This window comes from Lynx rufus, unplaced genomic scaffold, assembly GCF_022079265.1.
Source record: "Lynx rufus isolate CCGP_SWC_20201006 ecotype Redwood Valley unplaced genomic scaffold, mLynRuf1.p SCAF_8, whole genome shotgun sequence".
Lineage (NCBI taxonomy): Eukaryota > Metazoa > Chordata > Mammalia > Carnivora > Felidae > Lynx > Lynx rufus.
The window spans coordinates 91,997,321-92,141,499 of record NW_025814896.1 but is presented as its reverse complement, the minus strand read 5'-3'; the positions used below and the strand labels follow the sequence as shown (position 1 = coordinate 92,141,499).

The following is a 144,179-nucleotide window of genomic DNA, read 5'->3' as shown; positions in this document are numbered from 1 at the left end:
CAAAGAGAATACAGCAGCCTGTCTCTGGTCATCTCCCCTCCAGAGCTGATATTTCCTCTACCTTTCCCCTTTTCATTCCTGGTGCTCAACTCTTCTCTTTATGATATGAGGGAAGCAAGTGGGGATACAGCTAATCCTGTCCTCCTGCCCTCCAAGACATAGGTTAAAGACACAACCTTCTGGATTTTTTTTTGAAACGTTTATTTATTTATTTTGAGAGAGAGAGAGAGAGAGAGAGAGAGCAAGCAGGGGAGGGGCAGAGAGAGAGAATCCCAAGCAGGATCAGCGCAGTCAGCACAGAGCCCAATGCGGGGCTCAGTCTCATGACCATGAGATCATGACCTGAGCTGAAATCAAGAGTCCAACACCTAACCAACTGAGTCTCCCAGGTGCCCCAAATCCTCCTAGATTTGAATCAAAGTCCTAATATGGAAATTCCCTCCAATCCACAACATTTCCCCTAATTCTTTTCTCAACAGAAAATTTCTATTTCCAGTTAATTTTCCCAATAACTATCCTAAAGCAAAGAGCCATTGCACATTGGTCAGGCAGGCACACTTTGTCACTGAGAAAACCAGCCCTCAGCTAAAGGGTAAATAAGTGCAGTTAGTTCTTCTATGAGGGAAAACTAAGAAAGGAAATTAATATTTGATGGCAGCTGTTATGTGCCAGACACTGGAATAAGTACCTTTATGTAAATTCATACTTAATTTGAATCATAACCCTGGGAAGCCTGCACTGTGATCCATGATTGACTGCTAAAATGCTGAGGCTAAGGGGTTAGCAAACCAAGCCACTCCTTCAGAAAGCAGAGAAACTGAGGCCTGAACTCTATGCTGAACCTCCTTTGCCTTTATGACAACTTATCTCTGCCCAACTAGGGGCTTTACCTTCACAGTGTCTTTTCAATTCCCATAGAACCTTGTTTTGGGGGAAGAATTTGTTGTCAATCATTTAAAACTGGTCTATTTTCCCAAATGTGTTCTAGAGAACATCGGTACTATGAATTATGGGTTCCATAGGCAAATAAATTTGGAAAGCACTGGACTAAACACATGTAAACATGTATGTTTACTGCAGAACTTCTCAGAGGCTTGGTTGTGGTTATGCACACTGAAACAAGAAGCAGATATGGCAATAGGGTGGAGTAGGGTATTGAGAAGGTGCATTATGATTCTCCAAAAGGGGATATTGTGAGACAATATGATGCAGTGGTTAAGCTCACCGTGTCTGGGGCCAGAGTGATTAGGCTCCAATTCCAGATCTGTCAGTAGGGTCTTGGGAAAGTTACCAGCCTTCCTATGCCTTATGAAATGGAGACAATAATAGAATTTATCTTTTTCATGAGTTTGTTATAAAGCTCAAGTGAAATGATACATACCAAGTACTTTTAGAATAAAACCTGTGTGACAGCCATGAAAATATGCCTCTCAGACCTCCTGCCGCAGAAAGAAAAGTTGACTGATGGCTCCAGCTGCCAGCCCTCTGGATCCACCACTGCATTTGTGCAGATGCCATGTTTTCCCTCTGGGAGGGCACAGTGTGGGTCCCAGTGCAAGCCCATTCCTGTGGGACATGGGACTCCTCCAACAGGTAATTTCCATTCTAGAGCTCCATCCTCACTGAAGCTTTCCTAGCACTGCACTGTAACCTGAGATTCTTCCTACCTGTCCTCCTCCTTCCCCCCCTCTCCTTTTCTGCTGGTGCCTGCTTCTTTCTTTTTATATTCTTCAGGCACTGTCCAAACAAATCTCTTATGTCTAATCCCATTTTGGCACCTGCTTCCTGGAAGACCTGAACTGACACAGGCTGGTACAGTCAGGCATAGTCCCCAAAGTTAGTTCATCCATGGAGTCCCTTACTCAAGAAACTACTTATGGGACACGTTCCATGTAACGCATTTTGGAAAATGCATTGAATATATCTATCTATCTGTTACATTTGCCTGTAAATAGACATTTTAGGCATTTGTTACCAGAGAAGGAAGACAAGGGCAGAAGGATCTTCAAACTAATCTGAAATCAAATCGCATACCAACTAACTACCCAACTCAGCCCTGTCATTCAGTGGTTTTCTCTCTCATTTTTTTAAATGTTTGTTTATTTTTGAGAGAGAGAGAGAGAGAGAGAGAGAGAGAGAGAGAGAGAGACAAAGTATGAGCAGGGGAAGGGCAGAGAAAGGCAGACAGAGAATCCTAAGCAGGCTCCAGGCTCTGAGCTGTCAGCACAGAGCCCAACATGGGGCTTGAACTCACAGACCACGAGATCATGACCTGAGCTGAAGTTGGCCGCTTAACCAACTGAGCCACCCAGCAGCCCCTGCTTTTTTTGTTTTTTTTTTTTTGTTTTTTTTTTTTTTACTCATTTAACAAAGACATATCGGGTTCCCAGTATGCACTGCTTCCATTCCCAGATGCCAAGGATAAAGTGACACAAAAGTCAGATGTGGAAACAACTTCAGCAAATGTGATAAAGGCTGTAAGGGAGTGTTAAATGCCACAAGAAGAGAGGAGAAAGAACTTGACTTTGCCTAATGCTGAGAAGGAGTCTTTCTGGATGACAAGGAGTAAAGGGCATTCCAGGCGTGGAGCACCTCCTTTCTTGTGAAAGAAAGAGCTCAGTTTGCCCAGAAAGTGGACTCTAATCTTAACGTCTAGAATTAGAGTCTGGGTGGGAGGAGACTGTAAAGACGGGCAGACATCAGACCCCAGTGGGCATCCCCCAGCACACTAAGGAATGCAATCTCCTGGGGTCCCAGCGAGCTAGCTTGGCAGAGAGAAACATATCAAGGAATCTGAGATGATGTCAGTGAGGATGTGAATATACCCCCATTGCAGGAATTCGTTGGGAAAAAAATGTAAAAAACGGTTGCCAGTATTTCTTAAATCTGTACCTATGCATGACCTGTAACACAACAGCAATGCATTCCTCTGGGTATCAAAATAAAAGTAAAGCTTTCTCATGCAAAAACAAACCAAAGATTGTGCTCTTGCCCATGTAGAAGAGACAAAGAGCCATGTAGCCCCACTTGGAATAGAGCTGCAGACACTCAATATAGGAGCACTGGAAACCTCCCTTGAAGAAATTGGGTCCAAACCGGTACTTTTAAGGCCCTATCAGTTCACAATATGGGTGTGACAAAGCAGGAATAGAGCATGTGAGAATTTGCACGGGAACACACATGCACTATTGCTTTGTCCCCAGAAGAAAGTAAGCCCATTCTGTTGAAAATCATCAATATAGAATTGACTTGAAGCACTTACAAGTAATAGAAATACCCATGTTTTCTATCATAACAACAAAATAAATACAATAAAATATGACTTGGGAAGAATTGAGATTTCAGAAAAGCCTGTACATTTTTCCAACAGCAGCAGGGTAAACTGTAGTTAACCAAAAGAACAGAAAAGTTCTAAATTTGAAAAAATAAGAGTTCCAGGGTCTTGGTATCATGTGACTGTTCTTTGTTTCCTCATCTTATTCTGTGCTCCCAATTTTTTTAATCCCCATTTTAAAAACCCATGCACATTTTATGAACTGAGCTTACATGTCCCATCATCACAAATTTCCTAGGACTCTTTCCGTTCAAGAACTGATCATTAGCAAATTCATTTTGTATTCTAGTGGTTGTCAAAGGCAGTTCTGAAGGTGTTACATTGAGTTTTGACATTAATTGATGAACACTTAAACTCATCATAACTCTGCTGGGATTCAGAACAGCAGAAATTAGAAAGATGAATTTCAGGAGATGAATCCATTGAAAAGAAATGTGACTTTGGAATCATTACTGTTGAACGCTCAGAGTTCTGTGACATCCACACAGAATGCAATAAGGGCTCTGGCTGCAGTCAAGCCCTGGGCTCTGGTGGGAAAAAGGGATTGTCTGCATCTGTCAAGCAAAGCTGGACCCAATCGCAGTTCTCTGTTTAGAGCACACATGAAAACTAGGCTTGCCTTAATCTGTTATCTAGTTAAAGATGAGCATCTCCACAAGGTGAGGAAGAAACTCATGCTGTAGAAATCATAAAGAGTTCTTATTTCTATTACTACCAAAAGATTTGAAGAAATAGAAAATGACAGTCTTGGGTGAACAGACAGGAATCAGGGCCATGGAATCCCAATCAGCTTTGACAAGCAAGTATTAAATAAAGTCATGAAGCTGAGAGGGAAATAGAGCAGTTTTCCTTGGCAACATTGGGCACCTGCCTAGTAATGCTATTTGAATGGCTTGTTGGGAGCTCAGTATGTTGCTTGATATTACAAAGCTTTCTGAAAACAGGAAACAATGATGAGATGATTATTATATAGGATAAAAATCAGAAAATATTCAAAATCCATGAATGGTCTAATCCATTTAGACCAGAGAGTCTAAACACTCTGGGGTCACATTCTAGGAATCCAAAATCCTATCAGTACAAATGACTTTGTTTCTATTTGCTTTACTCCAAAACTCCACAAGGGAGTTTGTTTTGTTTTGTTTTGTTTACTTGTACTCTAACCTACAGGCTTTCAAGTAGTCATGAGAAAAACCATGTGCCAAAAGGTATGGAGGAATATGGAGGAATGCAGAAGGCTATATGAAGACCCTATCTCAGCGAAGGCAGGAAAGTAATTAGCTAAGCTCTTAGGAAATAGTGAATTCATTCAGATAATTAATAACTGCACCTCCATTGGCCCTGGCATAGTGATAGCCTCCATGTACTTTTAGTTCTCATGCATGAGGAAACGGACACAACCATACGTAATTTACCAATGAATAAGCTCAGGCATGAAAAGGGCCACTGAATTTTCAGAGTCATACAGCTGGTAAATTTTGTACCTAGATTTCATTCCCAGGCACCTTAACCTCAGAATCCAATATACCATTTTATCTCCCAACTCCTGGCTGAGTTGACTTATTCTTCATGGATGTAGAGTGAGCCATGCCAACTGAAGGCAGTAAAGAACTGTTCTCACTAGGACCAGTGTTCCATGCAGCCAACCAACTAACTGAGGACCTGCATTTGATTACACATAGATTTCAATGGTGTTACTAGTGAGCATAGTAATGTAGATCATAGAATTGTCAAAGAGCCTCCTTGTGAGTATTTCATTTAATCTTGTGCTTCCAAACCATTTATAGTTTTGGAAGCCAAGTAATAAGTAATCCCAGTGATTCTATTTTCTTGAATCTAGCATGTACCTTATGTTCCTGTGAGTTTGTTACTTGTTTTATGTTCTTTAAGCATTTTTTTCTGGTAGTGAATATCCTATGAGCTAACACAAAGGATTCATATTATCAAATTAGATTCACAAGAAACAGAGATCTTATTCAGTTTTGCATCTTAATAATAACTTTAAAATTCACATACTTATGGGACACCTGGGTGGCTCAGTCATTTAACCATCTGACCCTTGATTTCAGCTCAGGTCATGATCTCACAGTTTCTTGAGATTGAGCCCTGCATCAGACTCTGAGCTGATCGTGCTGAGCCTGCTTGGGATTCTTCCTCTCTCTCTGCCCCTATCCTGCTCATGCTCTCTCTGTCGCTCTCAAAATAAATAAACTTAAAAAAAAAAAAAAAACAGGAATTCACATAATCACAAATCATGGAAACGTCCAAAACTACCAACACCTTGGCCAAAGTTCTTTCTTGTTCTGGCCCAGATTTAACATACAGGGTCTTTATGTGATGGGTACAGGTACCATTTATACTTAATGATGTAGTCAGGAAACATCTCTATTTTATACTTTGGTAAGTACATAGCTTTTGTGACAACTTCCAGTGACTCATGCTCCAGAAACCCATAGATTCCAGGTTTATTTAGTATAAACAATTCTAGACAGACCAGGTACCTCTTGCTAAAAGTGTGTCAGAGATGCCCCTGTGTTAAATACTAATGATATATTTGCTAGTAGGTCTGTCATTAGCACATTCATAAAGGGACTTAACCAAGCCCTCTTTTTCTTTTTCCCAAGTCTTCCCTCTGTAAAGTAAAAGAGTAAATGCAGGGCCCCTGCTAATCCTTTCCTTCTCAAGTAATTGGTGACATCTTTGAAAATATAGGAAAATTCCAGATTAAAGTACAAATCAGCTGCAATTACTAAACATCACTAATTGGGAAATATTTACTATTAAAAACACTTTGTTGTGCAGTGCCTGGGTGGCTCAGTCAGTTGAGTGTCTGACTCTTGATTTCAGCTCAGGTAATGATCCTAGGGTTGTGGGATCAAGACCTGTGTTGGACTCCACGTTGAGCATTGAGCCTGTTTAAGATTCTCTCTCCCTCTGCCCCTCTCTCCCACTCTTGCTCTCTGTCTCTAAAAATAAAGATAAATAAATAATAAAAATAATAAAATAAAAATACTTTGTTGTGTTTCACTCTAATCATTTTTCTATACAGATTGTATTTCTATGCAAATTGATTACTGAGAATCATATACTCTATATCTGATACATTACAAACCACTTATTACTCTAGAGAATACATTGAGTCCTTATTTCCATGTTTCTACATACTCTTCTGAAATATTATTTTTAGTGATTGTATATTATTATGGAATTTGAATTCATTATTCATATTTAATAAATAACCATTATTGTGTATTTATATTGTTGTATGCGGTGGAGTTCCCCCCCCATAAAATTTGCAATTTAATACTACACTCCCAATGAGGCATTCAGATAGCAGAACTAAGCTATTTCCCAATGCTAGATTTTAATATATGTTTTTATATTTTATTAGTTACATAATAAACTACACCAGCCTGGATCTCTGAGTGGCTAAACCTGGTAGAACCCTCGAATTGCTCCACACTGGCGTATTACATGAACAAAAAGTAAACTGTTGTGTTAGGTTCTTGATACTTGGGGGATGCTTGTTTCTTCAGCATAACCTAGTCTATTCCTACTGATACATTTATAAATCTTTTTCCAATACTTTTCCTCTAATTTAAATTTAGTTTGGAATTTTTTGACTTTATAAACATTTTTATAATGCAGATATCTCCAGTTTTGAAAATTGTAGGTTCTTTCTTTGCTTTTCCTCACTGAAAGCTCTTTGCTAATGATGAAATAAATATTCATCTAGATCTCTTTCTGGTTCTCTTTTGATTTGGTTTTCACATTTAGTTTTTCTTTTCTAAATAGCATTCATTATATATTTTTCTAACTATGGGATTAACACATACTTAAAGCAAAAAAATCCTTAAAAATGTAACAACAAATGACATAAAGACAAAAATCTTATATCACCACCCAAAGATAAGCAGTGCTAAATATTAAATTATATATGTTGTCAATAAGTGTTTTTCCTATGCAGAGACATACATTTAGGTGAATAAGTGGAATAATACTTTGTGTAAGATTTTGAAACCCATTTTTTAATTACAGAAAACAGCATAAATATTTTCTTAAATGCTTTTAAAAATCCTACTTAGTATTTTGCCATGTGCAGATACCAAATGTAATCTTTTGAATTCATTCATTTGGGGGCTTAAAATGGTTTCCAATTGTTCACTTTTATAAATAATAGCATGAAGACTATCCTTGTACATGCAACAGAGAGCAATAAGAAAAAAAAAAAACTGGGTACCCACTTGATCCTGGTGTTAGCAAAGAATGATTGCTCCTTTGAAGGCTCACTGAAATCCCCAGATCTTATGGTCTCTTGTCTCTGTATCCCTCCGCATTTCCTTTTCCCTACCTGTGGCGTCTTTTCCCTACTACGCATGTAGGAAAAGTAGGATTTCTGTCTACCTGATTGATTTCATTCTCTCTTTGGTCTTGTTTTCGCTTTATTCCAGAAACATTATTATGACTTGTGTTCATCATTTCAGAAGGCCTCATTTGTGTAAATTTTCAGTCTCCCAATCTTGTTCCAGTAACATATCTCATGTCTAATTAGTTCCATATATTTCAATAGCAGCTGATAGTCTGGCTCAGACTAATTACAGCTATTAATGCAAGATAATGATATAGTGGTAATAAAAAGACCACATCTCTTTTCATATTTTGGAATTTACTATAAGCTCCTCTGTAGCTCAAAGAGGATCATGTTTTCATCACTCAGCTCTGAGACTAAAAGAGATGTCAGAAATCACATTTCGGTACATCATTAATATTTCTTTGCCCAGCTGGCTGTGTGGGCTTTCAGATTGCAATCTAATCTGTTTTGCAAGCTTTGTACCTAATTCTTGGCTTTATCTCCAGATTAGATATTGAACACTGTTTTAGTTGCTAATTTCCTTGGACAGGCCATCAGTACTACAAAATAGAGGCAACATTTGCAGTCATTTCTCAAGTCACAGAGATAACCGGTATAGTTTGCTGTAGAGCAGCTAGGGAAATGTATCAATTAATATCCCACCATTCATAGATCTCTTAAAGGTCCAGGGACAGGTAAAATGAATAATAAAGAGGTTGACAACTGCCTTATAAGAAGATTGGGAATTCTTCTATGTTTGTTTTTAACTTAACGCAAAGTCAGACAAGATAATGTAATTAAAATCTCTAGCATCATAAACTCCATGAATACAAATGACAAGGAATTGTTCTAGAAATTCCAAAATTCAGTAACATCTGTATCAAAAAAAAAAGGTGAATGAAGAGGAATAGAGGTCACTGATAATCCCAGATTAAAACTCGTCAAAGCACAGTACAAAATGGACTTGACATGCACTTAATCATTCTATAGATGATATGCAAATGTGTTTTTTTAAGATACAAAAGATTAAAATAGTCTGTTGTTATGGTTTCTTATGAGAATGAAAGACTGAGAAATGAGATCTGAACTTAGAACACTAAACATAGAAATTTACCAAGATGATTTTAAAAAGCAAGGCCTACCCCCATTGCCACATACTTCTCTGGAAGAAAAAAAGCTAAAACCCTAAAAGTTCTAGTGACCAACCTGCTTGAAAACCCCATTCTATGCCCCTGAAACAATTGAAAGTGACTGCAACCAGCCTATGTCACCTAATCCCAAATAGTTAAATTATATCCTCAAGTCACCCAAGCTTTAAACCCAATTCCAATCCTAGGCTGATAAAAACCATTCTGTAAATTCTCTTTTTTTTTTAATTTATTTTTTAATGTTTGTTTATTTTTGAGAGAGAGATAGAGCACAAATTGGGAGGGGCAGAGAGAGAGACACACACAGAATCCAAAGCAGGCTCCAGGCTCTAAGCTGTCAGCATAGAGCCTGACACGGGCCTGAACCCATGAACTGTGAGATCATGACCTGAGCTGAAGTCAGATGCTTAACCGACTAAGCCACCCAGGCCCTGTAAATTCTCTTTCAAAACAGCTTTGAGCCTTTGTTCTCAGAACATGAGTAAACTAGCATGTATGGTTGACATGGGTTTCCCCAATAATGTTGGAGAGGTCTATAACACATGTTAGCCAAGCTTTCTTTTTCTTTTTTGATGAGAGACAGGGAGAATGGGTTTGTTTACCCTCCTCTATTTGCTTGTTGGGATTTTTATTTTTTTTTTATTGTGATAAGAACACAACCTGAGATTTATCCTCTTAACAAATTTTAAGTGCAAAATACCATATTGTTAAGCCTGGGTGCAAAGTTGTACAGATCTCTAGAATTTTTTCATCTTGCAAAATTGAAACCCTGTACCAACTGATCAACTCCCCAGTTTCCCCCTATCTCCGGCCCCTGGCCATCACTACTCTACTCTCTGTTTTATGAGTTTGACTACTTTAGACATCTCATACAAATGGAAGCATGCAGTATTTGTCTTTCTGTGACTGGCTTATTTCACTTAGCATGATGTCTTCAAGGTTCATCTGCATTATCATATGTGGATATCACGTAGGATTTCCTTTTCTCTTAAGGCTGCATAATATTTATTGTATGTGTATACCTTGTATTCTTTATCCATTCATTGATGGATAAACGTTTAGATTGTTTCCACATCCTGGCTATTGTGAATAGTGTTTCAATGAACATGGGAGTGTATGTATGTCCTTGAGATCCTGACTTTAATACCTTTGGATAAATATCCAGAAGTAGGATTACTGCATCATATGACAGTTCTACTTTGAATATTGTAAGGAACCACTGTACTGTCTTCCATAATGGCTACACCTCTTTACATTCCCATCAACAGTGTGCAAGGGTTAAAATATCTCTAGATTCTCACCAACACTTGTCTTTTTTTTATATACACGTAACAGTGATTCTGAGAGGTACGAGATGATTTATCCTTATAATTTTAATTTGCATTTCTCTGACAATTAGTGACATTGAGCATCTTCTCATATACCTGGTGACCATTTGTATGCCTTCTTCAGAGAAATGTGTGTTTAAGTCCTTTGTTCACTTTTTTAAAAATTTAAGTTTATTTATTTTTGAGAGAGAGAGGCAGAGGGAAGGAACATGAGCATGAGCAGGGGAGGAGCAGAGAAAGAGAGGGGGAGAGAGAGAATCCCAAGCAGACTCTGCAATGCCAGCATAGAGCCGGATGCAGGGCTCGAACTTATAAACCATGAATTCATGACCTGAGCTGAAATCAAGAGTCAGATGCTTAACCAACTGAGCCACCCAGGTGCTCCTCCTTTGCTCATTTTTTAATCAGGATTTTTTTTTTTTTTTTGCTCTTGAGTTGTAAGAGTTCCTTACATATTTCGCATATTAACCCCTTATCAGTGAATTTACAAATATTTTCCCCCATTTTATAGGTTGCCATTTCACTCTCAATTATTTCCTTTGCTGTGCAGAAGCTTCTTAATTTGATGTTGTCCCACTAATCAATTTTTGCTTTTGTTGCTTGTGCTTTTCTTGTCATAGCCAAAAAATGATTGCTAAACCAATATCATGAAGCTTTTTCCCTGTTTTCTTCTAGGAATTTAACAGTTTCAAATCTTATGTTTAAGAGTTTAATACATTTTGAGTTGATTTTAGTGTATGGTATGATGATCCAATTTTATTCTTTTTTGTGTAAATATCGAGTTTTTCAACACCATTTGCTGAAGCGACTATCCTTTCCCCCACTGCCATTCAAGGTACTCATAAAATAAATTTACACATATATGATCAACTGATCCTTCACAGGGGTGCCAAGATCATACAGTGGAGTTTTTTAATTGAGGATTTAAATAAAATCAATGCACCATTAGCTTTCCATTGTGCAAAATGTTCTCCTCACCTCCTAAACACTGCAACTACTGTCTTAGTAAGCAACTGAATGTTCACACGGCGTATCTTGCTCACCCTTCACGCTGTGCCCCCTGAAGCATCTGCCTAGTGCTGTGAAACCATGGTTCATCTGCAACATGCTTAAGACACTCATTCAAAAGTTCCATCACCCCCCTCCTCAATGTCAGAGTCTTGCAGTTTTTCTTTTCTTCCTCACATGGTCTTCCGAGCCTAGAAATATTGTATAAGTGTGGTGAAAAAATATTGGATCAAAGTTTAAAAGACAAGTTCTAGCCTACATTCTTCTTCTTTCTTAAAATATGTATTTATTTTGGGGAGAGCACAAGCAGGAGAGGAGCAAAGAGGGAGAGGATCACAAGCGGGCTGACAGGCTGGCAGCAGCAAGCCCGCTGTGGGTCTCAAACTCACAAACCACAAGATCAGGACCTGAGCCAAAGTTGGACGCTCAACCAACTGAGCCACCCAGGTGCTCCTGGCCTATATTCTAACTGCTGTCCAGACTTTGTTACTCAATACCACCATTTTCCCATTTGGGCAATTATACTTGTGGAGTAGAGAATGAACAGATATATGCCTATAGATCTCATAAATTCAGTCACATGTACTCAGAAAAGTGCTACTAAACACACACACACACACACACACAACAACAACAACAACAATTACAACAACAACAACAACAATTTCAGAATGGCTCAAATCTTTACTTGGGTGTCTTGAAAACCAGAAAGAGATCTTAGTACCTAATCCACAGAAATTCTAAATTAAATCTTTACCTCCTTCATATACCACAGCTGCTCCTGGGCCTCTCTCTGAAACTCCTTTTCCACCCCCAGCCCACTGGATTTATCTGTCTTCTCTCTCTTTTCCTATCTCACTAGTTTGTTATATAATGTGTTTAATGTGCATCAGGATCACTTGGAGAGCTTGTTAAAACACAGATTACTGTTAAAACACAGATTACTCATCTCAGAGTTTCTGATTCAAGAGGTCTAGGATGGAACCAAAGAATCTGCATTTTTAGCAAGTTCCCTAGTGATGCTGGGTGTTCCAGAGATCCCTCTTTGAGAATCTCTGATGTACATCATTGTAGTTTCTCTGGCTGTGTCCTCTTTTCCTCCCACCTCTATAATCTCATCTCCCACTTTCCATTCTCCCAATTCTCTGCCACAAAAATACCAAAAACACAAGCTTGAGAGATACTTCACTCTTTTGAGATGACAAGGCTGAATTCTTCTGGGTGGGCAGATTAATAGGAGAAAATGAAGTGGTCTCATTAATAAAGATTGCGCCATGATTTACATAAAATATGCAATACCATGGGTGAATCTCAAAAACATCATGCTAAGAGAAAGAAATCACACACCAATTACATGCTGTATGATTCTCTTCACATAAAATCCTAGAAATAACAAAAGTACAGTGACAGAAAACAGATTAATGGTTGCCTCAGGCTGGGGACATGGGGAAAGGATTGACTCTAAAGGGGCACAAGGGAACTTTTCGGAATAATGGAAATGTTCTAAATATTGATTGTGCTGGTGGTTTCATAGATGTATACAACTGTCAAAATTCACTAAACTGTGCACTTCAAAATGAGTGCATTTACCACATATAAATTATGAATCATTAAATCAGGGGAAATATATGTGTATATATAAAATGAAATGTCTCCAAAAATAAAAAGATTCCATTTAATTCAACCTGTGGCTTCTGCCCACTTTTCCTCTGACTTTAAAAGAGTTTTCTTATTTTTATTTGTTTCTCTTCTGCCACATCAGGTGGAAGGACACCTACGCAAGCCCCATTACACAAAATCCATGTCTGAATTCATGAAAGTGGGTGAGACTCCTCCCCCTATCCCCGGCTTGGGTTCAAAGGAGACTATGGAACTGCATTTGTGAATCAAGAAATACCGACTACGGTAGCCTTAGATCGAACATGGTTTACCCTATGGAGAAAATGTAAACAAAATTCAACAAAAGAAACCGTGTGGTTTAGGGCAGATCTTCCCAAATCTTTCTCCGTGGCAATGCTTGATATGGTTCCTTCTCTTCCATCTCCCAGAGGAATAATTACACAAGTTCTGCTTTCTGCTCACCTGCCTCCTCATGTCAGATTTGGCATCTCTATTGCAAGATAATTGCTGCCTAGAATATTCAATTAGCTTTTAATTAAATATTGCTCATTAATATAACTGCAAGACAATAAAACATATGTCATTTGATTAGCCAAAAATTCAAATATAAATTACATTCATTTTTATGCCAACATGCACTTTACCTAATGAGACATTTGTCACCCTGCTATAAAAAGATTGTATGTGATCTTATTTTCTGTTAGAGATTTTTTAAGTGCCTGCAAGCAAAGTTTTTAAATTGCACACAACTCCTATTCTTTTCCTTATCTTTACATTAACTATCTAGAACAGAAAGTTATACACAGTTACATACAATGAAATTTCATAACAGCAGGTGTTTGGGTATTAGCTTAACCTCCAATTTTTGACTCTGCTACTTTATGTATCAAAATGTATCATCTGTTAAGGGACAGATGTCTTTTAATTTAACAATGTATTTTTATGATTGTAAAAGTAATATATACTTATATAAGAAATTTTTGAAAATATAGAAGAGAAACCTATTAATACATTGAATATTTTCTCCCAGTTCTTTTTTTCTAAGAATGTTTTCTACATTTCTTATTCTGCTTTTAAATTTTTAAATTATAGTACATATTGTAACATTTAACTATGCTTTTTTCCATTTAGTATTATACTGTGACCATGTGCTATGTCACTAACTATCCTGAGAATAAAAGTTATATGATGTTCTATCATATAAATGAACTGTAAGTTTTGGACATTAGGGGTTTTCTCCTTAATTTTTTTACTATTATAGGTAAAAGTTAAGGCAAACATTTATGCATGAATCTTGACCACATCTCTGATTATTTCCTTAGGATTGATTTCCAGAAATAGAATTATTGGATTAGAAGTGTTAAGAGAATACTCTATTTTCAGCTCCCCATGGCTTTACAGTGCATGGATAGGCCAGGTACAAACACTTCCAGACCCTGCATAGACCATGAACTTGGCCCCCCCATAGGAAGGAAGAGTGCTAATATGGTTGGAGAATTAGAGAAAGTGAGCCTCTGGTATAGGTTTGGAGGTTTGGTTACTGTGAAATACATCCCATCCCTTGACATCTTCTCACTTAGCTCCTGAAATAAGATCACCAGACTGGGACCCCACCACAACCACCACCACAGGAAGGAGTGACTACGTTTTTTGTTTTGGGTTTTTTTTTTAAGTTTATTTATTTTGAGAGAGAGACACAGAGAGCAGAGGGGCAGGGGCAGAGAGAGAGGGAGAGAGAATCCCAAGCAGGCTCACACTGTCAACACAGAGCCCAATGTGGGGCTCGAACTCACAAACCATGAGATCATGATTTAAGCCAAAACCAAGAGTCTGATGCTTAACTGACTGAGTCACCCGGGCGCGCTGGAGTGACTGCATTTTTAAGCCTCACGACCTATAAGTGAGATGGGTGGGGGTGGGCAGTAGGAAGTCAGAATTAGCAGATCCCAAGGTCTAGGATTGGAAAGAGAGGTGTCACCAGTTCTTCAATCCACTTTACTCAACAGGCTTATACTTCAGGGGCGCGTGCAAGGCTCAGTTGGTTAAGCGTCTGACTCTTGCTTTCAACTCAGGTTATGATCTCACAGTTCATGAAATTGAGCCCTGCATCAGGCTCTGCACTGACAGCCTGCAGCCTGCTTGGATCTCCTTTCTTCCTCCCTCTCTGCCCCTCCCCCACTAGTGCACTCACTCTCTCTCTCTCTCTCTCTCTCTCTCAAAATAAATTAATTAATTAAAAAAAAAAAAAACAGGCCTATACTTTAGAATGCTTTGAACTCCTTGACTCAGTTTGGGACTCTACTTCATCTACAAAAACCTAAATAAGGAATAGGGGCAATTAGCAGGATTCGAACAATAAACTTCACTAAACCTCTAACAAAAAGATATAAAGCAAGAGCTCAGGGAAGAGAGAGCAGTAAATTCACACTTTGAAACACTCTTTCTGCTGCAAATACATAGCAGTAATAATTTAAAAAATGAAAATGACAAAACAAGCAAAAAGTGTTCAAAAACAAAAGATAAATACCTTCATAGGCCATACATGGAAAAGAAATGCAAAATGGGAGCTGAGCTCTGGGTCAAGAAGGAGAACAGGAGCTATTAGAAAGTCAGTTCCAGGGCGCCTGGGTGGCTCAGTGGGTTAAACGTCCGACTTTGGCTCAGGTCATGATCTCACAGTTTGTGAGTTCAAGCCCCGAGTGGGGCTCTGTGCTGACAGCTCCGAGCCTGGAGCCTGCTTTGGATTCTGTGTCTCCCCTTCTCTCTGCCCCTCCCCTGCTCATGCTCTGTCTCTCTGTCTCTCAATAATAAAAAAATAAACATTTAAAAAAAAAAAACAAGAAAGAAATTCAGTTCCTAGGAAGTAATGGGGAATAAAAATGATTCACTAAACCAGGCAGTGAATCAGAGCACACCCACTGCCTAAGACAAGGTTCAGTAAAGGATCCGCACTTCACGAAAGCAGGCTGAAGAAAACTATCAGCTCTGGCCGGACTGCAGATAATAAGAGCCATGGGGAGGCCAAAGACACAGATAAAACAGAATTCCAAATAACAAGATGATATCTAATGCTAAGAAAGACATTTAACAAACTGAATATGAGCTTGAATTCATTCCAAGTGAGATTAATTTTATAGAACAGTCTGAATAAGTCTTAAATAAACATTTTAGGCCTTTCAATTACGTAAATAAAGGATATACAGCCTTAAAAAAGAAAAGGAAACTATAGAATAAAAGCAAGCAGAAGTTTTTTAAAGTATAGGTGGATATAGAAAAGATACTTGGAAAAATTAAAATATGAAAATATCAAAAAACTTTAAATCAATGAATGACACAAACTGTAGAAAGGATATAGCTGAAGAGAGAATTGATTAAGCAGAAAATAGCCTGAGATTCACCACAAGTACAACAGTGAGGACAGGAAAAAATTATACAACATACATTTATACATGTGCATATATGCACATACATACACACACACATGCATGCATAGAGAGAGAGAGCAGTAAGAGACATTGAGGAAAAATTGAGAGCTGTCAACGTATGTCTCATAGGAATCCCACAGACTAGAGGGAGGATTGGAAGAGCAATTTTTGAGAAATTAGTGGCTGAAATTTTTCCAGCATCAAAAGCATACGTCCTCACATTAAACACATACTACAACTACTGAGTAAGATACATAAAAATAAACCCAGACTTAACTAGAGAGAGGAATTATAGGACATTAAAAAAAAAAGAAAAAAATCTTAAAAGCTACCAGAAAGAAAAGATATTATTTAAAAAAAAACACTGAGATTGAGGTGCTTGAGTGGCTCAGTTGAGCGTCCAACTTCAGCTCAGGTCATGACCTCACTGTTTGTGGGTTCGAGCTCTCCATCAGGCTCTATGCTAATAGCTCAGAGCCTGGAGCTGCTTTGGATTCTGTGCCTCCCTCTCTGTCAGCCCCTCCCACATTCACACTGTATCTCTCTCTGTCTCTCAGAAATGAATAAATGTTAAAAAAAAAATTTTTTTTAGGGGGCGCCTGGGTGTCTCAGTCGGTTGAGCATCTGACTTCAGCTCAGGTCATGATCTCGTGGTTCCTGAGTTCCAGACCCGTATCCGGCTCTGTGCTGACAGCTCAGAACCTGAAGCCTGCTTCAGATTCTGTGTCTCCCGCTCTCTCTCCGCCCCACTCCTGCTTGTGCTCTCTCTCTGTCTTTCAAAAATGAATAAACATAAAATTTTTTTTAATTTTTTTAAATAATAATAGAATAAAAAAATACTGAGATTGACAACAGATTTATCTCTTCCAGAAAGACATTTCAGAAAGCAACAGAATAAAATCTTAAAAGCATTGAGAGATACTGTCTGTCTTGCATTTATACATGTAGGTATGTATGTATGTATGTTCTTCAGGATCTGTCTAACATGTAAATGGTGGAACAGTCCAAGGTTCAATCTTTGGATCTCTTCCTTCCTTTATCTCTTCTTCCTTATGAGCTCCTCTGGCCTCATAGCCTTATGCCATCTATCTAAGAATTCTGTTTCAGTTATCTACTGTTGCACAACAAACTTCTCTAAAACTTAATGGCTTAAAATAGCAATTTACTATTATCTCTCACTGTTCTGGGGTTGACAGACTCAGCTGGGCAGTCTGAAGGAGGAGGCACATAAAGTTTATTTATTTACCAATTTGGTGCCTAGGTTAGGATAACTCTACAGTTGAAGGCCAGTTAGGCATCTCTATCACCATGAAGTGTTCTAACTTCCTCACAGCATGGTAGTCTCAGAGTAATAGATCTTTCTTACATGGTGCCTGATGCCCAAAGTAAATATTTAAGAGACCCAGGCAGAAGTGCAAGGGTTCTTATCACTCAGCCTTGAAAGTCCTAGAAAAGCACTTTTACCGCATACCATTGGTTAAGAAACATCACTAAGGTTTAGAGTGTGTTTTCAACACAGTTACTAGAGTGGTTCTTTTCTTTTTTTTTTTCTTTTCAAATTTTTATTTAAATTCTAGTTGGTTAACATACAGTGCAATATTTGTTTCAGGAGTAGAATTCAGTGATTCACCAACACTTACATACAACAGCCAGTGCTCATCACAACAAGTGCTCTCCTCAATGCCCATCACCCATCTAGCCCGTTCCCCACCCACTCCCCATCAACCCTCAGTTTGTAGAGTGGTTGTTTCTTTTTTTTTTATTTTTTTTAACATTTATTTATTTTTGAGAGACAGAGAGAGACAGAGCATGAGCAGGGGAGAAGGAGAGAGAGAGAAGGAGACACAGAATCCAAAGAGGCTCCAGGCTCTGAGCTGTTTGTTAGCACAGAGCCTGACGCGGGGCCCAGACCCATGAACTGCGAGGCCATGACTTGAGCCAAAGTCGGACACTCAACCAACTGAGCCACACAGGTGCCCCAGACTGGTTATTTTCAATCTATGATAATGTTACTTCTTTGACCAAAACCCCTCAATGGCTTCCCATTATCATTCAGAATGAAAAGCAAAGCCCTCATACTGAATGACATTACCTTATCTAAACTGATTTTTTGTTCTACTTAGACTTCATCTCAAAGTGTTCTTGTTCCACCACCTGCCAGACTTCATCTCACTCAGAAGCTCAACAGACAACTTGATGTTCTTTGAACACAGCAGACGTCACGCCTTCCCGAATCAGGGCTTTGCAGTTGTTTTCTCTACTCAGACCACTCTTCCATCAGATATCTGCAGTCCTCACTCCCTCACCTCCTCTGAGCTTTGCAAGAATGAGTGAATCTTCCCTTGCAAATCCACCCACTTACCCAACACTCCTTATCCCCTCCCCCACTTTATATTTTCACCACGGCAGTTATGATCATTAGAAATACTGTTTATGTATCAATTTATTTAATCAATTCTTGCTATCTCTGTCCACTAGAGTGTTAAGTTCCCCAAGGTCAGGATGTTTATCTATTTTGATTCCTGATGGATCATACAACTAAAACAGGGCCTGGCATACTATAGGTGCTCCATATATAGTACTGTGCTGATAAATGTTTAGTGACCAGCTCTCAGAAACAAAAAACAAAAACAAAATTCTGATTTGTAGCATTTCCAATTTCAACGGGGAATATACTCCCACCATCCAATTTCAAGCTATGTGACACTAAATATGGTTAAGGAACAATAGGGACAATTGGTTCTCATGAGCCAACATAAGTTGGCTTCAGCACACCACTGTTATTTGTTAAAAGAATGGAAAAGAAAAAAAAAAGGAAGGAAGGAAGAAAAAATATATCTATACTATAATGCCAAGATGGAAGGAAATAAAGACTTTTTTTTTGTTTTTTTTTTTGTTTTTTTTTTAATTTTTTTTTTCAACGTTTTTATTTATTTTTGGGACAGAGAGAGACAGAGCATGAACGGGGGAGGGGCAGAGAGAGAGGGAGACACAGAATCGGAAACAGGCTCCAGGCTCTGAGCCATCAGCCCAGAGCCTGATGCGGGGCTCGAACTCACGGACCGCGAGATCGTGACCTGGCTGAAGTCGGACGCTTAACCGACTGCGCCACCCAGGCGCCCCAATAAAGACGTTTTCAGATAAACAAACATTATGGGAGTTTGCCAAGAACAAACCCTCTCTGAAGGAACTACTAAAAAATCCTTTATTAGAAGAAGGGCAAAACCAGAGAGATTTCAGGGAACACAAAAAAATAATGGCGGTGCAGCAAGTGCTTAAATGTGCTGATAAATGTAATTAGCTATCAACTGTAAAAATGTTTTGAATAGGAACTAATTTTGTATGTTTAAAAATATGCCCACTCGGGGCGCCTGGGTGGCTCAGTCGGTTAAGCTTCGACTTCGGCTCAGGTCATGATCTCGTAGTTTGTGAATTCGAGCCCCGCGTCGGGCTCTGTGCTGACAGCTCAGAGCCTGGAGCCTGCTTCCGGTTCTGTGTCTCCCTCTCTCTCTGCCCCTCCCCCATTCGTGCTCTCTCTTTTTTTGCCTTTCAAAAATGAATAAATGTTAAAAAAATTTTTAATAAATAAATAAAAACATTTAAAAAATTAAAAAAAAAACCAATATGCCCACTAAAACTCTAGACAAAAACGGAGGGTTCAATGATAAACAGATGATTGATATGGCCCTTGTCCTGTTTAGGAGTTGATTAGAGATATTGAACAACTTTATATTAAATATGTAAGGAAAACCAACAAAAGTCTAAAAAATACAGTCTATAGTTTCCAAACCTCCTTGGGAAAAAAATAGGGAGAAAATATGGAAACCTTCACCTTCCAGTATATGGGGGGAAATAAAGCAAAGGAAAAGGATAATAAAGAGAAAACATAAAATAAAATGGTAGAAATAATTCACGATACATATAAACAGATTAAATGCCTCTCTTAACTGACAGAAGTATTTTTCGATTCTAATTTTATATCTGAGACATGCACCTAAATGAAAACAATACGGGAAGGTTGAGAATGAATGGATAAAAAGCTATACCAGACTTGCAGGTAAAAAAAAATGACAGATGAAACACATGAATTTATTTGTGATCCAGTCTGAAATTCCACTAAAAATAGCAGTAAATGCTTTTAAGGCCTACACCTACAAAAACAAAGACGAAGACAAAAGAGACATTAGCCATAAAATTTTGGAAGCTGTAAAGCAAGTGGGTTCTTGGTAACTGACTTAGCTGGTAGTGAGAAAAACAAGAAAGCAACGTGATTTACACTGCAGACACAAATGCTTAGGATTCGGTAGAACCAGGGATCTCTGGAATGGGGAGAAATAATGAAAGTTATACTGCAAATAGAACACTGGCTGAGAGTGTTTAAGAAGCAGTTCCCCAGATCCCCTGATAGGACTATTGAAGGTTATATGAGTCATGTATGTAAAACACGTAAGAGTAGTGTCTGCCACAAAGCAAGTCTTCTATATATGTTTGCTGTTATTGCTCCATAGTGAGAAGCCAATAGATATATTTACAAAAAAAAAAAAGTGGAGAAGGAGCAATATTAGCATACTACGGAGGGAGAGATAAATACTAAGAGACTCATCTAAAAGAACTTAAAGGTATTTCATCTAGGAGGAGAGAAATAGGGTGTGCTAGTTTTTTTACAACAAGCCTCACAGGATATTTGACTCTATAATTGTGTTTACAAAAAAAAGAAGAAGAAGAAGTAAAAGAAAATGAGGAATAAAAAGTCAGGGAAGCTGGCAAGCACACTGACAAATACTAACCAGAAGAAAGCTGGTGTAACAATATTCATACCAGATAAAATGGAATTGAATTATTTAAAAGGGATAAAGAGGGGCATTACATAATTACAAGAGAGTAATACTTTCGAACTTGCGTGTAGTAGCAGCAAAGTTTTACAGTAGATAAAGCAAAATTTGACAAGATTAGATGAAGAAATGTTTTTAAAAACAAAACAATCATGTTACCACAGTCAGAAGTTAGTATATTAAGCAAAGGAAAAAAATAGTATATGGATTATTTGAGCAAAAAAACTTATAAACTAAAAAGTCGCAACAAATAAAGTAAAATTTGGGGTGCCTTGGTGTCTCGGTTAAGCATCTGACTCTTGGTTTTGGCTCAGGTCACAATCTCATGGTTCATGAGATCAAGCCCCATGTCAAGCTCTGTACTGACAACACTGAGCCTGCTTGGGATTCTCTCTCTCCCTCTTTCTGCACCCCCCCCACTCATGTGAGCATTTATACTCTCTCTCTCTCTCTCTCTCTCTCATAATAAATAAATATTTTTAAAAATAAAGTAAAATTTAAAAATCCATATCATACAGACCTCTTTCTATGACCACAATGAAGTTGAATTACATATCAATAGTAAAAAGAACATTTTTTCAAAGATATCCATATGTTTGAAAACCTAGATAAAATGGTTTCTTAACTCATAGGTTAAAACAAAATAATAATAGAAATTCCTAAATAAATAAAAGGATAATGATGAAAGTTCTATGTATTGAAACAAGTGAATATTGACAAGGCACCTGACTAGCTCAGTCGATGGAGCATGAGACTCTTAATCTCAGGGTTGTAAGTTCAAACCCCATGTTGGGTGTAGAGATTCCTTTAAAAGAAAAAAAAACAACTAGGGGCACCTGGGTGGCTCACTCAGTTAAGCATCAGACTTTGGCTCAGGTCATGATCTCATGGTTCATGAATTCAAGCCCTGCATCGGGCTCTGTGCTGACAGCTTAGAGCCTGGAGCCTGCTTCAGATTCTGTGTCTCCCTCTCTCTCTCTGCCCCTCCTCTCTCTCTCTGTCTCTCAAAAATAAATAAATGTTAAAAAAAACACACACACAACTAATGGATATAACTAAAGCAATGTTTAGTGTTACAGTTATGTCTTTAAATGCATATATAAAAAACCAAAGAGATAAAAATTAAATGAGTTAACTATACATCTCAAAAATCAAAAAAGTTGACAGAAAATAAAAACTAAAGAAGACTCAGAATTAATTCATTAATTAGAAAAAAAAGCAATAGAGACTATCAACAAAACAAAAAGCAGTTTATTTGAAAATATGAATAAGGTTTAAAATCTCTGGCAAAAATGACCAAGAAAAAAAAGTGAGAAGTATTAGGAACAAAAAAATACACATAGAATTGAGATTTTTATATAATAGAATAGTATTAAAAAATACCTTGTCACCCCAAGTTTACTCATAAGCTTGAGTAAAATGGAAAATTTCCTAGAGAAATATAAATTAGCAAAATTGACTCAACATGAAATAAAAACCAAAATGAACCAATAACTATTAAATAAATGGGATGGGCTAACCCAAAGCAATCTACACATTCAATACAATCCCAATCGAAATTGCGTAGGCATTCTTCTCAAAGCTAGAACAAACAATCCTGAAATTTGTATGGAACCACAAAAGACCCAAAATAGCCAAACTTATGTTAAAAAGAAAACCAAAGCCGGAGGCATCACAATCCCAGACTTTAGCCTCTACTACAAAGCTGTGATTATCAAGACAGCATGGTATTGGCACAAAAACAGACACATAGACCAATGGAATAGAATAGAGACTCCAGAATTGGACCCACAAATGTATGGCCAACTAATCTTTGACAAAGCAGGAAAGAGTATCCAATGGAAAAAAGACAGTCTCTTTAACAAATGGTGCTGGGAGAGCTGGACAGCAACATGCAGAAGAATGAAACTGGACCACTTTCTTACACCATACACAAAAATAAATTCAAAATATATGAAAGATCTAAATGTGAGACAGGAAGCCATCAAAACCCTAGAGGAGAAAACAGCCAACAACCTCTTTTACTTCAGCCATAGCAGTTTCTTACTCTACACGTCTCCAAAGGCAAGGGAAGTAAAAGCAAAAATGAACTGGGACTTCATCAAGATAAAAAGCTTCTGCACAGCAAAGGAAACAATCAACAAAACTAAAAGGCAACCGTTGGAATGAGGAAAGATACTTGCAAAAGACATATCAGATAAAGGGTTAGTATCCAAAATCTATAAAGAACTTCCCAAACTCAACACTGGAAAAGCAAATAATCCACTGAAGAAATGGGCAGAAGACATGAATAGACACTTTTCCAAAGGAGACATCCAGATGGCGAACAGACACACAAAAAGATGCTCAATGCTGGAAATACAAATCAAAACCACTTTGAGATATTACCTCACACCAATCAGAGTGGCTAAAATTAACAAACCAGGAAACAACAGATGCTGGCCAGGATGTGGAGAGACGGGAACCCTCTTGCACTGATGGTGGGAATGCAAACTGGTGCAGCCGCTCTGGAAAACATGAGAAGGTTCCTCAAAAAATTAAAAATAGAAATATCCTATGACACAGCAATAGCACTACTAGGAATTTACCCAAAGGATACAGGAGTGCTGATGCATGGGGGCACTTGTACCCCAATGTTTATAACAGTGCTTTCAACAATAGCCAAATTATGGAAAGAACCTAAATGTCCATCAACTGATGAATGGATAAAAAAAGATATGGTATATATATACAATGGAATACTACTTGGCAATGAGAAAGAATGAAATCCTGCCATTTGCAGCAATATGGATGGAACTGGAGGTTATTATGTTAAGTGAAATAAGTCAGTGAGAGAAAGACAGATATCAAACGTTTTCACTCATATGTGGAACTTGAGAAACTGAACAGAAGACCATGGGGGAAGGGAAGGGGAAAAAATAGTTACAGAGAGGGAGGGAGGCAAATGATAAGAGACTCTTAAATACAGAGAACAAACTGAGGGTTGATTGGGGGGAGGGGGGAGGAGGAGAGGGGAAAATGGGTGATGGGCATTGAGGAGGGCACTTGTTGGGATGAGCACTGGGTGTTGTATGTAAGTGATGAATCACAGGAAGCTACCCCCCAAAACCAGGAGCACACTGTATACACAGTAGATTAGCCAAGTTGATAGTAAATCATATAAATAAATAAATAAATAAATAAATAAATAAATAAATGGGATGGGCTAAATGGGTGATGGGCATTAACGAGGGCACCTGTTAGGATGAGACTGGGTGTTACATGCAAGTGATGGATTACTAAATTCTACTCCTGAAACTAATATTACTCTATATGCTAACTAAATGGAATTTAAATAAAAACTTGAAACTAAATAAATGAATAAACAACCAAAAATATCCTCTCTCTCCCAACAAGTGACAACAGGCCTAGATAGTTTCATAAATGAGTTTTACTAAACCTTAAAGGAACATCTAATCTAGTGTTTTTCCATAGAAATATTATGTGAACCCCTGTGTGATTTTATTTTTTCTGGTGGCCACACTATAAAGGTGACATTCATTTTAATAATATTTTTATTTACAATAATGAAAATATTTCATTTTGATAATGATTGTAGAAAGTTTATTTTCAAAGCATTAGTGAGAGGAGTGCCTGGGTGGCTCGTCAGTTGAGCATCTGACTCTTGACTTGGACTCAGGTCATGATCCCCAGGTCGTGGGATCAAACAATGCATCGGCCTCCATGCTGAGCACAGAGCCTGCCTGAAATTCTCTCTCTCTCCCTCTGCCTTCTCCCCAGTTTGTGCACTCTCTCTTTCACACATAAAAAAAAAGTATTAGTGAGACAATTTACATACTTTTTTTCCACACTAAGCCTTTGAAATCCACTGAGTATTTATATTCAGTTCCTAGTAGCCACATTTCAAGTGCTCACGAGCCACATATAGCCACTGATTACTATAATATATGGCATAGGTGTAATTCCTATATTAGATACACCATTTCATATAATAGAAGAGGAAGAGCTGTCCAACTTATTTTTTAATTTTTTTAATGTTTGTTTAATTTTGAGAGAGACAGACAGACAGAGCACAAGCAGGGGAGGAGCAGAGAGAAAGGGAGACACAGAATCCGAAGCAGGCTCCAGGCTCTGAGCTGTCAGCACAGACCTGACGCAGGGCTTGAACTCACGAACTGCAAGATCATAACCTGAGCTGAAGCCAGATGCTTAACTGACTGAGCCACCCAGGTGCTCCTGTCTGATATTTAATGAGGCATAGAAAACCCTGATGCCAAAACCAGACAGGAACAGTATAAGAAAAAATACGTAGGCCAATCTCACTTAAAACATAGTAAATAAATTCTTTAAATATATACATATAATTCATGTGAAAAAATTAAGGCCAAGAATATTCAAGATGATTTGGAAACAAACAACAGAGTACAATTTGCCCCACCAGATATTAAACTCATTTTAAACTCATGGTAATAAGATTGCATGATACTGGTACAGGACCAGACAAATAGTCCAAAGGAACAATATAGAGAACATGGTATGTGACAGAAATAACATTGAAAAGCAGAATGTCCTGTTCAGTCAATGTCATTAGGACAGTTTATCCACAATTAAAAGAGAAGGGAAGGGAAGGGAAGGGAAGGGAAGGGAAGGGAAAGAAGAAAAGAAAAGAAAAGAAGAAAAGAAAAGAAAAGAAAAGAAAAGAAAAGAAAAGAAAAGAAAAGAAAAGAAAAGAAAAAGAAAAAACTGAATTACATTCCTACTTTCCATCCTATACAAAAATATGTGCTAAGTGATTTAAAGACCTAAACATAAGGAAGAAAACTTTAGGGGCACCTGGGTGGCTCAGTTGGTTAAGTGTCTGACTCTGGATTTTGGCTTAGGTCATGATCTCATGGTTTGGGAGATGGGGATCCCCGCTGACAGTGTGGAGCCTGCTTGTGATTCTCTCTCTCTCCCTTCTCTCTCTCTCTCTCTCTCTCTCTCTCTCTCTCTCTCTCTCTCTCAAAGTAAGTAAATAAACTTTAAAAAAAAAAAGAACGGAAATTTTAAAAGAAAATACAACTTTGTACTCGGGTATCTTAAACAAGATTTCTTAAACAACATCCCCCAAAGCGCAACTTATTTAGGTAAATATTGATAAATTTTACTACCCTAAATTTTAAAAATTCTGTTTCTGTTTCACAGAAAGAATGTTTAAAAGCTATGTCTAGTCCAGGCTGGGAGAATATATTTATAATGATAAAACTAACAAAGGAATAGATCTGGAATGCATAAGGTATACTTAAATATTAGTGAGCAAAAGATGAAAAATCCAAAAGAAAAATGGACAAAGATTATGAAAAGAAAAATGTTCACACCAAAAAATGAAAAACAAATGGCCATTAAGCATATGAGGAAATGTTCACACTCAGCAGTGACCAGGTCAATGCAAATTAAAACAATAATGAGAAAACATGCACACTCATGAGATTGGTAAAGTTTAGTTTGACGATTCCAGAGATCAGTGAGAATACAGAGCAACAGGAACTCTTCTGTAACTGCAGACGCAAGTATGAATTTGAACAAGCACTATGGAAGGCAACTTAATAATACCTAGTAAAGTAGAGAATGTGAGACTGCATAACCCAGCAAATTGCACTTCTAAATAAACACCCTTGAGAAAACTTTCTTATCTATTATGCAAAACAATTTAATTTTCTTTTTTTATCCTACCTTTACCCCCTCCAGACTAGGTCAGAGGAGGCTCCAATCCCTCAACCCCAAAACACATCAAGCTATATTACAATGGTCTCTTTTAATAATTTCTTTTAGTACATTTGACATACAGTGTTACATCAGTGTCAGGTGTACTGCATAGTGATTCAACTTCTCTATATGTTATGCTACTCTAACCACAAGTATAGCGACCATCTATCATCATGCAACACTATTGCAATATCATTAACTATATTCCTCATGCTGTGCCTTTCATTCCTGTGACTTGTTCATTCTTTAACTGGAAGCCTGTGTCTTCCACTCCTGTTCACCCATTTTGCCCATCTCTCCAACTTCCTCCCCTCTGTCAACCATCAGTTTGTTCTTTGAATTTATAGGTCTGATTCTACTTTTTATTTATTCATTTGTCATGGGGCGGGGGGGGGGGGGAGCTGATTCCACATGTGAGTGAAATCATATGGCATTTGTTTTTCTTAGTCTGACTTATTTCACTTATCATTATACCCTGCAGATCCTTTCATGTTGTCCCAAATGGCACGATCTCATCCTGTTTTATGACTGTGTAATATTCCAGGGACTGAGAGTGTGTGTGTGTGTGTGTGTGTGTGTGTGTATGTGTGTGTGTGTCCATTCATCTATCAGTGGACATTTGGGTTGCTTCCACATATTGGCTATTTTAAACAATGCTGCAATAAATATAGGGATGACTGTATCTTTTCAAATTAGTGTTTTCATTTTCATTGGGTATATGCCCGATAGTAGAATTATTAGATCATATAGTATTTATATTTTTAATTTTTTGAGGAATATCCATGCTATTGCCACAGTGGTTGTACCAATTTACATTCTCATTAACAGTGCAAGAGACTTCCTTTTTTTCTACATCCTCATCAAAAGGCTCTTGTTATTTCTTGTCTTTTTTATTTTAGCCATTCTAACAGGTATAAGGTGATATCTCATTGTGATTTTATTTGCATTTCCCTAATGATTAATGATGTTGAGCATCTTTTCATTTGACTGTTGGCTAGCTATGTCTTCTTTGGAAAAAAATGTCTATTTGAGCCCTCTGCCCAGTTTTTAACCAATTATTTTTTGATAATTGTGTAACTTCTTTATATTTTTTGGATACTAACCTTTTATTAGATATATTATTTGTAAAATCTTCTCCCATTCACAAAGTTGTCTTTTTGTTTTCTTGATAGTTTCCTTCACTGTGCAAAAGCTTTTTATTTAGATATAGTACCAATAGTTTATTTTCACTTTTGTTTTTTTTTGCCTTAAGAGTCCTATCTAGAAAAAATGTTGCTCTGGCCAATGTCAGACAAATTACTGCCTTTGCTCTCTTCTAGGATTTTTATGTTTTCAGGTCTCACATTTAGGTCTTTAATCCATTTTGAGTTTATTTTTGTGGATGGTGTAAGAAAGCGGTCCAGTTTCATTGTTTTGCATGTAGCTGTCCAGTTTTCCCAACACCATTTATTAAAGAGACTGTCATTTCCCCACTGTGTATTCTTGCCTCCTTTGTCATAGATAATTTGACCGTATAAGTGTGGGTTTATTTCTGGGCTCTCTATTCTCACCTATGTGTCTATTTTTGTGCCAGTGTCATAATGTTTTAATTATTACAGCTTTGTAGTATATCTTGAAATCTGGGATTGTAATACCTCTAGCTTTGTTTTTTTTTTTCTCAAGATTGCTTTGGCTATCTTTTGTGGTTCCATGCAAATTTTAGTATTATTTGTTCTAGTTCTGTGAAAAATACGGTTGGTATTTTGACAGGGATTTCATTGAATCTGTAGATTGTTTGGGGGAGTGTGGACATTTTAACAATATCAATTCTTCCAATCCATGAGCATGGAATATTTTTCCATTTGTTTGTGTCATCCTTTTTAAAAAAAATTTTTAATGTTTATCTTTGAGAGAGAGAGAGAGAGAGGCAGAGCACGAGCAGGGGAAAGGCAGAGAGAGAGAGAGAGAGAGAGAGAGAGAGAGAGTCCTAAGCAGGCTCCAGGCTCTGAGATGTCTGCACAGAGACCGACACAGGGCCCAAACCCACAAAGCATGAAATCATGACCTGAGCCAAAGTCAGGTGTCTAGATGACTGAGCCCCCCAGGCACCCCCATTTGTGTCATCTTTAATTTCTTTTGTCAGTGTTTTATGTTTGCAGAGTATAGGTCTTTCGCTTCCTTAGTAAAGTTTATTCCTAGGTATTTTATTCTTTTTGGTACGATTATAAATGGAATTGCTTTCTTAATTTCTCTTTCTGCTACTTTGTCATTAGTATATAGAAACACTATCAATTTCTGCATATTAATTTTGTATCCTTCAACTTTACTGAATTCATTTATCACTGCAAGTAGTTGTTTGATAGAGTCTTCAGGGTTTTCTATGTATAGTGTCATGTCATCTGTAAACAGTGACAGTTTTTCTTCTTGACAAATATGGATGTCTCTTGTTTCTTTTTCTTGTCTGACTTCTGAGGCTTAGACTTCCAGTGTAAAGTGGATGGACACTTTGAATAAAAGTGTAAAGATAGACATCTTTGTCTTCTTCCTGACCTTAGAGTTAAAGCTCTCAGTTTTTCACCATGGAGTATGGGGTTACCTGTGGGATTTTCATCGATGAGCTTTATTATGTTGAGGTGTGTTTATTATGGTGTTTTCTTACAACAAATCCAAAAAAACACAAAAAAACAAAACCAGCTTCCCTGAGATTATACCACTGCCCGATAATATAAAAGTTGCTACAGTCAATTTTGCTTAAAATAGTAGTTTTCCTTCTCATCACAGATATAAATCCCATTATAGTTAGAAAGCATTGCCAGAAGGAGAAATAAAAATGCAAGTTATCTTTGAGTCGTGCTGCATTTAGAATAAAGCCCCAAATGCTTAGCAGGGTCAGTAACATTATGGATGTCTCTCACTGGCCTGCCTTTCCAGCACCATGTAGCCCCACTCCCTAGCTCTTCCCCACTCCAACACAATGAGCATCACCTTGCTCCTTGAACTCACCATGCCTCTCCCATCAAAAGGCTCTTGTTTTCCCTTCTGCCTGAAAGCTGCCTTCTCTACCTCTTTGTCTTACTAACTAATACTCAATTTACAGGTAGCACTTCTTGGCAAACAATAAACGCTCACTCAATAAATATTTTGATAGCCAACATGGATTGGCTAAGCACTCAAATTATTTGTCCTGTTTGACCATGTGTCTTCAGGAATTGAGTCTGATATAACACCCTTCAAATCAGGCTACAAACTAAGAGTTGTGTCCAGTCCCAAGGGGATTAGCAGCCTGAGAAGGCAGACAGCAGGATGATATCAAGACGCCAGTGGGACGAGATGCATGCAGGGTCATTCCTGGTATGGCATCTTAGAGAAAACGCCCATCACTCCCAAAGCATGACATGAATGGAAACATGAAAAGGAATGTCCTGTAAAGCAAGACCATCTCAAGGGGACACAGCAGCTCTTTTAGGTACAGGGGTCTTTTCATGGTCCTGTCAAAAATATCAGAAGTGATGATGTTGTGCCTTTGATCCAACAAAAGCCCATTTGGATCATCTTTTGTGATTCAGCTAGCCAGATGGTATCATGGCATAGTCAAAGTGCCTGGGTAAGGTATCCAGAAGGGATACACAGTCTCCCACATTCGAGACTAGCTCCCCTACCTATGTGGCCCCGGCCAGTCTGGCAGCTGTGAGCAACTGGTTCTCAGAGCAGCACTTTTGTGTGTAGTTATCTGCCTGCTGCTCTTGCCAAGCTGCAAAAGCTCAGGTGACAGGGTTGCTGAGGGTGCAAGTGTCTGCTCGAACCCATAGCACCCTAGATTCCAGGATAGAACATGCCTTGGCTGTTCAGGCTGACAGTTACAGGATGATAAGAGATTCAGATAATACACCTCTGGAGCACTGTGAATGCCCCAGTCTCCCTCAGCTGCCCCGACCTTAGGTCGTCTGCGTGTCTCGTTCTGGCATGCTGTGCCCTCTTGAGGCGGACTTCATGCAGCCTAGTGTCAGTCGCAGCTGTCTCCTCATGAGATAACTGGCCTTAGATGTGCCCAGCTTCCTGGGCCTTGGGTCAAAACACTGGGTCCATCATTATTTAAATGCAAAGGCAAGAACAGATCACCCAGTATTCCATGAAGCATCAGTTCCTGTAGCCAGAACCTAGGATGTGGTACAAAGTTCTGGAGCGTTCAGTCTTGTATTCGAATGAACGTCCACCCATAGACCCAGCACCCTTGGAGGAATTTGTCTGCCCACAGGAGTGTGTGCTTGCCAGTGGGATTTGTAGTAATTAGGAGAATAGATGGGCCAGCAGTCCCGGGACAATAGCCAGTAAGTTGTAGACATGGTACCAAACGTACTCCACTATTTGCAGTGAATATATCTATTCAGAAATCCTCAGGGCCTCAGAAACCTTATCTAATACCTCACCCAGCAAGCCTTGAAGCTGACCCATAGATATTGCCACTCACCCAAGTTCTGCCAGGGTCTATGGATGGCATTGGTGACCATCTATGTCAGGCCAGGCCACCAAACAGATTGCTTGGCTCAGGCTGGAGGACCACATTGTTTTCAAACAACAGACAAGAGCTTTTGGAGAAGTACTACCCACTTTTCCTTTCCTATAAGGCAAGGACCTGCCATGCTCAACTCCCACGTAAAACTGCAGCCTGACCGTTATAGATGCAGTAGAGTTAAGCAGATCTAGAAGGGGTGCCACGACAGCAATGGGCAAAATGGGAAATGTGTCCTCAGAGAACTGCCAAAGCCAAAGTAGACAGTGCCCTCATGTGGAAAAATATATATATAATTTTTAAAGAAAAACACTCCTATGGGTGACCTATTGCTATTGAGTATTTTTCAGAAATATGCAGGAAGCTAATTATACTCTACAAACCAAGAGTAGCCAGCTAACAGTCGTCCACAGGTCAAGATGGCTAAAATCCTGAAGCCAAATACTACACGACAGAATACTATGTGCAAAGAACAAATGATTAATGTTATCCTATAAAGTTTAAGAAGTTGTACGGGGCTCAACAAAACCAGGTAAATTATTTTTACTATAAAGAAGTAAATATAGCATCTAGTTAATAGAAAATCCACTTTTCCTGTCCCCAGTAAATAAAGGTGAATTTTTATTTATTTATTTTTACTTTTTTGATTTTTTTAAATATTTTTGTTTATTTCTGAGAGAGAAAGAGAGAGAGAAACTGGGCATGAGCAAGGGAGGGGCAGAGAGAGAAAGAGAGAGACGCAGAATCCAAAGCAGGCTTCAGGCTCTGAGATGTCAGCACAGAGCCCGACCTGGGACTTGAACTCATGAACCGTGAGATCATGACCAGAGCCGAAGTCCAAGGCTCAACAGCCTGAGCCACCCAGGTGCCCCTATATCATATTTTCTATTGCAGAGAAGTACACACCATATGAATTTTTATTTATTTATTTATTTAAATTTTTTTAACATTTATTCATTTTTGAGAGACAGAGAGAGACAGAGCATGAGTGGGGGAGGGGCAGAGAGAGAGGGAGACACAGAATCCGAAACAGGCTCCAGGCTCTGAGCTGTCAGCACAAAGCCCCACGTGGGGCTCAAACTCAAGGACTGGAAGATCATGACCTGAGCTGAAGCAGACACTTAACTGACTCAGCCAGCCAGGTGTCCCTAAAGGTGAATTATTTTTTAAAGGCAGCTTGAATGGGTATCCAATTATTTATCTTTCCTAGGGACACACTTATTGGTACTGGACCGTAAGGCATGGACCGTAAGGCAAGGGAAGAGCAGCAGAGTCTCACAAGTGATTTTCTTTCTGGGAGAGGCAGGAGCAGTGTTTGAGTGCAGTCCAGTGTTTGAGTGCACTGGACACAGAGACGGATCTTTGCTCACTGAACACAGAGCACCTGCAACAGAGGGAAGAGGTGCTCTCTGGAAGGGGAGGCAGAGTTAGAAGAAGAGAGAGGAGGATCTGAACTTTCAGGGAACTGAAGTCTTGCATGGGTCTTCAGCAGCAGCTGAAGGGGCCAGCTAGGTAAGTGTGACGGTATCTAAACCAGTACCGTGGAAAGCAGCAAAACCCTACAAATTAGGGCTTTTCTCCTGAAGAGCTGGCTGTTTACCAAAACACCACTATTCTTATTACTTAGTCTTCCATTCCTTAAGCTCTCTTACACTTTGATTCCTGCTGCCTTAACTCTTCATCGGCTATAGACTTTAATTCCTTTCACCTGTCCTGTCTGCTTTGTCCAGGCACCTTCCCTGGGCCTCTCTTCCTTCTGTAATCAGTCTGGACTCAGTCAATGCCCCATCAGACTTCTCTGTTGTTTGCCCTTAACTACGTAGCCCTACCCTGTCTCAATGTCCCCAATTATGAATTCATGGAATCTATGACTTTCCCCCACTCCATTTCATGGCATCCAATGGCACCCGAGCATTGCTGGAGAAAACGCCATAGTCCTGAGCATTGGTGTCATTTAAATCTGTGGTATACAGCCTCGCAGTCTCCTCAGTGTGTCTGGGAATTCTACTTGTACTTGACCAGCTTAGGTGTTCTGCAACTTACAGCTAATAAGGTTTCAGTTCATCCCTTTTCCCTTCTGACAGGATGAGTTGTTGAGTCATCTCACAGGACAATGGTCATGCTGTAACATTTAAGATTCTGGATGACATACATTGGCCAACTGCAAAAATAGAAAGAAAGAAAGAAAGAAAGAAAGAAAGAAAGAAAGAAAGAAAGAAAGAAAGAAAGAAAGAAAGAAAGAAAGAAAGAAAGAAAGAAAGGAAAGGGCAATTACCTGAAACAAAATGATAATTTATTCACCTTTGTAATAAGTCTCAGAGCCAGGGGCCTACAATATAAATCCTAGGCAATGAAAATATGTCCCAGAATCTACCTGAGTCTATTTTAGAAAGCCAGGTAGCTTTTTCCTTAGCTTAGTCATGCACTGTTTTACTTGCTTTCTAGTACATAAACACAAAAAAATAATTGCTATAGCGTATGTTTTTCCTTCACTAGTTAAAAATAATTCTAAGGCTATGTGACTTTCTACAATAACTCTAGCTAATGAACTTAAATTTAAACTGGTTTATCGGTTTATAAGAGGCAAAGGTGTATAATTTGTGAGTTTTACTAATTTTTTACATTGTTTTTCAGTAGTGCTTTTTTTTAACTGTGGGAATTGTAGCCTATGTATAGAGGGAGTTAGTTTTCCTTCATGCTTTCCAAGCATAAAGAGGGAATTTGTTTTCCTTACCCGAAATTTTTCCAAATAGCCTGTGCTTGCTTCTTTTTATATATTCTGGACATTGTTTTCAGGGAAACATGATTTCCCAATACTTTTAATTTTCTGGAAATCTTTAACCATTATTCTGAATGCACAGATTACATTAGTGTGTGGAAAGCACGTATATTTCATGTAAGTAGTACTCTAACAGAGACAGTACATGAAGAGTATAAGTATACATGAATACAATAGGAACAGGCAAAATTTTTGTTCCTCAAATTGGGCAGATTCCTTGAGTGGAGTTAAAGGAGGTGCAAAGTAGGTGTATCTCTGAAGAGAACAAACTGACTGCTATAGGAAGAATGTCCCTAATATTAGTTCTTATTTTTGAAAGGCTAGGTTTTGCTGATATACTTCTTTTTTTTTTTTTTAATTTTTTTTTCAACGTTTATTTATTTTTGGGACAGAGAGAGACAGAGCATGAATGGGGGAGGGGCAGAGAGAGAGGGAGACACAGAGGGAAACAGGCTCCAGGCTCTGAGCCATCAGCCCAGAGCCTGACGCGGGGCTCGAACTCCCGGACCGCGAGATCGTGACCTGGCTGAAGTCGGACGCCCAACCGACTGCGCCACCCAGGCGCCCCTTTGCTGATATACTTCTAATGATTTTAGCAAAAGCATTTTTCTAACATGAAATCAAGGTTTCACTTCTGCAAGACTAAATAAAGTTTGAGATTAATGTTGTGAGGAAAATTTAACTTATGAAAGGTCCTATAAAAGATAATCTACCTTTTGAAGGGTTTGAGGGAACAGTTATTAAATTTGTCAGCAGACAGTTAAATTCACAGCCTAGCTGTGATCTGAGAAAAACACATCAGGAAGTTTCATTTTTTTCTTAAGTGGCAAACACCATACAGAGTCCAAAATAATAGAATAAAGATAAGGGAGATTGCATTGAGAAGTCTTTTACTTAGTTCAGAGAGGGTATCAAAACTACAATAATAAATAAGATTGACGGTACAGTAAAGGAAAAGCAAACGAGTGATAAAAAAATAGAAAATAAATCTTTTCTTGGGTGGAAGCTACTTTTTCTGGAATTAGCAATGTGTTCTGTCATCTTGGGTAAAAGATTTCTGTAGTCAGAGCCTTCTGGACAATTCCTAAAAATTATAAATTTAAGGTCTCTGAATGGAATGGACATCAAATAGTCAGAGGAAAGTAATATATGTCTTTTAAGTTGAGATCAAAACCTTGGAGTGTTACCAAGATGTCAGTTGTTAGCATCACCAGGTAATGTCTATTCCATTGAGGCTTCAGGAAATTTTTTTCTCTAATGTTTCCTTTACAAGACTAAATATCCAGGTTTCAGATCATGCAGAGTCTACCTAGGTGGGTAGGTTTTAGAAATGCAGCTTGTTGATAATTAAGTTGGAAGCTCCGTATTAGTCTCCAGTAGCATTCAGTCTTAATCGGCTTATAATAGGCTAGAATTTAGTATTGAGAACAATGCCTAAATTCTCGAAGCAACCTCTTTTTAACTCACAAGGAGATAACTTTGGGTTCCGAGAAGGAGAATCATTATTGCTATCATGGCTAATGGCAAGAATTCAGCCTTGAAAATGTGAAGTTTCTTGAAACTTTAATAGTTATAGTTTTAGAGTTCCCTTCATTTTGTTCCCTTCATGTTCTCTTCATTTTTTCCTGAGGCTTCTCAATGATAAGAATAGTGGAGGTTCTGAGTAAAAGATAAAGCTAGAATGGAGTAAAACTCAGAAGGATTTCTACCCACTATGAAAATTAAGAAGCTGAGAGAATGTGTTGATTCATTCCTCATGAGAGATAAGGAAGCAGACATGCCAACAAAAGATATGGAAAGAGTCCAATTTCTACTTTCCAGGTCTGTACAAGAACTACCTATATTGCCATTCATAAAACACCCTGTATTTTGATATTTCCCCTTCCTCCTCCTCCTCCTCCTCTTCCTCTTCCTTCTTCCTCTTTGCCTAAGTAACATTGGTATACATTATTTTTTTCCCTTGGCTAAAGTGGCGATAATTTGACTATCAATTAGAAGAACAACTGTAGTGATCTGAAACACATCCTCTGTTTAAACTGTGAGCACATATAAAACCTGAAAAATACTAATTGGTCATTATAGGGGGATGTTATAAAGCAACTTTTTTTTGAAAATGTTTAAATAAAGAGAAAGGAATAAGCATTTAGACTCTTTTTCTCCTGCATGAATGATACTATTCAATACCCAATATTAGATGAGAAGTTTCTCTTTTTTATTTTTATTTTTTTATTTTTCAGTGTTTATTTATTTTTGAGACAGAGAGAGACAGAGCATGAGCGGGGAAGGGGCAGAGAGAGAGAAACACACACACAGAATCCGAAGCAGGCTCCAGGCTCTGAGCTGTCAGCACAGAGTCTGACGTGGGGCTTAAATTCACAAACCTGTGAGATCAAGACCTGAGCTGAAGTCAGACACTTAACCGACTAAGCCAACAAGGCACCCTTATTATTTTTTTTAAAATTTGGAAGTGTATTTATTTGTTTTTGAGAGAGAGAAAGAGAGAGAGAGAGAGAGAGCGCACACACAAGCAGGGGAGGGACAAAGAGAAGGAAAGAGAGAATCCCAAGCAGACTCCGCACTGTCAGTGCAGAACCTGAAGCACGGCTCAAACTCATGAACCATGAGATCATGACCTGAGCTGAAATCAAGACTCAGACATTTAACTGATTGAGCTACCCAGGTGTCCCAAAGTTTCTTTTTTAAAAAACCTTCCAGCTAATAAGTTTTTTTTTTTAATGAATGATAGAATATCACCATTTTCAAACCCTATTGAATTATCAGACCTAGATATTAAGCTTTTTTTTTTAATTTTTTTTTAATGTTTATTTATTTTTGAGACAGAGAGAAACAGAGCATGAATGGGGGAGGGTCAGAGAGAGGGAGACACAGAATCTGAAACAGGCTCCAGGCTCTGAGCTGGCAGCACAGAGCCCGATGCGGGGCTCGAACTCATGGACCGTGAGATCATGACCTGAGCCGAAGTCGGACGCTTAACCGACTGAGCCACCCAGGCGCCCCAGACCTAGATATTAAGCTTTGATGGCAGTTGTTATCACACACACACACACAGACAACTAAACACTATATGCCTTTTGATGGCAGAAAATAACCCTATCTATGAGATATCCTTGCTATAAAAGTTGAACCTGAATCTGAGTAAACCTCTACTTATAGGAAATACAACAGACAAAGAAGCATGTTAAACATGACAACATGTACATAGCAATCAGCAAAAAAACAACCAGACTCTGGAAAACAAATCTGCAGTGTTTTAAACAGATGAATTATAAGAATGCAAGGGAGGGAAGCAAGACCAAGAGTGAAAGAGAGGTTATCACAGATTAAAATAAACTTAAAAGATATAAACTAATCACTATCTTGACCCTCATTTAGATCCTGATTCAAATTTAAAGTAAATATATACATATATATGTGTATATATATATATATGTTTATGAATATTTGTCATTTGAATAGTAATTGACATTTTATGATGTTAAAAAGTATTAATTATTTTTAAGTGAGATAATTGTATTATAATTATGGTTTTTAATAGTATAGTCCTTACATTTTAGAGATACCTGAAATATTATGGATGAAAAGTCACATATGAGGAGAAAAGTGAATTGGAGTAGAGATGAAACAAGTTACCAATAAGTTGAAAATTATCAAAGCTGAGAGATAAGAGTATATTAAATTGTTCTGTGTACTTACTATATATGTTTGGAAGTTTTCCATAATTTTTAATTAATTGGATCAATTGGATATTCATAGAAAAACATTTAAAAAAAACTAAAATTTATATGGAACCATAAAGCAGGCCAAATAGCTAAACAACCTTGAGAAAGAAGAACAAAGTTGGAGACTTCATATTTCCTGACTTCAAAACATATTACAAAGCCACCATAATTAAAAGCAGTATGGTGCTGCCATAAGGACAGACAAATAGAACAACAATACAGAATAGAGAACCAGGGGTTGCCTGGGTGGCTCAGTCAGTTGACTGTCTGAGTTGGTTTCTGCTCAGGTCATGATCCTAGGATCATGGGATCAAGCCCTACATCAAGCTCTATGCTGAGTGTGGAGCCTGCTTGGGATTTTCTCTCTCTCCCTCTGTCCCTCTCCCCCACTCACACTTGCACTGTCTCTCTCTCAAAAAAAAAAAAAAAAAAAAAAAGATGGAACTTAATTCTACACCACACACACAAACTAATCAATTCAAAATATATTAATGCAATGAGTTCTAACCTTAAACTACAAAGCCTTAAACTATAAAACTCATAAAAGAAAATGTTAGGGATCTTCATGACATTGGTCTTGGCAATGATTTTTTTTTCAATAAAACACCAAAAGCACAGGCAACAAAATAAAAAATAGATAAGTGGAATGACATCAAACTAAAAAGTTTCTGTACAACAAAGGAAATATGCAACATACAGAAAAAATCACCTATGAAAAGGAAGAAAAATATTTGCAAATTGTACATATGATAAGAGACTAATACCCAAAATATATGAGGTACTCCTATGACTCATTTGCAAACAAATAAACAAATAATCCCATTTTAAAATGGGCAAAGTTTTGAATAGAGTTTCTCCAAAGTGGTCAATAGGTATGTAAAAGATACTCACCATCACTAATCATCAGGGAAATCCAAATCAAAACTACAATGAGATATCACTACTCACCTGTTAGGACAACTAGTATTTAAAACAAAAAACAGTAAGTGTTGACAAAGTTGTGGAGGAATTGGAACTCTTGCACACTATTGGTGGGAATGTAGAATGGCAGAGTCAATGTGGACAACAGTATGGAGGTTCCTCAAAAATTCAAAATAGGGGCACCTGGGTGGCTCAGTCAGTTAAGCATCCGACTCTTGACTTCGACTCAGGTCATGATCTCTTGGTTCATGAGTTTGAGCCCCGCATTGGGTTCTGTCCTGACAGTGAGGAGCCTGCTTGGGATTCTCTCTCCCTCCCTCTCTCTGTCCCTCCCCTACACACACACACACACACATTCTCTCTCTCTCTCTCTCTCTCTCTCTCTCTCTCTCTCTCTCAAAATAAATCAATAAACATTTTTTTAAATTAAAAATAAAACTACCATGTGATCCAGCAATCCCACTTCTGGGTATTTATCCACAAGAATTGAAATCAAGATCTCAAATAAATATATGCACTCCTGTGTTCATTGCAGCACTATTCACAATAGTTAAGATTTGGAAACCACCTAAATGTCCTTCATCCAATAACTGGATAAAAATATGGTATACATGTATAATGAAATGTTCAGCATTAAAGAAGAAAATCCTGCCATGTGCAACAATATGGATGAACTTTGAGGATGTTATGCTAAGTCACAGAAAGACAAATACTATATAATTCCACTTATATAAGGTATCTAAAATAGCCAAACTCTTAGAAGCAGAAAGGAGAAGGGTGGTTGCCAGAATCTTGGAGGAGAAAGAATGAGTAGTTGATGTTCAACAGGCATAAAGTTTCAGTTACACAAAATGAAAAGGTTCTAGAGATCTGCTGTACAATATACTTGTACAGTACACTTATAGTCTCGTTAAAAGGTGTGTGCTTGGCTAGCTCAGTTGGTAGAGCATGTGACTCTTGGTCTCAGGGATTATGAGTTCAGGCCCCATGTCGGAATTACTTAAAAATATAAAATCTTTAAACAAATTTTAGCGGGGCACCTGGCTGGCTCAGTTGGTCAAACATCATTTTGAAAACGGCTCAGGTCATGATCTTACAGTTCAGTTCATGAGATCAAGCCCCACATTGAGCTCTGAGCTAACGGCCACAGAGCCTGCTTGGGATTTTCACTCTCCCTCTCTCTCTTTCCCCACACTCTCTCTCTCAAAATAAATAAATAAACTTTACATAAATAAATTTTTGTTAAAAGGGTAGAACTCATTTTAAGTGTTCTTACCACAATTTTTTATTATTGAAATATAATTGACATACAGTATTATATTAGTTTCAGGTATATAACATATTGATTCAACAATTCTATACATTACTAATACTCGCCACAAAAAGTGTAGTCACCATTTCTCACCATACAATGTTCTTAAAATATTATTGACTATGTTCTCTAGGCTGTAGTTTTCATATCCATGACTTATGTATTTTATAACTGGAAGTTTATACCCAAAATTGTTTTAACCCCCTTCATCTATTTTACCCATCCCCTTACCCACCTCCTCTCTGGCAACCACCAATTTGTCTTCTGTATTTGCGTCTGTTCATTTTTTGTTTGTTCACTTGCTTGTTTTTTAGATTATAAGTATAAGTGAAATCACATGGTATTTGTCTTTCTCTGTCTGACTTATTTCACTTAGCATAAGGCCCTTTAGCTCCTGCCATGTTGTCACAAATGGCAAGATTTCATTCATTTCTATGGTTGTGTAATACTCCATTGCATATATACACCACATCTTCTTTATCCATTTATCTATCTATAGACACTTGGGTTGTTTCCATATCTTGGCTATTGTAAATAACACTGCAGTGAATATGGAGGCGCACATATCTTTTCAAATTACTATTTTCATTGGTTTTGAGAGTAAATATCCAACAGTGAACTTACTGGATAATATGGCATAACTATTTTTAATTTTTTGAACAACCTTCATACTATTTTCTAGACTGGCTGTACCAATTTACATTCCTACCAACAGTACATGAAGATTTCTTTTTCTCCACATCCTTGCCAACACGTGTTATTTCTTATCTTTTGATACTAGTCATTTTTACTGGTGTGAGGTAATATCTCACTGTGACTTTGATTTTCATTTCCCTGATGGTTAGTGATATTGAGCATCTTTTCATATGTCTCTTGACCGTCTGTATGTCTTCTTTGGAAAAATGTCTATTCAGGTCCTCTGCCCATTTTTTTTATTGGATTCTTTAGAGTTTTTTAGTGTTGAGTTGTATAAGTCCTCTACATATTTTGGATATTAACACCTTATCAAACATATCACTGGCAAAAATCTCCCATTCACTAGGTTGCCTTTTTGTTTTGTTGATGGTTTCCTTTACTGTGTAAAAGCTTTTTATTTCAATGTAATCCCAATAGTTTATTTTTGCTTTTGTTTCCCTTGCCTGAGGAGACACATCCATAAATATGTTGTTAAGGCCAATGTCCAAGAGATTACTGCCTATGTTTGCTTTTAGGAGTTTTATGGTTTTGAGTCTCACATTTAGGTCTTTAATCCATTTTGAGTTTATTTTTATGTATGGTATAAGAAAGTGGTCCAGTTTCATTGTTTTGCAAGTAGCTATCCAGTTTTCCCTACATGATTTCTTGAAAAGACTGTCTTTTCCCCTTCTTGCTTCCTTTGCCCTTTCAAAAAAAAAAAAAAAAAAAAAAGCATTTCCAGTAAAGTCAACCTCTAGGGCTAATTTGGCTAATAGCACTTGACCATCAGAAGCAGGATCCCACGTATGTTGTGACTCTCTCGTCCCAGCACAAGTTTTCTATCATAGTAAGTGCTCAAAAATTAGATACCGAAAAGTGAAAAGTACAATTAGGTCCATATTTTATGGATGCATTTCCACAATACTTCTTTTTTTTCAATTTTCAGGGGAGAGAGTGATACTTTCCTTATAAACATGACTGTGCAAAATTTTGTCATGTGAGAAATTTTGACATAGTTTGGCTTAAAAAGTGAATATATACCCATTACTTGTAACAAGAGTGAAAAAATAGCTCTATAATAAGAAGGAAGCAATTTCCAAATGATTATTTGACACAGTTCTTCTGTAAGTAGCCTGTGTCTCACTAGAGGGAGCTCAGAACCCACAGATCAAGGGCAAGAGAAGCTAAATAAAATGTCATTTCATTTCAGGGGAAAAAGTCTGAGTAAATATGACACTGATTTCCAGAAGCTGATATTTTTCATATGCCAATTACTAACTTGGAGTTTTTAATTATATAACAGGTAAATAATACAAAGCCTCCTAATAATCAGTGGATTAATTTAACAACCTAATATTGTAAATAGAGTGTAGGGCGAAAAAGAGATCGTCATTATCCTTGCCCTCTTCAGAGAAAAACTCCTAGCATTCATGAAAAAGAGCAGTTCTTGCTCTCTGGCTACTCCTTTCCTATCTCCATGTGTAAACACGTGGGGCATCTTCCCCTTTAAAGTTGCAACTTCTTGGGTACACTTGGGGAAGGGGTCTTTCTCACAGCTGCACCAAAGTTAGTATGCTCAGCAACCTGTTTCTCCCCTGTCACCCACTACATCTCCTCTGACACTCTCACCTGAGAAACTAAAGAGCCACCAACCTTCCTCATGTCAAACGTGTTGCCACTACCCTGGCCTCAGCTGTCAAGTTCTTCATTCCCAGCAGCAGTGTTAACTCAAGACTGTGTGGAGACAATAAATTGTGGTTCATTCTCAAAGCTAATATCCTAGTGAAAGATTCTATTTCATCTGCCATGGTTAGGTATCTATTCTGATCCTGCTAGCCTTCTCCCAGGAGATAGACATAGCTACAGAAATCTGATTTGGGAAAGGGGGTGGATTTCTAGAGAATTGGCTTACTGATAGGATATACCCTTAAAATGCACTGCAATGTCTATTTTAACCATAGCTCTACCCTCCAATCAATTTTAAAAATACAATCCTTATTATGACACTTTCCAGGCAAGAAGTGTTCTTTCTGTCTTTTGAGCAACTGGGGTTTCCATAGTCAGTAGAAAGAAGCTAGAGGTGCTATAGTCATCTGTGATGGTGAACTCCACACTTTTTTTTCCTTTAATACTCGTTCAGAAGTTTTAAAATTCCATTATCTCAGGGGCACCTGGGTGGCTCAGTCAGTTAAGCGTCTGACTCTTGATTTCAGCTCAGACCATGATCTCACCATTGTGGGACAAAGCCCTGCATTGGGACTCTGCAATGACAGCACGGAGCCTGCTTGGGATACAATCTCTCTCTCTCTCTCTCTCTCTCTCTCTCTCTCTCTCTCTCTCTCCCTTTCTCTCTGTCCCTCCCCACCCTCTGTCAATAAATAAATAATAAATCCATTATCTCATCACATTTTCAGGTATACATTTATAAGTTCTCATCATAAATTTTGACAGTTGCCAAGGATGTAATTTCTGGTGTATTGTACATTTTGGCACTTTTATTTTAAATGGATGTGTTCTATCATTCATTTAAATGTACCTAATGTAATCTAGGGGCGCCTGGATGGCTCAGTCAGTTAAGCATCTGACTTCGGCCCAGGTCATGATCCCACAGCTAATGAGTTCGAGCCCCGAGTGGGGCTCTGTGCTGACAGCTCAGAGCCTGGAGCCTGCTTAGGATTCTGTCTCCCTCTCTTTATGCCCCTCCCCCACTGGTGCTCAATCTCTCTCTGTCTCTCAAAAATAAATAAATGTTAAAAAAATAAAATAAAATAAAAAATTCAAGCCCTTTACACCATTGTTTTTCTCCTCCTATTCATATTCTTATGCCCTACAAAATTTTATCTAATAAAATATCATTTATGCTTAATTTTTTTAATTTTTAATTTTTTAGTGTTTTTTTTAATGTTTATCCATCTTAGAGAGCCCACGTGTAATAGAGAGCAAGGGCCAGGGGCAGAGAGAGAGGGAAACAAAATCTGAAGCAGGGTCCAGGCTCAGAGCTGTAGCACAGAGCCGGATGCAGGGCTCAAACTCACCAACTGCAAGATCATGACCTGAGCCGATGTCAGATGTTTAACCAACTGAGTCACCCCAGGTGCCCCATATTTTTTAAATTTTTTAAATTTTATTTATTTTGTGTATGTATGTGTGTGTGTGTGTGTGTGTGTGTGTGTGTGTGTGAGAGAGAGAGAGAGAGAGAGAAAGAGAGAGAGAGAGAGAAGCAGAGAGAGGAGAGAGGGAGTCCCAACCAGGCTTCGTGCTATCAGTGCAGAGCCCAATGCAGTGCTCAGTCTCAGGAACCATGAGATCATGACCTGGGCCGAAATCAAGAGTTGGAAGTTTAACTGACCGAGCCACCCAGGTGCCCTTTGAAAGTCTCTTATTTATCAATGTATATTTCCCTATAAAAGTGTGTGTGGTGTGTATGTATACATTTTATATATGTATCTGTGTGGTGTGTATATTTTACATATATATATATATAATTTTTTGTGATGCAAAGCTCTAATTTTTTATCCTGGATTGAGTCATCATTCTAATTTTAATAATAAGAAAGTGAAAATCAACTCAACTAGAAGTCAAGACCATACTGTGACGGTAAATTTTCTTCTGAGTGACTGCCACTTTCTTGCTAATGACGCTCCAACCCCAGATTCTTGTTCTGTTCCTCCCATTTCTTGAAAAAAGTTACTAAAGTACCCAGGTGCTGAACTCTCCCAGCTTTTTGACATTATGCAATCGAAATCTGACCCTGCTTCCCCAAGCTCTCAAAAATCTCCTAGCAGAAAGTCAGGCTCTGTGCTGACAGCTCAAAGCCTGGAGCCTGCTTCAGATTCTGTGTCTCCCTCTCTCTCTGCTTCTCTCTCTCTCTCTCTCTCTCTCTCTCTCTCTCTCTCTCTCTCTCTCTCTCTCTCTCAAAAATAAATAAAACATTAAAAAAAAACTCCCAGCAGAAAGGGAAATAATTCACACAGAGAAAGACAAATATATAATTTCACTCATAAGTGGAATTTAAGAAACAAAACAAAGGAACATGGGGGCAAAAAAGGGAGGAAACCCAGGAAACAGCCTCTTCACTATAGAGAACAAATTGATGGTTGCCAGAGGGAAGAGGGTAGGGGAACGGGTTAAATAGGGTGATGGGGATTAAAGGTGGTGCTTTTGATGAGCACTGGGTGTAAGTGATGAATCACTAAATTCTACACCTAAAACAAATATCACATTGTATGTTAAATAATTAGAATTTAAAAACTTGAAAAAAAAGTTCCTACCACAAACTCAAATCTTTTAATAAGCCACACTCTACTCCCTCTTACAAAGAAATGCATGGTTTCTTTGGTCGGTATGTTCTTTTTCTGAGACAAGGTAAATAAACTTTGACTTAGTGTCCTCCTGGTAGCTTTTGGCCAGTGGACTTCAACACGCTTGAAAAACACACTATAAATACATCAAAACACATTACATTTTTTTGACAAAAGAACATTTTTGTTGGGAATGTATCCCATAATGACAAAGATGGTCTGCCCACACACATTAGTTCATGCACCCACAGACAGCTGTAACTTATTGCTACAATGGTATAGGGTTAATTGTTACATTATTATATTTTGATTTTATATTATACAGGCACTGAGAAAACCCTCCACATATGAAAGGGTATGTCTTCTCAATGCCTATCTATTCTTGGAACTCTGTCTGAACTCCATGCAAAAATCAGTGATTCATAATTAAACATTATTTTGAGTAGTTGACAGCTCCAGTTGGCCCTCCACTTTTTAAAAAGTTTTTTGTTTGTTTGTTTTGTTTTGTTTTTGAGAGCCAGAGCACGTATGCATGCACTCAAGCAGGGAAGGGGCAGAGAGAGGGAGACTGAATCCCAGACGGGCTCCATGCTATCAGGGCAGAGGCTGACACAGGGATTGATTCCACAAACCGTGAGATCATGACCTGAGCCAAAATCAAGAGTCTGCAGGCTACTTAACCAACTCAGCAATGCTGACGCTACTGGTCCTCCATTTTTGTTGAAAGTAAGCCATTGGAAACCTCTGACTTCCAGAATTGTTATGATGACTTCAGAGGTATTTTTTTTCTTGTCCTACAATAAAATTTTACATGCTGCAAAGGCTTTTACGTGTGGGGGTATGTACTGTAGTACATTTGGAATGGACAAAGGATCGTGTCTCTTCTTCATAAGAAGGGGAGGAAAGGCTACATTGGCAGAAGCTGCATGAATGTAGGGGTTCTCAGGCAGCTACGTACGGAGGGAGGTGAGCACCTGGAAATTTCTCTCTTAAAACAATCTTTTCCACGAGCCTCTTGGAAAGACTTGTGAACTTTAAAGCATGGACTGAAAAGCCCAGCAAGAGAATTTAAATGAACTGAATGTTTATTTGCTTCAGATGGTATGATCAGAGGCATCCAATAAGAATGGGCTTTACCAAGGAGACCAACAACGCAGAGTCCCTGGTGAAGGCTTCCTCACTCTCCGAAGGGCTAATGAATACAGTCCAAGTTTCCCACAGTTTTTGCCATCCTTCTTACAGCTGTGCATCTTTGTCAACATCACTCTCTGTTCTCAGATATTCTTTTTTCTTAAGGACCAGGGCATTTAACCAGGTTCTTTTGAAACCTTGCCACCTGAGAGCAATTGTTTGATATTTGCTCATTCGTGCACCTATCATTTATGTGTAGATTTTACTGTTTAGCTTTCAGAAGCAATCTCCCCACCACCCTCCCCACCCCACCCCCCCCACCCCCACCCACTTCAGGTTTTTTTGTTTAATTCTTGGTTGGAGAGAGAAGAGCAGATGCAGTTCCAGTCTAGGATGTGGGTATAGTGCCTGATTCCTAGATAGGGTTTGCACAAGGAGAGCCTGTGAGTGCTGCCCATCGTGGCGCTCACCGCGAGGAGGCTACGGGACTCTTTCAACCACATAACACTACAGCACAGCCAAGCCTTGCAAAGAGAGCACTTTGCAAGGCCAGCCCAGAGAACCAGGGCGGCCCTGGGAACCGAACTCGATAGAAAGAGCAACAGAGGCAGAACACGCATGCGCAGGGCGAAGGCGGAGCGGACGGCGCGCGAAACGAGCGCGCGCACGCGGCGGCCAGGCCTTATAAGCGGGAGCGCGCACCAGCGTGGACGCCAGAGATCCCGCAGGCGGGTACCGGAAGAGACCGCGCGCTTGGCGCCCGGGCCTCAGCTATGGCTCACAGGCCGAAGAGGACTTTCCGGCAGCGCCGAGCCCACTCCAGTGATAGCGATGACGCCGAGGAGCGGTCTGCTGAACCCGAGGCTCCGGGGGAGCAGGCGGCCCCGGGCCCTACAGAGGAAGGGCCGCCCAGTGGCGGGGGCCGCGCGGAGGTGACGCACTGGCGTGCTCGGGCCCGGGGCCCTCGCGGTCGTGGCCGAGTGTGGGCAAGTTCCCGGCGCGCCGCGGGGGCGGCTCCGCGCGCTGAAGGCTCCGACGTCCCAGGTGAGGCTGGGCTGCTGGGGAGCCGACGTGACGCGGGGCGAGGGGCGGGGCTGCGGGAAGAGGCCCTCGGGCTTCTCCGGTGGTTCCCGTGACCGCTCTAACTTCCATCAGTGCTGAATTCCGGCGACCTGGAGCCAGACTGCACGCTTCCCAGCACTCACTCGCCCGCTGCCCGCATCTCCAAGTCGGGCTCCTTGGGGCGACCACAAAGAGTCCTTTGGGGTTTGTGGCTCGTGCGTGTTCGCACCGTCGGGTGAACTCTCCCCAGTTATAGGTTTAGTGCGGTACTTGCTGTTTACGAAGAACCTAATCGTCATAGAATTAAAAAAAAAAAAAAAAAAAGCTTTCTGGTACTGTTAGGGGAAAGTTTCATGTACTTTTGGAAATGTCCCCAGTTAGCTTTCTAGAAAACACTTAACCAGAATAGTACATCAGAAGAATCTAGGTGACAGACTTGGCACGCTTCCTTTGCTTGTTGTATTTTTCATCAGTTATTTGCGGGAACGCAGATTACAACGACGGTGGATGTCACCAGGTAGCACAATGAATTGAAGACGCCGTAGACTGTACCAATAATGGCGGGAACTACAGTGCAGTAGTTTTGAAGTACCTTTGCGTTTTTAAATCTATAATTTAAGCAGCATGAAGATGTTTACATAAAATGTGTTTCAGTTAGAATTGGAGCTTAATAAGAATGCAGTTTTCAGTTAGTTTTGAGGTTAAAAAAAAAATTCTCTCCCATGTAACTATTTTACAAAAAACTAGTGAGTGACATTGTTTTCCATTTGCAAATCTTGATACTTCTGCATTCAGTCTTGTGATAGGTTGTTTCATTTGAAATATGAAAAGAAAACCGCAGGTACAGGGTGTAATAGGAATACTTAATAGCCTTTTAGATGATTGAGGGCGTTCTGCTTTGGTGTTACAACAAAGGTCAACAAACAGTACTTTCTTAAAGGTCAGTTTGCAACAAGCAGCTGAAACAGTTATCTGTCAGGTTTTTTCCCCAGTCTGTTAAATTAAAATCCACGGGTCTGTTTTGCACTTGAATGCAACTTTTGCCCATGCATGATTGGTTGCATCATGCACGGACTATGGAAAGCATTGGTTCACAGAGTTTGCAAATGTTGGTACATTTTATGATACAGTATCTCCCCCAAAATCTGTTACTGTTAGTGTGTTACTGCTGTGTTACTGCTAATCATCAGTCTTTAAGTATTGCAAAGATGCTCACGGTGCAGGATATGTTTTACAAAATTCCAGTTTTCACTTGAAATCTCTAATTCTGGAAGTGATAGGCACAGCTTTACTCATTTCTGAGACAATTTGTCAGTTGTACATGTAGAAATAACTAGAATTTGTTATTCTTTCAAGTAAAATGGTATTGCTCCTTGAAGACCGTGGCTAGTTCACCTTGCATCTGCTCACACAAGTGCTTTTCAGTGAGGCAACCATTGTGTTTCAGCGTGACCCGGAAGTGCTTTATACACACTTCCATTTTATTCCACAGAATATTTAAAAGATATGGACTCAAAGGTCACGATTTAATAAAGTTAGTGACTTTTAACTGCTGCATTGAGGATGGTAAGTGCAACTGGATTTTTTTTTTCCTGGCAGTGCATGGTGATGAAGAATACAATGGCTGCTACTACACATTGCTGCCACTGTCTTGATTTATACTGAGAAGCCAAGAGTTTTACCCGCCTCTGCTGTTGCTTCATTATATAAATAGCATCAGATTAAAATGGGCAAATAACATGCTAATATTGTGATGAGAGTAGTTTTGAACTCGCAGACCCTCTGAAAGGGTCCTAGGGACTTCCAGAGGTTGATGGACCATGCTCCGAGAACCACTGCTCTGGTGTTCATCCACTTTGGGAACAGGTAGGGGTTGTCATAAATAGTAGCAAAGAAAGAGGGAATCTGTACTTGTATTCCTTTGTCTTCTAAGTTTTGATCTTAACTCCAGATTTTTTTTTTTTTTAACTCTACATAGGTCTGTTAATTGTGGGACATTTTTAAGATAAAGAGTACTGGGGCGCCTGGGTGGCTCAGTTGGTTGAGTGTCTGACTTGGGCTCGGGTCACGATCTCACAGTTCGTGGGTTCTAGCCCTGCATCCGGCTCTGTGCTGGCAGCTCAGAGCCTGGAGCCTGCTTCCGATTCTGTGTCTCCCTCTCTCTCTGCCTCTCACCCACTCACATTCTGTCTCTCTCTCCTTCAAAAATAAACATTAAAAAAAATTTAAAAAAAGATAAAGAGTACTATGTAGTCTTTAAGTTTTAAAATTCATAAAAAAATACAAAATAATTGTGAACTGACAAGCCCTTTCTTGTCAATAATACCATGAATTCCTTCACATTTTGTTCATTCAGTTCTCACAACACCCTTATGGGTGTTATCTCTTAATGTTATCTTTGTTTAATAGACTGTTTGGCAGACTGTCCTTTCCAAAATCACAGAGTAGAAGCAAAGAGATTCGTGATTTGAGACCACAGTGCTCATTACAGGACTGCTTGCCACCAGCCATTGAAATATGGTAGAAAGAGAGTCTAAATTCCAGAGTTGAGTGAAATTAGATTGAAAGCCCTCTTCTCCACTTAGTAACTTTGTGACACTGGACATGTTACTTAGCCTCTCTAGTCCCTAATGTCCTCATCAATAATAGCAGGCATTTACTTTATGGAATTGTGAAATTCTACAATTGTGTGAAATAGACCTTGTAAAACAGATTTCAGTGCCTACCATATAGTAAGTGTACATTAGGTTTTTTTCAACTTCACCACCATTATTTTTCTTTCTTGTTTTAAATGTGCCTTCACTTTTTGTTGTCTTTTTTTTTCTGTATGGTTTCCTTTTCTCATTGCATCTTTTAAGAGAATATTTTATTAGATAAGTAGATTGTATAAATAGGGTAAGTCTGTACATGTATTAGATCATCCATTGGTTTCAGAAACAATGGAAATGGAGAAAGATCTGTACATTGCTTCAAATACATGGAGGAAAATTAAAACACTGTACTATATATATGCTATGTGTTGTGTAGAATTTAGGTTATTGATTCCACTATCTTGACTCTTTGTTATATTCAAAAAATGTCCTGTTAGAATCCAGAATGGTTGATCTTTCAACGGATGAAGAGAGTGAAACACATCATTCCCCAGAAAGTAAAGATGATCACAGTTCATCATCCAACAGCTCTAGCTCTCTGGAAGAAGAATTTTCGTCAATAGGTTGGTAAATATTGTGATTTTGGTTAACTTTATTTCTAATAGTATTTTCTATACCAGTGGTTCTTATTATTGATAACACAACTAACTCTAGTGAAGTATGAGGCAAGTACATCATTACTAATGATTGTCAAAGTGCCAGATTTGACTGCTCTTTTCCATTACATGACACGCCCAAGGTCAGACTGCTTGTAAGAGACAGAGCCAGGATTCAGACCCAGGCAATCTGCCCCAGAACCTGTGTTCTTAACCAGTGTGCTACACTTGGTGATTAATGCCAATATCTGAAGGGTGGTAAGAATTTGTTAGGATGTTTGGGGTACAGGACATAGCAAATGTAAAACTCTAGGGAAGACAACATAGCATATGCAGAGAACTAAAAATAGTTGTTGGAATGAAAATATTTGGTTGGAGCGTAAGATAGAGGAACAACAAAAAATGCAGAGAGACAAATTGGAGTCAGATAATACAGGATTTGGGAGAACTACTGAAAATTTTATGCAAATAAATGGCATGACCATCTTTGTCTTTTAGAAAGATCAGTTCAGGGGTTGGTAAATTACCACTTGTGAACCAAATATGATCCATCACCTGCTTTTGCAAATAAGTGTCTGTGGCTGCTTTTGCTCTACAGTGACAGAGTTTAGAAGCTGTATCAGAGAATTCATGGCTCACAGAGCTGAAAATATTTTTCTGGCTTATTACTCAAGCTTAAGGATTTGTAACTTGTTTTGTGCTGTGGACTCTTGTCAGTCTCATAAAGTCTGGGACCCCTTCTGAGAAAATAAAATTATGTAGTTTTATAAAAGAAATAAATTAACTTAGAATGTAATTGTTTAAATGCATTTTTTTTATTTTACACATTTTTTTTAACGTTTATTTATTTTTGAGAGACAGCGAGAGACAGAGCATGAGCTGGGGAGGGGCAGAGAGAGAGGGAGACACAGAATGCAAAACAGGCTCCAGGCTCTGAGCCATCAGATCATGACCTGAGCCGAAGTCGGACGCTCAAACGGACTGAGCCACCCAGGCGCCCCTAAATGCGTTTTTAAACACTTGCAACGTAGTAATAACTGCTTTATCAACATTAAATAACAAACAGTGGCTCTTGTAATTTTTTTTTCTTATACAAGTTCACAAGGTACAAAAGTGCTTAATGATGAAACCAGTATTAAGAATTGAAACCTAGTAGATAGGTGAAGCCTTGTCTAGATTCTAGATAGAGGGCTGTCCAATAAAACTTTCTTTGATGATGAAAACGGTCTGTATCTTCATTGTCCAGTACATTAGCCGCTAGCCACATAGAGCTGTGGAGCTCTTGAAATGTGGCTGATGCAACTAAGGAACTGGATTTTGAATTTGGATGAATTTAAATGGTCACAGTACTGCTATAGAAGATGGCACATTAGGCCTTTTAAGCCAGTGGTTATAAAGTGTTGGTAGCAGTGTCCACCTAAGGACAGAAGACAGTGTTCGCAAATGTGTGGGATAGTTTTTAATCATCATTGTGACTGAGGTATTGTTGGCCTGTAGTGCCCTAGAGACAAGAAACGATAAGTGTCTCTCAGAGTACAGGACAGTACAGCACAGAGAAGAATTATCCGTTCTGAAATGTGCATTTCAGAAACACTGAGAGTTGAAAACTTGTTCTGTGAGGGATACATTTTTTTTTCTTCTGGAGAAAATATGAAGGCATGGGAGAAGTTTGGAGATTGGTACATGGACCAAGGAGTGCATTTATTTCTTTGTTCATACAGTGGAATTATTAGAATGATCCAGTAGTGAAATATCTGCCTTGATATTGTTGCAGATACAGTGTGTTACTCATGGAGCATGATCTCAATCTCTACTCCTTAGATAAGACGATATATGTGAAAATTATTTAACTTATAAATCTGCATGTTGTTATTATACAGCAATATGCTAACTTTATTAATTCATTCCATGTCTGGCCAGCATCTGCTCTGTGGGAACCTTTGAGCTAGATGCTGGTGCCTAGACAAGAGAGGATAATACTCTTGAAATTTTACTTCTTTATTGTAGCTTGAGAGAGGATTAGCTTTATGTACAACTAGTATCTCACTGCTGAGTCCATCCTTGTGACTTATTAAACCCCACCAAGTCATTTGCAAACATCATTTCCACTTCAAGTATTTCTGTTTTTGTATTCATACACTTGAGTATTTGAACCTGAGTATATCATCTTAACCCTGATTTTACAATAAGTTTCCCAGAGGGCTGTAAAAATACACTGTTGCTCAGCTCCACCTCAGATCAACTGAATCTGAATCTCTGGGATGGGGAGCTTGGGTGCCAGTAGATTATCAAGATCTCCAGGTGATACTAATGTGTAACCAGCATCAAGAAAGGCTATATAGCCTGTTGTGAAGGTTTTGAGTCTTAATTCTGTTTTAGGTTATATTAGCTGTCCCTCCCAGCCTTAAAGACATGTCTTTTTATCTTCATATCACATTAAGATCAGTAAAACAGGGGCAGTGCAGACAAGACAAAATACAGAGGCCCTGTAGCTGATGACTACAGTGCTTCATGATCAACTTTTTTTTTTTTAGTAATTATTCAGCCACTTAAGAATCCAGTGCAATATGTAATTTTCCCCACGCATTTTAACATTATCCACAAGGAAACTATTAAATGCTTTGGGAGGATGGAGAAACATCTGACCTGCATCATTTCCCTGATCTTAATCTATAAATTAGTACTAGTCTATAAAAAGTAAATCACTTGATTTGATATTCCTTGTTCTTAATGAACATACTGATTTTTAGTGATCACCACTTATCATTTCATAATTCAAGCACTTTTTGTTTTCCTTAGGACTGCTGTCAAGCATTTTGGTCAGTAATTTCTGAATTGTCTCTTTTTTTCTGTTTCAAAAGTTAGAACGTTTTCACATCTCCAGGCACATGACCTTTTCTGTTTCTCAAAGAATTTGGATCATGGGTGCCTCGGTGGCTCAGTCAGTTAAACATCTGACTTCAGCTCAGGTCATGAACTTGCAGTTCGTGGGTTGAAGCCCTACATCAGGCTCTGTGCTGACAGCTCAAAGCCTGGAGCCTGCTTTGGACTCTGTGTCTCGCTTGCTCTCTGCCCCTTCCCCGCTCATGCTCTGGGTTTCTTTCCCTTTCTCTCAAAAGTAAACATTAAGAAAAAAAAACTTAAAAAAAAAAAAAAAAGAATCTGGATCAGTTTGTGGTAAAGTTTAGAACATTTTACTTGAGCCTTGGTGGCTTGACATCCCTAATTAACATTTTGAAGTGCTTCAAATAGTGAAAATTTCTTTTCCCATTTTGTTTACCTTAGTATTTTGCTTAAGAAACTGTTCTTTTTCCAAAAAGTTAAGATAAATTTCAGCTTAGATCATGCATGAAGAAACTTGTTTTGAGTTGGAAGAGTCCACATTAATGTGGTTTATACTCTATAAAATAACTAAAACTAGGGGCGCCTGGGTGGCTCAGTTGGTTGAGCATCGGACTTCGGCTCAGGTCATGATCTCACAGTTCGTGAGTTTGAGTCCCACATCTGTGCTGTCAACACAGAGCTTGCTTTGGATCCTCTGTCTCTCTCTCTCTCTCTCTACTCCACCCATGCTCTCACTCTCTCAAAAGTAAACATGAAAACAAAAAACTAATGAACTAAAGCAAGGCTCTATTAAAAGTTGTCACTTAAATATTCTTCAATGAACCTGATTATTTTCTTTACACTTTTTCACTTATTCATGTGGAAATCACCACAGGACCTTAGAGACTGAGTTGGCTGTGTGGTTTTAGTTTCTTTCTCACTCCCTATATGCTTGGATGGTCTGGGGTAGGGCAGGGCATAATACAGCGTCCGTCTTTGTGAGTCTTAACTGGCCTCTCCCCCATCATTCTCACGTCTACAGTTCTCATTGACTCAGCAACTCCATGTTCAGCTCTCCACATCCCTACTCCCCTCACAATCTCAGAGCTTCTGGAAGTGAGAAATACCCCTCAACAAAAAGTCAGCAACAACATCCGATGAATAAGAGAGCTCAAAGATAAAATGAAGTGGTATCAGTATATTTTCTGAAACTTCTAGATTTGGTTAATTTTCTAATTTACATTTAATCTCTATAAAAATAATTTTCTTTCGTAATGGATGTAAGTTTTGAGCTGTGTAGTTACATTCTATCAGAATAGTGAAAAAATTAGAAAAACGTGCCTTTTTATTTTATTTAAATACAGGGAATATGTATTTCTGTTGGTGCTTGGTTTTCAGTGTCTCCTTCTTTGTTTCTTTCAGTAAATATCCCTGATGCAGCTTTTATTCAGGCAGCCCGCAGGAAACGTGAATTGGCCAGGACCCAAGATGACTATATTTCTTTGGATGTAAAACATACCTCTGTCATCACTGGGATGAAGAAAAACAGTGATGAAGATCCTGAGAGTGAGCCTGATGACCATGAAAAGAGAATACCGTTTACCCCACAGCCTCAAACACTTAGACAAAGGATGGCTGATGAAACAAGTACATACTTAATTTATTTACAATATGTGAACATTAAGGGATTTTTTGCTGGAATATACTATCATGATCAAATCTCCATTAAAAACTTAATGTAATGTCTCATATTTTAAAAGGTGTTAGAAGTTGGTTTTTATTTAATACCAATTTGGTCAATGACATCATAGTCTGTAAAAGATAAATCTATTAAAATACTATTACCAAACATAACGTGTAATAATATTTAATATTGTCTGACCTCCACTTGATCTTTTTTGACAGATTAAAAAATTGTGCAGTCTTATTTTTGACATTGAAAACTTTCATTATAACCTTTGTAAAGATTTTTTTTTTTTAACATGGAAGCATATACAGAGATTTTAGGCTTCATTTATTAAAATCTCCCCTGCTCTAATAAAAAATTTCCTCACCCAATAGTCTTTGGGTCTCAAAGGACTATTCTCACATTTCTCATTTATAAACAATAATATGTTTTACCAAAATTTTTGTCACTTCAAATAATATTTTTTCAGAATGAGACTTTTGGTTCTTTATAACCCAGAAATTATTTTTCAATATTTAGATTCTCAGGTAGAATTTATAATCTCTGGGAGCACCTGGGTGGCTCAGTAGGTTAAGCATCTGATTCTTGATTTCCGCTCAGGTCATGATCTCATGGTTCATGAGATCGAGTGCAGAGCCTGCTTGGGATTCTCTGCTTCTCTTTCTGCCCCTCCCCTGCTCGTGTGTGGGCTCTTGCTGTTTCTCAAGATAAATAAGCATTTTAAAAAAAGAATTTATAATCTCTGTTAAGGAACACCAAATGTTTCATTTTTTTTCAAGTTTTTTTTTCCATATGTGAAACTATGGAAGTGTTTTTAGTGGGACAGTTTGGTGAGGAGTACAGATTCCCAGATTCAGGTCTCCACTTCAGCACATTCCTCAGACAAGTTATTATTAAATTCCTGATAGGAGTGTCCTCATTATAAAATAAGGATGATAATAGTGCTTTCTTCCCTGAATTGTGAACGATAAGTTAACATATGTAAAGCTGCTAAGCCAGCAGCACATTATAAGCCCCCCAAAAATGTTAGCTGATGCTATTAGAAGGGATAAATACCATTCATGATTTTTTTTTTTCCCCTAGCACCTAGAAATGAAGAAACAAGTGAAGAAAGTCAGGAAGATGAAACTCAAGATATTTGGGAACGGCAGCAGATGAGGAAAGCAGTTAAAATCACAGAGGTAATAATTTTTTTATACCATGTATATTAATTTTCTGTGGCTGCTATAACAAATTATCACAAATTTGATGGCTTAAAATAGACGTTGATTTTCTCACAGTTGTGGAGGCTAGAAATCTGAAAGCAAGGTGTTAGAGGGACTGTGCACCCTTTGAAGACCTAGGGGCAAGAATCTTCTCTTGTCTTTCAAATTCTGGTCACTCTAGGTGTTCCTTGCTTTGTGACTGCATAACCCCTTGCTGTCTCCTTCACATGGCCTTCTTTGTGCTTCTATGTGTCTTTTACAAGAACACTTAACATTGGATTTAGGGCCCACTTAGATAATGCAGGATGTTCTCATCTTGAGATACTTCGCTTAATTACAAACACAGAGGCTCTTTTTCCAAATACGTAATATTCACAGGTTCTAGGGGTTAGGACATAGACTTACCTTTTGGTCACTGTTCAACTCACTACACCTTATATACCATGTTCTTTTCCCGCTAGATTATAAACACCTTCCACATATTATTAGGCCACTTAAGGGGACCATTTTTTTTTATCTTTAGTTTTATGGTGACTGCAACATACGGTAGGTGTGTAAATGTAAAATTTAAACAAATATGTTTAGAGCAAAACTAATAAAAATAATTGTTCTTGAGCTCAAAAGTCCTGGATTTGGGTTCTGGCTACACCACTGAAATATATGCTCTGTGAGGTCGACAGTTATGAACTATTCAGTGTTTTATCCTTCTGTGCCTAATGTTGTGAGTGGTCAATAAATATTTGTGAAACTTTGAGCAAATTATTTAATTTTCTTTTTTTTTTTTTTTTAGTGTTTATTTTTGAGAAAGAGACAGAGTGTGAGCGGGGAGGAGCAGAGAGAAAGGGAGACACAGAATCTGAAGCAGGCTCCAGGCTCTGAGCTGTCAGCACAGAGCTCGATGCAGGGCTTGAACCCAGGAGCCATGAGATCATGACCTGAGCCGAAGTCAGATGCCTAATGGACCGAGCTACCGAGGCTCCCCAAAGTTTCTAAATCTGTTTTTTCATCAATAAAATAGGAAGATAATGTTACCTACATGAGTAGGTGGCTATAAGTCTCAAAATCATAATGATTTAAAATAAAGTGCTGATACATTACATAAATATAAAGTTATTATTTTTTAATCTGTTTAACAGTAATGCTTTGAGGGGCACCTGAGTGGCTCAGTTGGTTAAGTGTCCAACTTTTGATTTCAGCCCCAGTCATGGTCTCATAGTCATGAGATCTCATGTTGGGTTTCGCACTGGACATGGAGCCTGCTTAAGAATTTCTCCCTCTGCCCCTCCCCGCTTGCACACACACAAGAAACAAAGCAAAAAACAGTGCTTTGAAAGATTATTTGCTCTTCTAAATAAAGTATTAAGATCTCTGTGTTATTAAAACTAAGAAGCTAAGTAAAGTAAGTCTTTGGTTGTAACAATATTTAGAAATCTCTGACCAGAGAAATGATTTAGAGGGCTGTTTTTATAACTATAATAGATTTAGGTTCCCCCTCCCCTTTTTAGTAAAATCAGTGTAGCAACAGCATGAAAAAAAAATACTTGGAGAAAAAAACATGTCACAGTCCTTACTCTGCTCAGGTTTGCATAATTCCTTTTTAAGTATTTGTTTAATTATAGGCATAGTGTATATCAGAAATTCCCAGACTTCCCATTCATGGAACCCACAGTGGCTTTAACTTTATTCTGATGCCCTTAGGCCAAAAGAAGTACTAAAGCAATTCCATTTATTGAGTACTTAGGGCGATAGAATTTAATACTATTTATGTCCTAATAACTCAGTAGTCTTTGGAAAAAATAACACTGATAAATTGAAGAAAAAAAATCTTTTAATTTCATTTTTAAATAACCACACTTACTAATGAAATGTGTGCACCTCTTGGGCACTGCATGACACCTCAAGATTAGACACTGCCATTCTCCTTTCTAAATTGATTTTCAGTAGGTACTTGCTTTTTATTACATCCACCAAAAACCCACCTTCACTAATAAGACTTCATCAAAGGACTGTAGCACAATCTAATGTTGGAGCTATGAACTAGTTAAAACTAGTAGATCAATAAATGATGAATATGTATTCCCTGAAAATATTTAAAACATTTATATTTAAAATGTATATTTAAGGGCACCTGGGTGGCTCAGTTGGTTAAGCGTCCGACTTCAGCTCAGGTCATGATCTCGCAGTTCGTGGGTTCAAGCCCTGTGTCAGGCTCTGTGCTGACAGCTCAGAGCCTGGAGCCTGCTTTGGATTCTGTGTCTCCTTCTCTCTCTGTTCTTCCCCTGCTCATGCTCTGTCTCTCTCTCTTTCTCAAAAATAAAGATTAAAAAAAAATTTTTTTTAATAAATAAATAAAATGTATATTTAAAATATTTCATAGCATCCCTTTGAGTTCACGTGGATGCCTTGGCATGTAGTTTGGGAACCACAATAGCATACAATTTCAAATTCTGGTTTGTTTGCTTGACATGTTATAAATGTTTTCCCCTGTTTCTATTACATAGTTATAACTAATTTTAAAATTGCATAATATGGGGGGCATCCAGGTGGCTTATTTGGTCGAGGGTCTAACTCTTGATTTCGGCTCAGGTCGTGATCCCGGGGTCATGGCATTGAGCCCCACGTCAGGCTCCTCACTGAGCATGGAACCTGCTTAAGATTCCCTCTGTCTCTCCCTCTGCCCCTCTCCCCACTTGTGCACTCTCTCTTTCTCTCTCTAAAATAAATAATAACCAAAAAGCAAGCTTTTGTGAAAAGTAAGATTTTGTAATTTGCCTCTTGCATGCATATTTAAAGTTCCATATTTTAAAACTGTGAGAATTATAAAAATGTTTTATTGTAACTATGAAAAATGTCAAAGGCATGGAATTTTGAGCTGGTGATACATTGGATACCCAGTCTTCTCTCATGCTGTTGATATTTGTAAGATTAACGAGTTTTTTAAAACAATACAAATTTTCATATTTTTAGGGACGAGACCTAGATCTTTCCTACAACAGTGAATCTCAGACAGTGAAGAAGTTTGATACTTCCACTTCATTTCCACCAGTAAATTTAGAAATTATAAAGAAGCAATTAAATACTAGGTAAGTAGTATTGATTTTAAAATAATTTGTCCCAGACATTTAATAGTGAAAAAAGCACTATGTTCTTTTTAATTATTAAGTACAAACACTAATATTAAACATATTTGTAGGAAAAAATAGCATCACCTGTGTTACTCCACTAGTACAACTGATTTCCTTTCTATATAGGTCATTTTAATCTTTATAATAGATACATACCACATGGTTAAAACTCATAAGTATTAAATTCTTGTTTTAATATTTTTGTAAGCTTGTATCTGCATTGTTAAATAACCTTTAATTTTTAAAAATAATAAGTTGGGAGTGATGGCAAGATGCCATAGTAGGAAACTATGGCATACCTCATTTCTTCCTAGAATACCAACTTAGCAATATACAGTCCAAAAAGCCTTTATGAGAACTCCAGAAATCAGTTAGAAAGTTGCACTATCCCAAGCAAGCTCAAAGCCAAGAGCCACATTGTAATGGGTAAGAAAAGCCATTTCATTTCAGTGGCATCAGCCACTCTTGCAAGCCCACGCTGCTTGTGAGAGAACAAAAAAGCCCAGCTCACAGCCTCTCCATTGAGAGGGAAAAAAGAAGAGTGAAACATACATCTAATGTTTGGGCTTTTGGAGGAACTGCCTGAGGGACTGTTTCCTGCCTTGGCTATGTCAGCATCCTGAATGTCATACCTTGGATATCTGGGGGCCACAGAGAACAAAAGAGAGCTCAGTTGCTGCACACCCAGAAAGCCTAGAGGACTTCAGACAAACACCAAAGGGAGCAAGAGACTACAAACACCTAAAAAACCCACAAATTCATATAGGGAAGTTTCATATAGAAACCCAGAGGAGATGTATTCCTTGTAAAAGATTTGAGAAGACCTCTCCCTGCCCTCCAAATCTCTAGCCAGGCTGATTGGTGATGTTCTTCCACTATATGAAGCTATTTCCCTTAAGTGCATTTTCAAATGTACAAGACAACAACAAAAAATAACAAGAGACGGAGAAATCGGGAAACCTGGCACAACCAAAGGAGCAAAATAAATCTCTAGAACCAATTCTAAAGAAACAGAGATCTATGAATTACTTGACAAACAATTCAGAATAATCTACTTCTAGAAGCTGAATGTGCTATAAGAGAACACACACAACAATATCAGGGAAACAATACATGAACAAGGTGAGAATATCAACAAAACAAAACTATTTAAAAAAAAAAAATTCTGTAGCCAAACAATACAGTAAGTGAATTGAAAAATTCACTAGAGGGGGTCAACAACCTACTTGATCCAGCAGAAGAAAGAAGCAGTAACATCAAAGGCCATTGGTTTGAAATTACAAGTCAGAGGAACAGAAAGAAAAAAGAATAAAGAAGAGTGAAGAAAACATAAGGTACTTACAGGACACATCAAGCAGAACAATGTACACATTATGGAAGTCCACATAGGAGAAGAGAGGGGAGCAGGAACTTGTCTGAAGATCTAATGGCCAAAAACTTACCAATCTGAGAAAGGAAGTAGACATCCAGGTTCAAGCTCAAAAGATTAGAAGGATAAACCAGAGAAGCTCACACTGAGACAATCAAATTTTCAAAGGCAGAAAAAAATTTGAAAGCAGCGAGACAAAAGCACCTTTTCACGTAATAGGGATCCCCCTAAGATTATCAGTAGATTTCTCAACAGAAGCTTTATAAGCTGGAAGGACTGGGATGATGTGTACAAAGTGCTGAAAGAAACTCCCAGCCAAGATAATTATAACCAGTAAAAATGTCCTTCAACAATGAAGGAAAAATAAAGACCTCAGATAAGTAAAAACCAAGGGAGTCCATCACCATTAGAATTGCCTTACAAAAAATTGTTATTACAAGTCCTTCAAGGACCGCCTGGGTGGCTCATTCAGTTAAACGCTGACTTCAGCTCAGGTCATGAACTTGCAGTTCATGGGTTCAAGCCCCACATCATGCTCTGTGCTGACGACTCAGAGCCTGGACCCTGCTTCGGATTCTGTATCTCCCTCTCACTCTGCCCCTCCCCTGCTTGCTCGCTCTCTCATTCTCTCTCATTCTCTCTCATTCTCTCTCATTCTCTCTCATTCTCTCTCATTCTCTCTCATTCTCTCTCATTCTCTCTCATTCTCTCTCATTCTCATTCTCTCTCTTTCTCAAAAATAAATAAACATTGGCACAAAAACACTCAGATCAACAGAACAGAGAACCCAGAAATAGACCCACAAGTATATGGCCAACTAATCTTTGACAAAGCAGGAAAGAATATCCAATGGAATAAAGACAGTCTCTTCAGCAAATGGTGCTGGGAAAACTGGACAGCGACATGCAGAAAAAAGAACCTGGGCCACTTTCTTACACCACACACAAAAAATAAATTCAAAATGGATGAAAGACCTCAACGTAAGACAGAAAGCCCAAAATCCTTGAGGAGAAAGCAGGCAAAAACCTCTTTGACCTTGGCCACAGCAACTTCTTACTCAACACGTCTCCAGAGGTAAGGGAAACAAAAGCAAAAATGAACTGTTGGGACCTCATCAAAATAAAAAGCTTCTGCACTGCGAAGGAAACACTCAGCAGAACTAAAAGGCAACTGATGGAGAAGATATTTGTAAACAACATACCAGATAAAGGGTTAGTATCCAAAATCTATGAAGAACTCAAACTCAACACCAAAAACAAATAATCCGGTGAAGAAATGGGCAAAAGACATGAATAGACACTTCTCCAAAGAAGACATCCAGGTGGCCAACCAACACATGAAAAAATGTTCAACATCACTCATCATCAGGGAAATACAAATCAAAACCACAATGAGATACCACCTCACACCTGTCAGAATGGCTAACATTAACGATTCAGACAACAACAGATGTTGGCAAGGATGCGGAGAGAGAGGATCTCTTTTGCGCTGCTGGTGGAAATGCAAACTGGTGCAGCCACTCTGGAAAACAGTATGAAGCATCCTCAAAAAATTAAAAATATAACTACCCTACAACCCAGCAATTGCACTACTAGGTTTTTATCCAAGAGATACAGTTATGCAGTTTTGAAGGGACACATGCACCCCAGTGTTTATAGCAGCAGTATCAACAATAACCAAGAATGGAAAGAGCCCTAATGTCCATCGATGGATGAATGGATAAAGAAGATGTGGTGTATGTATATACAATGGAGAATTACTCAGCAATCAAAAAGAATGAAATCTTGCCATTTGCAACTACATGGATGGAACTGGAGGATATTATGCTAAATGAAATTAGAGGAAGACGAATATCATGACTTCACTCATATGAGGACTTTAAGAGACAAAACAGATGAACATAAGGGAAGGGAAACAAAAATAATATAAAAACATGGAGGGGGGCAAAACCTAAGAGACTCTTAAATATGAACAAACGGAGAGTTACTGGCGGGGTTGTGGGAGGGGGGATGGGCTAAGTGAGTAAGGGGCACTAAGGAATCTACTCCTGAAATCATTGTTGCACTATATGCTAACTACCTTGGATGTAAATTTAAAAAAAAAAAAAAAAAAAAAGTTGAACAAGAATTAAATAACAGAAAGCTTATATTTGAGTTCTATGCCTTTGACTCAATAAGTAACCTTAAACAGATCATTTTTCCTTTTTATGTTTTAGTTTCTGTTAAAAGAAGGATATAATCCGTATATGACTTAGGTCATAGATGGGATCATGATGTGAAATCGTTTATTACAACCATAAGAGACTCTTAAATATAGAGAACAAACTGAGGGTTGATAGGGGGGAGGCAGAAAGGTTGATGGGAGGGGAGAGGGGAAAATGGGTGATGAGCATTGAGGAGGGCACTGGGATGAGCACTGGGTGTTGTATGTAAGCAATGAGTCATGGGCATCTACCCCGGAAACCAAGAGCACACTATATACAGTGTATATTAGCCAACTTGACAATAAATTACATTAAAAATATAATAAAATAATAATAAATAAAAAACAGACAAATAAATATTAGAATTTTTTTTAAAAAGAGAGTCCTTCAAGATGTGACTAAAAGGGCTGCCATTGGACATGTCCCTCCTCGGCGCAACTTGAACACTTGAACCCAGCCATGGGTCACTGCTAGAGCAGTGAGAATAAGGACTGAGATAAAGATCAAGAGGAGCAGTTGCTACTGCTTGACCCTAGAAGCCCCCCTACTAAAGCCTTCAGTGGAGCTGAGCCCAACTACCAGCCTGCCTTCCACTCACATAGATGAGCAGGCCCTGCTCTCCCCATGCTTGCTAAGGGAACCAGCAATATCATTGACGTGTCTGCTACAGACTCCCAGGGCATGAAGCAGCACAAGTGCACGGGCCAGGCAAGGGAGTACGGCACCCACTTGGCTGTGCTGAGCAGCCTAACCCACTGGAAGAAGCTGCTGCCGCTGCCATGTCTTACCAGCCAGTCCCAAGTGCTGGCCAGCAAGCCCATCTCCTTTTCTGACTTGCAGCGGGTCTCCAGGATAGCTGCTTATGCCTATAGTGCACTTTCTCAAATCCAAGCAGATGCGAAAGAGGAGCTGATTGTATAGTTTGGGATCCCATGAAGAGGGAGATTCTTGGACTGCTCTTTTTTCACCTGTTTCTACCCTGCTTCACTGTAGTTCAAGTAGTACCTAACTTCTCTACCCTAGTTTCACTGTAGTTCAAATAGTACCCTAATCTGGTACTAATCACAGAGAAGAGTATGGAGGAGGAGAAGAGTGAGGCTGGAAGTCTGAGCAAGTGAGGATGGGGCAAGAGAGGGTAAAACCATTTGGGACTGGCATTCAAAGCCCTGGCTAGGGATGGGTGGGGGTTAAAAGGTTAGGACTTAGCCTTCACTGTCACTGGGAAAGTAGAGGTACCACTGTGAAGTGATCCCTAGGGGGACTATGGGAGCCCCTTTCGACCCTTTCTCTTGGCCTCACTCCTGTCCCCCTCTCTATGACTTAGTATTCACATGCACCTCACTAGGGTTTGTGGCCAGGGTCTGGACAAGCTTGAATGTGAATTAATTTTGTATTTCTAGCACCTTGGGTTTTTACATGTTTGGGATTCTGGTTTGGTTTCTCACCCTGAATAAAGGAAGTGTACTTACAAAAAAAAAAAAAAAAAAGTCCTTCGAGTTCAAATGGAAGGAGGCCAGCCAGTAGCATGAAGCATATGAAAATCTAAGGCTGTCTGGGGTGCCTCACTAGCTTAGTCAGTAGGTGAGCATGCAACTCTTGATTTCAGGGTTGTGAGTTCAAGTCCCATGTTTGGTGTAGAGTTTACTTAAAGAAAATAATAATTTGACACAGCTTTGGTTTAAAATATGTATAAAGCTGGTAAAGATTAAGTATGTAGACAAATAGAGAATCATGTAGTATTCTAAGGGTGATGTAAAAATCAGTTCAGGTATAAAATTTAAAAGATAAACACAAAAAACTATAACATTGTTAATGAATAAAAATTGTTTAAATATGATTTGGGACATCAGTTACAAGTGGAGGAAATAAGGAATAAGAATTTTTGTATGTGATTGAAGTTGTTATCAGCTTAAAGTAGATTATTAGAACTATAAGATGTTTTTTGTAATCCCCATGGTGTGCGCACGCACACACACACACACACACACACACACACACACACACACAAATGTATAGAAGCACAAAAGAAAATGAGAAAAGACTGAGAGCATGTCACTACAAATTCAAAACACTAAGGTAGCAAGAGAGGAAAAGGCACAAAATAACTACAAGCTAAAGAACAATTTACAGGGGCACCTGGGTGCCTCATTGAGCATCCGAATCTTGATTTTGGCTCAGGTCATAATCTTACAGGTTCATGAGATTGAGCCTTACATTAGGCTCAGCACCAACAGCAGGGAGCTTGCTTGGGATTCTCTCTCTCCCTCTCTCTGCCCCTCCCCCAGTAGTGTGCATGGGTGCTTTCGCTCTCAAAATAAACTTTAAAAGAAAAAAGCAGTTTACAAAATGGCAATAGCAGGTCCTTCTGTATTAATATTACTTTACAGTCAAAAAGCAGAATGGCTGAATGGATTAAAAAAATTAAAATCCAATTATATTCTGTCTGTAAGAGACTGACGTAGATTTAAGAATACATAGAGACTGAGATTGAAAGGATTGAGAAATATATCACATGCAAATAGTACACTAAAGAACAGTAGTGACATAAAAACTATTTGAGAGACAGAGTGCAGGATGGGGAGGGGCAGAGAGAGGGAGACACAGAATTTGAAGCAGGCTCCAGGCTCTGAGCTGTCAGCACAGAGCCCAACGTGGGGCTTGAACTCACGAACCGTGAGATCATGACCTGAGCCAAAGTTGGATGCTCAACTGTCTGAGCTACCCAGGCTCCCCGTTAAAAACTATTTTAAAAGACAGAATGACATAGGATATAAAGGGATCAGTTTATCAGGAATTATAGTAAACAGTTATATATGCCTCTAACATTACAGCACCTGTGTAAAGCAAATACTGACAGAGCTGAAGAGAGAAATAGTAATACAGTAATAATATTAGATTTCAGTATCCCACTTTCTATAATGAATAGAAAATCCAGGCAGAAAATCAATGAGGAAACTGTGATCTTGAACAAAATGGACCTAACCAGACATACAGAACATTTCTACCCAACAGCAGCAGAATATACATTCTTTTCAAGCACACATGGAATACTCTTCAAGGTAGATCTAATGTGAGGTAACAGACAAGTCGTAACAAGTTTAATATTGAAGTCTTTCCAAGTATCTTTTCCAAACACAATGGAATGAAACTGTAAGTCAGGAAGAAAAGCAAAAATTCATAAATATGTAGAAATTAAACCACATTTGAACAGCTAGTGGATCAAAGAAGAAATCAAATTAGAAATTTTAAAATCTCTTGAGAAAAATGAAAGCAAATGCTCAATATACCAAAACAGGGAACACAGCTAAAGCATTACTGAGAGGGAAATTTATAGCAATAAACACTTATATTAGAAAGAAAGAAAGATCTCAAATCAACAACCTAACTTTACACCTCAGTGAACTAGAAAAAGAACTAAGTGCAAAATTAACAGAAGGAAGGAAATGATAAAGATCAAAGCAGAGGTAACAGAAAATACACAACAAAAAAATCAACAAAGTTGGGTTTGTTTTTTTGTATGAAAGATTAGTAAAATTGACAAAAATTGACCTTTAGCTCTATACTAAGTAAAAAACAGAGTGGGCTCAAATCAAAAAATTAAAACATGTCACAGAAATTAAAAGGATCATGAGAGAGAGACTAATATGGACAATTATATACCAACAAATTTGATAACCAAGAAGAAATTGTTAAATTTCTAGAGATGTACAACCTACCAAGACTGATTCATGAGGAAATTAAAAATCTAATCAAACCTATTACTGGTATGGTGATTGAATCAAAACCTTACTAGCAAAAGCCCAGGATAACATGGTCTCACTGGAGAATTCTACCAAGCATTTAAAGATGAATTAACACTATTCCTTCTCAAACCCTTCCAGAAAACTGAAGAAGAGAGAACACTTCCAAACCCATTTTATGAGGTCAGTGTTACCTTAATCCCAAAGCCCAGACAAAAATATTAACAAGAAAATTATAGGCCACTAACCCTGATTAATACTGATACAAAAGTCCTCAACAAAACACTAGCAAACCTAATTCAACAACATATTAAAGGGATTCTACATCATGACCAAGTGAGATCTACTTAATACAAGGATGATTGGTAGCAAAAATCAGTTCGTGTGATACACTACATTAACAGGATGAAGGACAGAAACCACATGATCATCTCAGTTGATGACAGAAAAAGCACCTGACAAAATTCAATACCCTTTCATGATAAAAACAACCAACTAGGGATAGAAGGAAATTTATGAACATAATAAAGTCCATGTAGGAAGAGCCCACAGCTAACAATCCATGGTGAAAAACCAAAAGCTTTTCCTGTAAGATTAGGAACAAGGCATGGACCCCTATTCTTGCCACTTCTGTGCAACAAAGAATTAGAAGTCCTAGCCAGAGAATTCAGGCAAGTAAAAGAAATAAAGGGCAGCCAAATAAGAAAGGAAGAAGTAAAATTAACTCTATATAGATATGATCTTATATGTCATAAACTCTAAATAGACTCCACACACACACAACTCTGTTAGAACTAATTCAGCAAATTTGCAGGATACAAAATCAACACAAAAAGTTATGGTTCTATGGACTAACCATAAAAAATCCAAAGAGTGTGTTTAAAAAAAGTCATTTACAATAGCATCAGAAAGAATAAAATTCAGGAATAAACTTAATGAAGGAGGTAAAAGATTTGTACAATGAAAACTATAAAACCTTGCTGGAAGAAATTGAAGAAGACATAAATAGACATTTCATGTTCATGGATTAGAAGACCTAATATTGTTAAAATACCCAGTTTTACCCAAAGCAGTCAACAGATACAGTACATTCCCTATCAAATTTTCAGTGGCAATTTTTGCAGAAATAGGAAAAAAATTCTAAAATTCATATGGAATCTGGAAGAACCCAAGACTGTTTTGATTATTCAAACCAATAATCAAAACAGTCTTGAGAAAGAAAAGCATAGGCAATACAAGCAAAAATAAACTAGTGGGACTACATCAAACTAAAACTAAAGAGCCTCTGTTCAGCGAAGGAAATAATGAACAGTGAAAAGGCACACTGTGGAGTAAGAAAAGAGTTGCACACTATCTGATCCAAAGTATCGGAACTCATACAACTCAGCAACAACAAAAATCCAACTGAAAAATAGACATTTCTTAAAGTAGACATACTAGTGGCCAAAAAACATATGAAAAAAAATGGTCATCACTAAACATCAGGAAATTATAAATCAAAGCCACAATGATTAGGATGGCCACTGTGAAAACAATAAGTGTTCTCATGGATGTAAAGGAAAGGGAACCCTTATACGCTATTGATGAGACTGTAAAATGGTGCCACAGCTGTGAAAAGCAGTATGGAGATTCCTCAAGAGATTAAAAATAGAAATACCATATGATCCAGCAATTCCACTTTTGTGTGTGTGTATGTGCACAAAATAAGACAGAAAACAATTTACAGGGGCACCTGGGTGCCTCATCAGTTGAGCATCCAACTCTTAGTTTCAGCTCAGGTCATAATCTTACGGGTTCATGGGATTGAGCCCCGCGTAGGGCTCAGCGCTAACAACGTGGAGCCTGCTTGGGATTCTCCTTCTCCTCTCTCTACCCCTCCCCTGTGCACAAGCATGTGCTTATCTGAGAATAAATAAACCTTTAAAAAAAAAAATCTTTGCATACAGTGGAGTATTATCAATCTTAAAAAAGGAAATCTCAGTATATGCTACAACAAGAACCTTGAGGACTAAATGAAATAAGACATTCACAAAAGGTAAATACTACATTGACTCTATTTACATGATCTTTCTAAAGTATCAAACTTTTAGAAACTGAAAATAGAATGGTGGTTGCCATGGTTAGGAGGAGGAGAGGAAGGAGGAATTGTTGATCAGTGGGTATAAAGTTTCAGTTTTACAAGATGAAAAGTTCTAGAGTTCTGTTCACAACAGTGTGCATAAAGTTAATACTGTACTGCACACTTAAAAATAAGGTTAAGATTATAAATTTTGTTACATGTTTTTTGACTGCAGTAAAATAAGCATATTTTGTTAATATACTTGATTTATAATAATTTACTTAAATATTTCTCTGTTGGACATTCTGACTTCTAAGTTTTCTCTCATAAATAATGCTAAAGATAATGAATGTTCTTGTAAGTTATTTAATCTGTTACATTATTTCTTAAATGTCTGAGGAAAGGTGACCTGGGTAAAATGATGCATATTTTTATGGCTCTTGAAATAGATTGCCAGTCTGGACACATCTTTTATTCTCCTACTATTAAAACTTAAGTGGAGAGTATTAATATAAATAGTATGTTTTGCTAAAGATAAGGCAAACCCATCATAATAGGTTGTTTTGTCTTAAATATTTTTCTGTTTTACTACTCAGAATCTAGTGTGCTTCTTTAGATATTTGAAAGAATGAGTATGATAGGAAAAGTTTAAATAGTCCTATATAACATGTGATACAAAGAGAGAACTTGGTTCTCCTGCCCAAGTTAGTATTCATAAAGAACGTTTTCTTTGCCTTTTTTTTTTTTTTTAATACTTAGGAACTTTTCTTCTAATACTTGGTAATAGGTTCAGAATTCTTACCCTGTGTCTTTTATATAAATCAACTTTAAAGTAGCTTCACTTCTTAATTATATTGCAACTAAAATATATTGGTCATAGTTGTTCGTTTATATGGTTTGACAAAGAAAAGGACATTCAATAGCATTGTATAGTGAAATAAACATAAAAGTCTTTAGATGATACCAGTTTTTAGATATTAGGCTACCTCTGTATTATAGTGACTTGGCAAACTCCCCACCCACTCCCTGTTTTGTAAGTAAAGTTTTATTGGGACACAGCCATACTTGTGCATTTACATATTGTCTGTGGCTGCTTTAGCTACATCACAGAATTGAGTAGTTGCAACAGCAACCATATTTCCTATCTGGACCTTTACAGAAAAAGTTTGCCAACCTCTATTCTAGATGATTGGTTTTCAGTAGTGATGTTAAATGATGAAAATTGCCTTGATTCTGTATTATTTTTGTAATAACTTCCCTATTTACTGTCCTTCTGATAGTCCTTCGTTAACTGAAAGAAAAGAGCCAGAATTACAGCTGTTGCATCTAGAATTGCATATAATTCAGGACTTAGCGGTTTTTGTTTTTTTGCCTTTTTTGGAATTGTGTTTGAGAGAGTTGTCTTGCATGCATTATAGGGAAAAAAAGGTAGCAGATCACTAATAGTAGCATTTCATTTTATCTGGATAGGTTTTAATTTTAAATTTAGTGTATTTTATTTTTTCATTAACTGAGTTTATTTTAAAAAGAAAATACGTTTTTATTGTCTAGACAAAATCAAATGGTACAAAAGGATATACAGAGAAAAGGAAGTCACCTTCCCCAAAGAACCACTCCTCCCGGTTTCCTATGTTTCATTCCAGAAGTAGTCTGTATGTATGTCGATACAAGTACATATATACTTATATATTGCCCCATTTTTTATACAAAACTAAAGCACATCATATCCCCTGTTCTCTACCTTGCTTTTTTCATTTAATATGTATTTATGATCTTACTGCTATAACCAATAATATTCCACTTAATTAAAGCAGTTTTTTAATGCTTTCTGTACATTATTGTCTTATTTCTTAACTGTCTGTATTCTTTACATAATGCAAGGAAAAACTTGGAAAGACGAATGCATTAGTCATTGTTCCAGGGAAACTTAGAAAACATTTTTGGTCTTTAAGAAAAAAAAAGATGACATTTGGTCTAAGCAAGTGTTTACTAATGATTTTTCATTATACACAGCAAGTTAGCTGAAGGAGTTGAATTTTTTTAAGAAAGTTCAAGTCTACATACTATGAATTTGTTACTTCATTTGTAGTTAATTCTCAAATTGTAATGTACTCACAGTGTCGAATATTAGTGGAAAACACATTCCAGATATTTTTAAAGAAATAGTGTTTCTTATTCCTCTACTGGCAAATATACAGAGAGATAACTGACTTCTAAAAAATAAGCAGACATTGAATTATATTTGACATTTGTTTCTTGCTACGTTAGTTGATACATGTGATACTAATAAGAGTTAAAAAAAAAAAAAAAAAGTAGGCTGTTGGGTAACGGGCACTAAGGAATCTACTCCTGAAATCATTGTTGCACTGTATGCTAACTAATTTGGATGTAAATATTTAAAAATAAAAAAATAAAATAAAAGTAGGCTGTGTTATCAATAAAGCAGTGTATGGGGGACTACAGCAAAAACAGGAAATATGCCTGAAAGAACATCAAATTCTAATGACAGATAAAACCATCGAGTCATGGGGCGCCTGGGTGGCGCAGTCGGTTAAGCGTCCGACTTCAGCCAGGTCACGATCTCGCGGTCCGTGAGTTCGAGCCCCGCGTCGGGCTCTGGGCTGATGGCTCAGAGCCTGGAGCCTGTTTCCGATTCTGTGTCTCCCTCTCTCTCTGCCCCTCCCCCGTTCATGCTCTGTCTCTCTCTGTCCCAAAAATAAATAAACGTTGAAAAAAAAAAAATTTAATAAAAAAAAGAAAAACCATCGAGTCATAAAACATTAAATTATACCAAATCATAACATGTTCAAATGGTTTTAATACCAGCTTATTCAGTAATACCCATATTCGAAGAAAGACCACAAACTGATTTAACAGTAACTCCACGTGGATTCCCGTATTTCAAATATAAGACCTTGGATTGTCTAGCAACTCACCTAGTTTACAAATTCTGATCAATCCACACTTACTAACTTTCACTGTAGAATTATCCTCTGATTAGCTCAAGCACCTGAAACCTGTAAGTGTCCTTTCCTCCCTTTTCCTTTGAGACCTTTTTCATTGTGGTGTCCTTTGCTCAGCAAGTCTCGTAAACACAGGTTTATAGGCTTGTCAGTTTCCTTGGTGGGCTCTGTAAGATAGCTTTAAAAAAAAATTTCATTAGATTGATAGTTATCGTGGTAGAAATCAAAGTTGGAGAAACAAGGCAGTTTTCATTTATTTTTATTTTGTTTATTTAGATTAACACTGCTACAGGATACTCACCGCTCACACCTGAGGGAATATGAAAAATACATACAAGATGTCAAGAGTTCGAAGAGTACCATCCAGAAACTAGAGAATTCATCAAATCAAGCTCTAAATTTTAAATTCTATAAAAGCATGAAAATTTATGTGGAAAATTTAATTGACTGTCTTAATGAAAAGGTACATGGTCATAAATACAATATTTCCTTTTTATAAAGAAATCCCCTTACTATGAGATTTTTTTTTTTTTTTAAAGTCTAAAATCCCACAACTAATTTCCTTCAGGGTTTTCCTACACATTTTTGACATGCTGTGATATTAAGTATCCCCTTAATATTGGACAGTTGGGGTTTTTTTGCAATTATTTTGGTATTATAAATAACAAAGTTTTGAATATAAATTTTTGTGTTAAAATTCCATTTGTTTAAAAAAATTCCTAGAAAGTGAATTATTAAGTCAAAGTTTCTAAATATCTTTTAAGGCTTATGAAACATTGCTAAATTATTTGAATACCAGAAAGATTGCATCAGTTTAACTTTTAGCTTACTTCATTTAAAAAACGATTTTTGCAGGGGTACCTGGGTGGCTCAGTCAGTTAAGTATCCGACTTTGGCTCAGGTAATGGTTTCATGGTTCATGAGTTGGAACCCCACATTGGGCTCTCTGCTGTCAGCACAGAGCCTGCTTAGGATCTTCTGTCTGTCTGTCTGTCTCTCTCTCTCTCTCTCTCTGCCCTCCCCCCTCCACTTACACTCTCTCTCAAAAATAACATTAAAAATTTTTTTTAATAAATAATGTTTTGGGGCGCCTGGGTGGCGCAGTCGGTTAAGCGTCCGACTTCAGCCAGGTCACGATCTCGCGGTCCGTGAGTTCGAGCCCCGCGTCGGGCTCTGGGCTGATGGCTCAGAGCCTGGAGCCTGCTTCCGATTCTGTGTCTCCCTCTCTCTCTGCCCCTCCCCCGTTCATGCTCTGTCTCTCTCTGTCCCAAAAATAAATAAACGTTGAAAAAAAAAAAATTAAAATAAATAAATAAATAAATAAATAAATAAATAATGTTTTTTGCTTGTACATACTTATTTTGATCTCAAACAAAACCTTTGTTTTATTAACACATGCAGTCTCTTTTGGTGAGTTGTCTTTGCCTTGTTATCTTTTTTCATATTGGCAATTTTTCTTTTTTTCCTTTTTTTTCCTTATATGGTGAAAATTCTTTACTGCTTAAAATTTTTAATGCCACTTGATACAGGTAAACTTTCCAGTTTGTCTTTTGATTTTGTTTGCAGTGTTTTTTTTGACATCCTGATCATTTGACATTTTTGTGTTAATCAGATTTATGAATCATTCTTTCCCTTTATAAGTCTGCTTTTGTTTTATACATACTAAGTCCTTACAATTGGGTCTTGAGTTGACTTTTTTTTTTAAGTAGACAAACCATTTAAAAAATACACTGTACTTTCTTCATTGCTTTTTATTTACATTTAAAATATTACCAAATAATTGGATTTTTTTCTCTCCAGTTGTTTCAAGTTGACTACCTTTTACTGTCGCTTGGTAGTTACTTTCTGAAGTATTTATTGCAATACAACTTAATTCATTGATCCTTGAAGAATTAAAGTTTCATTGGCCTACACATTGATGTACCCAGGGCAGCTGCTATGGGAACATCATTGGAGTGGGGAGAATTGTTGCTCAAGAAATGTAAGAAACTAATCATTCATTTTTGCTTCATAGCTTTCTTACCTGTCTGGTTAGGTCTCTTCCATTCTCCCCTTTTTTCAGGTTTAACAGTTTCCTCAAGTGCTCTCCTACAGTCTGCCCCCTCGGCTTATGAAAAATATCTGCACCCTTTATTTTCTCCTCCTAATATCTCAAATAAAAAAGAATCCTATTTGGGGGTGCCTGGGTGACTCAGCTGAGCGTCCGACTCTTGATTTCAGCTCAGTCATGATCTCACAGTTCGTGAGTTAAGGCCCCACATCAGGCTCCACACTGACAGTGCAGAGCCTACTTTGGATTCTCTCCCCACCCCACCCCCCACCCGCCCCTCTCTCACTCACGCACGTGTGCTTTCTCTCTCAAAATTAAAAAAAAAAAATGTCCTATTTCTTATCTATTCACTCCTATCCATATTCCAGACTCGAACCCATTTGCTTTCATTTTTTATGATATTTATAGCTGTTTCGGTGCAGTAAATTGATTATCGATATTAAAGTATTGGCAGCCAGGTCTGTATCTCACAATCTTTTTTTAATTAAAATGTGGTAGTATTGGAAATGTTTCTTTTATATGGGTATTGAGCACATACATATGCTTATCTGAGTATTACTTTTTATAATTGATTATTGATGACCTACAAAATGTTACTTATATGTGTATTTCAGATTATCAGCATCCAAGAAATAGAGTCATCCATGCATGCACTCCTTTTAAAACAAGCCATGACCTTTATGAAACGCAGGCAAGATGAATTAAAACATGAATCAACGTATTTACAACAGTTATCACGTTAGTGTTTTTCATATTCAATATCATTTATGATTTATCAGCTAGAGAATAAAAATTTTTATTTCTGTATAAAAAAATGCCTTTTTGTGTATTTTCCCACTAACCTTTCACCTATTTCTTTGCAAAAACCCCAAAATATTTAGAACTAGGGCTTCAAAATATCTTGAATTAAGCCTAAGACAAAAAAAATAAAAATTACAACTTCTAATCATTTGGTATTTGAGACAGTATATGGCTATATAATGACTTTGTTGAGATGAGTTGACATAGTCTGTAGGCTGTGTCAGAAATCTAACTTAAAGATTTCATGGCTGATCCACGGATTAGGTGTGGAGGTTAAAGACATTTTGGTGGGTTTTAGTAGAGAATCATCTGTAAGATCTCAAATAAGATTTGGATGCTGCCTTTTAGTTCTCACACTGGTTTTGTATTTTCAGAGATGCCTTCCTTTGATTAGGTTCTGTTGGGGAATAGTGAAGGAGATGAGATCGTAACCAAGTAGCTGATTAAAGCAAAATGACTTTCAAACACATGACTTGTAGTTAGTTATAAATTATGGTACATACTAAAGTAACAAATAATATGAATAACTTACTGGTAATGCAAATATTTCTAGTAATTCAGGGATGAGGAAAAAAAAAAAAAAACTGGTGAAAACACCTGAAAAAGAATACAAGAAAAAGAAACACGGTAGAATTTTATTACTGTTCTCAAGTGCTGAACTATATTCACCAGTCAGGGTATCTTAGGCTAGCAGGCTCAATGCCTATCAATATTGTGATAGGGAGCTAACGTTATAATTTCGTTATATGATGAAGTATGCGATTTAAGCAAAGTAAGTGTGTTTATGTATATACCTACATGTATATACACCCAAAATACAACTTTTGTTTTCAGAATATTTCATTTTATTTCTTTTAAGAATTTGCAGTATGAAATTAATTTTATTTGTTAACAGGCAAAGCTGAGACATCAACAAATGGAAGTTTGGCTGTAGGTGAAAAAACTCCATGGATTTTGGAAGAGATTGAATCTCGAAGGTAGCTATATATAAAGTGAAGACTTGAGCAAGTATTTTTCACTACTTAACTATAGTTAGCCCATATGGTATAATAACCCTAACTGAACATTAATTTGTGAGAATGATATAAAACCAAAATTTAAACAGTCCTTACCCCCAGGGTTTAAAGACACATTGGTATACTGGATCAGTCAAAAGGAACGGGTAAGATGGCATTTATCGGTCTGGGACTTGCTTATAACTAGAAGCCGGTTATTATATTGTTACCCCCTCTTTAAAATCTGGGTAGCCCATGGGAATGTACTTTAAGGAAAAGAGGGAGAACCACCAATTCAGATTAATTAAGCTAAAATGCCAAAAACAATAACAAAATTGTGTGCTAATAATAATAATATGGTATATATTCTAGACATTGTAAATAAATGATGACTCCTAGTTTTTGTTTTAAAGTACTTCTTTTCAGCAGGAACTGTTTTTTGTTTTGTTTTTGTTTTTAGGAACTGTTTTAAATTTGTTTTTGGTTTATTGCAAAACATAGGTCACAAAGAAGACAAGCAAGGGCACTTTCTGGGAATTGTGATCATCAGGAAGGGACATCTAGTGATGATGAACTGTCTTCAGCAGACATGATTGACTTCCAAAAAACCCAAGGTCAGTTACCAGGTTTCTAATAGGTCTTAATTTGAAGTATCGAAATGGTAGGAAATGCTTTGCTGTGATTGCTCTTAAATATCGTTGGGGAAATTCAAGGAAAAAGGAACACATTTTTTTTCACCTTTAAGACTTCCTGGGGTGCCTGGCTGGCTCAGTCCATAGAGCATATGACTTGTGATCTTGGGGTCATGAGTTCGAGTTGCACACGAGGGGTAGAGTTTACTTAAAAAAAAAAAAAAAAAAAAAAGATTTTTCCTACCTTTGAAAAAATGGCATAAAATGGAGGAACATTTGAGTTTTCTGCATCCTTATAGTTTTTTCCCTCAGCTTTTCTCATTTTTTATAAAGGAGCCATGAACAATTTGGTTTCATTTCTCTATTGTATACCTTCTATATTATCATTTTTAATTGAAAACAATTAAATTTAGGGGTGTCTGGTTGGCTCAGTTGGTAGAGCATGCGACTCTTGATCTCAGGATTAGGAGTTAGAGCCCATGTTTAGGGTAAAGATTACTTAAAAATAAAATCTTTTGAAAATAAAACATTTAAATTTAATAACATTATTTTAGTGATTCATAGGTAAAATGTCACATATTTGAAAGAACGTGGGCTTTACAGGGCCGCCTGGGTGGTGTAGTCGGTTAAGTGTCCAACTTTGGCTCAGGTTGGTCATGATCTCACAGCTCATGGTCTCGAGCCCTGCGTCAGGCTCTGTGCTGACAGCTTAGAGCCTAGAGCCTGCTTCAGATTCATTCTCTCTCTCTCTCTCTCTCTCTCTCTCTCTCTCTCTCTCCCCCCCCTCCCCCTCTCTCTCCCCCTCTCTCTCCCCCCCTCTCTCCCCCTCTCTCTCCCCCTCCCTCCCTCCCTCCCTCCCTCCCCCTCTCCCCCTTCCAATCCCCCACTCTGTCTCTCAAATAATAAATAAAAGTTAAAAAAAAATTTTTTTAATGTGGGTTTTACAGTCAAACAGATGGGTTTGAAGACTGTCTCTATTTTGTGTGATCTTAGATCCATTGACCTCCCTGAGTCTCATGTTGTTTGCTTATTTTTTTGTCTATAAATAGTCACACCTACCTTGTAGAGAAGATAGTTATGATGCTGAAATAGCAGGGAATCAATAAGTGGTTGATTTTGTTAGTGTCAGTATTGCTATTAAAGTGATTTTTTAAAAATAAAAGGTAATTTATCTGTTAATATCAAAGGAAAGTTTTCAGCTCTGTTGAGTACATACGTCGTTACACATGATGATGTTTATAGGAAGCAAAGCTCACAAACTTAAAATGCAAAATATACAGAGACTCCTTTTGTTTACAGGTGAAATTTTACGGGATCACAAGCAGATTTTTGAAGATGTACATGATGATTTTTGTAATATCCAAAATATTTTGTTGAAATTTCAACAATGGCGAGAAAAGTTTCCTGATTCTTATTATGAAGCTTTCATTAGTTTATGCATACCGAAGCTTTTAAATCCCCTAATCCGACTTCAGTTGATTGATTGGAATCCTCTTAAGGTATTTAAGCTTAACATGTGAAAGAAATAATTCTGTCCTGTTCATTACTGAAGTGCCCTTGTTATTAGGTTAGCTTTAAAATACACAGAGTTGGAATTGATAATTAGTGCTTTGGGGTAGTAGTCTGCATTCATGTTTTCTTGGTTCTTCTCTTATATTTAAGGCTGAATAGCACTAAACATCTGTCAAGGAAACACTTTTTTGTTGTCTTTCAGCTTCTTCTATGGTAAGTTAAGGTCATTTTTAAATCATTGAAAAATGTGAAGGTAGTATTAGCTTTTAAGAATTTTAGTCTGTGTGATATAGGTACCCAGAGTTTTGAAGTTGGAGATGCTATATTGGGACTATTTGGTTTGGAAAGCTGCACTGAGGAGGAGGGATTTAAATGAGGATTTGAAGGTTATATAAGATTTAAAACAGGAGAAAAAAAGGAAAACTTTTTTTGTAAAGGTACGTAAGGAGAAATCCTAGTTCAGGAGCTAGAGGCTGCATAGAGGTTCAGATCCTAAATTAAGAGATAGGAACTTATTTTGATAAATAATGGGAAGAGTAGAATTATGAAAGTAGTGTTTTAGGAAGTCCTAGCAGCTGGCTAACTTGGAGGGAAGAAACAGGTGAGATAATACTGGAAGGCTATTGCTGTAGCCCAAGTCCAAGGTAGTGAATCCCTTACATACAGTGATAGTGATAAAGGGAAGAGAAATAAAGGGTTGATTATAGGAGGTTTTGTGAATTAAGAATCAGTAAAAAGCTTCTGCACAGTGAAGGAAACAACAAAACTAAAAGGCAGCCTATTGAACAGGAGAAGATATTTGCAAATGACGTATCTAATAAATTAGGGTTAGCATCTAAAATGTATGAAGAACTTACACAGTTCAACACCCTCAAAAAACCAAACAATGCAATTAACAATTGGGCAGAAGACTCAAATAGACATTTCTCCAAAGAAGACATCCATACAGCCAACAGACACATGAAAAGATGCTCAACATAATTGATCATTAGGGAAATACAAATCAAACCACAGTGAGACATCACTTTAAACCTGTCAGAATGGCTAAAATAAAAAACACAAACAAGTGATGGCGAGGATGTGCAGAAAAAAGGAATCTTCATGCACTGTTGGTGGGAATGCAGACTGGTGCAGCCACTATGGAAAATGGTATGGAAGTTCCTCAAAAAGTTAAAAAATAGAACTACCCTCTGATCCAGTAATCACACTACTGGGTATTTACCCCCAAAATACAAAAACATTAATTCATACATGCACCCCTACGTTTGTAGTAGCGTTATTTACAGTAGCCACGGTATGGAAGCAGCCTAAGTGTCCATCGACTGATGAAAGGATAAAGAAGATGTGGGGTATGCGTGTGTGTCTCTATATACACAATGGAATATTACTCAGCCATAAAAAAGAATGAAAGCTTGCCATATGCAACAACATGGATGGAGCTAGAGAATATAATGCCAAGTGAAATAAGTCAGAGGAAGACAAATAGTATAGGACTTCACTCAAATGTGGAATTTAAGAAACAAATGAGCAAAGGAAAAAGAGACAAATCAAGAAATTTACTCATAACTGTGGAGAACAAACTGATGGTTACCGGAAGGGAGAGGGTTAAGGGAATGGGTGAAGTAGGCAATGAGGATTAAGGAGTGCACTTGTGATGAGCACTGAGTGATGTATGGAATTATGGAATCACTATATTGTATACCTGAAACTGATATAACTATTTTAACTATATTGGAATTAAAATTAAATAATTAGTAAAATACCAAGAATAACCTTAACACACCACATTGAAAGGTGACCCCAGTGTTTTGATTCTGGGTTATTAGAACAGCGGTAGTTCCATTAATAGAAATGGGAACTTTCCAGAGGGAAAAAGATTTTGAAGGAAGTTTTACTTTGTACATGGATGCTGAAATGATAGTGGAACGTCCATGTGGATGTGCCTAGTAAGAAAATGGAAATGAGAAAACAAAGTTGTAAGAATAGAGGAAAACTGAAGATAAAAATTTAACGAAGTGAAGGCGACAGAACCATGTCCTTTTACCTTTCTCTGCCCCAGTCATGCATGTCTGTTGCTCACTGTGTGGGTTCACGGCCAGGCAGTCTTCATAGTATAGAAACTAAGCTTATCCCTAAGAAGATGGTAAGCAGTTTGTTGCACAGGAGCCTCGTTGTTAAGCACTCAGGCCACATTGAGTACTCTGTTACACCTAGTGGAGATCTGTTCATTCATTCATTCATTCATTCATTCAACAGATCATAATTGGCCATCTGCTACTTGCCTCATAAGCTAAACCACCTATAAAATACACACTTGTGCCTATGAGAATTGAGGGAACCAAAAGTGAATTTTGTATGATGTAAATTGAATTTTTGTAAACAAAATCTGTATTTATTTTAAGTGATATTCTCACAAATGTATATATTTTTTTCAGTAGTAAAGTGTGGTAGGTTCTGAATATGGCATTTTTGGCATATTTGTCATATGAGTGATGCATGGAATGTAGTTTTCTGTCATATTTTTGAGACATCTTGTCCTAGTCATGCCATCCTGCCTACCCTTGGTCTAGTGCTTTATACAGGGGGTTAAAATATGGAATTACTCTTTTTTTTCCTCAGAAAAGCTCTAGTGATTACTGAAAAAACTAACTTTTTAAAAATAAACTGTGTAAGAATTTATTGATAACTTTAATAATTTTATTTATAAGTTTGATGCTGTAGGCTTAAAACAGATGCCATGGTTCACATCTATAGAAGAATATATGGCTGGCAGTATGGAAGATTCAAAGAAGGAAGATGGTTCTGATAAGAAAATCTTGTCTGCTATCATCAATAAAACAGTTATTCCTCGACTTACAGGTACTGCTTTGTAAACTTGATAAAATTAAATTGTTCTCTGGCAGATCGGAGATCATTAATTTCTGTTACAGTCACAGATTCTTTTATCAGAAGTTTTCAAACACAAGGAAAGTAATATGCATTAAAAATCAAGAGATGTCATAATTGAAGGTGGTTAAAAGAGCTTGTTTGCACAAGCGATTGGCTACCAGACTAGCTAGTATTCTTCAGCCTTTAGCATTTGTGACATTAGTGTTGCTTTTATAACCCCTAAGTCATTTATTTGATTCCTACTGCATGTATTTCTTCCTTTCCCTTGACTTCTTCCCCTTTCTTGTTATTTTTTTTTTAACGTTTGTTTATTTTTGAGAGAGCAAGACAGAGCATGAGCAGGGGAGGGGCAGAGAGAGAGGGAGACACAGAATCCAAAGCAGGCTCCAGACTCTGAGCTGTCAGCACAGAGCATGACGAGGGACTTGAACTCAACCAACTGCAAGACTGTGACCCCAGCCAAAGCCAGACACTTAACTGACTGAGCCGCCCAGGCGCCCCTTGTTATTTTTTCTTTAAAAAACATTACTACATCTTCATATCTGCATTTAGCATTGATGCTTGTGCTTCAGTCTGAAGGCTTATTTAAACTGAAATTGTACTTGATAAAGATCTGTTTCACCATGGCCCTGAGAATGGATTTTGATAGCAAAGTCTATAGAACTGTCTTAAATGATGAAGCAACTACTTTCTATTGCTTCTTAGCCAATTTGGCTAAAACTTTAAGATTTTTCTCAGCATATCTTGCAGTGCAGTCATGGTTGTATTAAGTTACTACTTTTACCTAGTTGTCTTAATGATAGCACAGAATATATATGACTGATTTAAATACTCTTCTGAAAACTCCAAATACTTCACTTAAAATTAAACCTCAAGTAAGTAGAATTATGAGAAATTAATACTGTGTATTTATTCTTAAGTTCTGTCCTGGATGCCCTTGTACTCTTCATGAACCCCTAGGCTATTTCATACTCTGTTTTAGTGTTATCTATATTTGTGTTCATTGTGGTAACCAGTAACTAAATGTGGTTATTAAAATACACATTTCAAGGAAATAAAAATTAAAATTCAGTCCCTCAGTCACACTAATGACACTAAATTCTTAGTAGTCATATGTAGGTCATGTCCATCAAATAGTGCAGATATAATGTGTTTTTTCCATCATTTAGAAAGTTACTTTGGATGGTACTCCTCTACACAATTTTAAGTCCAAAGGAACCGGAGAAAATCCGGATCTTTCTTATCAAAGTACCTTCCGAATACATCCACTTGGATGTTCAACAGGCACCTCACAGTCCACATGTCAGATCATACTTAAATCCTTTGCTGTAGATCTGTTCTTCTTATATTCGTTGTCTAGAAAGTGACATCTCCATCTATCTACCCGTGTATTCAAACCAGGACTTTCAAGTCATTCGCTCCTCCATCTTCCTTCCTTCCTTCCTTCCTTCCTTCCTTCCTTCCTTCCTTCCTTCCGTCCTTCCTTCCTTCCATAAGCAATTGCCACATCTGGTTTTTTTCCATTTTCTAACCTATTTTCTATACAACAACCAAAGTAATCTGTCTAAAATGTGAATCTGCTTCTGTCATACCTCACTTAAAACACTTTATTATTCTTAACTGCCCTTGGGATGAAGTCTAAACTCTTTAACATGACTTTCTTAGTCTTTCAGAATCACCTCTCTGCTTAGTAATTCTCCAACCCCATCTCTTGCTGAGCTCCACTCCTCTTTTCCCTCATCCCCACTTGTGTACTTTCAGCTGTATTCTTCTCGTATCTTCTATGTTTCATCCTTTTGACAAACCTCCCAGCCCACTTCTTCTATCTTGCTAACTCCTCTTTATCTGTCAGGACTCAGTATGGACATCACTTCTAGGAACTGGTTTAGGCACACGTTTCTGGGTTCCTGTAGCACTCTGAACTTGTAGTGATACTTACACATTGAATTGTATATAATTGTATATGCTGATATAAATGTATTTGCCATTAGAGTTCTTCAAAGGCAGCTACCTACCTAATAATCTTGTTTATGCTGTCTCTTGTACTGAACATTAGGTACATAGTAAGCTCTCAGTATTAGTTGACCAGTTATCTCTAAAGTTATTAGAAGCCTAACTTTCCAGATGCTTGAGAAATCACTGTTTTGTTTTTTGCTTTTTTTTTTTTTAACCTATTTCATTTTTTCTGTTATTTAACTTGTGTTTTACAAGGGTCTGTCCTATGTCAGACCCTGTTGTTGCTTCAGCATGTATAGTGAATAATAATCCCTTCCCTCCAGGAGCTTATATTCTGTAAAAAAAAAAAATAATAATAATAAACAAGATAAAATCTAGAACATATTAGTTATGAGGGCTAAGATGAAAAGGTAAGGGAAAGGGATACAAATTATTGAAGAGGAGTGCAATGTAAAATAGATTGGCTAGGGGTGCCTCGGTGGCTCAGTCAGTTGAGCGTCCAACTCTTGATTTCAGCTCAGGTCATGAGCCCAGGGACATGGCATAGAGTACCATGTTGGGCTCTGCCCTAGACTAGAGCCAGCTTAAGATTTTCCTTAAGATTCTCTCTCCCTCTCCCTCTCCTCCCCACTCATGTACGCTTTCCCTCTAAAATAAAAAATAAATAAATAAAATAAAATAAATTGGCCAATTCCGAAAGGAAGAAGTGGGCCATGTGAATATCTGAGGAAACAGAATCCAAGGCAGTGGAAACAGCAAACACAAAGGCCCTGAGGCAGGAGCTGGCCTAATTTGATTGAAAAACAGCACATAGGCCAGTGTAGCTATACTAGAATGAGGAAGGGTGGAAAGCAGGTAGAAGTTAACAAAATGACATGAGCTACATTATGTGAGTCCTTATAATCATTTGTAAGGACTTCATTTTTTTTATTGTAAGTGAAAAAGTAAGAAGTAATTGAAGAGTTATTTTTTTTAAGTATACTTACTTTGAGAGAGAGAGAGAGAACAAGTAGGAGAGGGGCAGAGAGAGAGGTGGACAAAGAATCCTAAGTGGGCTCTGTGCTGACAGCAGAGAGCTTGATGCAGGGCTTGAACTCATAAACCACGAGATCATGACTTGAGCTGAAGTTGGTTGCTTAACTGACTGAGCCACCCAGGTGCCCAGAGAGTTTTGAACAGAGGAATGATACTATCTGCCTAACATTTTAACAGAATCGCTGTAGTTACTGTGTTGAGAATGAACAGTGGGCAGACTACTTAAGCTTTTGCAGTAATTAAGCAACAGGTGATACTGGCTTGGACTAGAGTGTTAAAAGTGGAGGTGCTGAAAAGTGGTCGAATTAAGCATACATTTCAAAGACAGCACTAACAGTTTGAGAATGGATTGGTTGTGTGAGCAAGAGAGGAATCAAGAGTGACCGCATGGGATTGGGCCTGAGCATTTGGAAGGACAAATTCGCCATTTCCTGAAATGGAAAAGACTGAGAGGAGCTTTAGGGTAAGGAGGTGTTATCAGGAGCTCAGTTTGACAAATGTTGAGTTTCTGATGCCTACCATCCAGGTAGAGATATCAGCTAGGTTGTTGAATATATCAGCATAAAGGAGAGGTCCAAGTAGCAGACATAAATTTGGAATTTATCAGCACGTGGATGACATTTAAAGCTGCAAAACTGACCTTAAATACTAAGGGATAAACATGAATAGGAAAGAGAAGGTAAGTGAGCTGAGTCCTGAGTTACTCCAGCGTTTTTAAAGTCAAAAGAGATGAAAGGCAGCCAGCAAAGGAGACCAGAGAGGTAGGTGCAAAACTCGGAGTGGTATCCCAGACGCCAAGAAAAAAAAATGTTTGATGATGCCTGGGTGGCTCAGGTCATGATCTGGTGGCTCGTGGATTCGAGCCCTATATGGGGCTCTGCACTGATAGGGCAGAGCCTTTTTGGGATTCTCTCTCTCTACCCCTCCTGCATTTGTTCTCTCTCTCCCTCTCTTTCTCTCTCAAAAATAAATAAAAATTTTTAAAAATGTTTGTGAGGGAAATGATCAACTGTTGCAGATAAATCAGATGGGGACTAGAATCAACCATTAGGTTTTGCAATGTGAGGGTCACCTGTGATGGTAAAAGTAGTTGTTTAGGTAGAATGGTTGGAGATCAGGCCTAATTGAAGTGTATTCGAGAGTTAATAGGAGATAAATTGGAAATAGACAGTTCAGAGATTTTTTTGAAGAATTATTATAAAATGAAGGAAAGAAATAAGGCCGTACTAGAGGGGAAAGAAGGGTCAAGGGAGGCATTATTTTTAATGTAAGAGAATAATTGGAGACTGATAGGGAAGATCCAGTAGAAGCAATGGCAATACCGGAGTTAAGAGGGCAGAATTCTGGGGGTGCCTGAGTGGCTCAGTCAGTTAAACACCTGACTTCAGCTCAGGTTGTGATCTCACAGTTTGTGAATTCAAGCCCCACATTGAGCTCTATGCTGGCAGCACAGAGCCTGCAGCCTGCTTCGAGTTCTGTGTCTCCCTCTCTGCCTGCTCCCCCCCGCCCCTGCCACCGTCTCTCAAAAATAAATAAATATTTTAAAAATATTTAAATAAAGAGGGTAGAATTCTGGGAACAGAATCTTCCAGTAAGCCAAAGGGGTTGATACCTTTTGCACAAATAAAAGATTGGCCTTAGCGAGGAGTGTGGTGCTTTATCCATGAGAATGGAAGACAAGAATATGTGGGTATAGATGCAGGTAGGTGTGTAGATTCTGTGGTAGTCCTTTGTAGAACATCTCTTCTGATCTATTTTCTCATCGTTGAGGAAGTAATCAGCTGAAGATGAGAGGAAGGGAAGAGAAGAAAAAAAGTAAATAGTCATCTAGAAGAGTCAAGTCCATTAACAGAGTGAAGAGGAAGGAAAGCACAGGAAATAATCATCTGCATGGGAGGGAGGGGGAATGGGCCAGGGAAACCATGATTACTAGACAGCTTGAAGAGTTTACTGGGGTTTCACAGTGATAAATTTAAAGTGTATTTTTTTCTAGCCAAGTTTTAGCCACATAGTTGGATCCACAGACTCAATGACCAGTGGATTTAACTAGGGCTGTGATTGAGTGAGACAAGTTCAGCAGAGCCCAAAAAGGACAAGGAAATTGAAGATGTATGCAAATACATAATGGTAATGAATGGCATGGATTTTAATACGAAGGAGGGAAGTCTTTTCTGAAGACCTGAGTTATTTACACGTGACAGGCAAAGCAATCTAGGAAATAAATTGTACACTACTGAAACTTTTGTTTCAGACTTTGTAGAATTCATTTGGGATCCCTTGTCGACCTCACAGACAACAAGTTTAATAACACACTGCACAGTGATTCTTGAAGAACTTTCCACTTGTGGAAATGAAGTTAGTAAAGGCAAACAGGTAATAATTTCTAGAGTTACAAACTTCTTGATTTATTTATAACTTAATGTAATTTTGTTATAAATGTTTGTTTACAGAAGATGCAGAAGAAATAATTACCAGAACGCAATTTGGTGAAAGATAGATTTACTTTTGATTTATAAAAACTAGGATTGACCATTTCTTGCTCTTTGTAATAATTAGATGAAAGACTATACCTTGATATTTATGAACACTTTAACAGGGATGGCAATCGTTATTAATTATAAAATACACATACATGTAATAAGACCCATATTATTGCTTTTATTCTAATTAGTTTATTCCTCTCTGTTCAGTGGTCTGATTTTTGTTCTCATGGTCCAGCCAGCCATCTTTTAGGTTTGTAAATATACATTGGCACTGCAGAGATGAGCAGGCATGAATGAATTAGTGCAAATTTGTTCCTTCTAAAAGAAAAGAATTCTTTACCTTTGTTCTTTTGGCAAAAATCTGGTAGTATTTTGGCTTTGCTTTAATGGTTATTTTAAAATTGGGTTAACATTCATGATATTAACTGTATATTTGTAGTCTGCCAAAGTTAAGAACAGTAATCCCTTTGAGATTCAAAGTTCAATAGGATATGGGGCACCTGGTAGGCTCCAGTTGGTAGAGCATGTGAGTCTTGTTGATCTTAGGATTGTGAATTCGAGCCCCACATTGGGGTGTAGTTGTACCTAAAATTAAAAAAAAAATCCTTAAAAGAAGTTCAGAGTATAGGTTTTCATCTTACCATGATTTAGAATTGAGTTTTACTTAACATATAAGGAGGGACCTTATAGAGGCCTTGATGAGAGTCCAGTAAATCTTATACTTTTATTGTGGTACTCTGTTTTTTAATCATTCTGTTGATGAGAATGTCATATATTCATGCAGTTAACTCAGTAAACCAATTATATGTTGAACTTTAAAGAAATTGAGAGAGATTGACTATCTAGAGAGTATCTGGAGTAGAATAACCAAGGTGGTTGAGAAGCAAGGAGACATGTCACATTCATATTCTGAACACCATTAAATTTTAGCACTTGGAATTATTATGAAGGAGGGAAACTGTAAGAAGTAGGAGGGAGAAGAGGGAAATTGGCATGATTCTGCCTTCAAGAAGCATGTAATCTTAAAGGAAATAAGATTTACATAAATTGTTACTTAAAATAGGAAGTGAGGAGCGTCCGGATGGCTCCTGGTTAAGCAGCCAACTCTTGATTTTAGCTCAGGTCATGATCTCACGGTTTGTGAGTTCAAGTCCCACATTGGGCTCTTCTCTGACAGTGTGGAGCCTGCTTGGGATTCTCTCTCTCCCTCTCTCTCTACCCTTCCTATCTGCTTTCTCTCTCTCTCTCTCTCTCTCCCTCCCTCAAAATAAATGAACTTTAAAAATAAATAGGAAGTGAGAGGTGGAGGAGGACAAGGAACACTTATTTAATTCCCACTGTGTACTTGGCACTCTGTTAGGTCTTATACCTGTGACATCTCACTTGGTTCTAGCAGCTCTATTAAAAATTGGATGCTGTATGGAAACCAATTTGTCAATAAACTTCATATAAAAAAAAAAAATTGGATGATAGCTTCATCTTACAGATGAAGAAACTGAATGTCAGAAATTTGTTCGTAGTAATATCTTGAGTCAGGAGCCAGGATTTGAACCTTAATTAATCTTATTTTAAAGCCTAAGCCCATGTCACTGACCACGTGGCCTTCCCTGAGCAGCCCAGATAAAATGCTATGAAACTTCAAAAGAGAAACAGGAGAAAGAAGTTATGTTTCACAGTGGAAGACTTTATGTTCAAGGTGCATTTGAACTGGGACCTAATGGAAAGTAAAGGATTTAAACATAGCAACTGATGGGAAAGAGGGCATTTTTCACCTTTCTCCAAAAGGATAAAGACAGATAACATATGAAAATCATTGCAGAAAGTAGAGATATTTAACTTAGAAGAAGATATGCGTGAAGATTCTGTATTTGAAGAAGGAATAGATTTATTCTGTGTTGTTACAGAGCATGGAACCAGGATTAGTAGAGAAGATCTATAAGGAAGTAGATATGGAATCCTGTGTTTGCTCCTTATATGAGACTATGTAATTATAACCTAAATATAAATAGTGCTTTACCATTTTTTTTTAATGTTTATTTATTTTTGAGTGAGAGAGCACAAGCAGGGCAGGGACAGAGAGCAGGGGCGAACAGAGGATCCGAAGCGAGCTCTGTGCTGACACCAGGGAGCCCTATGTGGGGCTTGAACTGACAAACTGTGAGATCACAACCTGAGCTAAAGTCAGACACTAACCGACTGAGCCACCAGGTAACCCCAGTGCTTTACCATTTATTAAACACTTTCACATTATCTCACTTGATGTTCACAGCCTTGTAAAATGTGTTGACTTTAACTGCGTTTTACAGATGGAAGAAGGTGGGGCCCAGAGGGCCATGTCACTTGTAAAAGGTTACTTGGGTATTAAGCAATAGGTCTGACACTTTGCAACTTATAATAACTAAAATCTTTCAAAAGTGTTACAGATAGACTTATGAAGTTTTTAGACCAGTAATTTTTTATTCTGGAAGCCCTCCTACTATGAATATTGAAAATGGGTTCTTTGTGTGATTAGTAAGACACTTGACTATATCAGGATTTTTCAGTTTCAGCAGCCTTGGCACTTGGAGCAGATAATTATTTGTTGTGGGAAGTTGTCCTGTGCATTGTAGCATGCTAGCAGCTTTCCTGGCCTCTACCCACTAGATGACAGTAGTGCTCCCCAGTCTTGACAACTAAAAATATCTCCAGACATCGTAAGATATTCCCTGGGCATGGCACAGTCACTCCTAGTTAAGAATCACTGAACTACATAATGTTTCTGGCTACTAAGACGGTTGGCCTTGCCAGTGAGATCACTATTTTTTTCAGTGATGTGTAAGAAATTGAAGAGATGAAAAAGGTTCCAGAAGAGTGGAATCTTACAGCATAGTTCCTGTTTTCGAAGTAAGAACTAGATGATTCTGTAAGCTAATCCCTGGTGAGAATAGTTTTGATTCTTGTTAAGTTCTAAAATAGATTACAGAGGTGGATTATGAAGACTTTTTAAAAAAAAAAAAGTAGTGATTACTGTAATCTGTCATTGATAGAGTGCCTAAATACAGGTGATTGCTTATAAACTCAAATTCTCTCATACTGTCTCAGTTACTTTCATGATAAATAAGGTACTGTGCAGTTAGAGAGGTGATGTATTTAAGTATGCTATGATCGTTCTTATGGATCAAATGGAGAATGATAAGCTTAACAGTGGTATGGTGAGATACAAGAAACTGGTAGCGTATACCTAAAGAATACTGACCAAGAGGGATGTGGCTACCTATGGAGGTAGTCTTTTAGTATGAGATATCTTCTCAGTATTTGCCTTGTTCAATATTTTTTTTTGAACTAGATGAAGATGTAAAATGCATGGTAATAAAGTTTGTCAATGGCACAAAGCTAGGAATTCTATCACAGGCTTCTGGATAGTAGAATAGTATCCAAAAAGATTTCAAATACTGAGAAAATGGACTCTCAAAATATGCTATGTGAAAGGAATATACATTATGTACTACCCTTGCATTCAAAAAGTCAGCTGCATAAATAAAAGGAAAGAAATAGCTTTGAAACAATATAGGTAAACCAGAGAGAGATCTATAATCGACAGTAAACCCAATATGAGTCAGCAGTGTCACTTGAGTAACAGAAAGACTAAGGGGAATTCTTTTTACTGGGTGTGTGCTGTTTTGAGTAAAAATGTTATATGTGCTATACTCACGGATAAGATTTTCCTGGGTGTGTTGCATTTAATTCTGGGTATAAGTATATTAAATGGAGAGTATCTAAGATGGTATGGGAAAGAGAAAATGTAGAAAAGTGAGGTATTAGTCTTAGAATCTAAAGAATTGTCATGTGGAAGGGAAATTAGATTTGTTTGTATAATCCTAAGAAGTAAATCAGGACCAGCGAGTGGAAGAACAGGAGAGAAGTTTGTTTCTCATTGTTAACTGAAATCTAATAGTTAATAGCTGCCCAAAGATATGGGTGGCCTCATGAGATAGTGATTACCTATCATTAAATGTTTTTAGGCATAGATTAGTTGACTAGTTAGTGCAAATGTGAAAATAATATCAGTTATGTATTTAGATTGCTAATTTTCAAATTTTTTTTTTCATCAACAGACCTTTTATCAAATTAGTTCTTACATACCCCTATACACAAACACACAAAAGCACAGCTGCTCGTGCTGTAGTGAGTGCCTGCCCACACTCTCCCTTGAGGGCCTCAACATCTGCCCAAGCCACCCAGGATTATCTGTGAATATAAAGAGCAGTGTAAAAACCAGCTAGCTAAAGCTTATGAGTCTTTTCAAAGCTAGTTTAAAGCATATATAGAGGTGTGTGTGTGTGGTTGTGTGGTTACTGTTTGGAGAACTTTTTTTTCCCCACAAAATAATGTATTTTAAATACTCAAAGTTAATAAGCTCAGAATTTTAAAATATACTAATTTGTTTTAAACAGTCTTTTTAGAAAAAATGTCAAACTTAGAGAAAATTCTCATGAGTAAAAATAGCATGCTCATGGGCCCTTTACCCAGATTCACTTATCATTAATATTTTGCCCCATTTGCTTTACTATTTGCTGTCCCATTGCATATATACACATGATGATTTGTTTCTCCTGAACAAATTTGAGAGTAAATTGCCTAATTGCTAAGAATGAAGATAGTCTGTTACATAACCATGGGACACTTAATCATTTTCAGTAAACTTGACTATATTTAATCTACCATCCATGTTCCACTTCCATTGTTTGACTCAATAATGTCCTTTATAGCATTGTTTGAGAGAACTATTTTTAAGAAACAGAAGTTCAAACAATATGGAGGGGTGCATGGGTGGCTCAGCCGGTTAAGCATCCAACTCTCAATCTCAGCTCAAGTCTTGATCTCAGAGTTGTGAGTTTCAAGCCCAGATAGAGCCTGCTTAAAAAAGAAAAAAACTGTTTGTCCAGGCCAACATTCAAAAACATTTAAATTAAATGGAAAAAAAAAAAAAGCATAACTTTTCTAGTACAAACACTAACTCAGAAATTTATATATATATAAGTCCAAATACTACTCCATGGAGACAATGCCTAGAAAAATGATCTTTATTCTTTTAAAATATCAGAATGTTTAAGAACTGGAGTATAAAAAATTGAATTTTTGTTTTTAATATTAATTAAACATTGATATGTGGCCATGGAGGAATATGTCATAGATATCTGGAAAAAGAAACAGGACTTCAGTTAGAAATACTTTTTGTGAAAAAAAATCTATTTGGTTGAATTCTACATTTATGAGTAATTTGGTCAGTATAGAGTTTTTTGACAGCTTAATTTGTACTAACACACATTGTCACTAACTTGAAAAATAGCCTGTTGTGTAGAATTTTTATTTTTCAAATATGGATTTCTTTTTAAGAAGGAGGGTAATATAGAAATTTTGGTAATACATGAAGAAAAATTCAAACTCCCTTTATATTTTCATCCTAGTACAAGGACTAGACACCATTGTAGGATGTTTTCATCCAGCCTTTTACTTCAAAGTTATAATCTTAGTGACTGTGTACATTTGGATCCTACTTCTTTCCCTTATCTCATTAAATATTTAATTTTGTATGTTACTACAGTAGTCTTTATAAACTTTAATATTTTCTTGCAATGGATGGATATATCATGATGACTAAAAAGTCTCTATGATTGAATACTTTGGTTCCCAATTTTTGATACACAAACAATAAAATGCATGTGCCAAAGTGAATTTTCTACATCAAAGTGCATTGATAAACCAACAGAGGACCCATAGCTAGAATATATAAAAGGCTTCCACAAATCAGTAAGAAAGAATCTAATTTTTAAAAAAGAATAGACAAGCAGCTTTTAATCAGGTACTTAGCAAAATGGCATGTCCAAATGCCAAATAAGAATGAGTGGATGCTCATCATGACATTACTCAAAAGGAAAATAAAAATTAAACCATAACAGGGGCACCTGAGTGGCTCAGTCAGTTGAGGGACTGACTCTTGATTTCAATTCACGTTATGATCCCCAGGTTGTGGAATCGAGCCCCATACTGGGTCCAGGCTGAGTATGGACCCTGCTTGGGATTCTCTACCCCCCTCTTGACCCTTTCCCCCCAACCTCTCTCTTTCTCTCTCAAAGTAAAAAAAATATTTAAAAAACATAATAAAGTATGACTGCATATCCCAGGAATTGCAAACATTAAAAAACAAAAGGATACCACCTATTAGTAAAGATGTAGGGAGGCAGGATTTCTTGTATGTAGCTGGTGGAAATGTAAATGAAATATCACTGCTTCAGGAAACTTTTTGGCATTGTGTACAAAGTTGAATGTAGAGACATAAACTAAATTCCATTAGAAATTTATACCTATGTATGTTAAAAGACACGTACAAGAACTTTTATGCAGTATTGTGTATAATAGCCCCCAAACTCACAACCACCTAAATGTCCCATTATTAGTATTCATGCAACAGAATATACTATACAGCAATGAAAATGCACCAACATGGTGAATAAAGTTCTCTTGTACCTAATTGATATTTGTACTATACTGTTAAAATTACTTCTTTTGGTAAATAGACCTATGACTATCACTGATGCTTTTAAATTTTTATATAATAGGACTTACTTAAATCCATTGTTTTGAGAGTGAAGAAAGCAATAGAAGATGATGTTTTTATTCCTCTGTATCCAAAGAGGTAAGAGCTGTTAATATCTAGATTATATGAAATAGCTAATTATGTAATACAGATTTAAGAAAGTAATGCAAGGGGCGCCTGGGTGGCGCAGTCGGTTAAGCGTCCGACTTCAGCCAGGTCACGATCTCGCGGTCCGTGAGTTCGAGCCCCGCGTCAGGCTCTGGGCTGATGGCTCGGAGCCTGGAGCCTCTTCCGATTCTGTGTCTCCCTCTCTCTCTGCCCCTCCCCCGTTCATGCTCTGTCTCTCTCTGTCCCAAAAATAAATAAAAAACGTTGAAAAAAAAAAATTTTTTTAAGAAAGTAATGCAAAAGGAACTATATTAAGTGTTCTCAAATATAAATACACCTATTAAGATGCAAGTTGAGATTTCAAAAAAATATTAGTCACATTTTGTATGCCATGTATGATGCCTGACACCTGGACATAGGTTTTTTTTATGTTAAGAACATGACAGGTGGCATCACAGAGTAGTTAAGTCCACAGATTCTGGGAGCCCAGAGTTAGCATTACTAGATATTTGACTTTGGGCCTTTGTGTGCATCAGTATCTTTGTATGTAAATTCATGCCTACTTTACAGGACCTTGTGAAGATAAAGAGAGCGCTCAAAACAGTGCCTGGCACAGAAAGCCAGAAAGTATCTGTGAAATGTGGATTTACTTTATGAAACAAGTAGGGTATTTTTGGTTTTTAGTTTTCCTTGCCTGAGAAGACAGATCTAGAAAAATGTTGCTAAGGTCGATGTCAAAAAATTATTGCCTATGCTCTCTTCTAGGATTTTTGTGGTTTTAGGTCTCACATTTAGGTCTTTTATCCATTTTTGTGTATGTGGTGTAAGTTTATTTGTGTGTGTGTTGTAAGAAAGTGGTCCAGTTTCATTGTTTCGCATGTTGCTGTCCAGTTTCCCAGCAGCATTTGTTGAAGAGACTGTCTTTTTCACTTTGTGTATCTTGCCCTTTTGATTGTACATCAATTGACCATATGAGCTTGGGTTTAATTCTGGCTCTGTATTTTGTTCCATTGATCTATGTATCTGTTTTTGTGCCAGTACCATACTGTTGACTACTACAGCTTTGTAATATATCTTGAAATCTGGAATTGTGATACCTCCAGCTTTGTTCTTCTTCTTCACGGTTGCTTTGACTTTTTGTGGAGTTTCTGTGGTTCCATACAAATTTTAGTATTATTTGTTCTAGTTTTGTGAAAAATGCCATTGGTATTTTGATGGAGATTGTATTAAATCTATATAGATTGTTTTGGGTAATACAGACATTTTAACAGTATTGGATCTTCCAGTCCCTGAGCATGGAATTAACTTTCCGAGTGTTTTTGTCGTCTTCAGTTTCTTTCTTTTATCCATAGTTTATAATTTGCAGAGTATAGGTCTTTCACCTCCTCGGTTAAATTTATTCCTAGATATTTTATCCTTTTTGGTACAGTTATAAATGGGACTGTTTTCTTAATTTCTCTTTCTGCTACTTCATTATTAGTGTAGAGAAATGCAACAAATTTCTCTATATTAATTTTGTATCTTGTGACTACAGAATGCATTTATCAGTTCTAGTAGTTTTGGTGGAGTCTTTATTTCCCCCCCTTTTCTATAGGAAAGGAGTACAATTGTAACCATTGTCTTGTACCTTACTTTTTTTTTGACTTAGTACATCTTTGAGGTCATTTCACGTCATCACAAGAGTAGTTTCTTCATTCTTTAAGCTGCATAATATATCTTCATATAATGTACTGTAACTGGTGGGCATGTGAGTAATAAACCATTAGCAACAATGCTACCATTCTGTATACGTATAGAAGGCATTCTCAGAAATAGGGTTGTTGGATCAAAGTGTACTTGTAATTTCGATGTCATCAGAGCATTCCATGTACATTCTGTTAATGTGTTAAGGCTTAGTTTGGTTAAAAAAAACTGAGTTTTTTTAAACTCTGGTTCTGGAAGATTAACAGTTTGCATTTTGTTCTTTCTCTGTTTCAAATTAGCACTATAGAAAACAAAACATCACCACATTCAAAGTTCCAAGAAAGACAGTTCTGGTCGAGTGTAAAGGTAAGCAAAAACTACAAAAATAAATTTTTTTAATTTTAAATCCAGAGTACTATAGAGCAGAGATCATCAAACTTCTGTAAAGGACCAGATAGTAAATATTTTAGGCTTTGAATGCTATACATTCTCTGTTGAACCATTTAGCTCCGCCTTTGTAGTGCAAAAACAGTTATAAACAATTTGTAAACAAATGAGCATGGCTGTATTTCAGTAAAACTTCACTTCTGGACACTGAAATCTCAACATCATAATCTTCACGTTACCCTTTTACTTTTTTTTTTTTAATCCTTTCAAAATATAAAAACCATTTTTAGTTTATCGGCTCTACAAAACCAGGCAGTCAGCTAGATTTAACCCATAATCCCTCATTGTCCTATCCTGGTCTAAAAGATAAAGGAAGGTGAGCACCTGGTTGGCTCAGTCAGTTAAGCATCTGACTTTTGATTTCGGCTCACATCATGATCTCACAGTTTGTGAGTTCGAGCCCCATGTCAGGCTCTGCAATGACAGCACCGAGCCTGCTTGGGATTCTCTCTCTCTCTGCTCTGCCCCTGCTCAGGCGCATGCTTGCTTTGTCTCTCTCAAAATAAATAAACATTTAGAAAAATAAGATAAAGGATGAAGTCATGGCTAAGTTAGTGGTAATAGGGAGGGATGGTAAGAAGTTGGGTTCAGAAGATACTTAGGATGAAGCACTGAAAGTACTTAATGACTAATTAATTACATATGAAGACAATTGTAGGGTGCCAGCCAAGTTTCTGACTTTGGCAACTTGGTAACTTATAATGACATTCTTTGAGGGCATTGGAGGGGATACAGTAGGAATAGGTTTGGAGAAAGATAAAGGTCTGTTTCAGATATAGTGAATTGAAGATACCCGTGAGACAAATACAGGAATATATATAGGTGTCTGAATTGCAGGGGACAGATCTGAGCTGGAAATTTGGGAGTCAGCCACATCTAGGCAGTGTTTGGAGCCATGGTCAGAAATGACAGCCTCTGGGGAGAGGTTCATGAGGTGAAGTATGAGAAGAAGGCTCAGAACATTGGGAAACACTGACGTAAGAGGCAGGCAGAGAAATGAAGTCTTAAAAGAAACCTTAGAATTTATTGTGAAACTTAGAGTGGTCACAAGAGGGTGGCATCATGAGAACTAATCAAAGGGTTTTTAAGAATGAAGGCAGGGTATTAAATGCCACTGAAGAGAATTGGGAGAAAGACTGAAAATGTTTACTGGGTTTGACAATTGGAAGGTTGTAAGTGACCTCAGCAAGTCTAGATTTTAATAGGGTGAATCCATTATTTATCACATGGTTGAGTCAGGGAAAAGACTTCCCAGGAAGAGGGAGCAGCATCAACAATGACACAAAGTGTGGAAAGACACTGCAGTAAATATAGCACAAAGTGTGGAAAGAAAATGGAAAGCACCATAAAATGTACTGAAAGAGATGGATTTGGAGGAAAAAAGGCAACCAGTGTTAATTTTGTTAGAATTTCTTATGAGTGTTTTACCCAGTTTATCTCCAGACTCACAGATTATTAATCTTATATATTAGAGCAATAAGATTGTCAGCTTTGATGGTATATCAGGATCATCCATTGGTAACAGTAGCACTGGCTTTGTTTTTTTGAGGAGTTGTCTTTTTCATTCTTTTTCTTTTTTTAAGTGTTTATGTTTGAGAGAGTGAGTGGGGGAGGGGTAAGACAGAGGGAGACAGAGGACCCAAAGCGGGCTGTGTGCTGACAGCAGAGAGCCCAGTGCCAAAGAACCTGATGCAAGGCTTGAACTCACCAAGTGTGAGATCATGACCTGAGCCAAAACCAAGAGTTACAAGCTTAGCTGACTGAGCCACTCAAGTGCCCCAGTACCACTGGCTTAACAGTAGTCCTTTATGAATCCTTCCTTGAGTCCTGTGGTCTTCCCCATGGCCCCAGGTTCTGGGCATGTAAATTGAGGAGGAAAATTTTTGATCTGGAAAGGAAGGCTCCAGTGAACTTATTTGAGATGGATTTGGGGTGATAGTCCTAAAAATTGAGATAGGATGAGCAAATATATAGAGTTTGGAAAGAATTAGGCAATTGATAAAAAATCTTTTCTGCTGTTTCTAAAATTGACATGTCCGGGGTGCCTGGGTGACTCACTCAGGCATCTGACTCTTAATTTTGGCTTAGGTCACCATCGCACAGTTCCTGAGATCGAGCCCCATGTTGGGCTCTGCACTGACAACATGGGAGTCTGCTTGGGATTCTCTCTCTGCCTCTCCCCTGCTTGCTTGTTCATGATCACTCACTCTCACTCTCAAAATAAATAAACTTTAAAAAATAAATAAAACTGACACTTCTACCAGTACTAATAAGGAGAGTTTAAAAGAATTTGACCAGTGTTTTATGTTTGCTGGAAACTATATTACAGTTTTTCTTTAGAGAAACAGCTACACATACTCACCTGATACTGTACTTTAGCTTTTCCGCAATATTCTTCTTTGGAATGGACTCCTCCCAGATGACACGTTGCAAGAACTAGGACTCGGGAAGCTGCTGAATCGCTACCTTATGACAGCTCTTCTTACTGTCAGTCCTGGGCCAGATGTTGTTAAAAAGTGCAGCCAGGTAAGTATGTAGGAATGGATTCTTAAAATCTGTTTTGTGAGGTACCTGGCCAGCTCAGTCAGTAGAACATGTGACTCTCGATCTCAGGGTCATGAGGTCAAGTCCCATTTTAGGTGTAGAGATTACTTTTTTCCTTTAAAGTTTAAAATCTATTTTGTAACAGAATAATTAAAATTGTGGTACTCACATAATAACAAATCAATTTAATAGACTAGAAACCCAAAAGCAACCAACACCTCAGTAAGAATTAGTATACTGGTTTGAATTATCACCAGCAGGGAGAAGAAAAAGTAGTACATAGTGGTAAACCAACTAAAATAGTATTAAATCCTCACTTCTCAGTAAATACCAATATAAATTTCAGATGAAATAAAGTATAAAAATGAAACTATAAAATATTGTACCAAGAAGATAAATATAGCTGATGGTAAGGGAATCCTTTTGAACTTAAAAGAAGAAATGAGCGAAAAAAGGTAAGTGATTTGATGATGAATGTGTAAAACTTCAGTGAATCAAAAAGCATTAAATATCAGGATTATTTATTTGATTATTGTTAAAACTGGAGGATATGTTCGTTGGGGTTACCATACTTATTCCTTCTCCTGTTTGAAATTTTCTACAATGAAAAGTTTAAAAGAAAGGGAGCTGAAAAACTGATAAAAGTTGTAAACCATAACAAGGATTAATATCTACATTTTTAAAAAGATCTTTAAAATTAGTAATAATTCAGGTATTCCAGTTAAAAATGGCCAAAAGACATGTAACAGGAAATTCACCCAAAAAAGAATATATAAAAATAATTTCTAATAATTCCTAAACACATAGAAAAGATTAAGAATACTAATAATCAGAGAAATGCAAAATAATACAGTAAGGATATTATTTTACCTGTTATGCTGGCTGGGTTTTGTTTTGCTTTGTTTTTTTTGCTGTTATTTCCTAATTGCTTATATTGTCAAAAGCATGAGGAAACCACAGTCACATCATGTCCGGGGCACCTCCAACGTGTGGTGCAGAGGTTCTGAGAAACAGTCCACTGCTGCAATAGGGGATAGAACTCTGGAGACTTCTGGCATGATGGCTACAAAACCTTTAAAGTTCTTACCTTTGACTTAGTAATTTTACCTCAAGGAATTTATCCTAAGTTAAAAATCCGAGATGCACATAAAAATTTGTTAAAACAGAAAATTCAGCGGAGTAAATTTGAGATCTAATGAATTGGGCAGCATTCCACATAGCAAGCAGAGACATCTCTCAGGAGTTGTACAAAATGGAAGATTTCATAAGAAAGGAAGATTTTCATAAGAAAGAGGGTGGAGCAAAAAAGCTATTAGCAAAAGAAAAGGATTGTTTCAGGCCAGGAGTTTGTCTTATACTGGGGAGGAGAAGGCCACCTTTTTAATCATGATGACAACCTCACTAGTGCCTCTCCAGAAATTTCAGGATTGAAGGTTAAGAAGTGGCATTCCTGGGCTGACTTGAAACTACAGTGAAGTCTTGGGTTTGCTGTTGTAAAGAGCTGTTTCTACTGGAATTTAAGTACAAAGAATATTATTGTAGTATTACTTATAATAGTCGGAAACAACTTAGATATCCAAAAACATTGTTCATCAGATAAGTCATTTTTAAGAATTTCAGAATATGGAAAAATGTTTATAATACAAACTTTAAAACAACATAAAACATTGGATAGCAATTCCTACCCCACTCTGATTTCTTGGGCTATGGTTTTTATATCACATAGTTTTAAACTACATTATCTCCCCAAAATTGAATTCAATGCCCATGCTCTGTATTTCACGTTCAGTTTAGTCCTCTTTGACCAGAAGAGTCTACTAGAGAAGTAGAGAAGACGACACAGGACATTCTCTCCACAGCTTGTGGCTAGATAACCATGCTAAGACAGTGTGGCTTTAAGTCCTGGGATCATTTATGGAAAAGTGAAGGAGTTCTGTGGAAATCTTATTGGGATTGGTGATACAAACAAGTGAAAAGCGTGTGCAAATAACTTTAAATTTCAGTCCAGTAAGGGCTAGTATTTAAACCTTGGAAAAGAGCTAAATATTTCTACCCCTCGGCAGTCCATGTTTCCCCATTTTTTCTGGATAATTGAAAAAGGTGATTAAAGAATAGGCTAAATCTTTGCCTCAACTGTGTTTTGAAAAGCATACATTCCAGAACTTCCACTTAACATTTTGTAATGTGTACAGGGTATATATTTCTCCCCAACTTTACATTTGTAAGTACTGATCTTGATATTACCAACTATAGCATAACCTGTTTGTCAAAGAGTTTCTTTGTATATGATCTCAGGTTTTTTCTTTCTCTCATTCTCTCTTTCCTTCTAGTCTTCTGCTCTGAGGAAATTTTCTTTTTTTACTTAAACATTTTTCTGTTTTTACCAAACTTTCCCCCAATCATGCATTACCTATAGCATATTTTCCCCAAAAAAGAAAAATTGAATGTAATTGACTCTTTATGCTGCCATGAACTTTTAAAGCAGTGTATTAAATTAGGAGATCAGAGCCATAATTCTTTTATTCTTTACCACTAAATTTATTCTGTACCACAAATACCACTAATGATTAGTCATAAAGAATAGCCTATTTTAAGCTCTTAGCATTAAAATATAGGATTTTTTGAAAGTATAACCCTTGACCGAGAAAACTTCTCAAAATATAATCAACCATAAGCCATAAAATGGGAAAATATACAACCTGCATGATCACTATAAGGATTAAATGAGATGATTGATGTTAGCAAAAGGCCTTAGATAACTGTTGTTACTAAACAATGACTGTGTATTTTGATTAACAGATAGCAGCATATTTACCAGCAAAATGGTTCCAAAGCTCTGCCATGAGAACGTCTATTCCCCAGCTAGAAAACTTCATTCAGTTCTTGTTGCAGTCTGCACAGAAATTATCCAGAAGTGAATTCAGGTAATTGTGCACATTTGTATCTCCATAAGCATAGTTCAAGGTTTCTTTTTTTACACTCAGCAATTTTTAGGAAAATTTGTACTTTCACTCTACATCTGGAAAAACTCTGTGGAGGGGCCCCTGGCTGGCTTGGCTGGAGCATGCAACTCTTGATCTTGGGGTTGCAAGTTCAAACCCCACATAGAAATAACTTAAAAACAAAATCTTTAAATCAATAAATAATAAGTCCTTAGAGACTATCACTATAGAATTAGTAGATATTTTCATGTGCAGTCTTAGGAATCACTATTTTATACTCACACCTCACGCATAATAGTTCATGTCTTTTTTAACATTTACATATTTATTTTGAGCAGAGAAGGGCAGAGAAAGAGGAAAAGGAGAGAATCCCAAGCAGCCTCTGCACTGTCAGTGCAACACAGAGCCTGACACGGGGCTCGATCTCACAGTTCCTGGGATCATGACCTGAGCCAAAATCAAGAGTCAGACGCCTAACTGACTGAGCCACCCAGGCGCCCCAGTAGTTCGTATTTTTAAATGTAAATCTCTTCCAAAGTAAGCATTTCCAGAAAACTGTTGCACAGGGGATTTGGGAAACTATAAATCAAAAACCTCTTATAGCATGTTTTCAAAGTGTTTTTCATTTTCCTAGCCATTTTAAAACCTCAGTAATTGTTAAGTGCAGGTCTGCAGCCTGATGTTTACCCAGGAGTAGCTAGATCTGTTTTGGGTGTCTCATTCACCTCACTAGATGTTTAGGGGTTTAAGTACAGTTGCATTCTGATTAAGCACTTCTCCAAAATCAAACTAAAGCATTTTTAAAAATAAAAAACCAAGGGGCGTCTGGGCGGCTCAGTCGGTTAAGCAACTGACTTCGGTTCGGGTCATGATCTCGCGGTTCGTGGGTTCGAGCCCCACTTCAGGCTCTGTGCTGACCGCTCAGAGCCTGGAGCCTGCTTTGGATTCTGTGTCTCCTTCACTCTCTGTTCCTCCCCTGCTCGTTCTCAGTCTCTGTCTCTCAAAAATAAATAAATGTTTAAAAAAAAATTCTTTTTAATAAAAAAAAAAACCTAGATTTGTAGCATTTCTGTGGGTAAATATTCCCACTGAGACTCCCACCATAATAGCCCATACAAGCTGATAGCCCCCATGCCGCAACTCAGCTTTCTGATGATAGCTTTAACTTTTTACAGCCATTCACATTAAAATTTGCCAGCATACACATCTAATAAGAGTCTCTAGTGGAATGCTTATTTGGAAAAGGTAAAGTCTGGAATATGAGATACTGGCTTAAACCTTTTTCAGATTAACAATTAATGGTTCCCTGTCTCATGCACTTCATTTTCCTTTTTTTGTTTCCCAGGGATGAAGTCAAAGAAATAATTCTTATTCTGGTGAAAATAAAAGCTTTGAATCAAGCAGAATCCTTCATAGAAGAATGTCACCTAGACCATCTTAAATCAGTAATTAAAGAAGTTTGAGCAAACTGTGGGAAGTACTAACGTGAGATTTTAATATAATCACTCATGGCTCATTTGCTCGGGGCGGCGGTGCCCGCAGGATTCCCTCCATTCCTTCGCCTTATTTTACCTTCTGGTATCGCGAAAGGCTGCCCCTCTGTGGTGTTTGCAGGAAGTAAGCCCACAGGAGCAGTAAGAGTTAACATACTTCCCTTTGATTCTTTGGACCTCTTTTCCACTGGAAGAGAAGAGTTGGGGAAACCTTGCTGCTTTGGCTTTGGTGAGTCTTCTGAACTGACCGTAGCAACATCTGTTAGTCCTCTTCATCCCGTCTCTATTCACAAAAAATTAAAATGGAAATCTTAATTGGAATGAATCATTTGCTAAGGGTTAACTGATTAAGGTATTTTAAGGCTTTTGATAACTATTGATTGTCAGATTGTCCTTCAGAAATCTGTACCAATGTATTGGGCCAAAACAAGTGTAATAAGCCAGCAAACTACCCCCCCGCCATAGGTTTTTTTGTTTGTTTTTTTTTTTGTTTTTTGTTTTTTAACTCAGTACAAATTCAGTAGATGTAAAAAATTTTAATTATTCTTTTGGCTGTTAGTACTTTTTTGGCCATTTGTAATTCTTTTTGAAATCCACTCATGTTAATGGCTTTGTAAGAACTTTGTTTTAAAGATACCAATGTTTTGTCTATCCTATGTTACTGTTTTCCATATTGTCATTTTTTCTCTTAATGTATGATGTTTTTAGTGTGCTAACATTACTTGTTAGGTACTTAGATTTCTCTTCTGTTAGGGTTTTTGTCATTGATGATAGGCTTAGGATACACGTATTTTGAATATTCAGAACATGTAATAAACTTTCCGATAAAATATTTGTGTAATTGAAAAGAGACTGAAAATTTCTCAAAATGAGTTTACTAATATTTTTTTCTTAAATCTGTTCATTAAATAACTCCAGGGTGACCCTGAATATATATTTTGTAAATTATTCCCCAAAGAATATCAGGAAAAAAAATACTATACTGTAGGACTTCAGCATGTGGCTTCTGACATTTTCACCTCTAGTTTTGAAGCCGTGTATTTTTTTTTTTTTTAACATTTATTTATTTTGAGAGAGAGCAGGAGAGGGGCAGAGAGAGAGGGAGATAGAATGCTAGCAGGCTTTGCATGGTCAGCATACACAGCCCGACGTGGGGCTCAAACTCACGAAACCATGAGATCATGACCTGAGCCAAAATCAAGTTCAGATGCTTAACCGACTGAGCCACCCAGGTGTCCCTGAAGCTGTGTATATTTTAACAGATTGATGTGTTATTTCTATTTGTGATTCACTAGTATGAACAGTTTGAATGCTCTTTTAGTTACACAAATTATATAAGAATAGGATCTCTTTTAGAAAGCATTTAGCATTCCTGCACCAATTACTGTCCCAGAGGTAACTGCTGTTTTCATTTTAATGTTACCATTTCAGACTTTTTCTCTTACACAAACGTACATGTGTGTGTTAACACAAAAGGCAGATCTTTATTGCATATGAAATTTTAGTTTTAATAAAGTGTACATTTGGAAATTTCCCTGACTTTAAGTTTATTTGAGAAAGAGAGCACAAGCAGGGGGAGGGGCAGAGAAGAGAGACAATCCCACAAGGCTCCCCACCATCAGCACAGAACCCAACGTGGGGCTCAAATTCATGAGCTGAGATCAAGAATCGGACACTTAACCAACTGTGTCACCCAGGTGCCCCTGCATTTTTAATTAAAGCTGTGTTGGACATGTTTACATTTTTAATTTGGTTAGAGAGATTTTTCTTTTTGTAGAATGGGAAATATTAGAACTGCTTTCAAAACTACAAATTGCTTTAAACTCCCAATAATTTAACTAAATTTCATTATAGTAGGCTTCATTATACTTGGAGTTTGAACCTCAAGATTCAAAGAACCGTCATATATTATAATGGAGGATAATCAAAAACATCTGTGAAACTTCCTTAATCCCCAGTGCAGATTTTTTTCTCTTCTTCCTGTTAACAATTCATCTCACATCTCAATTCTCTCCCTGGATTTTTTTCAGCTTTTCGTTCATATAAAGAATATGAAATTTTAAAAAGTCATCTTTCTTATTCTGTAAAAAAAACTTATATTGACTCTTAGGAACCCAAAAATGGACACTAAAAACACCTCAAAACAATTGAGTTTTGCATTTCTTAGGCCTGTGACAAAATATTTATGGAGAGGACTCCCAAGAAATACCATATATGATTCAAAACCTGAAAAAGCTATAACAATAACAGACCAATATCCCTCATGAACACAAGAATAAAAGTCCTTCAAACATTAGCAGATTGAACCTAGCAATGTATTAAAAGGATAATACATCTTGACCAAATAGGTTTTATTCCAGGAGGGCAAGGTCTATTTAACATTAGAAAGTCAATCAATATGATTTACCTGTGAACAGAGGAAAATATCCTATCAATGATTATAGAAAATGCACTGGACAAAATTCAACATCCTCTCACAATACAAACCCTAGGAGTTAAATTCTTCAGTCTTACAAAGAGCATCTACAAAAGAACATCTACACTTAACATCATACTTCATGGTGAAATACTAAGCAAACCAAGGATGTCTGCTCTATTTCTGTTCAACACTGTTCTGTAAGTCAGAGCCATACAATCAGTCAAGAAAAAGTCATAAAGATTGGAACACAAGAGCTCAGAATAGTCATTCACAAATGATACGGCTGTTTACACAGAAAATCTTACTCCGCAAGAAAAAGAGAACCAGCCAGAACTAATAAGTGAATTTAGCAAGATCTTAGAAAAATCAAGGCCTGGGGCATGCTGGTGATCTGATTAGAAACTTAAAGTTTAAAAACAGTAACATTCTAGTAGCAAAAAAAACATCAAATACCTAGGAACAAATGTATAGATCTATGAGACCTCTGCAGTAAAGAGCAAAACTTTGCTGAGAAGATGAAAACTTGGACTTGAGAGACATCATGTTCGTGAATTGGAAAACAGTTTTCGGTTAAGGGGTCTATTCTCCATAAATTGATTTATACTTCACAATCCCTATCAAAATTCCATTAGACTTAAAAAAAAAAAGACTGGTTTAATATATTAAAAATTATGTAGAAGTGCGAAGACCTTACAAGAGCCAAACAACCTTAAGTTGGAAGACATGTTTACCTGCTATCAAAATTTAAAGGAGGCATCTGGCTGGCTCAGTTGAAAGAGCTATGACTCCTGAACTTGCGGGTGTGAGTTCAAGCCCCACATTGGGTGTAGAGATTACTAAACTATTTAACAAAAAACTTACATGAAGTTTAATCAAGACTGTGGTATTAGAATCAGTCAAGAGTCCAGAAACAGACGTACACAAATTTTAACCAAGATGGCAAGTTAATTCAGTGGGAAAAGGAAAGTATAACAATATTGGTGAAACAATTGTACGAAATAAAAAGCCTTGACTCTTAATCTCTACTCAGACACACACATACACAAAATCATGGATTTAAATGTAGAACCCAAAAACAAAAGTATGTAGGAAAAAAAAATTTGAGATTTCTTGGACACAAAGTACTAAACGAAGAAAAAAAAAGGACAAGTTGGATTTAAAATTCAAAATTTACGCAACATCTTAGGTCCTCTGGGAAGTACAAATTAAAACCACCATGATACACCATTTCACATACACTAGAATGACTGGGGGAAAAAAAAAACATCCACAAATGCCAAGAATGAAGCCACTGGAACACTCCTATGTTGCTGCTGGAAGTATAAAATGAACAACCTCTTTGGAGAACTATTCATCAGTTTCTTAGTAAAGTTAAACATTCACTTGCCATACAATTCAGCAAAACCATTCCTGAGCATTTATGCAAGAAAAAATATGTCGGGGCGCCCAGGTAGCTCAGTTGAGCATCCGACTTTGGCTCAGGTCGTGATCACACAGTTTGTGGGTTTGAGCCCTGCGTCATGCACTGTGCTGACCTCTCAGCCTGGAGCCTACTTCGAATTCTGTGTCTCCCTCCCTCTCTGCCTCTACCCTGCTCCCCCTCTGTCTCTCTCTCCCTCTCTCTCAAAAATAAACATTAAAAAAATATATATGTTCACAAAAACATGAGTATACGTAACTGTTGATAAGAGCCTTATTAATAGCCCAAAACAGAAGGTATAACTGGTGTATTCATAAAATGGAAAACTACTCAGCATTAGAAATGGGCTAATGCATATAACTTAATCTCAAAAACATCATTAAATGAAAGAAGTTAGAAAAGAATACATACTTTATGATTCAACGTAAGAACAGACCTAAAACGATGGAGGAATGAAAATAGACGAGGAATCTGGTAGTGATGGAAATGCTCTGTAACATGATTTGCATAATGGGTACAGGAGTGTATTCAAAGTTAATTCATTGAATGGAAAACCTAAGATCTGTGTGTTTTATTGAATGTTATAGTGGTGCATCAATTTTTTAAAATACTTTATAGATCAGACAAGTGTCTGGAATAGTGAACTATCTCACACACTGTTACCCATGGGCTGAGTACCTTTGAATACCATACTAATTGTTCTTCGTGATACTTTCTAAAGTCATTAGATGTTAACCGAGGAAAACTGGTAGGGATATCCAGAGATACTTTTGTTTTTAACAAACCTAGTCCATTAGACCAGTGTTGGATTTATTATAATTGAGAGAGACGGAGTTAGAGTGAGTGGGGGAGGGGCAGAGAGAGGGGAGAGAGAGAGTCCCAATCCGCACTGTCAGCGCAAAGCCCAAACTCACAAACCAGGAGATTATGACCTGAGTGAAAATCAAGAGTCAGACGTTTAACCGACTGAGCCACCCAGGTGCCACTAGACCAGTGGTTTTCAACCCCTTTTCCACCCAAATGAACCTAAACCTAACACATTTCCGTCAAGAATAGTACCTTAGAATCACTGCCCTGAAGGATTTCACATAAGGGATTCAGTGTGATCTGCTAACCAGAAATGCCCCCAGGAAAATTCTGTAAGAGAATCAAGGACTAATTTATGTTGCCAATATTCTCTTAGTCAAGTCGCATGGAGTTAGTCCAGAGAAATGTGAATTAATGTCAATAAAGATTTGACATTTAATAAAAAGCCTGTAAAAAGAAGATTCAGGTTGACGATTCAATTGAGTATTTTCATGTAGATGGTTTCAAGACAGAATTATCTATAGACCCAACAGTTCCCAAACTGAGCTGAGATGCCCTGGGCACTGTCATAACCCACAGGACATTGTGGGACATTTTAAATTCTCAAGGGAGACAGCAATACTCAACACCACTCACAAACCACTGGAGCTTCTAGCTCAAGGCTGTTCAGTGTCAACGTTAGATCATGTTACAGTACTTTAGAAGACAACACGTATTTGTGAAGCTGGGTTTCCAGAGGCCGCTGTTAAAAGCAAATGGAGACCAACCTTGAAAATTCCCTAAGCAGGCAAAACCAGTTTAGTCCTACAAGCAAAGCTTAATTTAGCTTATTTTGCCAGACTGACTTGACCTGGGTCATTTCTTATTTACACCTCTAAAAATCATAAATAAAACTTAAACTGTTTCCCAAGGTTGGTATGAGGTAACCACTGACCAATTCACTATCATTTAAGAAAATTCTAATATAACCAATGAATTTAGAATAAACGGTCACTGCTTTCTCACTATATAAACTGCTCACACCAACATACAACTGAGGGGCATCCAGCTGCTCAGTCAGAAGAACGTGAGACTCTTGATTTCGGGGTCATGAGTTTGAGCCCCACATTGAGTACAGAGATTACTGAAATAAATAAAACTTAAACACACACACACACCCCTGAGCTTTATTCCATGTTTTGGTTTAAGTGCTCCCAGTTTACAAACTATTTTTAATTACTACTTTGGTGATTCCCTGGTTTTATTTGTTATTTCTGAACTTCTGACACTGTGATAAAAGCAAGTACCTCATGAAATTCCATGTGGAACAGAAAATGAGTAGGTAATGTCCAATTTGATTCCAAGGTTTGATAAGTTGCTTAGGGGTAGATACACACAACCCAATTAGTAATTATAATTTAAGGATGCAATATTTTAAATGTGTATTATTTTTAAATATTTAGACCTAACTGGTTAATAAATGGTGCTAAGCATGGGGCACCTGGGTGGCTCAGTCGGTTAAAGCATCAGACTTCAACTCAGGTCATGATCTTACAGTTTGTGAGTTCGAGCCCCGCATTGGGCTCTGTGCTGACAGCTCAGAGCCTGGAGCTTGCTTCAGATTCTGGGTCTTCCTCTCTCTCTGCCCATCCCCTGCTCACACTCTGTCTTTAATAATGATTAAAATTTTTTAAATAAAGTAATAAATGGTGCTAAGCATTTCTTGTGGTCTAGGGGGCCCCATTAAAAATTCCTTAAAAAACAGGGGCATCTGCAGGGTATAAAATCAATGCACAGAAATCGGTTGCATTTATATACACCAATAATTAAGCAGCAGAAAGAGAAATGAAGAAATTGATCCCATTTACAACTGCACCAAAAATCATAAAATACCTTGGAATAAGCCTAACCAAACAGGTGAAATATCTACACGCTGAAAACTATAGAAAGTTTATGAAAAAAATTGAAGACACAAAAAAATGGAAAAATACTCCATGCTCATGGATTGGAAGAACAAATATTGTTACAAATGCAATAGCATTTCTACCAAAAGCAATCTATGTATTCAATGCAATACCTATCAAAATAACACCAACACTCTTCACAGAGCTAGAACAAACAACCCTAAAATTTGTATGGAACCAGAAAAGACCCCAGTAGCCAAAGCAATCTTGAAAAAGAAAACCAAAGCAGGAGGCATCACAATCCCAGACTTAAAGCTGTACTACAAAGCTGTAATTATCAAGACAGTATGATACTGGCACAAGAACAGACAGTCAGATCAGTGGAACAGAATAGAGAGCCCAGAAATGGACCCACAAACATATGGCCAACTAACCTTTGACAAAGCAGGAAAGAATATCCAATGGAATAAAGACAGTCTTTCAGCAAGTGGTGCTAGGAAAACTGGACAGTGGCAGGCAGAAGAATGAACCTGGACCACTTTCTTACACCATACACAAAAATAAACTCAAAATGGATGAAAGACCTAAATGTAAGACAGGAAGCCATCAAAACCCTCGAGGAGAAAGCAGGCAAAAACCTCTTTGAGGGGCGGCTGGGTGGCTGTCAGTTAAGCGTCCGACTTCAGCTCAGGTCACGATCTCAGCTCAGAGCCTGGAGCCTGCTCCCGATTCTGTGTCTCCCTCTCTCTCTGCCCCTCCCCCACTCATGCTCTGTCTCAAAAATAAATAAACGTTAAAAAAAAAATTTTTTTTTTAAAACCTCTTTGATGTTGGCCACAGAAACTTCTTACTAAACACATCTCTGGAGGCAAGGGAAACAAAAGCAAAAATGAACTACTGGGACCTCATCAAAATAAAAAGCTTCTGCACGACAAAGGAAACAATCAGCAAACCTAAAAGACAAGTAACGGAATGGGAGAAGATATTTGCAAATGACATATCAGATAGAGGGTTAATATCCAAAATCTGTAAAGAACTTATCATACTCAACACACAAAAAAATAATCCAGAGAACAAGGGCAAAAGGCATGAATAGACACTTTCCCAAAGAAGATATCCAGGTGGCTAACAGACACATGAAAAAATGCTCAACATCACTCATCATCAAGGAAATACAAATCAAAACCACAATGAGATGCCCCCTCACCCCTGTCAGAATGGCTAGCATTAACAACTCAGGCAACAACATGTTGGAGAGGATACGGAGAGAGAGGATCTCTTTTGCACTGCTGGTGGGAATGCAAACTGGTGCAGCCACTCTGGAAAACAGTATGGAGGTTCCTCAAAAAACTAAAAATAGAACTACCCTACAACCCAGCAATTGCACTACTAGGTATTTACCCAAGGGATACAGGTGTGCTGTTTCAGAAGGGCACGTGCACCCCAAAGTTTATAGCAGTGCTATCGACAATAGCCAAAGTATGGAAAGAGCCCAAATGTCCATCGACAGATGAATGGATAAAGATGTGGTATATACATACAATGGAGTATTACTCAGCAATCAAAAAGAATGAAATCTTGCCATTTGTAACTACGTGGATGGAACTAGAGGATATTATGCTAAGCGAAATTAGAGAAAGACAAATATGACTTCACCCATATGTGGAATTTAAGATACAAAACAGATGAGCATAAGGGAAAGGAAGCAAAAATAATACAAAAATAGCGAGGGGACAAAACATAAAAGACTCTTAAATATAGAGAACAAACTGAGGGTAGCTGGAGTTGAGGGTGGGGGGCATGGGCTAGATGGGCAAGGGGCCCATCCCACTTGTTGGGATGATCACTGGGTGCTATATGTAGGGGATGAATCACTGGATTCTACTCCTGAAATCATTGTTGCACTATATGCTCAAGTTGCATGTAAATTAAAAAAAAACAAAAACAAACGAACAAAACAGGAGCACCTGGGTGGTTCAGTTGGTTAAGCATCTGACTCTCAGTTTTGGCTCAGGTCATGATCTCACGGGTTCATGACTTCAAGTCTCAAGTCAGGTTCCATGCTGTCAGCGAGGAGCATGCTTGGGATTCTCTCTCTTTTCCCCCAACCCCTTCTCTCTCTCTCAAAATAAGTAAACTTTAAAAAAAAAAAGATTAAAAATGTCTTAAAAACTAAATGTTCTATAAAGTGAGAAAGAACCACTGATAGCTTTTTCACTGAAAAACACAGAATGTTCCTAGACACACTTGGACTTATTTTTGTATAAGATTTTATTTTTAAGTAATCTCTACACCCAATGTGGGGCACAAACTTACAACGCCAAGGACAAGAGTTGCACGCTCTATCCACTTAGTCAGCCAGGTGCCCCATTTGGATTTCTTAAAGCTAGAGAGGGAAAAACATAGGGAAACGACTTCCCTATTGTGCTCAAATTTTTAGGAACACCTCTAGGATTTTTAAATCATAAACGACTATTATAGACCATTAAATTTCATAAATATCTGCCTGGTAGGGTGGCCAGCCTTCCCAGTCTGCCAGGACTAAGGTGTTTTTAAGATGCAGGGCTTCTGGTGCTAAAATCGGAGAAGTTCCCTGCAAACCAGGACAATTTGGTCACTCTACTGCCTTCACTGAAAACGCCCCAAGCATTTTAGTTAGAGGCCTAATTTAAAGCAAAATGACCTGCCTTGAATTTCACCTCCATTCTGCTGTTTCTATAGGAGGCAAAATGTTAAATGCATTGATTCTCAGAACTAGTTGTACATTAGAATCACATCAGGAGCTTTTTAAAACACTAAAATCCATCACTGTCCTTGGTATTTTGATAAAGTCTGGAGACTTTTTACATTTTTTTTAAAAAGCTTTTATTTTCAAGTAATCTCTACACCCAACATGGGGCTCAAACTCACAACCCCAATATCAAGGGTTGCAGGGTCCACTGATTAAGCAGCCCAGGCGCCCCTGGAGACTTTTTTAAAAACCGATTTTAAAAGAATTCTCAGGGGGCGCCTGGGTGGCTGTCAGTTAAGCATCCGACTCTTGGTTTCAGCTCAGGTCCTAATATTGCAGTTTGTGGGTTCCTGCCCCACATCAGGCTCTGTGCTGACTGTACAGAGCCTGCTTGGGATTCTGTCTCCCTCTCTCTCTGCCCCTCTCCTGCTCGCGTGCTCTCTCTAAAATAAACATTTATAAATAGATAGATAGATAGATAGTTCTGGGGTGGGGCTCTGTCAGTTGAGCGTCTGACTCTTGATTTTGGCTCAGGTCATGATCTCTCTGTTCATGGGTTCGAGCCCCATGTCAGGCTCTGCCCTGACAGCACAAAGCCTGCTTGGGATTTCTCTCTCTCTCCCTCTGTCTGCTCCTCCCCACCCCCTCTTTCTCAAAATGAATAAATAAACTTTAAAAAGAAAACCAAAGAGATCTGACTCAGGCATTTGTGAGGTTCAACATTAGCCCCACCAGCCACCATCTGTGCCACTTCAGAACAGCTGCTTACCTCTCTAAAGCGATCTCATTTGTAAAATGGAGTAGAAGCACCTGTCTCATAAGGTTTGATGAACAATAAGAGACATGAGATGCCTTGCACAGTGTCTGGAACAGAGGAGTCCTTCTAATGGCTTAAAGACTAGCTTATCCCTGAAAACTGAAAAGTTAAATATATCATTCTTTTTCTAATAGGAAAAACCTAACAGTTTGAATGCTGTGCATTATACAAAAGGCTCAGGGAGTTATTTCTTTTAAACCATTAATTGCCCTACTGCAACGCTAAATGGAGGTTTAAACACAACACACTCTTGAGCAACATGATGGAATGTGCAGATTCAAGGTCTTGTCCTCCCACAGAAACATTGAAAGACAAGCAGGAATGGTCACAACCAACTTTTGCAAAACTGTGGGAAGCAGTCATGTTTATATTAACCAAGCAAACACAGGATCAAATAAAAGGCAACTTATAAAAAGGCAGGAAGTCACCAAGATACCAACATAGGTTGTTCCAGACTTCGTGCCTCCCCATGAGATATGCATGAACACCACTGAAAAAACCTGGAACACAGAAGTGAGGCTGAAGCACCCTACACACACACACCACAGGGACCAAGACAGACTCCATTAAAAAAGAGAAGCATCTACACGCTCACCACGTTGCCCCTCTTTAGGCTGAGGCAGCACCACAACAAGAGGCCTTCCCTGAGCCTGTGGTTCCCCCAGGGGGAAAAGAGAACACAGGATGGACGTCCGGCATCCCCCCCGCACATCTGGTCACTTACTGGGACTCCCACCCAGTCTTACCTCCAAGAAAAGCCTGGTCAGGACACTGGACACTGTGCTCGAGCAGAGAGAGCAGCAGGGCAGAGTTGACCATCCTCCGAGCAAAGCCAGTGGCACCATTCAGCGGGAGAACCTGGGGGGCAAGTCAGCTTTGGTCAAGACCACAAACAGCCTACTTATCCAGACTTCAAGCTAGGCCCCCTGCTCCACCCAGGGTGGAGAAGAAAAATTTGTAACACTGCCGAGTGTAGCTCCTGGTCCCTCCTAACCGGGAAGCCTGACTACGAACACCTAAGAGGATGCTGAGAGCTGGCTTTCCTGCTTTTTCTGGGCGGGAAGCTACATCATAGGCCCAATCACTGCTGAGTAGCTCTTGGCCCCATCTGAGTGGGAAAACTAACCAGGAACAGCTGGGAGGCTGCTTGGAGCTCACTCTCCTGCTCTATTTAGGTAGGGAAGCTAGTTGACAGCCCTTCCCACTGCTGAGGGTGGCTCCTGAATCCCGCTGGCCCAGAAAGCTTGGCTGGAACACCAGGAAAGCTCCATAAGCCTAGCAACACTTAAGTGGAGACTCTAGCAGGGTCAGCTGGCTCCATCGGGCCGGAGACTTCAGTGCACAGTCTTGTCCCATGTACGTCCCCAAACAAGTTGCGGTGCAGGACCTGGGACCTGTTCTGCTGCCCTGCTAGTACAGGGGGGCTAATTCATAATCCTACCTGCTGCTGAATATAGCACCTCATCCTGCCTAGTAAGCCTGACCAGAGAACCCAGGCAACCACAGAGCCCAATCTACAGCCTTGCTTGATCAGGGAAATAAGCCAGCAGTCCTATCCAATGTTCTCAGCCAGCAGCATCCCACGCCCACCTCAGAGCTCCAGCAGTGGCCTTACCCCAAAATAGACCCTGATAGCAAGTCCCGCCTGCCCAAGGATGCTACCAGCTGACAAGTCTAAACATTCAACTGAGAAGATGGTGAAGAGCTTTCCCTGCCAAAGCAATCCTAAAAAGTCTAGAAGAGAGACTGCTTACTCAAATGTGTAGATACCAACATAAGGAGTCAAGGGTTGCAAAAAAAACAGATAAACATGACACCATAAGGAAACTAGTAAAACGCTAACAACTGACCCTAAAGAAATGGAGATCTGTGCACTGTCAGAAAAAGAATAATCCTCTTAAAGAAATTTAGTGAACTGCAAGAACACACACACGACTAAAGGAAGTTAGGAAAACAATGCATAAACACAATGAGAAGTCCAACAAAGAAAGAAAAGCCAAATAAACAGGAATCCTAGGGTTGAAAAATACAATGACTGAAGAATTCAATAGACAGCTTCAAAAGCAGACTCAACCACCCAAAAGAAAGAATCAGTGACCTTGAAGATGGGACATTTGAAATTATCCAGAGGGGAAAAAGAAAAAAGAATGAAAAAGAGTGAAGAAAGTCTATGGAGCTTATGGAATACCATCAAAAGAAACAATATCATTATGGGAATTCCAGAAAGAAAAAGGGATAGAAAGTACAGTTGACCCTTCAAAAATGCAGGGGTTAGGGGTGCCAACCCCTACACACTTGCAAATCTACATAAAACTTTTGACTCCCCCAAAACTTAACTAATAGCCTATGACTTAACTAATAGCCTATGAGTGTTGGAAGCATTACTGATAACACAATTAACACATATTCTGCATATGGATTTAACATATAATACATATACCATAATCTTACAGTTAAGCTAGAGAAGATAAATATTAAGAGTATCACAAGGAAGAGAAAATATATTTACAGTACCACAGTATCGAAAAAAAACCCCACGCACAAGTGAACCCACACAGTTCAAACCTGTGTTGTTCAAGATCAATTGTATATTTAAAGCAATAATCCTTGAAATTTTCCAAAACCTTGAGAGAAAAATGAACATCCAGATCTATGAAGACCAAAAGACCCCAAATAGGTTGAATTTGAAAAGACCTACACTGAGACACATTGTAAATTGTCAAAAGACCATTTATGGCAAGTCAACAGCTAACATATTCAATGGTTAAAGGTTCAAAGCTTTCCCTCTACTAAGATCAGGAACAAGACAAATGCACCCCCTCTCAACAGCTCCTATTCAACGTAGTACTGGAAATCCTAGCCAGAGCAATCAGGCAAGAGGAAGAAACAAAGGCATCAGATTGGAAAGGAGGTAAAATTGACTTTACTCGCACATGACATGATTTTATATGTACAAACTCCTAACAATTCTACCAAAAAACGTTTAGATCTAACCAAAGAATTCTGTGAAGTTCCAGGAAACAAAATTAACATACAAAAATCAGTAGTGTTTCTATAAACTAACAATGATTCTTGGAAAATCAGTGAAGTAAACAATCCCACTTACAATAGCATCAAAAATAATATAAATAATAAATTTAAACAGGAAGTGAAAACTCTATACACTGAAAACTATACAATGCTGATGAAAGGAATCAAAGAAGACACAAATAAAGGGAACTGTATCTCATGTTCATGTATTGGAGGGATTAATATTGTTAAAATGCCCGTACTACCCCAAACCATCTATAGATTACATGGAATTCCCATTAAGATTCCAATGGCATTTTTTACAGAAAAGAAAAAAAAAATCCTGAATTTACACGGAAAACAAATAGCCCAAGCAATCCTGAGAAAGGAGAACAAAGTAGAGGCATCAAACTTGCTGATTTCAAGCTATATTTTAAAGCTATAGCAATCAAAACAGTATGGTCCTGGCTTAAAAACAGACATATAGACCAGTGGAATAGAATTGAGAACCCAGAAATAAACCCACGCCTACACAAGCAACTAATACATGACAAAACAGACAATACTCAATATAGTCTTTCAATAGATGGTGGTGGAAAATTTGCATATTCACATCCAAAAGAATGAAACTAGACCCCTGTCTTTCACCATTCACAAAAATTAACTCAAAATGAATTAAAGACTTAAATGAAAGACTGGAAACCATAAAACTCCTAGAAGAAAACATAGGAAAAGAGATTCTTCACATAGGTCTTGGCAATGATTTTTTGGATATGCCACCTACATAAAGCTCAAGGAACAAAGTAAAAATGATTGGGACTGCATGAAATTAAAAAAGCTTTTTGCACAGCAAAAGAAAAGACAACCTGCAGAATGGGAAGACACACACAGGAATCTTATTCAGCCATAAAAAAGGAATTCCTGCCATTTGTGACGATACGGATGGAACTTTTTCCGTGTTTTTTTTGTTGTTGTTGTTTGTTTTTATATGTATGATTATTAATAAACTTTTTGTGGTAATTATTTCACCATACATGAAAGTCGTATCATTATGCTGTATACCTTAAACTTACACAGTGCTATAGGTCAACTATATTTCAATAAAACTGGAAAAAATAATAAACATAATGATAGGAAATCTTTGTGACATTTTTATTTGCCCTTTTGATGTGGCAGCAGTCTTGAAAATGGCAGCGGTAGTTTCTGTGTTGGACCTTGGTCCCCATTGCTGGAAGGAACAGAACAGACCACTGACAAATTATGGTTTATATCTACACTAGCCTATCCATGGGTGGAAGGACTGAAGCGGAGCACTCATCTCTGCTCTCACCTTAAACTCAGTCCAGAAAGCAACAGGTATTGCTCAAATACGGGTGTAAGGCAAACCAACAATCCACAAAGGCCTGGGTGAAAAGATATCATTGAGATACACAACAGATCACCTAAAGACTGGGAGAAAAAGCTTGGGGGGGGAGGGGGAGCGGGGGGGGTAGTTCCTTTGGAAATTAAGATACTCAAAAGCATATATTCAAAAGAAATTTAGAAAGCCACACATACGCCAAGGGCAAGAAGCATGGTAAGAAAAGATCCGAGAGGATCCTAAGTTTTCCGCTCGGGCTGTTAGGCTTAGTGCGAGCCTGGGTAAGTGTTGAGGGAATAACCCAGAAGAGACAATTGGCAAAGACTGGGAGAGGTATTTGTTTTAGCTCCTGGCTTTCAAGGAAATACTATCTAAGTACAAGTTAAGAAACAGACTCAGTGATCACACACAATAAGGAATCAAATCTCTGCAAAAATAGCTTCTAAACATCAGTAAACAAATGGACTGCAGTCCCATAATCGTAATAAAGGAAACTCTGGGGAAGGAGGGGAAATCTGTTATCCAGAATCATACCATAATATTTAAACGTCCAGTTTTCAACAAAAAAAGTCAAAAGACATTCAAAGACACTGGAAAGTATGGCCACTCAAAGGAACAAAATAATAGAAAACATCCCTGGAGAACCACAGACATCGGAATTAATAGACAAAGCCTTCAAAGCAACTGTCTTAAATATACTCAAAGAACTAAAGGGAACCAGGGACAAGGAATTAAAGAAAATCAGAAAAGGGATAGGTGAACAAAATGAGAATATCCATAAATACACAGAAATTATCAAAAGGAACCAAATTCTGAAGCTAGAAAGTAAAATAATTGAAATTAAAAGTTCACTAGTAGAGTTTAACAGCTAATTGTACCAAAATAGAAAATAGAATCAGCAAACTTGAAAACAGGACAATTACAGTGACCAAGTCTGAGGACTAGAAAGAAAATAGAAAGAAGAAAAGTGAATAGAGACTGAGGAACTGGAGGGACACCAGCAAACAGACCAGCATATGTATTATCAATGTCCCAGAAGAAAGAAGCAGAAAGAATATTTGAAGAAATAATGGCCAAATACATCCAAAATTTGAGCAAAGGCATGAATTTGCAAATCCTGAATCTCTGTGAACTCCAAGTGGGATAAATGTAGAGGCCTACACCAAGACAGTAGAATGAAACTGTCAAAAAACAAAGGCAGGGAGAATCTTGAAAGCAGCAAAAAAGAAACATTCTTCCTCAAGATCAAAAGATCCTCAATAAAAGTAACAGCCAATTCTCAGCAGAAACCATAGAGGCCAGAATGCTATGGGGTGACTATTTAAGGTGCTTAAATAATAATACCGCCAACCAATAATTCTGTATCTGGCAAAACCATCCTTCAAAAATAAGGGAGAAATGAAGATGTTCCCAGATAAACAAAACCCGAGGGAGTTCCTTGCAATCAGAGCTGCTCTACAAGAAATGCTAAAGGGAGTACTGTGGGCAGAAAAAAAAGAACATCAGACAGTAACCTGAATCTGTATGATGAAATAAAGATCTCCAGTAAAGGTAAGTACAGACAAATGCATACAAAACAATTATAAATCCGTTATGGAGCACACACTCTATAAGATAAAATCTGTGACATCAATAATATAAAGGCAGAACAGAACTTTGTAGTAGAGATTTTGTATGCTATGAAGTTATGTTAGTATCAGTTCAAACTAGATTATTATAAATTTCGGATGTTAAATGTAATCTTCATGGTAACCACAAAGGAAACATTTAACAAATATACCTGTAAAGGAATGGAGAAGACCATCAGTTCACTACAAAAAAATCAACAACACAGAAGAAAGCAGTAATGGAGAAAACGAGAAACAAAAGGGGTATAAAATATAAAGAAAACAAATAACAAAATAGTAAGTCCATTCTTTTTACTGACTTAAATGCAAATGTATTAAACTCTCCAAACAAAAGACAGAGATTGTCAAACAGATAAAAAAAAACAAAACACAAGATCTAGCTCTATGCTGTCTATAAGAAACTCACTTTAGTGCCAGACACAAAAGATATGTGTGTGTGTGTGTGTGTGTGTGTGTGTGTATGTATGTATATATATATATATATATATATATATATATATATAATTTTTTTTTTTAAAGTAAAGTCTACCCCCAACATGGGGCTTGAACTCACACCTTGAGATTAATAGTCCCATGCTCTACTGGGGAGCCAGCCAAGCTCCCCGAAAAAGATACTCTCTGTAAACAGTAACCAAGAGAGCAGAGGTGGCTGTAGTAATATCGGGCAAAATAGACTATAAGCAAAAAACTGTTACAAGAAACAAAGTATATTACATATTGATAAGTCAATTCATCAAAAAGATAGAATAATTTATGTAGTGAACAATATGCCCCCAAAATACATGAAGCAAACACTGACAGAATTAAAGGGAAAACTAGAGAGTTCTATAGTAATTGTTGGAAAATTCAACATTCTGCTGTCAAAATGGGTAAAACACTTACAAGGTCAATAAGAAAACAGAAGACTTGGACATTATAAATTAATTAGACCTAACAGATGTTTACAAAACACTCCACCCAGCAACACAATCTAGTTTTCTCAAGTGCACGTGGAACACTCTGCAGGACAGACCACATGTTAAGCTACAAAACAACTTTCCATAAAGTTTAAAATGATACTTTGAAATCATACAAAGTATCCTCTCTGACAAAAGGGAAAGTGGAAAATTCATAAATAGGTGGGAATTAAACAGCCCCAATGCAAATCCAGAAAAGGGGTTAAAGAAATGGAAAGGAATATTTAAATATATATGTACCAGCAATTACATTCCAGGGTATAAACCTGGAATATGTTTAAAAAGAATATAAAAATAGCAACTCAAAGAGATACCTGCATGTCAGTCTTCATTGCAGCATTATTCACAATAACCAAAAGGTGAAAATAACCCGTGTGCATCAAGAAATGAATGGATAAACAAAATATAGTAATTATACAGTAGAATATTATTTAGCCATAAAAAGAAATGAAATTCTGATGTTATAACATGGATGAATCTTGAAAACATATTCGCGAAATAAGCCAAACGCAAAGTACAAATATTTTGTGATTCCACTTAAAAGAAGTATCTAGAATAGGTAAATTAATAAAGAGTAAAAAATAAATAAGGAGTAGAATGGGATTTACCAGGAGCTTGGAAGAGAGGGGATAGGAATAGAGAGTTACTTAATGAGTTTGTTTGTGGTAAGGAAAAAGTTCTAGTGGTGATGGCCACACAGCATTGTGAATGTAATTAATGCCACCCGAAACATACACTTAAAAATGGTTAAAGGGCAAATTTTGCTATATATCTTACAATACAAATTTTTATCCTATACACATTAATATATTAAGATTTACTTTGTTTCTGGAGGAAAACTCACAAGAATTTTAAAGATAATTTTAGAGTGAAAACAGTATGCATTGTGTTATGAACACATGTACTTATGAGCTGATCATATTTACCCAGCTTTAGATCTTGAAATGTATCATTCATCTGCTCCTCTGCCAAGGTTGAATGAAGTATGTTTACCATGGTAAAAAATGAACAGGCTTTAATGATTATCTTTTGACAAGTTAAAGGGAAAAAAAGTATCAGGAACCTCAGTGTGGCTGTCGGTCAAGCATGACTCTTGATTTCAGCTTCAGGTCACAATCTCATGGTCATGAGATTGAGCCCAGCATCGTGGAGCCTGCTTGAGATTCTTGATTCTCTTTCTCTCTCTCTTCTTCTGCCCCTCCCCCACTCATTCTCTCTCTCTCTCTCTCTAAAAAAAAAAAAAAAAAAAAAAGAGAAGAAAAATATCAGACTCTTGTTAAAATTTTTGAGCTTTCTCAGCAAGTAATACATATAAGTGGTAAATTCCACTGCTTCCTAAGTGTAATCAGAATGTTGTGTAACAACTATTAGTAAAAAAGATCAAGGATGCACTGAATGTTGAGAACCCCAAGGTTAATATCTAAAAATTTATTTTGGAGAAGAAATCTATTATTGAAAAAATGGCTACATAGGCTAATTTGTCAGATGAATTATTCAAATTACCATTAAAATACACCATAGGGAAAAAACAAATCCACAAGGACAGAGAAAACAGGACAAGAGGCAAGCAGTACAAACCACTGAAAGCCTATGAATGAGACACAAAACCAGAGGAGAGAACAGGACAAGAAACAATCAGAACACAATTCTGACAAAGCAAACGGATGGATTAGCAGACTCAAGAAAGGCAAATCAAGCCAGCAGTGGAGAAAGGTGAGAATCAACCTAATTCGCCCTCATAATTGTCCAGTCAGCAGATTCAATACCCCGGCAGCTGGGGGTTAAGGACAGTGGCTAATAGAAGAACCTAATGAGAAGTATTTGGAGGTTATATGCCTAATATCCCTTCCTCTATTCCTCACCATTGCTTGTCTAGCCCTTCCCCACGCCAGTAAAAGGCCAGAATTTTATTCTCTAGACATCTGAAAGACAGTTTTTCTGGACTTCCGGTACTGAGGGTAGCAAGCCAGTAGCGTGTTGGTGGGGAGGGGAAAGTTGGACAAGCTAACACATACACATATAGTGACTGAAACCCCATGCTTCTTCCCCCATCAGGTTCTCACAACACCGGCAGACAGATCCTTGCCATCCAGGAGGGAGACTGGAAGCCTCTACTCTGGAGAATGTGACCAAACGAAGACATTCACATATGTGGAGGGCAGAACTCCCAAAACAAGCCCACCCCAATAACCCTAAAAACAACCCTTCTCACAAGTCCAAGGCTCCTAATCAGCTTTTTAGTCCACTATTTGACCAGAAATAGACAGCCAAGGATTGTCAGATGTCCTGGAAAAGCCTAAAACAGGAAAAGAAAAAAAATGTGTGTATACACACACACACACACACACACACAGAGAAGAAATTTGAAGAAAACAGATCCTACAGAAAAACAACTTCATAAAAAAACCCCAACAAAACAACAACACACAAACATTATCATGAATGTACTGAATGGTAACAGAAGACATCCATAGGCAAAAATATAAAATAAGAACAAAGTACTATGTAAGAAAAGGAGCATCCAGAAATCAAAAAGGGATCTTCAGATTTAAAATTATGAGAGCAAAGAAGAGTTAGAAGACTGAATTAAAGAGAGATGAGGTTGGGGAAGGGGGGAAAGAGATCCAGTCCTGGAGAACCAACATCAAATTAACTTCTCCCAAAAGAGAAAAGCAGAGGAGAGGAAATCATCAATGAACAAGAAGTTTCCCAGAAACAAAAGACACAAGTTAGCATACTGAGAGGATTCATCAAATACCGGACATAATGGATACAGACCCACACGAAAGCACATCACTGTGAAATTTCATTACCTTGAGGAGCAAGATAGTCTACAAGCTTTCAGGTCACAAAGAACAGAAATCGAAATAGTTTTGGATTTCTCAACGCAACTGGAAACAAGACAGTGTAGCAATATCTTCAAAATTCAGAAGGAAAACTACTTCACACCTAGAATTCTATAAAATTAACAATCAAATAGGACAGACATGCAAGGACTCCAAAGATTTACCTCCATACCTACTTCCTCTGAAAGCTACCAAAAGATGTGCTCCACCAAAATAAATTAGTAACCAATAAAATAAAAAACAAAACATCCAGAAAAAAATCAGCACAGGAGAGAAGTCAATGCAAATGCCAAATTAGCCAGGCACCAGAGGGTAGATCTGAGCAGCGTAATTCAAAACAGGTTGAGGGTTGCCCTCAATACCATATGCCATTATATGCCAGATTTCCATTCCACTCTCAGCTACATGGATCAGCAAGGATACACACATTGTCCTACAGAAGCATAGTTCTGACCTATCCTGTGAGCTGGAGCTTGATTCTTCATGAGCTGAAAACCAGAAAATATAGAGAAGTCTACTCCCTCCAACCCCATTTCTGCCAGACATCAATTGTCAGATGCCCTGTGGTGAGCCTTCTTGTTAAGCAGGACTCACTCATGACCTTGGCCACGAACTACCTCAAAGTGACTTTTGCAATCAGAGAAAATGCAGCCAGACTATGAGCAAAAGACTGTTACCTTCTCCATGGAGCCTTCATGTAATAATGATAATTTTGTCCTTTTTTATCTGCCAACAGGTTTTCCAAAACTAGCTATGTTGTTTTAGAATGTATATGTATACAATAAAATCAAACGAGACACAAGGGAATGATTAACACAAAGTCAGGATAGTGCTTGTATCTGGGAGGGGAGAAGGATGCAATTGCAGACACAGAAGAAGCTTCTCAAACCCTAGTACATGTTCTATTTCTTAACCTTCCTGGATCTTACTACATGTTTCACCTCTTAACCCTGAGGTGGCTACATCAATACTCACTCTATTATTACTCTTTATATCATACACTTTTTATAATTTATTCCACAAACTGAAAGAAATCCCATCACTTCCGTGTTCAGATTCCAGGCTCAATGAAAAGAATTTTGGTAATGATTTGACTCTGAAGTAATAAACTGACATGCTAATTTTATTTTTTTGCAACAGTACTCATAAACTAATGAATGTTTAATTGATTTGATGACTATGTCCTTGTATATAAAATTAAATTGGTCTTTAAGTAAATCCTCTGGGAATCAGCACATCCTCTGCAAATAACCAAACTGAGTCTCAGAATCAGGATTTTCTCGATGCTTCAATTTCATGCCATATTGCAGCTTCAATTTTTGAAGTGTCATATTCCCTCATCATATCAAACTCAAGCCACGGCTGACTCCACTTCTGAGCTTCTTTCATTTGCTCTTCAGTCAAACAAAGATCAAATCTGATTCCTTTAATATTAAATTTTGGACGTTCCCAGCGTTTGGACCAGGGCTTAGGCTTCATTTTTACTTTCAGCTGCAGATGATATTAAAAAAAAAAAAAAGAAAAGAAAGAGAAAGAAAGAAAGAATTTGTTTAGTAGAAAGCAAAATTCTTCTAAAAGTTTTCATTAAGGTGACTCTTTCTTACTCTATATAGAACTTTCAGTTCTACAAATACAACTCATACCTGATTAACAGGAACGTCGTGGCTCGTTTCTTGTACGACTGGCTTCATATTCATATCAAAAGTGCTATATTCAGGAAGGGCATCTCGTAAGTATAGCAAACTATCGTCCAGCCGTTTCTCTAATTTGACCACTTGGATCTCTTGGATTCGAGGATTATAAAGTTCAAAGCAAATCTCAACACCTAAACAGAGAAAACATATTCTTACAATCTGAACCCAGACGCCTGTATACGCCTTATACAACAGTAAAAACTATTTTATAATGGAACTAGCACAGGGTTTTGCACATAGGACATGTGACGTAAATTTGTAATTTTTAAGATAAAGATTACCGAAAGAAAAAGAAATAAATTAAAGTCCATGTAGATTAAAAAGTGAAAAAAATCTGAGTTAGAATGATAGTCTAAAGAAAAATGTCTTCTATAAATACAGTCACACATCTCTTCACTTCTGGTACTATTTTTTTTTTCAAATCCTTTTTTATTTATTGGTCTGGACCAAAAAGATCTTAAGAGACCATGATAACAGTGTTAAAATTGTTTAGGGTCTAGTATCAGAAGAGGGATTAGATCCTGAGAATGTTTTCTTCATCTCCTTTTCTTTTTAGTTTTTAAATATACATCCAAGTTAGTTAGCATATAGTGCAATAATGATTTCAGAAGTAGATTCCAGTGACTCATCCCCTATGTGTAACACCCAGTGCTCACCCCAACAAGTGTCTTCCTTAATGCCTCTTACCCATTTAGCCCATCCCCACACTCTTCACTTCTGATACTATTAACCTGGAGAAAATTTGAGTAAATTCTTCACTGTCACATTTTTGTTTGTTTCCCAACTACTTATAAAACTTGATCTCCTACATTAAGGGCAACAGGAGTAATGATGCAAAGAGTTAATACATTTTTAAGTTCTAACTTTGGTTTAGAAGTCCCTCCTAAGGATGGCCTAAGTTTTATTTATTTATTTTTTAATCCAGATCAGTTCCTTTTAAAATTTTTTTTTTATATTAGAGAGAGAGAAAGTGCACAAGTGAGGGAGAGAGGCAGAGGGAGAATCTTAAGCAGGCTCCACACTCAGTGCAAAGCCCAATGCAGGGCTCAGTCCCATGACCCTGGGATCATGACCTGAGCCAAAATCAAGAGTCGGACACTCTGGCCTAGGTTTTAAAACACGCTGGGGCTCAGGGCACCTGGGTGGCTTAGTTGGTTAAGTGTCCGTCTTCGGCTCAGGTCATCATCTCAGAGTTCATGGGTTTGAGCCCTGTGTCGGACCCTGTGCTGACAGCTCAGAGCCTAGAGCCTGCTTCAGATTCTGTGTCTCCCTCTCTCTCTGCCTCCCCTCCACTCACACTCTCTCTCTCAAAAATAAATAATAAAACATTAAAAAAAAAACATACTGGGGCTCTCCATATGAAGCAAGCTAGGAACAGCATTGCTGTTTCAAGATGCTACAAGTAATAGTTTAAGATACAACCTCTGTTAGCACCAAACACTTAAGGGAAAGAGTATATTCTGAGGTTTTCTGAAATAATCCCAAGAGAAATACAAATATGTATGAACAACATTAACATCCACTATTTAATACCAGGATTTAATCCATTATTTCCTATATACCTATTCTGTTCCAAGTACTGATCTAGGGACTGTGCCTATAGTGAACTCAAAATAGATCAAATCCTTCTCCTCTCATAGAGCTTATATTCTAGTGGATGACAATAAATAGACACACCAGGGGCGCCTGGGTGGCGCAGTCGGTTAAGCGTCCGACTTCAGCCAGGTCACGATCTCGCAGTCCGTGAGTTCAAGCCCCGTGTCAGGCTCTGGGCTGATGGCTCAGAGCCTGGAGCCTGTTTCTGATTCTGTGTCTCCCTCTCTCTCTGCCCCTCCCCCGTTCATGCTCTGTCTCTCTCTGTCCCAAAAATAAATAAACGTTGGAAAAAAAAAAAAACAGACACACCAAAATTTCATTTACAATTCATAATTAAAGGTAATCTCATATAGTCAATATAAACAGAGTGGTAATACTGTGGCTGGGGAATAAACAGTATATGAATAGTATAGCCAGGGAAAGCCTCTCTAAAAACACAATTTAGACTGACACTACAAATAGCCAAGCGTGCTCAAGGCAGAAAGAACAGCAAATGCAAAGGCCCTGGGGTCTTAACAAACTTGCTATATTGGGGGGAAAAACAAAACAAAACAGAAAAAGGTCTTTTTGGCTGGAGCACAGTAAGTCAGTGGGCCAGGAAAGTTAACCAGGGATACAGCATAGCTGCAGGCAGGAAGGAGGCAGGGCGGCATGGACACGAGTGGTGGCCATGGAGACGGAGAACCAAACAGAACTGGAATTTTTGGAGATTAAGCCAAGAAAACTTGACTGACTGGATATATGAAGAGAATAATTAAAAACAGCTCCTGAATTTTTGATTAAGTAAGTACGTACGCAGTGGTGCCACTTATGGACATAGAAAAAACCAAGAGGAACACACTGTGAGGAAAACAATCCTATTCTGAGCTTGTCGTATGCTTAAAAGACATCCACCCGGAAATGTCAAAGAGGTAGTTGTATGTACAAATCCGGAACCTGGACAAGGTCAGTCCTTGAGATCTAAATTTGGGAGTTCTCGGGGCGCCTGGGTGGCTCAGTCGGTTAAGCGTCTGACTTCAGCTCAGGTCATGATCTCACGCTCGTGGGTTCAAGCCCCACGTCGAGCTCTGTGCTGACAGTGCAGAGCCTGGAGCCTGCTTCGGATCTGTGTCTCCCTCTCTCTGCCCCTCCCCTGCTCATGCTGTCTCTCTCTCTCAAAAATAAACATTAAAAAAAAAAATTCTTTTTTTTAATTTGGAAATTCTCATCATATGGATGGTATTTAAAGCCAGTGGACTAGGAAAAACACCAAAGAAAGGAGTATCGATGGGGAAGGTTGAAACAGGTTGTAACAGTCAAAAGTACCTTAGGGGAGGGCAACAGGGAGTGAACATTTTTGGAGTATTCAGTGTTCAGTACTTCATGTAGACTATCACCCACAATGGACCACAACACTAAAGCAGAAACTATTATATCTCAGTTTTAAGAAAGAATATCAGGGGTGCCTGGGTGGCTCAGTTGGTTAAGTGGCCAACTTCAGCTCAGGTCATGATCTCGCGGTGAGTTCGAGCCCCGCGTCGGGCTCTGTGCTGACTGCTCAGAGCCTGGAGCCTGTTTCAGATTCTGTGTCTCCCTCTCTCTGACCCTCCCCTGTTCATGCTCTGTCTCTCTCTGTCTCAAAAATAAATAAACGTTAAAAAAAAAAAAAATTTAAAAAAGAAAGAATATCAAACCAAGGTCCATCTCACACACCTATGATCATGGTTTTCTACTGCAAGGCTTCTCCAAACACATGATCTGATCGAAGGCACACATTTCTGCAACTTGTAAGCCCTGCTAAGCTCCGACATGCACGGCACCACAGGTCATTACAAGATGAGTCCCGCATCGGGCTCTCTGCTATCAGTGCACAGCCCACTTCAGATCCTCTGTCCCCCGATCTCTCTGCCTCTCCCCTGTTCAGGTACTTGCTCTCTCTCAAAAATAAATACACATTTTTAAAAAAAAGAAAAAAAGAAAATTTTACTGTTCTGCCATGTCGATTCATAATGTTTCTAGAATTTTGCCACTTGGGCCTCTGTCTTATTTATTAGGCATAACAAACAAGTTTTGCCTTTTTAAAAATTCCTCTAATTCTTATCAAACAACGATTATTGTGGTGACTATCATAATATAAAGCAAAATGGGGGCATTCATTTTAGGGAAAAGTGACTCTGTATACAGACATCATTATGTTTGTCTTAATGTTCTCATGGGTTATTGCCCCCTACACTGAATGTTCCCCACACTGTTAATAGTCACTTGTCTCCTCCTGTGATGCTGGCAGAGGTCGGAAAATCTGACAGTGGTCGTCCTGTGATGAAAGAAGCCCTCAAGGGAAAGCACAGCACTGACTGCTTACTCCGCAGCCTCCAGTCTCATCCCATTCTTAGGCCACGGGCCCAGGTCAGGCCTCGGAATCCCTTTCACTTTCAAGTTCCAGACGTTTTCTCCCGGCATGCAGAACACAAAATAGAACCTGAGATACCATTTTCCAGAAAATTAAACTAATGAAATGGAAGCTACCTTGTCCTTCGATAGTATTCCTAAGGATAAAAGTAGCTCCAAGGCCTGCTCCTGATCTCTGGATACAGATCCCTAGAAACCGGCTGGTTTTTCCGCTGGCATATGGGTCAGCTGTAGTAACACGAAGTATGCTTCCTACAAATTCAAAAGAGAAGTGAACTTTTACAAGACTTGCAGAAACACACAAACAGCATTTCTAGGTAACCTCCTAACTTCCTAAATATTTTAATATATTAGGAATAAGTATCTCATCTGGGCAAAACCCAGATCTGTGAAAAACACTCTTCCCTATGTGAAAAAAACTAAGCCCGCCCACCACCAATAATGAAAGCGTGCAGCTCTTACTGACCAACGTAGAACTCTGGAATGTGGAGTATTTTTCTCCTCTCTAACATATCTTTTCTTTCCATCTGAAATTTCAGAGGATTTGTTCTTCCCCTTGGAGGAATAAATTCAGGACTCAAGAACCTGTGAAGAATATAAATAAAAAAAAAAATTAAAGGCAAACTTAAAAATTAAAGATTATGATGTTGACATGTTTTATTCTTTCTTCCTAAGAAAAGTTGATTATTTATTTCTAAAACTGTTGTCGACGCTCAAGAAAATAGCTAACAATTCCTGAGTACTCACCTCGCATCCTGTTAAAGGTTTACGACACACCGAGAGCATAAATTAACCCTCACGACAATTAGGTGAGCATGCTGTCATCATCTCCTTTCACAGATGAAAATGAAGCTTGCAGAAGGTAAACTGATGTACTGTTATATTAGCTACGAACTAATCAAGTCAAGATTTAAACACAGGCATGTCTGTCAGACAACAAAGCCTATGGCCATAAACCACAAGCCTCACATCGAGTTGTGCATGTTAAAATAAATTACACTGGATGGGCACTTGGGTGGCTCAGTCGGTTGAGTGTCCAACTTCGGCTCAGGTCGTGATCTCACGGTTTGTGAGTTGGAGCCCCGCGTCGGGCTCTGTGCTGACAGCTCAGAGCCTGGAGCCTGCTTCTGATTCTGTGTTTCCCTCTCTCTCTGCTCCTCCCCCGTTCATGCTCTATCTTTCTCTCCTTCAAAAATAAATAAACATTAAAACAAAAAATTTTTTTGAATAAATTTAGTCTGGAAAAATACAAATATAAATCATTAACTATGACCTTAAAAATAATCTCCCTCTTCTCCTCTTTAACTTCTCTAACTTCTCCCTGCCTTTCTCCTTCCTTTCCTTCTTTTCTCTCTTTTTAAATAGGCTTCACAACAATCACACAGCCCAAGGCAGGGTTTGAACTCACGACCCTGAGATCGAGACCTGAGCTGAGATCAAGAGTCAGACATTTAACTGACTGAGCCACCCAGGTACCCCTAAGCTAACCTCTTTAAAAGCATAAATGACATTACAGTGAAAAATCATGTCCCTATCACCCATCCTCAGAAATAAATGATCAATACAGTTGAAGCCCCAGTGCACCCTTCCCTCCCCCACAGTTAATTACTATGGGGTAATTCATTAAATTTGGTGATGATTCTTCCCATGAAGTTTCTTCCTTTTTTCTGGTTCACCCCTTTCTCAGGAGCTTCCCAGGTATACTCTGAAACTGGGCCCCATACTCTAAGGACAAGGAGATACTGAAGAAAGAGGCAGGCCACTCAGGGTGGGTAGGGTACAGTTTTAGTAACAGCAAAGGGAATTCACATACAGGCTTGTCCTGGGTGGCAGCAAGACACCAAATCTTAAAAATTTACAAAGAGTGGCACAAAAACAGACACTCAGATCAATGGAACAGAATAGAGAACCCAGAAATGGACCCACAAACGTATGGCCACCTAATCTTTGACAAACCAGGAAAGAATATCCAACAGAATAAAGACAGTCTCTTCAGCAAATGGTGCTGGGAAAACTGGACAGCGACATGCAGAAGAATGAACCTGGACCACTTTCTTACATCATACACAAAAATAAACTCAAAATGGATGAAAGACCTAAATGTAAGACAGGAAGCCATCAAAATCCTAGAGGAGAAAGCAGGCAAAAACTCTTTGACCTCTGCTGCAGCAACTTCTTACTCAACATGTCTCTGGAGGCAAGGGAAACAAAAGCAAAAATGAACTATTGGGACCTCATCAAAATAAAAAGCTTCTGGACAGTGAAGGAAACAATCAACAAAACTAAAAGGCAACTGACAGAATGGGAGAAGATATTTGCAAACGACATATAAGATAAAGGGTTAGTATCCAAAATCTGTAAAGAACTTACCAAACTCAACACCCAAAAAACAAATAATCCAGTGAAGAAATGGGCAAAAGACATGAAGAGACAGTTCTCCAAAGAAGACATCCAGATGGCCAAGAAACACATGAAAAAATGCTCAACCTCACTCATCATCAGGGAAATACAAATCAAAACCACAATGAGATACCACCTCACACTTGTTAGAATGGCTAACATTAACAACTCAGGCAACAACAGATGTTGATGAGGATGCGGAGAAAGAGGATCTCTTTTGCACTGCTGGTGGGAATGCAAACTGGTGCAACTACTCTGGAAAACAGTATGGAGGTTCCTTCAAATAGTTAAAAATAGAACCACCCTACGACCCAGCAATTGCACTACTAGGCATTTATTCACGGGATACAGGTGTGCTGTTTCGAAGGGACACATGCACCCCCATGTTTATAGCAGCACTATCAATAATAGCCCAAATGTCCATCGATTGATGAATGGATAAAGAAGATGTGGTATATATATATATACAATGGAGTATTACCCTGCATCAAAAAGAATGAAATCTTACCATTTGCAACTATGTGGATGGAACTAGAGGGTATTATGCTAAGCAAAATCAGTCAGAGAAAGACAAATATCATGACTTCACTCATATGAGGACTTTAAGATAGAAAACACATGAACATAAGGGAAGGGAAGCAAAAATAATATAAAAACAGGGAGGGGGATAAAACTAAGAGACTCTTAAATATGGAGAACAAACAGAGGGTTACTGGAGGGGTTGTGGGAGGGGGGATGGGCTAAATGGGTAAGGGGAACTAAGGAATCTACTCCTGAAATCATTGTTGCACTATATGCTAATTTGGATGTAAATTTAAAAAAATAAAATGAGATAATTAAAAAAAAAATTTACAAAGAGGCCCTAAGTGGTCTCAGTCACATACACTATGTAGGTATTTTCAATACCACATCATCATCTCGAGGCTATGTCTTTGGAGCAGCCTCTAGGAGCAGAAAAGGCAAGCAGAACCCACATTCCAAAGACAAGGGAAGGGGTGAGGAGCCGGGGTTCAGCCCATGGGTCAATCAGCAGTCATGTCTTTTTGATGATGATCCCCAACACTCATTTCCTACTTTGAAACTTTTTAAGCCCACCAAAAAGTTGAAATAGTAATACAATGAATACCCATATACACACCATCTCGTTTCATCAACTGCCAACATTTTGACAGATTTGCTTTATATATACATATAATTTTTTTCCTGAACTATTTGAAATGTCAAATAGCAAGGTATTTCATCTCAGAATACTTTAGAAAGCTTCTAAGAATAGGGACTTTCTGCTACATTTATCACAATACTTTTATGACACCTAAGAACTTCTGCAATAATTCAACAACAAAATCTAATATGTAGTTTGTATTTAAACATATCTGAACTAACAGTATCTAATTGTCCTGGAAAAGGCCTTTTGTTGCCCAATCCAAGCCACCATCAAGCTTCACACATTATATCTGGGTATTACTCGTTTTAGTTTCTTAAACTGCTACTATTCCCCATCTTTGTATTTTTATAACACTGACTTTTCTGAAGAGTCAAAAACCTACTGTCTTATACACCATCCCTGGATTCTGGAAATGTTTATTGTTTCCACATGCCTAGACCAAGGTTAAACATTTTGGGTAAAAATATTATAGAGGTGATCATCTTATCCTATCACATCACAAGGTATGTAATGTCAGCTTGTATGGCTATTGGGAAAGCCATAGGTCTGATTTCTCTGTGGAGAATTTCCCTTGTACATTTTATACTTTACATATGCATGTATGTATGTAAAATGTACATACGCATTTTATACTTTACATTTGCATGTCTGAGCAATATAAAAATGCTATCATACTATATCAATTCTTCTGCAGGTTGTTTTTTCTCCACACATATTTATGAAGTTTATCCATGTCAGCTCCAGTTCATTTATTTTTCACTGCCGTATAATACTCCATTGTATAAATGCATTTGCCTATTCACCTACTGATGGCTATCGAGGCTACTTCTACATTTTTGTTTGTTATAAATACCTTTTGTGTTCATTTCTGTACATATTTCCTTGTACATATTACTTTAAGTTGTGTACCGACTGGGTGGAAAGGTATACACAACCTCAAAATTACTAAATTTTGTTCAACTGTTTCCCAAAGTAATTATACAATTTACATTCCCATTTAACTGAATTATAATAACTGTTGCCATTTACGAGAGATATTCCTTTCTCAACTTAAAAAAAAAAAAGTTCTGTAAGGAAATGTTTTCTGAATCTCTACCTTCCATAAATTCAATGTTAACTTAGAACAGGATATTTGCAATGTTAAACACACACACATAGGCATGCAGAGATAATCCAACCAACAAGGAATAGCCAAATCACACCAACTTTTTCCTGCTAAAACTGCCTTTTTAATAAGGTTGTTATACAACTAGGTTACCTAAACTTACAGATACCTCCAAAGTTGCCACCATTCATTTAAGTGAACCAGGCTTTTAAACACACTGGGTTTTATTTATTTATTTATTTTTAAGTTTATTTATTTTTGAGAGAGAGAGGGAGAGAGAATATGAATGAATATGCCCGCAAGCAGGGGAGAGGCAGAGACAGGGAGAGAGTGAATCCCAAGCAGGCTCTGAGCTATCAGCTCAGAACCCAATGCTAGGCTGGATCTCACCAACCTTTAGATCATAACCTGGGTGGAACTCAAGAGTCCGCCGCTCAACGGACTGAGCCACCCAGAAGTCACTTAAGCACACTGTTTTTAAAAGCAAATTTAAGACACCAATTACCGGAAAATTTTATCACTGTATAGCATTTTCAGGAAACTAAAACACGTGTGTAGAGAAAGGAAAACAGGGTGAGCTCTGGCCAATCCATTTCTACCGAGGCAAGGAATGATCAGTTTCTCAAACAAGTAAAATACTATGTACTTGAGAGGAAAATTCTTGATACAATCTGAATGCTGAAGCAAAGAGCTTCAAATAGGGAGAATCCTTGCTTTTAGTTCTGATTTAATAAGGCTGCAGAGAAAGTTCAACGCTAGAAAAGGGGAAAAGGGGGGAAGACAAACCTGAGGTGGTTGAGCTTTGCACACGAGCTCATGAATCCTGCACACAAGCTCGTGCAGTGGGGGTTCCACCTCTGCTTTAAAGGCGAGATCTCCAAAGTAAAGGCAGGTTCGCAAGCGCACAGACCCAAAAAGCGGGAACCGCGCGCCGGCCTGGGCCTCACCTCCTTTCCTGACGAGGGGGACCGCGCTTGTCCACAATGACCGGTTTCGGCGGCGGCTTGAACGCGCCCGGCTCCGAAGGTCCGGTGCTCTGCTGTCGGCCCGGCCCCACGCGGGCCCCTGCAGTAGCGGGCGACAGAGGTCAACAGAACTCGCCCAGAACTCCCGCGGAGCCCTGCAATCTCCCCCAACTCGCGGTCCCACGAGGGTTGCTCCTGACTTCTAGGCTTGCCTCCCTCGAGCCTCGCCCCGAGCTCCCTCTTCCCTCCGGTGTGCAAGCCCCGCTCCACTTACGCCAGGTGACGGAGGCTAGCGCAGGAAGCAGCCCCCTGGCTGCTCGAAAACTTCGAGACAGGTCCCTTGCGGCCCCGCAAGCCCCTGTAACGGAGGCCGCCATGTCTGCTCGCTAAGGTCAAGACTACAACTCCCAATAATCAGTGCGACGAGGTCGGGACTACTTGAGATAGGACGGCGGCTGCTATGGGACAAAGCAGCCAAAGGCTTTTTTGTTTTGGTTTGGTTTTTCCTCTGTTCCTTTTCCTCTCCACTCCCCCCAATCACCCCCAACCCTGGCCTAAGTATTTTAGAGAAAGTATATATTTCTCTAGTTCCCCCACAGTGTGCCAAGTTTTACCCCTCCATAGGAACACTTTCCTCCCTCTGTGAATCAATTCTATCTTCACTTTCTCAGGCTTCGCTACATCAAAACCCCGGTATAGGCTCTTATCCTTACTAGGTACTTTCCATTAGCACCTCTGATACCATTTGCAATTCTATTTTTAATTTAATTTAATTTAGTTTAATTTAATTTAATTTAGAATTACTTGTGTAATTATTGGATTATTGTCTAGCGCGGAAAGTGCATGGACGAGGTCATGTTTGCTCACCATTTTATCCCAGCACCTACCAGTTATCTGGCCCTCACTCTTTGTTGAATGCAAGAAAAAGAAAAGAAAATAGTTCCTGATGCAGTTGGCACAGGGTCCCTGAGACTCCAGAGAGCATGCTAAAATTGACTTTGGGCTGGGCAATGTGGCTGGGATAGGTGGCAGAAATGAAACTCAAAAGGGTAGGTTATAAGTCTTGCTGAGAAATTTGGAATTTGTACCCTTGACAATGGTGAGCCACTGGAAGGATTTCACACTCAGAGTAATGTGATTATTAATTACTTATTGGTCATTCCAGTTGAATTAATGTCCCAAAGCATCTCAGACTCACCATGTTCATGTTGAATGCATTACGTTTACTTCCAAACCACCTCCCCAGTGTTGGCTATCTCAAGTGATGGCTTCAACATACAATCTGTTGCTTAACGCCAAATATCTTAGTGCCATCCTTGGTATCTCAGGTAAAGTTCCTTAAACTACATGTAGTACCATAAATTATCTCAATAATCCTTATACTTTCTCATCCTGTCACCCATATCACTAATCCAGATCACCATCCTGCCTCCTCAGGATCACTGCAAACCACTGTACCTGCCTTCTCATTGGTCTTCCTGCCTCCAGGTCCCTCCAGTTCTTCTCCACATAGCAACCCAAAAGGTGGCTCAGACATACATACCTCATCCATTGCCTTGCCCCAGTTTAAAGTCTTCCATAGTTTTTTGTTGACCCTGGGATGAAAATCAAATGCCCAAAAAGAAAACAACCTCCTCCAAAAAAAATTTAATTTAATTTAATTTAAAAATTAAAAAAAAAAAAAAACACTACAGCCTGCCCCCATGACTCTATTTTGCCATCTTAAAGATACATGAACTGTTACATCAGCCTGAGAAAGAAGGCCATGTTTTGAGGACAGAATTCAAAATGCCATGAGGAGAGACAGGGTTTTCTAATTTAATTCCAACGTCCTTGATTAGAATGGAATTTGTTCTATAATAACAAGGAATTAAACAACCAAAGTTTCAGATTAGCTAAATTTTAGACTTTTTCTATCCACCCAAAAAGAAGGCTTCAAACGTTTAAGAGAAGAGGAAGAAGGGAGGAGAGACAAACATAATTGTGACTGGTACTGGTGACAAATTTTCTGGGCCAACTAAACCCCAAACAGCTTGATCATCACTCTTGCTGGGACAGGGCCTCTCGGTAGGGGCAGAGAAATGACAGACTTTCACAGGAAGAGGGCAGGACTTTGTGAACATTTCTAAGTCATTCCGGATGTCCCACCCTTCTGAGGATGAAAAAATTATTTTGTAGAGCCTTACAAAATGAGAAGAATGAGCTTGAAGAATCTTATCTTCTCCCATATTCCTGCTTACCTCAAACCCATCAGTTCACTCTGACATTATCGTAAAGAACAAGCTGTAGTTTTAATTTTTCCACCAAACAACTACAAAGAGCAAAGTCGAAGAGCACAGAGATACTTTAACTATTTTGTGGGCTGCTTATAGAACTTTAGATATATTACTTCTATACTTTACACTCACAGAAAGGAGAGCATGAACAACATTACATGGTGTGCAGCCAAGGAAAGAAAGTGCTCCAGGAAAATGCCCCACTTCAAATTATTGCTCCTTATTTCATCCTCTGTGCCTAGCACAGTGCCTCATACTCAATAAATATTTCCAAATAAAATTAGAAAGATCAGTGTAGGTGCACCTTAGAAATGAATAGGAGGCAGGAAACTACTCCAAAAGAGAGATCTTGCTAACCTAACCAAAGCAAACACAAAACAAGTTTTCAACGTGTGGTCCTTGGATCAGCAGCAGCAGCAGCACCTGGGAACAGGTTAAAAATGCAGACTCTCAAGCCCCACCCTAAACCTACTGAGTCGTAAACTCTGGGGGTGGAGCCCAGCAATCTGTGCTTTAAGGAATCTTCCACGTGAGCCTGATGATTCTTCAAGTATGAGAACCATCAGTGTAGAGGCAGGGGAGATAGGAAAAGGCGGTTAGGAAAGCAAATTCAGGCCAAACAAGGTTCCGACATGTATTAGCTGTGAGACTTTAAGCATCTTCTCTCTGCCCTCATTTCCTTCTTGGTACTAGGATATAAGTATACCTACCTCACCTGGTTGCTATATGGAGTTAATTCAGATAATCCATAAATAAAGTTCTTAGGTAGATGTCTGGATCACAATACGTTCTTAATTAGCGTTAAACTTACTTTAAAGATGCAAAACAGCTCCTAGACCAACAAGAAGAGACTATAAGCTAATCCATGTATTAATCCATGTATTAACTCACCCAAAGAAAAAAATCTTTTCATCCAAAGAGGGGTTGGTCGTCATGGTTGCCTAGAAAACCAGAGTCATAACGCAAGATGTTGGCCAGTCACTGCCCACAAAAGGAAGGAGCTTTCGCCAAGTGATTTGGGGAAATTCCAGGTCCATTGATGAGTTCATCTGGGGGTAAAGATAGACTCATGGGGCTGTAACCAACATTTGTGGAGTTCTTTGGCTCCACTGATGAAATTATTCCTAGTATGAGGTGATCCCTTAGACTATTGCCATGAAACATTGCAAACCTATGCTTAACTACCTTTGCTCTGATTCTATGTTTATCAAGCAAGTCTCTCATTCTTATCTGATATGAAACTATGCCTTCAGAGAGAGAAAGTGCTTGTCATAGAGATGTAAGTATTCTGGTATGCTGGCCAGCATAATTTTTTGTCTCATTATAATTTAATAACTAGCATTCAGTGTTGTCATAGAAGTCTCATAGATCTAGTTCATGTGAGTCTGACTAAAGATGAATCTGTTATCCCGAGCTGACGAATCTATTTCTGGTCTTCCAAGGCAGAGGGAAGACCCAGGGCCATGACAAATTCTCCAAAGCAAGCATATTACATATGAAGTCTTGTGGTATTTTTCTGCCTGGATAAAATACCTTGACATTACCTCAAAATCACACACACACACACACACACACACACACACACACACACCCTTTATTAGCTATCTATTTCTGAGTGAGAAATTACTCCAAAATTAGCAGCTTACAACAACAAACATTTATTGTCTCACAGTTCTGCGGGTCAGGAATCCAGGGGTGGCTGAGCTGGGTGATTCTGACTCAGGGTCTCTCTTCAGGCTGCGATCAAGTTGTGGGCTGGGGCCACAGTCATCTCAAAGCTCACCTAAGACGAGATCCACTTTCAAGCTCTCTCACGTGTCTGGTGGCAGGTCTTGCTGGCTGTTGGCTGGAGACATCAGTTGCCTACCACAAGGGCCTTTCCATAGGGCATAATCTGATGGCAGCTTCCCCGAGAGTGAGCTAGCAAGAGACAGAAAGCGAGTGGGGCAGAAGTCACAGTCCTTTTGTTATCTAATTTAGAAGCGACATCCCTTCATTATCGCTGTGTTCTACTCATTAGAAACAAGTCATTAGGTCCAGCTCACACTCAGGGAGAGAGGACCACAGGATCATAAATACTAGGAAGCAGGAATGATTGGAGGCCACCTTAGAAGTTACCCGCCAGAGAGCCATTTTTGTATTCAAATGTGCATAAGTTTAATATTTGTCTTCTATAAGCAGCTCAGTATTGCCTCTCAACAGAGCCTGCTCCACTGGGTCATGGAATAGTAAATATGGAGAAAGATACCACCTTGTCTTCTGTACATGTCCCGCAATTGTCCTTCCTTGTTGCCTCCTCTAACGTCTTCCCTTCATAGATATAATCACGCGTGGTAGTCAAATATTTAACAGTCTTATGGCAGGGGCATCACCCAGTCAGAATGGACCTGCCAATTCTTTCACATACCTGCTGCCCCTCTCAGCCTATTAGCAATCACTCTATGCCAAAAGCTATGTAAACGTATGACCTTGAAAAAATGTTTGGAAAAAGGATACACTCAGGCAGAGTGTCTTCTGCTTGCCAAATCTGAATTAGCTTTTCAGATTGTGCTGGGGCCAGGGGTAGCATGGGCAGCACATTCTGGGCTATCTCAGCTCAACCAAAGAAAGCAATTCCATGGTTTATCTGTTCTGTGAACTAGACTTCACGGTAAGATTATGTTTCCAAAAAAGGTAGCAAGGCTAAGCATGTTTGAATCCACTGAGTTGTACACATTAATTGATGCTGAGAGCTGAGACCTCCTGCATCAACAGAAACTGAACAGAAGAAAAGACTGCAAACTAACAACTTTACTGTGTGCTTCAGAAAACTGTTGTTCACGGAGTTACCTGGGTGGTTTGCTCTCTGGTCAAACAGCTGTCTTATCAAGGAGGCAGTTTGTTCACTGACCCAGTAAGTCACTTCTCAGGAGGATATTTTGCTCATAAAAGCGTGCCTTCAGACCCTCACCTTGCCATGTCCACTAATCCTAAACTACTATGCCAGCTAGTTTCCTGCCCTGGAAAACCCACCTTAAATCATGAGAGCTTAGACTCCAAAATTCTGTAAGTACCTTCGACCTACTTTCCCCTTTGACTCTATCAAGGTGGTTTTTCCCCTTGCTGCAATAAGTAATAATCAGCTTTTCTTGGTCAAGAGGTTTTTATGTTGGTCTCTGTGCAGAGTCAACAGTTGACCATCCATTCATTCAGCAAATATTTAGTAAGCCCTACTAGGTGCCAGGCACTATTCTAGGTACTTATCACATATCAATAAGCCAAACAGGTAAGAAACTCCCTACCTCATGGAACTTACACTCTAATGGGAATAAAGACAATAAACCAAACCTAAGTGTGGAAATATAACTCTATTATGCACTAGATTCTGATCAGTTCTCTGAAAGGAAACAAAGCAGGAAGGAACAGGCACAGTGGCACCTGCAGTGGTTCAATTTAAAAAAAAAAACCTTTTTTTACTTTTCTTTATTTTTGAGAGACAGAGTGTGAGTGGGGAGGGGCAGAGAGAGAGGGAGGCAGAGAATCCGAAGCAGGCTCCAGGCTCTGAGCTGTCAGCACAGAGCTTGATGTGGGGCTCAAACCCACGAACCGTGAGATCATGACCTGAGCTGAAGTCGGATGCTTAACCAGCTGAGACACCCAGGTGCCCCTGCAGTGGTTCAATTTTAAGTGAGATGGTTTACAGTTCACCAAGAAGGTAAACATGGAACAAAGACCTGAAGGAGTTGAGGGAATGAGCCATGTGGCTATGTGGGTGTCTAGAAGAGGAGTTTCCCAGTGTTAGAAAACAGCAAACACAAGGGTCCTGAGTTGAGAGGGTCCCTGCTCTGGACAGTGCAGAGGGGAACAGCAAAGAGGCCAGCGTGCCTGAGTGGATAGAGTTCAGGAGACGAGGTCCGAGAGAGAATGGGAAAGCAAATTCTGTCAGACCCTATAAACTTCTGTGAGGACTTTGGTTTTACTCTGCATGAAAAGGGCAGCTGCAGAGGCATCTGAGCAGAGGGACCCTGTGTCTCACATTAGCAGGATCGGTCTGGCTGCAGCATAGAGAGACGGAGGCAGAGACAGTCGGAGGATGGATGCAGGGTGGATGCAAGGGGACCAGTTAGGAAGCGACTGAAATAACTCAGATTCTGTGTCTCCCTCTCTCTGCTCCTGACCCACTCTCCCTCTGTCTCTTTCTCAAACTTAATCTATGCGAACATGGGGAGGGAAGTACGTTCTGAGGAGGAGGGGTTGCCTCCCCAGCAGATGAAAGCTGCTCCCCAGGTCTGCTGTCTTGTTTCCCAGGCGGGCAGAGAAGAGCGACAGGTGCTCTGGAGAGAGCTCTGCAGACAGGAAACAACCAAAGGAAGGTGTGATGGCTTGGTGGCCCTGGGCCTCCTTGTCTCGTTGTCCCTAAGTTCCCCGATTTCAGCGTATGGAGTCCATTTTAAACTGTGGGTAAAGTAAATCAATAGAAATTAAATACAGACATTTGGAAGCTAGTGGAATCAGGTTTTGGGCCAAAAAGACAACATAGCTACCCATTCCCACACTAGACATCTAATTTGTTATCATTTGCTATCACTATTTCTCTGGACTGTGGTGCTTGCTCGTACACAGGAGTTAACATCTGAACATCCTTTCCCTTCCGGTTCAAAACATTGTCTTTGATATTTACTTACTCGCATAACTATTTGAGTCATGCCTGGACTCTTGTTTTAATTTGTTTTCAGCTTTATTGTTTTCAGTAACATACCAATTTGTTTCTTCTCTCTTTCTCTGTGTGTATGTGCGTGTTTAATTGTGGTAAAACATACAAAACACACATTTTACCATTTTTTAAAGTTTTTATTTTGAGACAGAGAGAGTGAGAGAGAGAGTGTGAGCGGGGAAGGGACAGAGAGTGAGGGAGAGAGAGAGAATCCCAAACAGGATCCACACTGTCAGGGCAGAGTCTGATGTGGGGCTCAATCCCACAAACTATGAGATCATGACCTGAATCAAAATCAAGAGTCTTATGCTTAACCGGCTGAGCCACCCACGTGCCCCAAATTTTGCCATTTTAATTATTTTTATTTAGGGGTGCCTGGGTGGCTCAGCCGGTTAAGCATCCAATTCCAGTTCAGGTCGTGGTCTCACGGTTCATGGGTTTGAGTCCCGCGATGGGCTCTGTGCTGACAGCTCAGCGCCTGGAACCTGCTTCGGATTCTGTGTCTCCCTCTCTCTGCTCCTCCCCCGCTCGCACTCTGTCTCTTTCTCAGAAATAATAAACTTTAAAAAATATTTTTATTTATTTAATTCTAGTAAGCTTTACACCCAATGTGGGTCTTGATCTCATGATCCTGAGGTCAAGAATCACATGTTCTACCAACCGAGCCAGCCACACGCTCCTAATTATTTTAAAGTGTACATTTAGTGACAATTCAATTGCAGTGTTGCACAGCCATTACTACTGTCCATCTCCAGAATATCATCCCCGATGGAAACTTTGTACCTATTAAACACTCAATCCTTGTCACTCTCTCCCAAGCCTCTGGCAACTTCTACATTTTTCCATCTATTAATTTGTCTATCCTAGGCACCTTGTTTGCGTGGAATCATACAATGTGTAGCCTTTGATGTCTGGCTTTTTTCCCTTAGCAAGATGTTTTCAAGGTTCATCCATGTTGTGATATGATCAGAATTTCATTCTTTTTAAGGGCTGAATAATATTCCCTTGCGTGTATGCTACATTTTGTATATCCATTCATCTGTTAATGGACATTTGGGCTATTTCCTCTTTTGGGTTATGGTGAATAGTGCTGCTACAAACATTGATGTAAAAGTATCTGAGTTCCTGCTCTCCATTCTTTCGGGGAGTGGAATTGTTACGTCATATGATAATACTATGTTTCAGTTTTTGAGGAACCTCCTTTTCACAACCGTCACAACATTCTACATTCCCACAAACAATGTAGGAGGGTTTCTCTATATCCTCACTAACACTTGTTATTTTCTCTTTCTTTCATTTTTTTTCTTTTTCTGAAAATAGTCATCCTAATAGGTGGAAGTGATAGCTCATTGAGTTTTTGATTTGTATTTCCCTAATGATTATGAGGTCGGGGATCTTTTCGTGTGCTCATTGGTCATTCGTATGTCTTCTTTAGAGAAATGTCTACTCAAGTTATTTGCTCATTGAAAAATTGGATTGGTTGTTTTGCTGTTGAGTTGTAGGAGTTCTTCATATATGCTGGATATTAATCTTCTATCAGATATATATGTCTTGCAAATAGTTTCTCCCATTCTATAGGTTGGCTTTTTGCCATCTTGATAGTTCCTTTTGCTGCACCAAAGTTTTTAATTTTGAAGAAGTCCAATTGATTTTGTCTTTTGTTGACTATGCTTTTGGTGTCACATCCCACAAATCATTGTCAAATCCAGTATCATAATGGGTTTCTCCTATGTTTTCTTCTAAGAGTCTTATAGTTTTAGCTCTTAAGTGTAGGTCTTTAATCTATTTTGAGTAACATTTCCTATGGAGTGTAAGGTAAGGGCCCAATTTCATTCTCTTGCATGTGGATATCCAGTTTTCCCAGCACCATTTGTTGAAAAGACTGTCCCTTTCCCCTTGAAAACAAAGGTTCTGTTTGCTATGGGTCTTGTCACAGTTCTTACCACCAAATTCACATTCTTCTCCTAACTCTTGTCACACACACAGCCACCGCATACAAACTATCGTGGGGATGTTCTGCAGAATAGCATTACCAGCATAGAGAGGCAAGCTTGTGATTGGCTGTTGGGCAGTAACATGTTCGTGAGAAATGTCCAATCTTTAAGGACCAAAAAGTAATTCTCAACAGGATTCAGGGTACCTTGTTGATCTTTGCTATCCGAAGGGGGTAGAGCCCCCCACTCCATCCTCTTAAGTCAGAGGAATGAAAAAAATTCCCTTCACCAGGAAAATGCAAATGAATTTGCTTCCACTGAAAAGATGCATTGCATATAAGACGATGGTTGTGGTGATATTTTTCCAATATGTTACTAATGTTAAGTGATTATTCTTTTAAAAATGTAAAATCGGACTCTCATACAAATATAAAACAAACGCTTGTGAAATGTTCTATGCAGCTCATTAACTAATGAGGAAAACAAGAGGATGTTACATGACCCATCCAGAGGAGACTCAACACTGTCCACGCTTATATTCAGATAAGCAGTGCTGAAGTGAATTCGCAGATAGATGCCACAGGATGATCTCACATTCCTCCCAACCCTATTTGTTTTCCATGGACAAGAATTACTTGTATTACTGTCCATTTTCTATAACTTTCAGAGTTGTAGAATACCACAAAGCAAGGAAGGCTGGAAGTAACACTGATGGGTGAGCTCATTTCAGTCTTTCCAATTTCCCTACAGAAGAAAAGTGTACTTGAACCTGTAGTACATGAGTTTGCATGGTGGCAGATTTCGCTTTTCCCGGAGCATGAAGCTTCCTATTTGACAGCCGCTACTTGTCATGGATGATTTTCTTCTCTTTCCTTGGAATAAATAAGAGGAAGAGAATGGGAGCTGAATGGGTACAACTGGGTTTCTTTCTTTTCTTATTTTATTTGTCAGTTTTCCAATAAAATATTGGATGTTCCAATAAATGCCCTAACATGCTATAGCAACCTTACTCCATTGTTTGCTTTAAAAAGTATACATATACATATTTTTTTCTTAAAACATCTCTTTAATGTTTATTTATTTTTGAGAGAGAGACAGAGCACCAGCTGGGGAGGAGCAAAAAGGGAGACCCAGAAGCCAAAGCAGGCTCCAGGATCTGAGCTGTCAGCACAGAGCCTGATGTGGGGCTTAAACCCATGAACCTGAGCCAAAGTCGGTCGCTTAACCACCTGAGCCACCCAGGCGCCCCTATCTATGCATTTTCAATTACAAAGTAAAAGCAAAGTTGATGACTCTCATACTCGTTCCTTTTACGTTTTCAGAAGAATATTTATCAAGCATCTCCTGTGTTTTAAGAACTATTACAGGCACTAGAGACCCACCAGTGAGCAAAATAAGGCCCCTGCCCTCCCTGAGCTTACATTCTTGTGGGGGCACACAGACAATAGGTGTAATATGACATCAGACAATAGTAAGTGCTCTGAAGGGTAAGAGAATGAAGTGGATAATGTGAGCAGAAAACGGAATGAAGTGAAGGAGGAGGCCACGTGAATACCTGAGAGAGGCTAGTAGCACAGGGACAAAAACATAGGGACATCAGTAGCCCAGCAAAATCATAGAGGCTCATATTCGTATACTAACAAACTACCTGCGCCCCCACCGTATATCAGGCACTCTGCTGCGTGCTTACAGTACAAACCCTTGGGGAGGCCAGAATATTACTATCACTAAGGATTCCTCAAGAGGAAGGTGTATTTCTGTCAGTTGATTTCTTGTTTCCTCTACCTGCCCCCCCCCATCATACATGGTTTTCCAAAATCCAACTTCATTGATTGGCCCTTCTTCTAAAAAGCATTTTCTCTCACTTAGCCTCCACTGTATGCTCTCAGAGAACTTGGTGCATATTTGCATTAAAGCCCGCATTATGCTTGATTATAATAATCTCTTTGTTGTCCGCCAGCCTTCCCCACTGGACAGCACACTCCCTAAAAGCAAGCTCATCACTGTATTCACCTCTGAACTTTTGAGACCCAGCACAAAACCTGGAATATTCTGGCTCTTGATAAGTACAGGCAGAGGGGACAAAAGTAGTGAGAGTTTGTGGTCGGGGGTGGGGGAGGGTCTCACTACTTTTTCATTTCTTCCCTCTAAATCTTCTGGAATAAGTTTATTTTGGCTTTACAAAGGAAAAGCAATCCACTGTATTTCGAAAACATGAATGCACAGACTATGGCTAGCTCTTACTTCCTTTAGACAGTTTTTCTGCATGATGGCGGAAAAGCAGCAATGGCCTCGAATGAAGCTAACCCAATGACAGA

General features: G+C 38.3%; 2 protein-coding genes and 1 pseudogene across 5 annotated transcripts; 2 read left to right on the top strand and 1 right to left on the bottom strand.

The window, feature by feature from the left end:
- The first annotated feature begins 46,868 nt into the window (after nt 1-46,868).
- Nucleotides 46,869-103,372, top strand: GCFC2 (GC-rich sequence DNA-binding factor 2). 4 transcript variants are annotated; one of them, XM_047068378.1, is made up of 18 exons: nt 47,222-47,718; nt 48,801-49,067; nt 50,290-50,415; nt 54,694-54,918; nt 56,042-56,139; nt 59,131-59,246; nt 71,899-72,085; nt 74,287-74,410; nt 75,369-75,450; nt 75,970-76,082; nt 77,400-77,599; nt 80,321-80,471; nt 85,744-85,865; nt 92,575-92,651; nt 94,643-94,709; nt 97,170-97,316; nt 100,134-100,258; nt 101,622-103,372. In XM_047068378.1, exons 2-18 carry the CDS (start codon nt 49,022-49,024, stop codon nt 101,737-101,739), a joined length of 2,124 nt encoding a protein of 707 aa, XP_046924334.1. In that variant the 5' UTR covers nt 47,222-47,718; nt 48,801-49,021; the 3' UTR covers nt 101,740-103,372. The 4 variants fall into 4 exon arrangements, 3 of the variants coding, with proteins under 3 accessions (XP_046924333.1, XP_046924335.1, XP_046924334.1); XM_047068377.1 differs by lacking the exons at nt 47,222-47,718; nt 48,801-49,067 and adding an exon at nt 46,869-47,183; XR_006960157.1 differs by lacking the exons at nt 47,222-47,718; nt 48,801-49,067; nt 85,744-85,865; ... (1 more) ...; nt 100,134-100,258; nt 101,622-103,372 and adding an exon at nt 46,869-47,183 and having other exon boundaries at nt 94,643-94,665.
- Nucleotides 63,320-63,796, top strand: LOC124503373 (ragulator complex protein LAMTOR1-like; annotated as a pseudogene).
- A 17,815-nt stretch (nt 103,373-121,187) lies between the features above and the next one.
- MRPL19 (mitochondrial ribosomal protein L19) lies at nt 121,188-133,335 on the bottom strand. Its single transcript, XM_047068545.1, has 6 exons — nt 133,233-133,335; nt 132,941-133,058; nt 127,790-127,908; nt 127,441-127,575; nt 123,289-123,470; nt 121,188-123,136 (listed from the first exon to the last, which is right to left on the bottom strand). Exons 1-6 carry the CDS (start codon nt 133,333-133,335, stop codon nt 122,915-122,917), a joined length of 879 nt encoding a protein of 292 aa, XP_046924501.1. The 3' UTR covers nt 121,188-122,914.
- Between the last annotated feature and the right edge of the window lie 10,844 nt (nt 133,336-144,179).

Bases quoted from the DNA above. Each gene is read 5' to 3' on its own strand.
- GCFC2 (XM_047068377.1), top strand. From the start codon at position 46,913: ATGGCTCACAGGCCGAAGAGGACTTTCCGGCAGCGCCGAGCCCACTCC. The intron at 54,919-56,041 runs GTACATACTTAA...TTTTTCCCCTAG, and splicing joins AAGGATGGCTGATGAAACAA to CACCTAGAAATGAAGAAACA. The intron at 94,710-97,169 runs GTAAGCAAAAAC...ACTGTACTTTAG, and splicing joins AGTTCTGGTCGAGTGTAAAG to CTTTTCCGCAATATTCTTCT.
- MRPL19 (XM_047068545.1), bottom strand. From the start codon at position 133,335: ATGGCGGCCTCCGTTACAGGGGCTTGCGGGGCCGCAAGGGACCTGTCT. The intron at 133,059-133,232 runs GTAAGTGGAGCG...CCGCTACTGCAG, and splicing joins GCTAGCCTCCGTCACCTGGC to GGGCCCGCGTGGGGCCGGGC. The intron at 123,471-127,440 runs GTAGCTTCCATT...TTCTCTGTTTAG, and splicing joins GAATACTATCGAAGGACAAG to GTGTTGAGATTTGCTTTGAA.